General features: G+C 42.9%; 1 pseudogene; it reads left to right on the forward strand.

Annotated features, from left to right (window-relative positions):
- The first annotated feature begins 57,374 nt into the window (after window positions 1-57,374).
- On the forward strand, window positions 57,375-90,808 carry LOC116979494 (annotated as a pseudogene).
- The last annotated feature ends 53,371 nt before the right edge of the window (window positions 90,809-144,179 follow it).

A 144,179-nucleotide genomic window follows, 5' to 3' on the forward strand; every position in this document is an offset into this window, starting at 1 on the left:
CAAACCTATAACCTATAATTCCTGAAAAACGTGGGACAAAGCAAGTTACCATTGATGTACTAATGCTTTCCCATACATTCACTGTATTCCTGTTCTGTCAATACTATCCCTTTTGCATTTCACTATAACTATCTCTACTATATTCTGCTCTATCACTGTATTCCTATTACTATTCTGTTCTATAATATACTCTTAACTATCCTAGGATCAACACTAATCAGCCCTCTCCGTATTCACACAATAATGTATATCTGATGGTACACAAAATTGCTGGGGAAACTCAGCGGGTGCAGCAGCATCTATGGAGCGAAGGAAATAGGCGACGTTTCGGGCCGAAACCGGTCTGAAGAAGGGTTTCGGCCCGAAACGTCACCTATTTCCTTCGCTCCATAGATGCTGCTGCACCCGCTGAGTTTCCCCAGCAATTTTGTGTACCTTCGATATTCCAGCATCTGCAGTTCCCTTTTGAACACAATGTATATCTGATGATGGTTTCTCATATAATTTCAGCTGGGTTCAGTATTTAAAGCAAACCATGAAGAATGTTTCAATTCAACCAAATTCAGTCTCAGACTTCAATTTAATATTGTTAATTTCAGGGTCCATCTCACCCTTCTCATTCCACAGCTTTGTGGTCGATAACACAATTCCATTCCAATTCCTGTGGAATTCCCAGCTGTTCAAAATTAATCAATCAAGTTCCATATGTGGTCAATTTTATTATAAAGCCAATGAAGAATGCCGAATCTAAGGACAATTTATTTACACCTTGATAATAGGAGCCGCTTTACTATCAAGGGTCAAACAATTTAGATCCACCGGTCAAATACATTGACTCTGATATCTCAACACCCATTTCCTTATTTCTCCTTCTAATTCAATACACTTCTCCTCCAGTACTTCTTCCTTAGTTTGTTGGCTCAGCTCTCAGTCCATAGGGGTTCTTCCTCATAACTAATTTTCTTTTACCACTAAGTAACTTTCTTGTACGCTAACTCTGGTCTCTTAAAGGGAAGTCTTGCCGTTCACAGTTCCTCTTTTTACTATTTCCAATTCCAACTCTCATGTTCCCTGAATAATTCTTCCAGATCTTCCCAAGTTCCATCCATTCCTGATGTTCTCTGAATAATCCTTCCCATCTTTGGTTGCCTGTCTGGGGATGAGACAATAACAATACCAAATTAATAATCAAACTTTAAATACTCCTGCCAAATCTCACAAGTCAGTTACAAATCTCAAACTTTAAAGTTCCTCCAATTCATCACCATACAATTTAGAGATAGATTTCAAAATTTTATCAATTTATTTCTAATAACTGTAATTTAGACACAAATTAGGTATTTTGCCCCAAACCACGGAGGTGTATCTTATTTTCAAATTCAATTCAATTCTTCAAATTAGAACGCCCCAATAGTCGTCATAGATTGTCTGTATCTTTTAGAAAAGGTTGGATGGTGTTATTTTATTTTTCCTTCACTGGTGTCAAAAGCTAGATGATGTCAAAGCTGGGCACTAGGGTAGGTATCTTCTTCTTCTTCCATGATGTTAGTTTCAAAGGAGTAGGGATACTGAGGAGCAGCCTTCTCTATATGTTGGACTTCCCAGATGTGTCTTAAAAGGACAGGACAGTATCATTTCCACCTTGTTTCTGGGGAGCTACCTTACCTGAGCTGTGTCTTCTGCCCATTCTCAAGGGTCCTCGTACTCTTTACTTCACTCCCCACATAGTAATATGCTGTAGATTATAATGTCCTGGAGGCACAAACTTAGTAACAAGTTAGTACAATAGCTCCTTTCCCTACTCCCGTACCTCCTGCACAATAAGTCAATTTCTTCTCTCCCTAGTTCCAGTTCAATTCTCTTTAGTTCATATTCTCATTGCCACCAGTTACTATGTTTCCCTATTCGTAGTCCTTTCTTTTCGTGAGGTTTCTCGATCCCAATTAGATTCTTTGTGACTCTCTTCTTGGGATTCGGGGGAAGGGGTGGTGTTCTTTCTTGTTCTTATAATTTATTTAAATCAGGCCAAGTGAGGATGCCCTCAGATTTCATACTTTGTATTAGCTGGCAGATCAGCTTTTGGAATGTCTCTGCTTGCATGAGGCTAGGAGAGTTTGGCCTGGTAGATACAAGGATCGAACCCGAGGTGGTTAGGTAGAGTAGTGGGGAACTGTTATTGTGTTTTTCCAAAATAAAGTTTAGTTGCGCAAGTGCTTGACTCAGTATTTTATTGACTGAAACTGTACTGGGGGAAAGCTTAAAATGAGCTAATTAGATTGGGGGCTCGTCTGGAATCTCAATGGACCCCCAAACACAAGTTTGCGATTAAGGGTGTTGAGCTGTCTCGATCGCGAATGGAGAAATCGGCGCCACTGTGCGATTCTCGCATTGATTTTCGGCACTTCGTTAGTCAGAACAGATCGATCATTCGCGGGCTTGGGAAAGGGTCCCAACAAGATCATAGAACAGAGTCTAGCAAACATGGGGGTGGGAGGGGGGGGAGGATAGCACTCCTTTCGGTAAGGGGCCCATAAAACAGGGTGAGGAGTGGCCCAAAACTTGGTCGTAGTTGACACAGCTGCTTAACGAGAGCCAAATGCGCTTCCAGGGCAAGGGGTGGCCCACTGTCCCAGATTTGGTATCCAATTCGTGGGGTATTGAAATACAAGTCTGGTTTACATGCTAAGCGGTGATGCACTTGCCTTGTCATTGCTGGCAACGCTAATTGGAAAGGTGCATTCCAAAAATTGCATCGACTGCCAGCGCGAAGAGGCTAGGTGTTGATACCCGGTGCCAAGCAGGTGTAAAGGAAATCCCTTTGAAGAGGTAAAACCTAGGTTGGTTAGAGGCCACAACTGTGTGAAGATATCGGAATCCCTCCCTGAAGTGACGGATGAGGAATCTCGTAAAGGCACTGGGATTTGTGGTTAGAGTATAGATTGGCTGGGAATATTCTAGTCTATTCGAGATTTCATTGGGCAATTTAATTTGAATTCGAGATCCCGCGTATGTGGAGGGATACGCACCAAAACTAGTTGGTCCGAGAACGAGTTTAGATTTGCAGAATCAAATTTCCAAATACAGAATTTCGCATTGAAGTTCTACTCGTACGGTAGAATTCGAATTCTCGGTAAATAGAACTTTGGAGTTTGTGCATGTTTGAGATTGATTTCGAATAGCGGCTGATCAACAGTGAATAGTAATCCTGTGATCAATTGTTGATTAATACCTGATAGCGAAGAGTAACTGAGAGACGGGAACCTGGTTTACTTGGTGAAAATTACCCAGATGTGAGAGGTAATTCGATTTGTGGTGGTTCGATCAGGGTTTGTATTCTTTCGATCGATGTGTCGGGGGAGGAGTCATTCCATTGACCGAGTACGCCACAAGGAGGATTTATTAGAGTCTTAGTTTGGGAAACCCAAGATTCTTTGTTTGAAGGCTGATAGTTGAATTAAGTGATTGTGATCTAGTTGAAAAGAAAGTTGAGAGAGCGATTGAATAAGAGCGATTGAGTCGAACAATTTAATAGAGTGATTGAGTGGAGTGATTGAATAATGGTTGGGAAAGATTGAAGGTACAATTGTGTGAGAAGGTGTGAATCTGCTAGACATTAGTTATTGTGTGGGAGCGATTTTACTGGCCTTGGAGTCTGAAAGGAAGGAACAAGTATTGAATAGGTGTGAGTGCTTTGAATTTTATTTGTATTGTGTCTATTGTGCAGAAGGATGGGAAATGTACCAGAGAACGACCTATCAAATATTCCTGAAAGTCCGATAAGAATAATTTGTGAGAAAATTCCGCATGAAGCAGAGAGATTAAGAAAATTATCAAGAAAATTAAATAGAGTTTTGAGGAACCAACTTTGGCTGATTGGTGGACTAAAATCTGTAGTAGGAATATCCTACATAGAGACAATTGTTAGACGATATGGAAACAGTGAAGAAGGGAATGAGATTGAAATATGGAGAATGTTCTTCACTGAAAGAAAAGTAAATAAATAAGTCGTTCTGCTTTCTACTTTAAGAATGGCAGTGTTCAAGTTAGGGATTAGAATGGAAAAAGAGAGAACTGGTCCTTCTCTGGACATTCCGGAACAGAGAAAGGAAGATAGTGGAAGCCAGCAGCAGGAGCAGGAGCAGGAGCAGGAAAGAACATCAGCTTTTAAAAGATAAATGACTGAGATGGCTCTTAAAGGAGAGATGCCGACTAAAATCAAGCTTATTAAATTTAGTAAGGGTGCCGGGGTTAGCGTGGATCTCGAAGGGAGAGAAGCCCAATATATGCAAGGGTGGGCAGATTTTTTCGGAGTAGAGTCACAGCATTCCTCACAGCACTGTCATGTCCTTAGTTTGGAGACACCATGCGCAGCTTGTGAACAGGGCGCTCGGGAGGAGTCAGTGGTATCTTCGATTCCACCCACTAAATTCAAATCCAAAGTAGGAAAATCGGGAAAGGACTCTCTAGCTCCGATGATTGCTTCACCAGCAGAAGATAGTGTGGGGGATCAAGGAGCTAGAAGGAAGGTTCCGCTGAAGTGGGCACCAAATTTAATTGGGAAATCAAGTGGGAAAGTGAAAGAATCCTTCCTAAAGTATAAAGATTCTGATAGAAGAACGAGCAGCTTTTCTGAGGGTGAGACAGCAGGAGGCTTTTAAGTGGCTAATCCTGACATCTATAGCATTATAAGGTCAGAGCAATTTCCCGACAATGTGGGTATAGGGCGGATTCCCCGAAGGCAATTCCCGTAGGAAGCTGCCTACTCCGCGTTTAGAATTAGACCCCGCAGTAGGTGTAAATGATCCCGAGGCCACAGACGTCCACATTTCAATGCAACCTGGTTCAACAGCAACTAAATCCTTCCAGAGACCCATACTAAAAATCCAGAAACGGGAAGTAACATCGAAGCAGGATAAAGGGGAGGAGGAATTTAAAGCGTGGGTAGACATGCCATTCCGAGAGCCGACTTTCCCTTGGTTTGGTTGGAGAGGGTACAGAGCTCTTAGACCTGATCAATGTTGCAACTGTGGGGAATCAGGACATTGGAGCCGATCTTGCCCTGTGAGGGAATACCGAGATGGAAGGGGGCAAAGAAGAAGGCTACAGGGTTTAAGAGGTCAGTGGATCCCTAGAGGTTATAGGCACACTTGGGACCCCGAAGGTAGAGGAAGAGGTCACTGGCCAGAAGATCAGGGGGCAGGGACATTCTGGCAGCCAAATCCATTTTAAATTGACCAAATGACCTAGCAGCCCAAATTTAAGTGTCCTGGTATCTCCAATTTGGCCAGAATTAACACCCCCACTAAAGTCGCACCAGCTCCTCATTTTCACCCAACAAACAGCTAACAATGGTATGTTTCCTTTATCTTTATTACTTTTTTGCATATCTTTCATTTAATGTTCTCTATCTCTCTACATCATCGTCTATATCTCTCATTTCCCTTATCCCTAAATAGTCTGAAGAAGGGTCTTGACCCAAAATATTACCCATTCCTTCTCTCCAGAGATGCTGCCTGTCCCGTTAAGGAACTGCAGATGCTGGTTTACACTGAAGATACACACAAAATGCGAGAGTACCTCAGCGGGTCAGGCTGCATCTCTGGAGAATAGGAATAGGTGATGATTTGGGTCGAAACCCTTCTTCACCCTTTGCCTGAAGAAGGGTCTCAACCCCAAACGTCACCAATTCCCTTTCTCCAGGGATGCTGCCTGACCCGCTGAGTTACTCCAGCATTTTGTGTCCATATTTGGAGCATTGTGTTCGGGTTTGGTCACCCTGCTGTAGGAAGGATGTTGTTAAGCTGGAATGAGTACAAAGAAGGTTTACGTGGATGTTGCCTGGACTTGAAGCCATGAGCTATATATGGGGAAAATATTGTTTCCTTTATCAACAAATAGAGAATCCTACTCGAGAGAATACAGCACTAGCCCTACTTTTGGAGAACAAGCTAGGTCAAGTGACTGCAGCACTTTGGCACCAGTGACCATAATTTTATTCATTTTAAAATAATTATGGGGAAACATAGGTCAGATCCATGTTAAATTCTGAAGAAGGGTCTCAACCGAAACGTCACCCATTCCTTCTCTCCAGAAATGCTGCCCGGCCCGCTGAGTTACTACAGCTTTTTGTGTCTATCTTTGGTTTAAACCAGCATCTGCAGTTCCTTCCTACACAGTTCATAAACTGGGGCAAGCCACATTTTAAGGCATTAGGCAGAGATCAATTGGGTGATACTGTTTGCAGATAAAGGGACTTCTGGCAAGAGTTTAGGGCCAGCATGTTCATGTTAGGGTGAAGACCAAGACTGGCAAGATGAGGGAAACCAAATGACAACATATATTGAGGGTAGACATAATATGCTGGATAACTCAATGGGTCAGGCAGCATCTCAAAAATAAATGTGCTCACATTATATATACCCTTTTCAATATATATAATGAGTGAAATATGTGATGGATTACTTTCTACTTGCCTCAAGAATTCAACTTAAAAACTCTGTGACAAAAGCCTTTGGACTGAGCAATCTTGTTGAATGGTCCTGTTTACCGTTTTAAACAAACAGTCTGCTGTGCGTCCCTCTCATTCAGCTCCCTCTGGCAGTTGGTCCCATATTCTCTCTGCTTGAAGAAATGGCCTCTCAGGTCTCTTTTAAATCGTTTAGCTCTCATCTTAAACCTATGCCCTCCAGTCCTAGACGCTACCCTGGGAAAGTGACTGTGACCATTCAACTTATCTATGCCTCCAATGATATAGATTAGGATTTTCAAAAGGGAATTAGATACGCATTTCATGGAAAGTAATTTGTATGACCACTGGAAACAGCAGAGAAATGGATTGATTGGATTGCTCTACAGCAAGCATCCATGGACCTGTTGGGCTGAATGGCATTCTGCTCCAACAATTCAATACTATTTATCACAGTGTTTCAAAAAGGTGGCTCAAAATGACTTTCACAAAATCAAACAGAAGGTCAGTTATCTTGATAATAAAATTCATCTACATTCAGAAGAATGAAAAAATATTTACTACCACATTAAGTTCACCTAGTCTATCATACTTATTTAAGAAAAAAACGAATAATTTCTTATTATTATTTCAGTATGGATGTTAGTGGCAATGCCATTGTTTAAGTGACATCCAATTAGGGAGGCAAAGTGGTGCAGTGGTAGAGTCGTTGCCTTATAGCACCAGACACCTGGGTTTGACCCTGTTTGTATGTCCTCCTGGTGACCTGCGTGGATTTTCTCCATGTGGTCTGGTTTCCTCCCACACTCCAGAGATGTACAGGTTTGTGTTTGTAGACTAATTGACTTGGTAAAATTGTACATTGTCCCTAGTGTGTAGGATAGAGTTAGTGTGCGGGGATCGCTGGTCGGCGTGGACTTGGTGGGCCAAAGGGTCTGTTTCCATGCTGTATCTCTAAACTAAACTAAACTAAACTAAACTAAATCCCTTACCGCCTCCAGAAAGATTAAGGATACCACCTGAAATAAAATATTAGAATGTTCCATTCCAATTATAAGTTCTGAGCTTTTGTCACTAGTTACTTGTCGAAGGTTGATTACCAGATTTGATGGAGCAATCAAAAATCCAAAAGTCAGAAAATACAGCACTTATGTAACATGTTGTGTACTGGTAGGTTTCATCTCAATAACCTTTCAATGACTACTTTGCGATTACCAAATGTTGAAAGTGTCACGTGTATACACTTTTAATCATTTTCTGATCAGTATTAAAAACAGATTTGCGCTTTGAATTTACAGTTGTGGCCAGAGGGCTTCTACTCTCACTTCCACCCTCATACTGATAGTTTAACAAGCATCTAATTATGGCCTCAATACAGACTTGCATCTATATACTACCCGTCACAAGCTCAGAACATCTCAATGCACATCAAATCTTTTAAGAACTCTTCAAGTGTAACTACTTCTGCAGTTTAGGATATATGTCAGCTGATTTTTGAACATTTCATACTCTCACTGCATTTTGATAAAAAGCACAATCTATTTTTGTGAGAATAAGTGGGGAATAAATATTGAGTTTTCTTTTTCACACAGATTGATCAGGACATGGCGTTGAAGGTGATATTTTCAGCCTCTCCAAGCACTAGAGGAGGAAAAGTGATCCATACCTCTAAACTTCAACAAGGTTCCACTATCCATCGTACGCATTCAAATTGAGTTGGAACATGCCAATCGTAGGCAGGTGGGACTAGTGTAGATGGCGCATGCTGGCTGGCGTGGGCAAGTTGGGCTGAAGGACCTGTTTCCGCGCTGTATGACTCTATATGATTCCATGACTCAGTGACTCAATGACTCTATACTCAACCCGTCATTCTTCCTATACTCATACTCAACGCTATTCCCATGGCCACATTCATTGTTTTGCAGTCCTGGCGGTCCAAACCACCTGTAGCCCATGCTCATAGAAACATAGAAAATAGGTGCAAGAGTCAAGTCAAGTTTTATTTGTCACTTGCACACAAAGTGCAGTGAAATGAGTGAATGAATTTGGCCCTTCAAACCAGCACCAGCATTGTAATCATGCCTGATCATCCACAATCAGAATTCGCTAGCTCCTAGAACTCTATCTAACTCTCTTTAAAATTAATCCAGTGAATTGGCCTCTACTGCTGTCTGTGGCAGAGAATTCTACAAATTCACAACTCTCTGGGTGAAAAAGTATTTTCTCATCTCAGTTTTAAATGGCCTCTCCTTTATTCTTAGACTGTGAGCCCTGGTTCTGGACTCCCCCAACATTGGAAACATTTTTCCTGCATCTAGCATGTTCAATCCTTTTATAATTTTATAAGTTCCTATAAGATCCCCTTTCATCCTAAATTCCACTGAATACAAGCCCAGTCTTTCCAATCTTCCCTCATATGACGGACCCGCCATCCCGGGGATGAACCTTGTGAACCTACGCTGCACATCCCTCAATAGCAAGGATGTCCTTCCTCAAATTAGGAGACCAAAACTGCACACAATACTCCATATGTTGGCTCATCAGGGCCCTGTACAACTGCAGAAGGACCTCTTTACTCCTATACTCAAATCCTCTCGTTATGAAGGCCAACATGCCTTTAGCTTTCTTCACTGCCTGCTGTACCTACACATTTACTTTCAGTGACTGATGTACAAGGACACCCAGGTCTCATTGCACTTCCCTTTTTCCTAATCTGACACCATGGAGATAATAATCTGTCTCCTTGTTCTTGCCGCCAAAGTGGATAACCTCACATTTATCTACATTATACTGCATCTGCCATACATCTGCACACTCACGCAATCTTTCCAAGTCACCCTGCAACCTCCTAGCATCCTCTTCACAGTTCACACTGCTCCTGTGAGACAGAATGTTCTGCCAGCACTTCAGGCAGTACTGGTTCCTGCAACTTTCAAATCAGCATGACGAAAGGTCCCGAAGGAAAATGTCACCTATCCATGTTCTTCCGACATGCTGACTAACCTGCAGATTTATTCTAGCACTTTGTGTCATTTTTTGCAAATAGCATCTACATTTAACAGTTTGTAGTTGTAAAAAGCCCTTGAACTGTTTTCAAATGTTTCTGAAAGTCATGGACATTTATAATCAGTTCACAAGGATTAAAAAAAATACAATATACTTTTTAAAAACATTAATTTTTCTTAATCCATATTAATTGATAGAAATTGATTGAAAACATTAAGGTGAAGAAAAACAAAATGTAATTCATCATTTCAATTAAGGCCTATGGTCCATTCTAATAAATTAGGTTGCCCCAACGGAAGCCAACACTGCGGTACTAGATGTAAAGAGCTCAGGATATTCAAGCTATACTAGTGGACTCAATGCTGAGTTCAGGAGCAGCGTGGTGGACCTGATGTGCTAGCATTTGATATTTAGCTTGTTCTCTGGTTAACTGTTCAGTAGAATGCCATTGACCACCTACTACAGCACTGTCAATTGGAGACCAGTGCTATTCGTCCCAATTTTGCAAATGACTAACAGTATCTCAAGCTCGTCAGCAAAGTTTCTTATGAGCAAACATGTTCAAGCACTTCTGTGGAATTTCTTTATAATTTTCCAGAAATATCAATAACATTTGCTGCCTCTGGTTTACAAGAAAATTAAAAAAAAATACAAAGTGCTGGAAGAACTCAGCAGGCCAGGCTATATGCGTGGAAAGGAACTGCAGATGCTAGTGTATACCGAAGATAGAACACAAAATGCTGGAGTAACTCAATGGCAGCATCACTGGAGAAAATGGATGGGTGTCGTTTCGGGTCGGGACCCTTCGTGAGACTGTAGAGCAGACCAACCAGCAGCTGACTATTCAGTCTGAAGAATGGTTCCGACCCAAAATATTGTTTGTTCACTTGTCTTCACAGATGCTGCATGGCTTTGATTTTTGCTCAAGATTCCAACATTGCGTCTACAAGAAAATTGAAGGTTAATATTAAACCAAAGAAAAAGACATCAAGTTGTCAGAAATGGCAGCAGGGCTTGAGATTGGGAGCACTTATGCCCCTGTCACACTTAGGAAACCTGAACGGAAACCTCTGGAGACTTTGTGCCCCACCCAAGGTTTCCGTGCGGTTCTCAGAAGTTCCCGGAGGTTTTTGTCGGTCTCCCTAATGGTCGAAAGTGGTTTCCGCTTCTTCTAAATGTTGCTGTTTTAAAAATAGGTAATTTTTTAGTTGATGCCGGTTGCGATGCTAGTTAAAGGTGGTTGCCGGAGGTTGCAGGTAGTGAAAGGTTTTACGGCAACCAAATAATCGCCGGAACATAGAAGAAGCGGAAACCAATTTCGACCATTAGGGTGACTGACAAAAATCTCCGGGAACCGCACGGAAACCTTGGGAGGGGCGCAAAGTCTCCAGAGGTTTCAGTTCAGGTCTCCTAAGTGGGACAGGGGCATAAGAATCCAGGACTAATAGATTGATCAACAAAGGGACATGTGAGTAAAGTGGTGAGGAACATAAAGTTCGAGCTTCTGAAGGAAAAGTCAGGTGAAATAAATTGTTGGCAGACAAAAATCAGAGAATTAGGGATAGGGAAATTGCAGTGAAATTAAACAAATAATTGTGTTGATATTAATTTGAGAAAATGGTGAGAAATGTTGGTATTCATTTTTGAACAGGTCACTGAAAGACAACATGTAGGTGTATCAACATTTATAAAGGGAGGTTTTGAGCACAGAAGTAAAATGTGTAGGAAGAAACTGCAGATGCTGGTTTAAACCGAAGACAGCTACAAAAAATCTTGCTGGTTAGACAGCATCTCTGGAGAAAAGGAATAGGTGACATGTCGGGTCAAGACCCTTCTTCAGACTGAGAGTCAGGGGACAAGAAGTAAAATGTTTTATTGGATTTAGTTAGAGCTTTGCTGGAACTGGACATGGGTATTTATTATGTAAAGTTGTGATTTCCTTACCTTTAAAAATAAATACTTGCCACAGCAGGCATGGAGCAAAGATTAACGGATGGATTCTTGGGATGATGGATTTGCTATGTAAGGAGAGATTAGATGATGGTAATCAGAACATCCCTTATTTCGATAAGACGAGGCCTGCATTTTCTTGAGTTAAGAGGAATGAGAGGAAAAACTTATTGAAATGTATACATTCCGACAAGATTCAACAAGAGGGATGCAGGGAATATGTTTTGTCTTGCTGATGTGACAGACTCAGATTTTGCAGTAAATTATTTAGGAATCAAATAAAGAGAAATGTCTTCACTTAAAGGGCAGTGAATCTTTGGAATTTGTGTAGGAAGGAACTGCAGATTCTGGTTTACGCCGAAGGTAGACACAAAATTGCTGGAGTAACTCAGCGGGACAGGCAGCATCTCTGGATAGAAGGAATGGGTGACTGTTCATGTCGAGACCAGAATCTTTGAAATGACCCTACTCAAGAGAGTTGTGAAAACTCCATTGTTAGATCCATTCAATAATGGACCTCACAATAAAGAGTCTTGCTCTATTAAAAGGACATAAAGTGCTGGAGTAACTCAATGGGTCAGGTAGCATCTCTGAAGAAAATGGGTAGGTGATGTTTTGGGTTGGGACCCTTCTTCAGAATGATTCCATGAGGGAGGGAGGGGAAGAAAGCCTGAAGAGAGGAGAGGCAGACAAAGTGTGACAGGTAAAATGTCAACACGGGTGAGGGGGGGGGGGGGGGGGGGGGGGGGGGGGGTTGGGGTTGATATACCCCACATTTTGGAACAAAGGCCATAGATAAATGCAGAAGATGTGAGACAGGATTGAAGAGTGGTAAATTGTGAAGCCGGATGAGGAATGAATGTAGAAGGAGGGGGAGGGAGAGAGAAGAAATAGTTGAGAGTCCAGGTGGTGCACAGGGAAGGGCAGGGAATTGTGTGGGGGAGAAAGAGGTGGGGGAGGGAGGATTGTTAGAAGTTACTTAAAATTGGATAATTCAATAGTTATGTTTCTACTGGGATGGTACAAGAATGTGGTGGAGGTAGATTGTTCATGACCTTGATGAATGGTGGAGCCGGCTTATGTATCCAGATTGAAAATTCTTACTGTAAGTTCCTATAGTCCTTATTAAAATATTGTGTGGGAGGATTTTTGATGAGTGCATGAATATGTTAATTTCTATTACAGGTGCACAACCTTTTATCCGAAATTCCGGAAACCGAAAAGCTCCGAAAATCGGACATTTTCGGTCTTGGAAAAAAGGGAGGGTATATTGCCCGGGAGAGTAGGAATCCCTAGACCTAGTACAGTGAGCGTCCACCGAGGGTCGCCCGGAGAGGTTCCGCGGTCACCTCTCCGGGTGACCTTCGGTGGACGCTCACTGAACTAGGTCTAGGGATTCACAAAAATGCTGGAGAAACTCCGCAGGTGCAGCAGCATCTATGGAGCGAAGGAAATAGGTAACGCTTCGAGCCGAAACCCTTCCTCAGACTGCCCTATCAGTCCCCCCTATCAGTCTGAGGAAGGGTTTCGGCGAAGGGAGGGGAGAGAAGGGAAGGGAAAAGAGAGAGGAAGGATCTGCCGGACATGCTGTGTGTGTGTGTGTTTGTTTGGCGGAGTCTGAGGGGAGAAGGAGAGAAGGGAGAGAAGGGAAGGGAGGGAGAGGTCCAGCGGCGGGAACGGATGCCTGGGTCCGGGCGTGAGCTGAGGCCGAGGTTTGTAAACGTTGCTGCCCTCCGTGTATTGTTCACCGCGTCTTCCTGGAGAGAGGGGGAGAGGGCGGGAGCCGGGGCTGTGTGCGTGAAGCACGGCGACTAGAGGGACGGGAGAGCTGCCCCGGGAACGTGAGGGCACCTCCCCCTTCTCCATTCCCCCTCACACACCCTCCCCATCTACCCCTTTTTCCCCTCTACCTCTCTACTCTCTCTCGGCCCGCAGCGATCTGCCGGACATGCTGTGTGTGTGTGTTTGGCGGAGTCTGAGGGGAGAAACGCCGGCACTAAGAGCGAGCGAACGCGCGGACAGAATGGACAAAAGCAACGATCATAGGTCGGAATAGGTGACCAAAGATCTTTGTAGGTGACATTTCGGGTCGAGACCCCTCTTCTGACTGACTCAGGGGAAAGAGGAGCAAGAGCTGTGGACGGTACAAAAGACAAGTGAATGGAAGATATGCCGATATCTCCCGTTTCCCTTTCCCTTGACTATCAGTCTGAAGAAGGGTCTCGACCCGAAATGTCTACCAACGCCGCTCTATGAACGTTGCTTTCGTCCATCTGTCCACGCTTTCGCTCGCTCTTGATGCCGGCGCTTCTCCCCTCATGGCAGCTATTGGAAAAGTCGACCCGAAATATCACCTATTTCCTCCTATTATCACGTATTCCTCATCAGAGATGCAGCCTGATCCGCTGATTTACTCCAGCCTTTTGTGTCTGTCTTCGGTTTAATCAGCATCTGCAGTATGTGCCGTTTAAAAAGTACAAGGCATGTGCCGTTTAAAAAGGAAGTGATAAAAAACATTTAACAACACCTAAACTGTTCCCCCGCAACGCTGCGAGAGGCATAACTGAAGTCGGGTCGGGGTTACTGAAATGCCGGAGGTTACGCGCCGGTGCGGACTACGCGTCAGTTCATTGTATTTCGCAGGAGTGGACCATGTTGCGCGCTATACGATCTTTGCTCCAATTGATTTGATTACTCTAGCGCGGGGCCCAAGTGGGAGAAATAGGTCCTATCGGCTAAAGGCCGGCCCTGACCGGGTAACTGCCGGGATCGAGGCGCAAACTCGCGACCTTGCGCCCACCAGCCGAGCACTCTACCACTGGGCCACATGTTAAAATCTACGCTAAAAACCTTCCGTTCGGAAAACCGAAAAATCCCGAAATCCGAGAAGTGTCTGGTCCCAAGGCTTTCGGATAAAAGGTTGTGCACCTGTAATATACGTTGTAAATTTAAACTCAGTCACTGAATCAAATAAACCCTCAGTGAGAGGAATATAAAAGCCAATTACACTTTCTTGAATTTTACTGATAAAATACACATTGAAGTTTCTTGACATACAGCTTCTTTTATATTTCGTGAAAATGTTTTAATTGGTCAAGTTTTTGTACTTAATTGAAGCTATCTGCTTTTGTAGTAATTAAATTCTGAAGTCTAATACAGTTTAAACCAATCACAAACAATATTTCCTAAACTGGGGCAATGGTGTAGATTAAGAACATCCTTGACAGAGCAACTCCCTGCTGTCGCTATTGTGCATTTTTTTCCCCAACTTTTATTCATCTCTTTAACTAAGAATATTAAACATGGCTCCAATTCCAGTTACATAATTTTCTCCTCTCGACCCCATCACCTCCACATTGTTCTCTAAAAATGGACACCATTATGACTTGAATTTAGATATTTACTTAGCCAGATTTTTAAATATTTATTTAGATAGATATTTAGATATTTAAATGGTATTTAGATAGTTTCTTCAGATAGATATTGAGATAGTTATTTGGATGGTTATTTGGATATTTTTTCAGATGGTTATTTAAATGGTTAGCTAGCTACATAATTTACCTTCTGGCTACATAACCAGATCGATAAATATATAGATATGACTTGAATATTTATTGCCATTCTTCAATTTGCTTTATTGTTACTTGGTCAAAACCTTTACTTGGTCAAAACCTCAGAATAGAGTTCTAGATTGTACAACACAGAAACAAGCCGTGCAGCCCATAGGTTCCATGTGGCCTCTTCACCATATTCTAAAAGTAAATGTTACCATTTTCACAGTGAGGTTTCATAGGGGTCAGTATTAGGTTATCAATATGAAAACATAACAATTTTCCCCCTGACTCTCAGTCTGAAAAAGGGTCTCGACCCGAAACGTCACCCATTCCTGCTCTCCAGAGATGCTGCTTGTCCTGCTGAGTTACTCCAGCTTTTTGTGTCTATCTTCAATATGAAAAGTTAGTTCTGCTATTCTATTCTGCATATTTTCAATTTCCTCTGCTTTTAGTTCATGAGTGGATCCTTTGCTTTTCATTACATTTATCAGTCATATGAGCCTAAATGCAGGGAGCATGATTGAGATCTGCAGATCATTACATAGTTGACAGTGAGGAAAAAAGTTGTATGCTTCAAGAAGTTCTGAACAAAGTACATAAAACAGTATAGCACTGGAACAGTACCTTCAGCCGAAATGCTAAACATGATTCCAAGACTAACACTTACCTGCCTGCATGTAATTCATATCCCTCCATACGCTGCCTACACTTGTGTCTACCCAAAACCCTCTTACATACCCTCATTGTATCTGCCTCCATCACTATCCCCAACAGCATGTTTCAGGCACTCACCACGCGCTCCACTTTAAAGCCATGCCCAGTAGTATTTGATATTTCCATGCTGAGAAAAAATAGTTTGACTCTCTACCCTATCTATGTCTCTCATAATTTTCTGTACTATCAGGTGCCCCCTCACCTCTGTATGGAATGGTTAGTTCAGCACAAAAGTAACAAAACAAATTCAATGCCTAGAAATATGAGGCAATGTATGTGATGAGGGGAAAATATGCCACGAGACCACACAATAAAAATGCGGATACTAAGAAGTATAAAGGAAGAGTGGACTTTGGAAGTATGCCAACAAGTCCCTGATGGTGCCAGGTCAAGTGGATAAAACAATTAAGAAGGTAAATGGGATATTATCCTTTATTGGCCAAAGTATGGAATAGAAGGGCAGCGCGGTGGCACAGTGATAGAGCTTCTGCCTTGCAGCGCCAGAGACCCGGGTTCGATCCTGACTACGGGTGCTTGTCTGTACGGAGTTTGTACAGTCCCCCCGTGACCTGCATGGGTTTTCTCCGAGATCTTCCGTTTCCTCCCACACTCCAAAGACGTACAGGTTTGCAGATGAATTGGCTTGGTACAAATGAAAATCGTCCCTAGTGTGTGTAGTCCCTAGAGTTGTACTATCTTTTGGGAGGATGTTGGTGGCCACTGTTTTAGAGGCCAAAATGATGCCACGTGTCTTCAGTTGTCTTCAGTTGTCGTGGACACAGTCGTCGCTTGTCACGGGTGGACATAGGTTATTGTAGGTGTCGTCGTAGGTTGTCATAGGTGTGGTCGTAGGTGGAAGTACTGACCAGCGACGATTGGTTGTCGGTAGCTTGTCGTAGCTTGATGTCAATTAGGTGGTAGGCTGTTGTAGTTGTTGTCGTAGGGGGATCTAGTCGCCGGTTTTTCGGCAACCTGCTACGATTATGACAGTTGCCTGCATTTGCCTGGTAAATCGCCTGTTAGGCCCTTAAGAGTCCGAAGTTGAAATGCTAAGTTAAATATCCGTCTCTGTACATCCAGCTCATTGAACCTGCAGTTGGACTTATGCTGCTGTGTGGGTTAGAACAGCTGAGCTGTTTTCCTTTGTTCTACTCCACTCTAGCTTACTGTCCACTCTTACAAGCACCTTTACACCACTTCTCCAATAAGCTTTATTAATGAAGGCAAGAAGACAAGCCTGAGTAAGTTTGCATGCTTGCCTTTAATTGGTGTTTCATACACAGGGTTTGTAAGTTAACATACGTAAATCAAATTTGGTCCCAGGAGGAATACTGAGAGCATCAGCAAAAATGCATTAATGTACCATTAATACTAATGCACTAAATTACTTTAATGTACATTTAGCATGTGCGGTAGCTGTAACACAAAGAGTAATTGCACCCCCCCCTTTGTGTTCATTAAAAGAAATGACTTCCTCACATAAATGTTATTACTCCTGTGATTATGCAATAAAGTAAAATTTTAAAATTCTAATTTGAATATAATAGGTGTTGAACAACAGCTTCCAGAGAATTATAAAACACCAATTCAATCAGAGGCTTCAAATGAAATCATAGATGCAAATGTAAAATATGTTCTTTAAAAGTTATTTGAGCCCCTGAGTTTAAACTTCATCAGTATATTCTGCCTTGATATTTGTTATTTTAAGTACTTATGTATTCGGCAGTTTTTGCAACATGTTGTGAAAAATAGTTGAGGTGTTGGAGGAGTTTGTAAAATAACAGCTGAAAATAAATCCTTATGACTTGTTCAATGAATAATCACATCATTGTCACATAGACCAAGTGGTACTCAGAACTCAGGTCAAATAAAATGAGAGGAAAGGGGAATATTTGGGAGTGGCACGGTGGTGCAGTGGCAAAGTTGCTGCCTTACAGAGCTTACAGCGGCAGGGACCCGGGTTCAATCCCGACTACGGCTGCTGTCTGTATGGAGTTTGTACATCCTCCTCGTGACCATGTGGGTTTTCTCCAAGATCCTCGGTTTCCTCCCACACCAAAGATTTGTAGGTTAATGGCTTGGTATAAATGAAAATTGTCCCTAGTGTGTGTAGGATAATGTTAATGTGCGGGAATCGCTGGACTTGTTGGGCCGAATGAGTGTAGTCAAAGAGTGAATAAGTAAAAACTTAAAGAAATAAAAAAATAAAAATGGAAACAAGAAAAAAAAGTGTTGATATACCTGCCTCATTTCTCTCCCCACCCGTCACCCAGTCCATAAATCGGTTTAATTCCAAAGTTTTGTTGCACCATACTATCCTTATGAATCAATGATGGGAATCCATATCTTTGAAAATTGCTTAGATTTTCCTACTAAGACAAGTCTCATATCAGAATCTCTTAATTTTTGTCATTATTTTTATTTATGAAAGAAAGTAAGTTGTCGATAGAGCACTGTACAGTAAAATACTTCAAACAAAACCCAAATTCTTTGTGACTTATTGATGAATGGTCTTGGATCTGAAACTTTGTCTTTGTGTCTGTTCCCACAGATGCAGCCTGACCTGACGATTAGTTCCTCCATTTTCTGTTTATCTTTTGTGATTTCTGTCTTTGCCTGGTTGTTCTTTGGGGGGGATTTTGAAGAGTTCATTGTGGTTGGATTCAAATTATATCTTAAATGCTAACCAGTCTGAAGACGGGTCTCGACACTAAACATCACCCATTCCTTCTACCCAGAGATGCTGCCTGTCCCACTGAGTTACTCCAGCATTTTTTGTCTATCTTTGGTGTAATCATACTCATTTGAACAGATTTTCTGTTTTCATATCTGTTGTGCCGCTGTGAGTAAGGATTTTGTTGTTCTGATTCGGGACGTATGGCAATAGAACACTCTTGACTCTTGATTATTAGAATTGCCCATAAGTCGTTAAGATAAAGCGATGAGATATAAGACATAGGAGCAGAGAGATAGGCCATTTGGCCCATCGAGTCTGCTTTACCATTCTATCTAACTTCAAGTAACCCTTGCTTTCCGACTCACTCCATCCCTCCCCCTTCCCAGTTTTCTGACTAGTATGACTGTCCCTGATTACATTTTTTCTCTATTTGCTTTGTTGTCACCTTCTCCTAGCTAACAATGATCTATTCTACATTTTCCTTGATCTCCACCACCTTTGATGTCTCATGCTCACGCCTTACACTTCCTTATTTCTGTATCTCCCCCTCCCCTGATTCTGTCTGAAGAAGGGTCTCAACCTGAAACGCCACACATTCCTTCTCTCCAGAGATGCTGCCTGTCCCGCTGAGTTACTCTAGCATTTTGCGTCTATCTGCCATTCGATCTATCTGGATGAATAATTTACTAGTAAATCGCATGCATGAAATATAGTTACGCAGGCAAGGTCTCAATAAAGGCTGCCGTCATCAGAACTACATCAGACATGAGGTCTAAACTTTGGATACTACTGGATATTACTGTGCTGGCATAACTGCTCACACAGTGCAAAACCTGAGGTTTGCATCTCTACATTACACAGGAGGTATTTTTTATATTTTCCAGGCTAACCTTGGCAGCAAATCCTTGCTTTAAGTATAATTCTTTATGTGAATTGCTCTGAGCCTTTAAAATGTAATGTCTCGTGCAATAAGAACAAATTAAACATATCGATGGCCACACAGAAGCATTATCTTATTCAAAATGACTTTCAAATACACCCACCCAATCACTTGATCTCTTAACTGAAACCAGAAGATGCTGGGAATAGTGTGTCTGCCTAGAGTGAGTTTAATCAGTGGAGTTAAAGAAGTAACCAAAAGAATGCCACTGTAATTAAGATTTTTACTTTAGCCCAATGAGTTACAATGGCTCTTTAAATTACAGCAAAACCATGTTTAAATTCAGAAGAAAATTGGATAAATAATTTAAGGAATAATATTTTCAGGGTAATGTAGAAAGCCCAGTGAGGATGGTTGATATGGCCTCCTATAACTCTGTTTCAATGTATCTTTCTAGATCATGAGAGAGGGAGATGATGTTGGATACGACAGGGCAGTGAAGATTGCATGTACTCTGAAGAGTGGATTTTGACCAAGGGCGTTAATCAACAATTGTTCTGGCCTTGGTATTGTTTAGTTTATTGATTGTGGCTGATGAAAGGTCATTGACCTTTAAAGTCAGCTCTATTTCTCTCTCCACATATGCTGTCATTAGTGCAATGGATTAGAGTCCGAGTACTCAATCCCATTCCAAATGCTCTTTTTTCACTTTGGGTCTGGAATTCCCATAAAGAATATTATGCTGTCATCTTTACTTCTATAATTTACCTCAGAAAGTATCAACACCCAGGAGCCTACAGACACTAGACTTGAAGGTAGGCTGCTTGGGCACTTAAAATAACTTGCATTCATATCTTTTCCTTCAGAACCTTGGCATGAATCTCAAGGATACAATTAGGGACTTTTCAAGTGTTAATCACTGTAGTGATATTCACTTTATACAAACCAAGCTCCTCACATAGCAGTGAATTAACACGTAGATAATTGTCCTAGGTAATACCGGTTAATATATAAATGCTGGCCAGAATCTGGCAAGAACACTTCTATAATGGCATGGAGACTTTGCTGTCCACTTGGGAGGTTAGATGGAACTTCAGTTTAATGTTTCTTTTGAAAAGTGATGCACCCTCCAATCCAAAACTCTCTCGCTATTGTTTTGAATATATATGAACGTCTGACTGCATGGATTAAGAGTAGGATTAATCTCAGCTCTGCATTTTCACCCAAACATGGTTATAATTTATTCCCTTGTTTATCAAGTATATGCCTGTGTGTTAATAACATTTCTCCAGTCTATGAGCAAGATACCCAAACACTCATGTCCCAGAGAGAATAAAATCTCTCTAAATGGGTAATTCCCCTTTTTTTTAAGTAACCTTTAGTTCTAGATTCTCCCATTAATAGAAACATTCTGTTCAAATCCACCCTGCGAAGTCTGCTCAGGATCTTATATATTTCAATCAAGTTACTTCTAACTTTTCTAAACTCTGGTAGATACAATGGAGCCACAAAAAAAAACTGCAGATGCTGGTTTATAAAAAAATACGCTAAGTGCTGGAATAACTCAGCAGATCAGGCATCATCTCTGGAGAAACAGCCCGCCGAAGGATTCCAACTCAAAACATCACCTATTAATATTCTCCAGTGATGCTGCCTGATCCATTAAATTACTACATCATATTGTGTTCCTTTCTGGTAGATACAAGCCTAGACTTTCTAAGCATGTCAAAGCTTTCCTCATAAAATGCTGCATGAATATGATATCTGTCCAGTGAACCATCTCTGGGCTGCTTCTAATTTGTTTGTATTCTTTCTTGAATAAAGGCACCAATACTATGCACAGTACTTCACATGAAGTGCCCATCTACATACATGATAAAGTCTCAAAAGTAGAATCTGAACTCACTGGCATTTGACTCTGAGCCAAGAGTATCACTGGGTCAAGACAGCTAATTTTGGCAAAGTCTGCGGACCTGTATGAAAAAGGATGGGGAAGCTTCAGTTACTCTCCATGATTGAATGGCAGTGGACTTGATGGGCTGAATGGCCTTGATCTGCGCCTGTAATTTATGCACTTATGGACTGTTGCGGCATGTTGTTGCAGAGCAAGTCAGTTCTGAAAGGTTGATTTCACATTTCTACCAATTTTGGCAATAGATTGTAATCGAACCAATTGCATATCCAAAGCTGCCCTGATAGTCTCATATGGATTCCCATAGCCATCTCTTGCAATTGACTTAGTTTGGGCATAAATGGGGAAAATACAATGTAATATATGATTATGTCAATTATATTGGTGTCTATCCATTTGACACAAAAGGAGCACTGGGGTACTATCAGGAATTTTGTATTTGATGAATAGTCAAGAGGCCACAACATGATTCTTCCCCACTCAAGGAAACCCATAGATTTGGTATTTATGACATTTATATCACAGGACAAAGGGCAGATGATTTGTGTTTCAATCAGGATGCAAAAGTTTCTATTCTCAGCAATGATCAGCCTTTTTCTTGTCAAAGCATTAATTAGATATGTGATATGTGGACAGGGGTGTGAACCACTGCTCATTAAATAATGCCTTGTTCAAGATGCTCTGTTGTGAATTTGATCCGGTTTGATTGGCAGCTCTATAATTAGGTGCCCCTGAGACAAGGATGAATAGAGAAGGCTTTCTCGAATGTCTTTCGTTCACTTAACTCAAACATATTTCCACTTTAGAAGAAAATTTGATGGGCACAACTCCATGTTCCTGCCAAAATATTCATCAGCTTTTAAGGAGTCTTGGAAATTGAGCCCAATGTCATCTTGGTTTCAGAAATAGTTTTACTTTAATTTAAGGAAAATATGATTTATCTGCAATTTTTTTGATTAGTTTCTTTAGAGATACAGTGCAGAAACAGTGGGCCTTTGGCCCACCAAGTCAACACTGGCCAGCAATCCCCATACACAAACACCTACACACTTGGGACAATTTACAATTTTTACCAAAGCCAAATTAACTTACAAACCTGTACGTTGTTGGAGTGTGGGAGGAAACTGGAGCACCAGGAGAAAACCCACGCGGGGAGATTTCTTTGCATCTGTTATTACTTCAATAATCTATTGTTGTTAAATTACCCCAGAACTAAATGTTGTTTTCCATTTATTAATTTGCTTCTAGAAACAGTATTCTTGATGCCCACAGATATGAACTTTACAAGTAATTATTTATCCTGTTGTCTATTCACATCTGCTACATCTCATGGAACTTACATGCATAGAAATTGCATCTTGTGCCAACAAAAAGTAGAAAAATTGAATTGTAACGGCATATCAACACAAAATTATCAATCACTTGGTGATCTGGTTTTCATACATTAACCAGTGGGAGATTTGTTTTTCTTATTCATTGTTACTTCTGCTTCGGATTTTTCACGGGGTGATATTAATTGATAATTTAATTTGAAAAGCTGTTTAACATAGGAATAAAATCAACAACAGTGAGAAAGGCCATTTGACCCATCTGATGTTTCTGATTCAATTCTCCTTCCACTTTGATTATTTTTTTTCTACAAAGTGTCTATAATTCCCTGCCTTCATATATGCATCAAGGGATTAAACTTGTTCAGTATCTGATTTTTTAAATCTGGCCATTCAAGGCTGAAGATGTGTGATATCATCTATCTATCTATCTATCTTTTTAATATATAAAACTGTGTGCCTGCAGTCCGGCTGCCTTTCTGCCTTTTGATTCGTTCCCATCGTGTGATGTCACAATGCCCAATGCTCGCAGATGTCCAATTGGGATGGATCCATTTACATATGCCTTTGCACCAGCCCCAGCCCCTGGTGACCGTGTCATCGTGTGATGTCACAATGCCCAATGCCCAAAGACATTTTTGCCATAGAGGGAGCACAGAGAAGGTTCACCAGACTGGTTCCTGGGATGTCAGGACTTTCATATGAAGAAAGACTGGATAGACTCAGCTTGTACTCGCTAGAATTTAGAAGATTGAGGGGTGATCTTATAGAATCTTATGCTTCTATGTTTCCCTCTCCTCACCCCTCTCCCTCTCCCACCCATCCCTCTCTCCCCCACCCCGTTCACTCTCTACCCCACCCCCTTCCATCTCCCCCCGCCCCATCCCTATCCCTCTGTCCCTCTTCCACCACTCCCCCTACCCCTCCCACCCCACGCTTCAACTTCTCTCCCCCTTCCCCCTCCACTCTCCCTCCCCACTCTTTCTACCCTCTCACCCCACACCTCTCCCCCTCCCTCCCTCCTCCCCTCCCTCCCCATCCCTCCCCTTCCACACATCTCTCTCCCCATCCCCCTCTCTCACCCCCTACCCCGCTCTCCTTTCCCTCCCAAATCTGCCCCTTTTCCTCCTCCTCCTCTCCCCTCCTTCCCCTCTTCTCACCCCCTTCCCCCAACCTGTGTGTTTGGGGTGTTGTTAATGTGAGTGTGTTGCCGCAGCCCCCCCCACCCCACCCGCAAACGCCGTTGGGGAAACAGACCCAACGGGTCTGCACTTGGTCTGGTAATAAAATAAAAGTAGGAATGTGCACAGGGATTAGGTTGTAACGATCCTTCAAGCTGACTGAATGGGCAACCACGGCAAATAGAGGACAATGTAGAAAATCTGTGGTATCCACTCTTGTTAAACATTTCTAAATGGTGAAAGATTGGGGAAGTATTGATGTTCAAAGATCCTAGGTGTCCTTGTATACCAGTCATTGAACGCTAATTTGTAGCTGCCCCCACCAGTCAAGAAGGCAAATGCTATGGAGACACAAGGCACTGCAGATGCTGGTTTACAAGATAACAAAAACACAAATGCTGGAGTTACTCAGCGGGCCAGGCAGAATCTCTGGAGAAATAGTCTGAAGAATGGTCCCGACCCAAAACGTCACCTATTCATTTTCTCCAGAGATTTAATAGGACATGGATAGGTGACATTATGGGTCATGATTGCTCTTGTTGGCTTTCATTGTTAGAAGATTTTGTGCATGAGTAAAACTGGCTTACAGCAATTATCAAGTTTGTTGGGTGAGACCACACGGAGTACTATGTACAACTTTGGTCCCCCTACCTGAAAAGGGATATATTTTATATAGAGGGAGTGCATTGATGATTTACCAGACAGTGCAAGGATGGCAGATCTGTTATGTGACGAGTGATTGAGTAAGTTGGGCTTTGATTATTCAGAGTAAAGTAGTATTTGTGGTGATCTCACTGAAGCATGCAAATTTGTTTGAGACCTTCAGAGCAGATTTGGAAAAGAACCATCTAAGAAGATGGACCTGCTTGCAAAATCTAGAACAAGTGTTCACAAATTAAGATCTAAGTTACATGATTGGAAATGGATGGAGCCCTCGAAGATCAATTCCAAGACCTGAATTCAAACAATATCAAGACAGCTGTTGAATCTGGAATTTCCAAAGCTCTCCAGAGAAGGACAACTTCTGCAATGTTCATCCAGCATCCACATTAAACAAGATAGAAAACAGTTATTGGTTATGGAAAATACTTTTCCACATCTTATAATACTTTAAATGATAACAAAAAATAATATGCAGTATTATTATGTAGTAATAATAGGGGTAATCACTTGACCTCCCAAGATCGGCAGCATGTGAGCATGCATGAGTTTACAGTGTTGAACTCCACTGAGAGATCAGTTAGGTCTTTGGGTGGAAGAGGGGGGCAAGTTCACAGGGCAGCGTACTATTACACCCACTTCTCACAGGTCAGATGCTGGTGAAGTCTAGCACAACACTGATATAGTCCAGAACATGAGACCACATATGTGATGATGGGTTGTAATGTTGAACACCACTGAGAATTCAATAGTATCTCTGGGGTGGTGGGATGGGGAGAAAATGATAGGGGTTTAAAGAGTAGCGCATTATCACCATCATTGCTGATTTACACACAGGGCCTAGAGTGCCAGGAATAGCTGCCAGGGGTGGTTGTTGAAGCTGATACATTAGTGGCATTTAAAAGACCTTTGCATAGGCATATGGAATGCAGGGAATGGAGGGATATGGGTTGTGTGCAGGTAGATGAGTGATGGTCTTGGCATAAAGTCAGAGACCCGGGTTCAACACTGAGTTTGTATGTTCTCCTCATGACTGCGTGGGGAGCCGTGTGCTCCAGTTTACTCCCAAACTCCAAAGACGTACTTGATTGTAGGTTAATTGGCTTTGGTAAACATTGTAAATTGTCCCTAGACTGTAGGATAGTGCTAGTGTACAAGGGTCGGTGCTGACTCGATAGGCTGAAGGGCCTGTTTCTGCACCATCACTAAATTAAACTAAAATAGTACACAACTTGACAATGTTGTATAGCTACACTGGTGTATTTTTTGCATATTCTCCTTTGCAATATTTTGAAATATTATTTTGAAAACTTTGATGAAGCAAAGTTAGATGTGAATTTCTCAATTATAGTAGTCAAAAAGTGAATATACAGAGCGACAGAATAAACAAATGTTACTTCAAACATGGCAACATCAAAAGGGAAGTGAATAAAATATCAGACCACAGAGTTTTGAGCATGGTTTACCATTCAATAAAATCATGGCACATGCCCTGTCACAAGTTTAGTTTATTATTGTCATGTGTACAGTGGTACAGTGGACAACTTTGTTGCGTGCTAAGCAGTCAGCAGAAAGACTGCATGATTACAATCGAGCCATTTACAGTGTATAGATACATGGTAAGGGAATAACGTTTAGTGCAAGGTAAAGCCAGCAAAGTCCTATGAAGGATAGTCCGAGGGTCACCAAAGAGGTAGATGTAGTTTGGTACTGCTCTCTGCACAAATCCACTTCCCTACCCATTCTCATAGTCTCTGATTCCCTTATTAAAAATGTTGATCTCTTCTGTGAATATACTACATACCTGAGCTTTCATATCTGCTAATATACCTGCCATAAGGAAGAAAGAAAATACGTTTTTTTTAAATGTCTTTATGTATGCAGTACTGTTATTAATAATATGGACAGTCTGTTCAAGTATTATATAACTTTTTAAAATATGTTTTAATTTTTTATATTTTAATTATATTTTAATATGTAAATATTATTACATATTAAGAAATATTGTTCTGAAACAGTAGAGATCTTATCAATTTGAATCAAAGATCTGGATAAAGGGTCAAGTTACCCAGTATTATTAATTTATTAAATTATTGATTATTGTTGGGGTGGAAGATTGCAACCTTCACGTGGTTTCGACGAATGCAATCAACCTGACGTGCACAATCAAATAAGATCAAATAGAACAAGTTGTCCCTCAACTTTAGCATGTGCACGCCATACACAAGAAGAAGAAGATTGATTATTGTATATGTATTTGTGTGTTATTGCATTAATGGCCCTGTTAAGTTGCAGCAAGTACGAATTTTACTGTGCCGTTGCTGATACATATGACAATTAAACACTTCTGTCTTAGTTTGCTTGAAAAGACAACATAGTGGTTTTGCTATCAATCAAAGTTTATCATGGGCAAAGCTTGTTGTATCCCACCCAGGTGTCCCTCCAGCTTTGTGTGAGGGCTTGACCTGCAAGATTGTCTTTCCAGATGTGCTCAAGATTAGTGGACAACATCAATGAGCAACATGTTGGGTGCAGAAGTATCATTCACAAAGCAACATCTTATCCAGACATTTATTCCTCACAAAGAAACTCCCTCTTCCCAGGAATCAATTTAAGTTCCCTTGAAGCAAGAAGCCTCAATCACTGTCGGTTTTGTAAGTTGGCCTGTTTTTGGGTTAACGTTTTGTTTCAGCCCACTTAACAGTAAAAAAAACGAGAAAAAGAATAAAAACGGAGATCATTTGGTCTGAAATACGAGAATTCCCTTTACTCAGAGGGTGATAAAGCTTTGGAATTCAATACCCTGGAGTTCTGTGTCTTTAATTACATTTAAATTAAGATCAGTAGGTTTCCAGATATCTGAGAAATAAAGGAAAATTAGGTGGGGCAGGAAAACTGTATTTTTAGTGCCCATGATCTTGTTGAAAGATGGGACACATCTGTTCTTAGTTTATGGATGAACCAGCATCTGCGGTTCCTTGTATCTTCTTAATTCTTAATGATCTACTCTAACCAAATCTACCAATTTACGTTATTATATTCTTACTTAAACATTAGTATAGCAGTTGGGAGGTCCTTTTGGTGCTTATGTAAGACATTGGTGGGGCTGCATTTATTGTGTTCAGTTGTGGGCACCATGTTCTAGGAACAACGTTGTCAAGCTGGAAAGGGAGCAGTGAAGAATGATGAGGATATTGCCAGGACTTGAGGGCCTGAGTTATAGGAAGAGGTTGAGCAGGCTAGGACTCTATTCCTTGGAGTGCAGGGGGATGAGGAGTGATGTTACAAGAGGTGTAAAAAATCATGAAAGGAATAGATCAGGTAGACGGACTCTGGTGGGTGTATGGAACGAGCTGCCCGAGGAGGGAATTGAGGCAGGAACTATCGCAACGTATAAGAAACATCTGGACAGGTACATGGAGAGGACAGGTGTAGAGGAATACGAGCAAAATGCAGGCAGGTAGGACTAAGTAGATGGGACATGTTGGTCTGGGCAAGTTGGGCCGAAGGGCCTGTTTCCACGCTGTATGACTCTGACTCTATGTTAAGTTCTCTCCACATTCCCATTGACCTTCCACTAACTTCCACACTAGGAGCAATTTACAATGGACAAATCGTCTACCAATCTGCACATCCTTGGGATGAGGGAGGAAATTGGAACACCCGGAGGAAATCCACAAAGTCACAGGGAGAAGGTGCAGGTTCCACACAGACATTGCCCATGGACAGTTTCAATCCAGATTGCCAGAACTGTGAGGCAGTAGTTCTATTAGCTGCTTCACTATGTCAATCTATGACATAATCTTATTATATTTAAAATAATTCAAACATTTATGGTTATGCGAGGACAGACTGAAAAAACTGGAGTAACTCAACGAGTCAGGCAGCATCTCTGAAGAAAAGGATAGGTAACGTTTCGGTTTGGTACCCATCCTCAAACTGTTTGAAGAAGGGTCTCGACCTGAAGCGTCACCTATTCCTTTCTCCAGAGATTCTGCCTGACTCCTGAACAACTCCAGCATTTGCTGTCTATCTTGGTATAAATCAGCATCTGTAGTTCTTTCCTACACATGATGACGCAAGGAAGTATTTTGTCTTTGCACCATATATTTAAATACAAATCTGTGTGTAAATAGATATACTTTGGGACAGTTGAGTTTGTCTGTACGTGATGCTACATGTTACTGTGTACTGGTGTGTAGGTTGTAGCTTGCAAATGTCTGTTTTTTAATGTGTGCAGTCATGTGCACACAGATTTTTATGTGTATGTCTGGAGGAGCTAGATGTGAGATATTGTTGTGGCTAGCTGGTTTGTTTGTGAGGTTGTACGTTTCAATGAATGCATTTGAATATGTGTACTTTGGAAAAATATAATGGATTTCAAAGGATGATTCATTATAATTTTAAGAAGAGGTTCTGTGCCAGAGGGATAATTAATTTTTATTAAGCAATTCAAATTCCCACCTCAGTAGGGAAGTATTAAATATTTAAATATTTAATTGGTGGAATATAAGCTACAGTTTGAGGGAAAATTGAAGTCTATTCTCGCCAGATAAACAAAAATCTGTTCATCATAAATTATTAGTTGAATGAAAATATTTTAGATGTGACTTGACATTAATGTGCAGTTAACTGTACAAATGACCACATACTAATAGGCAAATAACCAGCCACAAAAAAAAATATTCCAATTACAGCAAGCTAAGCATTACTTGTATGTCAAAACATTTTGTAAACTACATCCATGGCTGAGTTGCCACGAGTGTTATTATCATAATTTTACAAAATAGTTACTTGAGTCTTCCTCCACCTTTTTCATGTAAATTCTGAAGTTAATTCATGCAAACTCCATCTCGAAAAAAAACCTCTTAGGCTTCCTCCGTACAATTTATCAGCTTGGCTTGCTGTAACAAATGGGGTGGCCCTAAGATCAATGCTGGTGCCCCAGCTATCAATATAGATGAAGATGTGCCCAATTTGCTCATGATACAAATTGTGAGAATAAATTAGGGGGAAGAAAGAGTAGCACAGTGGCTCAGTGGTAGAGTTGCTGCCTTACAGCATTGCAGCGCCGGAGACCCGGGTTCGTTCCTGACTACGGTTGCTGTCTGTTCTCCACCTGACCGGCGTGGGTTTTCTCCGAGATCTTCGGTTTCCTCCCATACTCCAAAGACATACAGGTTTGTAGGTTAATTGGCTTGGTAAATGTAAATACTGTCCCTAGTGTGCTTATGATAGTGTCAATGTGCGGGGATCGTTGGTCGGCGCAGACCTGGAAGGCCAAAGGGCCTGTTTCCGCACTGTATCTGTAAACTAAACTAAACTAAACCAATTAATCTGTGAAATAATGCCGGCAAATTGAACGAGCTAAAAGATCACAGATGGAGTACACTGATTGGAAAGTTGAAGATTATACAAAATAGGTGAATAAAGAAGCTTCAAGACTTTTTTTCATTTTTGTCATAATTTCTTTTGATACAGAGGAAGACTATTTAATCCATTGAGTCTATGCCATCATCGAGAGTAAATCTGTCTATCAGATTCTCCAATATATTTCCCTGCAATCTATCAATCTAGGGCAGCATGGTAGTGCAGCGGTAGAGTTGCTGCGTTACAGTGTTGGAGACACGAGTTTGATCCTGACCCACGGCTGCTCTCTCTATGGAGTTTGTATGTTCTTCCCATGACCATGTGGGTCACAGCACCCGGAGTCAGGATTGAACCCGGGTCTCTGGCGCCGTAAGGCAGTAGCTCTACCGCTATTCCACCGTGCCGCCCTTAGTGAGCTTTTTAAGTAAAACCATTTTTCAGGCCAGGTACATGGATAGGAAAGGTGGGATATATGCCAAATGCATACAGGTGGGACTAGCAAAGATGGGACATCTTGGTCTGCATGGCCAAGTTGGGCCAAAGGGCCTGTTTCTGTGCTGTATGACAATGGTTCTAATTGAAATATTTTGGAATTGGTTGCACACACAATGACTAAATGCATAGGAAAACTAATTTATACCATGAAGTCAAGAGTTTTGGATCGGGACACACAGTTTGAGAATAAGAGTAGATTGCTGAAGTTAGAAATGGGTTGAAATTGTGTCACTCTGTAAATGTTGGACCTTGGAAATGTTCAGATTAAACAGTTGTGGAAGTAAAGTCACAGTGTTCATTCAAAATATATATCAATAGTTTACTGGACATTGAAGGAATTTTGACCACAATGCTGGAAAGTGGTGCTGAGGCAGAATGAAAGATACAGCCTTCGACCCACCGAGTCCACACTGACCATCAATCATCCAATCACACTAGTTCTGTGTTATCCTACCATTACATTCACTCCCTACACACGAGGGCAATTTAATCTACAACACTTGCATGACTGGAATGTGGGATCATCTTATCGAGTCCACATACAAGATTAGAAGTTGTTCAGCCAGAGCTAAACACATTTCTTGGCATCTGCATACAATGGTATCTGTCTTGCACTTCTTGAGTTTCTTGTGCGTGGAGGTGGAAAGATTGGTGAAAACAGGGCCGTGACGTGAATGCTCTTTCCTTGACCCTGTGGGATGTGGGATGAAAATCAAGCACTCAGAAGAAACCGTGCGGTCACAGGGGGGAATTTGCAAACTCCACACAGGCAGTGCCTGAGGTCAGGATCGAACCTGAGTCTCGAGCAATGTGAGGCAGTGGCTCTACCAGCTGCAGCACTGTGCTGCCACAGGAGGAAGAACAGACATGATTTTGATGAATGGTAGAGCAGATGGTCTGAATGGCCTATTCCTTCTCTTATTTTGTATGTTCTCATATTACACCGCTAATGTAATGATGGAGGTCAGACCATGAACCTATTTTGGTCTCCGTAAGCTGTAAGAAGAAGAAACAAGTTGGGTTATCAATCTTCTCCAGAGTTATTGATATATGCAGCTTGGACCATTCCTTACATTTCATTTGTCACCACACATTAGAAAGTTGGAAGCATTTGGAATGTTGTCTCTTTAGCCTAAAGGGCCTGCCCACTATGGCGACCTTATTGGTGAGTTTAGGAGAGTCTGTGCTCGCCACAAGCTTGCCACAAGCTCGCAGCATGGTCGACACATGGTCATTAATAAGTCTCCTTCATGGTCGTGAGGAGTTCCCGCATAGTGGTTACTAATCGCAGCCTCAGTTTGGTCGCGGTAATTGAATGTTGAACAGTGAGTGTGTGTGTGTGTGTGTGTGTTCCACGCTGATGGTCAATCCAGCTCGCGGTTTTTCAGGCGAGTGCCCCCGAGCTTGAAGGTCGCAGACAGTTTGCTGAAAAGTCGCATAAGTGGGACAGGCCCTTATGGGGAACTGTATCGTAAAGGAGGACAAAAACAATGATATTCGATATTTTGAATCTCCTAATGGCACAGCAGCACAGCGGTAGAGCTGCTGCCTTATAGCAACAGAGAAGCAGGTTTGATCCTGACTACAGGTGCTGTCTGTAAGGAGTTTGCACATTCTCCCTGTGACCGCATGGGTTTTCTCCGGGTGCTCCGGATTCCTCCCACATTCCATAGACGTGTAGGTATGTTGGTTAATTAGCTCTTGTAAATTGTTCCTAGAATGCAGGAATGAACTGATGAACAGATTGGACACGGTGGGCCGAAGGGCCTGTTTCCACGCTGTATCTCTAAACTAAATTAAAGCTGGCCTCTGATAATTTCAAGTAATATGGAAATTTACTATTAAAAAAATTACTGACCAAGACCAGGATAGGTGCTTGATGTGTGCATTGCATTCGAACTGGAGTGATACCAAAGGAGGTAAGAATGAACCCGAATACCCCTGGGAGAGGGAATGGAAGAACCATTTAGCTCCCAAAATCTTGATTGCTATCTTTTGACCCCTGCTGGAAAGTGAATGCGTGTGGATATCAGGTGAAGAAAGGATGCCATGGTGGCTATGATAACTGCCAACACTAACTGTGCTGGCTGACACATGAAGAAGTATGAGGTGATATACCAGAGAGCTGCCAGCTGTCCGTGTAACTAGACCCCAGTGGCAGTCAGCGCCTTTAGAGAGTTGCAAAATCAGAGGAAAAGTGAAATTAGAAATGGCAAAAATAAATCTAGGCATTTTATACATACACCAAGGTTTATTAAATGGCAAAGGTATGATATAGCAAAAACTTTCATCAATGACATTAATGATCCCAGGGATGGGGGGTGTTGACCTGTGAGGAAAAGCTGAACGTGGCTTTCTTTGTTTTTTATACATAACTAAAACTCTGATCTTGTGCTCTTCTGATTTGCGCGGTTTTTCTATTTGCACAAAAATGGTACGTGGTAACGCTAAGATTTTTGTCAGCTCACTCACTGTTTTCCTGTGATGCGAGTGCACCAAATTTCATTCCGATCGGTAGTATGTTGTAAAAGCTAGCGAGGTTTAAAAATCATAAAAACCGCGCATGCACAGTTCGATCTGGTCTCTTGCAAGTCAGCGCCACACGGATTGGTCGCTTCTCCTGTCACTCCTTGGGACGGTCCGCCCCTTCCCATGCCATTGCGTCTTTACTGGAGCTGTGGGTGGCCGGCGGAGGTCTCCAACCCGACACAATTTTCGGAAGGACCGGAAGTGGCCCAGCCCGGCGTGAAGTTGCCAAACGGAAAACGGAGAATCTGATCCTGGCGGAAGAGAGCATCCAGCGCCCGCTGTGAGTCCCAAACGCACCACCATCGTAACACCCCACAGCTCCAGCCCCTTCCCTTCTGGTCCCCCTCGCTGGCTCCGGACCCCCTTCCCCGTGATACCCCCCTCTCCCCCATGGCTCTTCCCCCATCTTTTCTCTGAGCTCGTCCCCCCTCCCCCGTCCCCGCCCACATGCTAGCGTGGCCGTAACTGCTGGTGCTTCCGGGACGAGCCGACGCCTGGCTCTGAGGGCGCCGATGGCTTATGCTCCTCCGGGGCACGCAAGAAGGCAGAGGAGCAGCAACCTCAAGATCCTGGGAGGGAGAGTGGGGGAGGAGAAGGGATAGAGGGAGAGGAGGGGAGTAGGGAGGTGAAAGGAGTTATGGAGGGAGGGAGGGAGTGACTGAGGGTAGGGGAAAGGAGAGGTGAGGGAGGGATTGGGGGAGGGTAGGTGGAGAGGGAAAAGAAGAGGGAGGAGGTGAGGAGGGAGAGTGGGAGTGGAGGGGGAATAGAGGTAGAGAAGGGGGGAGTAGAGGAGGGGGAGAGGGGGAGGTAGGGAGTGGGGAATAGAGGGCAGTGGAGGAGGGATAGGGGGAGGTGAGGAGTGGTATAGAGAGATAGGAGGGTGGTAGGGAGGGGAGATGAGTTTTGGAGGAAGGGAGGGAGTGACTAAGGGTAGGGGAAAGGAGAGGGAGAGGGAGAGGGAGGGATTGGGGAGGGGAGTTGGAGCGGGGAAAGAAGAGGGAGGGAGAAGAGGAGGGGGAGAGTGCTGGGGGATGAGGGGAAATGAGCTGCGCCTGTGCAGTTGGGGGCTATGGGTGAGTGGTGGAATATTGCGTTGGGGGACAAAGCCTCCTGTGACAGGGACCCAACAGGTCCCACGTAGTATAGTAACTAATAGAAACTGTAAAAGGAACAATCCTAAAACCCAGCATGGAAACTATTTTTTAATTCTCTTTCATGATAGAACACTGGGCTGACAATAAACGTCAAATATGCAGAATTTCTATTTTCATTCCTTTTGTTTTAGGAGAGTCGGAAAGTTCACACAAATAAAAGGCTCAATCCCACTTGTTTCTTGGCTGCAGAAGTGATGGCGGTGACATGGTGAAAGAGTAAAATGGGGCGAAGAACAAAAAAGTGTTTATGATTATTGAAAAAAAGATTTTGTTCTTCAAGTATTTAAAATAAAGTATGAACAAAGTCATGAACATTATTACAAGTTTTGATTTAGTTACATTTTACAGAGATGGAAAACATTTGCAACACTACAGTACTACCTCACTGATTCTGGATCAGGTAATCTGCCCAACCGAGTCCTTCACTGTCCACCGTGCTGACAGAACAGAAACATTTGGGAAATCCAAGGGTGGAGGAGTCTGCTTCATGACCAATAACAACTGGTGCAACCCTGGAAATATCAAGATGCTTTCCCGTTCCTCCTCGCTGGGCCTGGAGCACCTGACGATCTCATGCCGCCCATTCTACCTTCCCCGGGAGTTCGGCTCAGTGATCGTCACAGCCGTTTACATTCCACCGCAGGCGGACACCGACATGGCACTATCGGCCCTACACGATGTGCTATGTCGACATCAAAACAAGTACCCGGATGCGGCTATGGTGGTGGCTGGAGATTTTAATAAATCAAATCTCAAGAAGGTCATGCCGAACTTCTACCAACACATGACGTGTGCCACCAGGGGGGAAAGAACTTTGGACCACTCCTACACACCGTTCAGGAAAGGCTACAAGGTCGTTTCACTCCCTCCCCTAGGAAAATCTGACCACACTGCCATTTACCTGTTGCCGGAGTATAATCAGAGGATAGTTCGGGAAGCGGTAGAGATGAGGGACGTAAAGCGGTGGTCCGACCAGTCAGAGGCCATGCTGCAAGATGCACTGAGTGATGTCGACTGGAATATGTTCGAAGCAAGTTCCAGTGACGTCAGTGAGTTCGCGGAAGCAGTCACGGACTTCATCGCAACAGTAACCGACAACATCGTCCCCACGGTAAGGGTAAGCACCTTTCCAAACCAAAAACCCTGGGTAGACAGGTTTGTTCATGTGGCCCTGAATGCTCGCACCGCTGCCTACAACTCGGGCCTGGCATCAGGAAACATGGACGTCTACAAGGCAGAGTCCTACCGACTGCGAAGGGCGGTGAAGGACGCAAATAGGAGGTACAGAGACAAGATGGAGTTACAGATGGAGCAGCAGGACACCAGAAGCCTGTGGCAGGGGCTACGGATTATAACCAACTACCGGAACACCCCTCCCTCATCCGCAAGTGCCGGCACCTCCCTAGCTGATGACCTGAACTCCTTTTACGCTCGTTCCGAGAGGGGCAACACCACCCCAGGTCTGCCGACTATCGACAATACCGCCAGCGGGCTGGTTACCGAAGCTGAAGGGAGGAATGTGCACACATTCTCGCTGTCCGAGCACGACGTGAGGAGGGGTCTGACACGGGTGAACATGAGAAAAGCTGCAGGCCCCGATGGCATCTTGGGGCGAGTACTCAAGTCCTGTGCTACACAGCTAGCTCCAGTGCTCACTACATTATTCAACCTCTCCCTGGACAAGTCCGTGGTCCCTGCCTGCTTCAAAAAATCCATCATTGTACCGGTACCAAAAAATGCCTCCCCAGCCTGTCTGAATGACTACCGTCCGGTGGCCCTTACCTCGGTAGTCATGAAATGCTTTGAGAGGCTGGTGAAGAAACACATCTGCGCCTTCCTCCCTCGGAACAAGGACCCGTTGCAGTTCGCATACCGTCCGAACAGATCCACGGACGATGCGGTCTCCCAGGTCTTGCACACCGCTCTCTCCCATCTGGACAGCCAGAAGGGGGGCTACGTGAGGATGCTGTTCATAGACTACAGTTCAGCCTTCAACACGATAGTCCCCACCAGACTGGCCGGGAAGCTAATGGAATTGGGGCTCAACACCTCCCTGTGTGCCTGGGTCCTGGACTTTCTCACCGCCAGGCCCCAGGTAGTCAAGATGGGAGGGAATACATCGAAGTCCCTCACCCTGAGCACAGGATCGCCCCAGGGTTGCGTCCTCAGCCACCTATTGTACTCCCTGTACACACATGACTGTGTGGCTAGGTTCAGCTCCAACTCAATAATTAAGTTTGCTGATGACACTGTGGTGGTGGGCCTGATCTCAGACAACGACGAGAAGGCCTACTGGGAGGAGGTGGCTGATCTAGCACTCTGGTGCCAGGATAACAGCCTCCTCTTGAACATCAAAAAAACGAAGGAGCTTATCATGGACTTTAGGAGGGCACATCATCCGAGGACGTACACTACATTGAGGATAAATGGGGATCCTGTGGATAGGGTGAACTGTTTTAAATATCTGGGAGTCCACATCTCCGAGGATATGACATGGGCATCACACGCCTCAGCACTCGTGAGTAAGGCAAGGCAGCGCCTTTACCACCTCAGGCAATTGAGGAAATTCAGTGTCTCCGAGGATCCTCCAGTGCTTCTACGCAGCGGCGGTGGAAAGTATCTTGTCCGGGAACATTACCATCTGGTTTGGGAATTGCTCTGCCAAGGACAAGAAGGCTCTGCAGAGAGTAGTGCGTTCGGCCGTACGCACTATAGGAACTTCACTTGCCCCCCTGCAGGAATTATACATCAGGAGGTGCAACTCCAGAGCCAACAATATCATGAGAGACCCCTTCCACCCCTGCAACGGACTGTTCCAGCTGCTATGGTCAGGCAAGCGCCTCCGTTGCCATGCGGTGAGAACGGAGAGGTTGAGAATGAATTTCTTCCCAGAGGCCATTCGGACTGTAAACGCCTATCTCACCAGGGACTAACTCTACTGAACGTTTTTCCTTCCATTATTTATTCTGTAAAAGAATATGTGTGTTATGATTGAGTTTATAGTTGGTTTGGTTGTTTGGTTGTTTGTCTTCTTGCACAAAAGTCCGCGAGCATTGCCACTTTCATTTCACTGCACATCTCGCATGTGTATGTGACAAATAAACTTGACTGACATGAAAAATGCTTAATTTTGCCAAACACTGCTAAAGGTCAATAAAAGACCCGCATATTGAAATGAAAATAATAATTGAAAAAATAAACCCCTTTGAACAGATATTTAGTAATTACTAGACTAAGTGGGACCCGTTGGGTCCCAGTCACAGGAGGCTTCGTCCCCCGACGCAATATTCCACCACTCACCCATAGCCCCGAACTGCGCAGGCGCGGCTCATTTCCCCTCATTACCCAGCACTCCCCACCTCTTCCTCCATGTGTGGGAGGGGAGGTGGGTGGGAGGGGAGGAGGGGAGTGGGGGTGTGCGTGGGCAGGGGGGTGGATGTGGGGGGGAGAGTGTGGTGTGGGGGGTGGGGGGAGGGGGGTGGGAGAAGGGGGATGAGGGGGGGGGGGTGTGGCGGGGGGGTGTGTGGGGTGGGAGGGGAGGTGTGTATGTGTTGTGTCACTTGTTGTGTTCTTCAGGCGGGGGCTGTCGGGGGCCAGTGAGGGAGCGGGGAACATCCTGCACATCGGGGAAGGGGACGGCTTCAGGCCGGGCCTGTCGGGGGCCGGTGGGGGAGGGGGTGTGTGGAGGAGCGGGGTGTGGGGTAGGGGGTGGTGTGTCGGGAGGGTGACAGGTGTGTGGGTGGGGGGGAGAGGGAGGGGTGTGTGGGCAGGGGTGGTGGTGTCTGTGGGGGGCGGTTGTGGTCACCGCAGACACAGCTCGCACTCTGCTCATCCCACACTCTGCACAACCCGCACCTTCAGCTTTCGGCTTCACTCAAAGGCTCCCGGTCCGACTCCGGCTTCACCCAGTAGCTCCCGGTTCCACTCAACGGCTCCCGGCTCGTCGTGCTGGTCGCTGCTGAAGCAGTCTGCATGCTGCTCTCTCCACACGCTGCTCTCTCTTCACGCTGCTCTCTCCACACGATGCGCACACCGCGCTCGCTCACGATCTGCTCACTCCGCTCCTTCAGCTTTATTCTCCTCGCCGCCGGTGATTGACAGCGGGTGCCGGAAGGGGCGTTTTTTACGATTTTTAAACCTTCATAACTTTTGTACTATTCCACCGATCGGAACAAACTTATTGCACTTGCAGCAGAGGAGAATGGCGAGTAAGGTGGTGAAAAATCGTAGCGCTATCGGGTACTGTTTTTGCGCAAATGTAAAAACAACACAAACTGGAAGAGGACAAGATGAGAGTTTTATAAGTATACTAGACTAAGTGGGACCCGTTGGGTCCCAGCATCACACAGGAGGGCTGGTCATCCAACGCAATATTCCACCTCTCCACCAATTCTAATATTGGTGGCCAGTTGGGGAGGGGGGGGGGGCTTTCTGGAGCGCTAGTATGGGTGTTGTGGGCTGAAGGGACTGGTTTCCAGAGGGCTAGTATGCAAATTGTGCGCCAAATGGATTCTTGGGCTGGCGTCTCAGTCAATCAAGCCTGTTGTGCTGGCAACTCACTCACTCACGGCTAGTGGGCTGGTAGTTGACTCACGGCTAATCCTTGAAATTCTATTTCAAGCAGGGTATAAGGCCACCAAATTCAAGTGCAGTTTCTTACCACTTCTAGCAGGGTGCAAGAACACCAAGTTCAAGTGCAGTTTCATACCATTTGAAGTAGGGTGCAAAGCCACTAAAGACAGCGAGTCGTGACCTCTCCCTCCTCCATCTTGCAGAGACTGAGCCACACCCACATTTCCGGGTTTTATAACCCCTCCCCCCCCCACCACTGGAAAAGGTGTGGCTTTCAGGGCATGATTGACAGGAGAGAGATTCTCAACATTTAAAAAAAAACTAATAACACATTTATTTTTCATTGATGGGAAGAATTCTCTGCATCTGCTCAGCGGAGGGGGACTGAGTAAGATGGCCAAAAATCACAGCCGTAAATGTTAGCGTTTTATCTAAAATCAATATACAGTGCAAACAGGAAGTAAGTGCATTTACAGTAGTGCCTTTTAACTTCAAGCCAAAGCACCCAAGCCACCATTTGCAGTAAGTAGTGCATTTCAACTTCATGCCACCATTTGCAGTAAGTGGTGCCTTTCAACTTCAAGCCAATGCACCCACGCCACCATTTGCAGTAAGTAGTGGCTTTCAACTTCAAACCACACCCATGCCACACCCAAGCCACCATTAGCAGTAAGAGGTGCCTTTCAACTTCGAGCCAAAGCAACCAAGCCACCATTTGCAGTAAGTAGTGGCTTTCAACTTCAAACCAAAGCTCCGAAGCCACCACTTGCAGTAAGTAGTGCCTTTTAACTTCATGCCACCATTTGCAGTGCCTTTCAACTTAATGCCAAAGCACCCAAGCTACAATTTGCAGTAAGTAGTGCCTTTCAACTTAAAGCCAAAGCACCCAAGCCACCATTTGCAGTAAGTAGTGCCTTTCAACTTCAAGCCACAATTTGCAGTAAGTAGTGCCTTTCAACTTCAAGCCAATGCACCCACGCCCCCATTTGCAGTAAGTAATGCATTTTAACTTCAAGCCATTGCACCTAAGCCACCATTTGCAGTTAGTGCCTTTCAACTTCAAGCCACACCCAAGCCACACCCAAGCTACCATTTGCAGTAAGTAGTGCCTTTCAACTTCAAGCCACACCCAAGCCATCATTTGCAGTAAGTAATGCCTTTCAACTTCAAGTCAAAGCTCCCAAGCCACCATTTGCAGTAAGCAGTGCCTTTCAACTTCAAGTCAAAGCTCCCAAGCCACCATTTGCAGTAAGCAGTGCCTTTCAACTTCAAGCCAAAGCAACCAAGCCACCATTCGCAGTAATAGTGCCTTTCAACTTCAAGCCAAAGCTCCCAAGCCTCCATTTGCAGTAAGTAGTGCCTTTCAACTTCAAGTCAAAGCTCCCAAGCCACCATTTGCAGTAAGTAGTGCCTTTCAACTTCATGCCACCATTTGCAGTAAGTGGTGTCTTTCAACTTCAAGCCACACCCAAGCCACCATTTGCAGTAAGTAGTGCCTTTCAACTTCAAGCCACCATTTGCAGTAAGTAGTGCCTTTCAACTTCAAGCCAAAGCAACCAAGCCACCATTTGCAGTAATAGTGCCTTTCAACTTCAAGCCAAAGCACCCAAGCCACCATTTGCAGTAAGTAGTGCTTTCAACTTCAGCCAATCAGCCACCCATTTGCAGTAAGTAGTGCCTTTCAACTTCATGCTACCATTTGCAGTAAGTAGTGCCTTTCAACTTCAAGCCACAATTTGCAGTAAGTAGTGCCTTTCAACTTCAAGCCACACCCAAGCCATCAATTCCAGGAAGTGGTGCCTTTCAACTTCAAGTCAAAGCTCCCAAGCTACCATTTGCAGTAAGTAGTGGCTTTCAACTTCAAACCAAAGCTCCAAAGCCACCACTTGCAGTAAGTAGTGCCTTTCAACTTCATGCCACCATTTGCAGTAAGTGGTGTCTTTCAACTTCAAGCCACACCCAAGCCACCTTTGCAGTAAGTAGTGCCTTTCAACTTCAAGCCAAAGCAACCAAGCCACCATTTGCAGTAAGTAGTGCCTTTCAACTTCAAGCCAAAGCAACCAAGCCACCATTTGCAGTAATAGTGCCTTTCAACTTCAAGCCAAAGCTCCCAAGCCACCATTTGCAGTAAGTAGTGCCTTTCAACTTCATGCCACCATTTTCAGTAAGTAGTGCCTTTCAATTTCAAGACACACCCAAGCCAAGCCAACCAGGGCGGGGGGCGGGGGGAGGGGGGGCGCTTTGTGGAGCGCTAGTATGAGCCATTTTAGAACCAATAGACATTTTTTTTGCAAGCTTTAGAACCAATAGAGACACTTTTTGCAAGCTTTAGAACCAATAGACATTTTTTGCAAGCTTTAGAACCAATAGACATTTTTTGCAAGCTTTAGAACCATTAGACATTTATTTTGCAAGCTTTAGAACCAATAGACATTGTTTTGCAAGCTTTAGAACCAATAGACATGTTTTGCAAACTTTAGAAGCAATAGACACTTTTTGCAAGCTTTAGATGCAATAGAGACGCTTTTTGCAAGCTTTAGAACCAATAGACATTTTTTGCAAGCTTTAGAACCATTAGACATTTTTTTGCAAGCTTTAGAACCAATAGATATTGTTTTGCAAGCTTTAGAACCAATAGACATTTTTTGCAAGCTTTAGAACCATTAGACATTTTTTTGCAAGCTTTAGAACCAATAGATATTGTTTTGCAAGCTTTAGAACCAATAGACATGTTTTGCAAACTTTAGAAGCAATAGACACTTTTTGCAAGCTTTAGATGCAATAGAGACACTTTTTGCAAGCTTTAGAACCAATAGACATTTTTTGCAAGCTTTAGAACCAATAGACATTTTTTTGCAAGCTTTAGAACCAACAGACATATTTTTGCAAGCTTTAGAACCAATAGATATTTTTTTGCAAGCTTTAGAACCAATAGACTTTTTTTTGCAAGCTTCAGAACCAATAGACACTTTTTTGCAAGCTTTAGAACCAATAGACACATTCTGCAAGCATTTTAGAACCACTAAGGGCACTTACATTTGAGTAGACATGTGTTCAGTGTTATTCACAGCTCAGAGAAACGTGACCCTCTGCCTTCCTCCATCTTGAAGAGACTGTGTGGCACACCACTTCCTGGTTTTATAGTCCCTCCCCCCTGCCGCCAGCGGGGGCAGCAGAGAGAATGGGGAATTTTGTAAAAACATTAATATCTCTGTCATTTTTAATCGACAGGAAAAATCCTCGGCACACATGCGGCGGAGGGGGGCTCTGAGCAAGGTGGCCAAAAATGACAGCCGTAGGTGGCGGCGTTCTCTCGGAAATCGCAGCACAGATGGCCAAAACCGGTCAAGAACAGACTTTTAGCAATATAGATAGATAGATATTGTAAATTTACACAATAATTCACAGCTGTGCATAGCAGTCTGAGACAAGTTTGTTCGCAATGTAAACCATTACCACTGGTGGTATAGCAGAAGTTTTAATTTAAATGTAATTTTAGTTCTTAATTTTAGAGACACACAGCATGTAAACAGGCCCTTTGGCCCACCGTCCACTCTAACCAGCCATCACCTGCATATTAGTTCTATCCTCCACACCAGGGACAATTTAGAGAAGCCAATTAACCTATAAACCTCCACGTCTTTTTAATGTGGGAGAAAACTGGAGCACCTAGAGAAAACCCATAAGGTCACATGGAGAATGCACACACTCCTTATAGACAGCATCTCTAGTCATGATTGAACCTGGATTTCTGACACTGTAAGGCAGCAATTCTACTGCTCCACTACTGTGCCGCATATTTGTAGCAATTTCCTTTCATTTATATTAACAGAAAATGGCTATCATTGGTATGGTATTAATTGTCTATTCCTAATTGTTCTTGAGAAACTGATGGTAAATGATCCTCTTTAACCAGTAATAAACTTCTGGTGATGGTGCTCCCACAATGCTATCAGATATAGAGTTCTGGGAATTGGACCCAATGGTGAAAGAATAGCAATACCATTGTGTCACTTGGATAGGAAGCTGATTGAATCCTACCCATTGCTGTTCCAGGGCTTCTAGTGTTCCAGACTTGGTGAATGGTTTTCACTGTGTCCACTGTGAATGAATGTTTAAATAAATGTTTAAAGAAATGGTTCCCATGCTGCAGAATTTAGACTTTAGTCTATAGACTTTAGACGTACAGCCTGGAAACAGGCCCTTGGGCCCACTGAGTCCACGCCGACCGGCGGTCACTCCGTACTCTAGCATTATCCTACACATTAGGAGACAATTTACAATTTTACCAAAGCCAATTAACCTACAAACCTGTATGTCTTTGGAGTGTGGGAGGAAACCGGAGCACCCAGATAAAACCCACGTTGTCACAGGAAGAATGTACAAACTCCGTACAGATAGCACCTGTAGTCAGGATCAAACCCGGGTCTCTGGTGCTGTAAGGCAGCAATTCTACCGCTGTGCCACTCTGGGTTTTTTTACTCTAGATTTGATTATTTCACTTCCTGGCCAACTATCCATCCAAGAACTGCTAATCCTATCAAAATCAGGTCAATTTTTGTTTACCATGGATCCTGTAAACCCAGAGTAACATTACCTCCCAGTCAGGATCTGGAAATACCTTTAACTTAAAATCTGTGATAAAAAATGATCGAAATGTTGAAATCCAAAGTAAAATTAGAAATATAGGAAACACTCAGCAAGTCAAGTAGCTTCTGTGGAGCACAGTTAATGTTTCACTTCTTTGATGTTGATAAACGGTCATTGATCTGAAACAGTAACTGATTCTCCCTCCATACGTTGTTGAACGATTCCAGCAATATTGTAAAAAAAATTATTTAAATTCAATTACTTCCATAATCTCACCTTTCCACATCTCCTAAATTGTGCTAACTTTCTAATCTTGCAAGATGTCTGCACACTTCCAATTCGATTTAATAGTTTTAATGGTTTTAGAGATAAATTATATTTTATTATATTTATAATTTATTGCAATCCTGTGCTTATAAATTATCATTGGTATTGCAAAAAGATGGATGTTTTCAATATTCATACCATTTTATTAGCTCAGCACATGTTTTGTTAATTCCTTTCTTGAGAACATGAATTCACTGTGTTAAAATAACATCAATTTTTTGACATTTTTTAACAAAGCTTTATTAGATGTCACTTCAACCACTATCTTAACTCCATGAGATTATTAGGCTCATTGGCCCTAGAGATAAGAATGACTTGGAACAATCCCTTGAGAGGAACAAGCCATGAGAGGAACAAATTAACAAGATTTGTACTCTGAAATACTATACAGCAATATGACAGTGTATAAGTATCACCCACGGAACTTGCTTGCTTTATATTTAATCAACAGGAATACAAGTTTTGAAAGATATGTGAAAATACCATTTCCTGGTATTAACTGTTTCCTGGTATGAAAATATGAGGGAAAAGTAAGGTTTTAGTGCATCTGGAATACATAAAATTAAGACTTTAGCATAGTCTTGTTGATTGAGACTATTATGTACGATACCCAATGCATCTCTTGAGGCTAACCCCTTGTTATATGTGAGAACAAGGTATCACTTATCAAACATTTGCCTTTGATATTTAATTTCTGAGAAAGCTGGAACATGTCTCCCTTTTAATTGATTAAAATGCAAAAAAACCCCACTTTTAATCGCTAACATTGAAAGAAATTCATTGATTTAGTACACCATGACTCTCTTTTCCCAGAGCTCCTGAAAATCTTGGTTGTTGCCAAGATACAATCTCACAGGTTTTCTTTGCCTAAACGGCAATTTTACTTCGGAGTCACGTGAGTGACTACGTGAAGAACCCCGCCAGGACGCATGCGTGTCATATCGCTACACGCATTGCAACGAGTCACAGCAGGGGCAAAATTTGAAACCGGGAACAGCAGGGAAGAAGACTCTGCATTCCAGAATTTGAAAGTCGGGAACAGCAGGTAAGAGACTCTGCGTTCCTTCCACTTACCTTTTAGGTGGAGACTTGGACCGGATCCACGAAGGCTGCGGGAAAGCTGGCGGGGGGAGAACCGCGGAGTTGCGTGCAGCCGGCAGCAGCAGCCCAAGGCACGCTAATCTCCCGTAATGGGAACAGCTGAGCCCGACTTTCGCTCCCGCGCCGGCCCCGGCCGGTCGGGAGAGGTAAGCAACTAACAGAGTCGTTGACTCCGAGAAGTCCGACTCTGAATAGCCGCGAGCGACCAGTGCCCGTGCGCATGGGGGTTGGTTTGAGCGGCTTTAGGAGCAGCCGCGAGCGGCCGGTGCCCGTGCGCACGGGAGCCGGTTTGAGCGGCTGGGAGCGGGGAACTATGCAGCCGTGAGCGACCAGTGCCCGTGTGCATGGGGGTCGGTTTGAGCGGCTGCAGGAGAAATTAAGCAGCCGCGAGCGACCAGTGCCCGTGAGCACCGGGGTCGGTTTGAGCGGCTGCAGGAGATCCTAAGCAGCAGCGAGCGACCAGTGCCCGTGAGCACCGGGGTCGGTTTGAGCGGCTGCAGGAGAAATTAAGCAGCCGCGAGCGACCAGTGCCCGTGAGCACCGGGGTCGGTTGGAGCGGCTGCAGCATGATGAGCAGCCGTGAGCGGCCAATGCCCGTGAGCACCGGGGTCGGTTGGAGCGGATGCAGCATGCAGGATAAAGAGCAGCTGGGAGCGGCCAGTGCCTGAGAGCATTGGAGCCGGTTGGACCGGCTGCAGGAGCAGTACCCCTTGTGGGGCTGCAGAGTGAAAATACTCCAAAGTGGCAAAGCCACACTGGGCAACTAATAAGCCCCATAGCAGTACCCCTTGGGGGGGTGGGGGGGCTGCACAGTGTTTCTCCCTCATCAGAGGAGAGCACGGAGTATCCACCCTGGTCACACCCTGAAGGAGGCAAGGATCAACATACCCCCAGTATGCCTGGCGTGAAAGAAAACATGCTGGACATGGTGTCCCAGTTTATCCAATCAGGCTAAACTGGCCAAGACCTGGAGCCGAAAATCGGGGTAAGCATTGACTATATGTCATATTACCAACTGCAGGCACTGGCACTTTCAGACACCATGGCATGGCATTTACCTTCAGGGAACTGCAAGTAGCTAAATGTTCCCAGAGTAAACCAGTGCATCTGGAAACATGTAGGGGCATCTATTAGAACCAGGGACTTAACAATTCAGAAAGTCCTACGTCCTAATGGCAGGGATTACAGCTTTTGCCCGCACATTAAGGAGCAAAACATGACCCTAGACCACCTAGATGCACTGGCTTTACTCTGCAAATCACAATATGAGTCGAACAACATCAGGGGAAGTACTATCCAACCAGCTTTAGACCCCAAATTTCCCGGCCTCTGTAAACCTGGAACCTACAAACCATATTGGAGGGGACTTACCAAAACGAGTCAAAGAACTTGATGAAGAGGCGAAATCACTGGGGCTCATAAAAGCAGAACCCCTACGGACCCCAGCCGGGCAACGCAACCGGAGCAAGCGCTAAACCAGGAACACCCAACATCGGTCTTTTAGGCCATAGCCCAGACCGACCGTCCTGGAAAATGCGCAAGCCTTTCAACACAAACCCAACAACAGTGGTGATAGGTGGGTCTGGTTCCTTTAGAATTAAGGAAGCACGAAGGTTGGGGGAGAAACGATATTATTTGGATGCAGGGACCAGGGTTATACCATAGAATATACAAAAACATAACCTCCAGTACAGCATGTACCAAACCGAATGTTCGTGCTCACAGGCATAGGGAAATCCAAAGCACATGCTGAACTACAGCGGCTATATAAAAAGGAGTAATTGAACAAACCCAACACGAATCACAGGAATTTGTGTCCAATATCTTATAAAATCAAAGAATATGGTGGTGGCCGCATCATCATCGATTGACTACTTTAAATACCTTTGTACAATATATTCATTCAAGATGGGAACCTTTGTTACTGCAAAGCAATTGATTTCCAAAGACTACTACATAGCGAGCATCAATGTTAAAAGATGCTTACAATATCGTACCCATAAGAGGTGACCACAGATGTTATTTAAAATTTAACTGGATGGGTCAGCTCTGGGTAGACAGGGCACTTCCTTATGGACTTACAGCAGCCCAGGTTATTCACAACAAATTTGAAACCAGCCCTAGCGTTACTGCAAAACTAAAACTCATGGTAATGGCATATCTAGGTGACATATTTATTGTTGGCAAAACAGCCACAAAACAATTGTTTGAAGAACTGGGATTTATCATCCATCCAGTTAAGTCTAATTAACACCTTCAACAAAAAAAATGGATTATCTGGGGTTCATCATTAATTCAGTTCTCATGTCAGGGACTTTGCCGAAAGAAAAGGTTGCAGCCCTAATGGAGGCTTGCAGGAAACTAAACTATCCATCAGACTGGTAGTAGGATTGGCATTAGTGGCATGTTCCAGCCACATAAATCGGACCATTACATAATCAAATTACTGAGCGCAATCATGCGTCACTCTAAATTTATGGGAGGTTCATTCTGACAGACCTATGAAGCTACCAACAGAGACCACTATGGTACACAAATGGTGGAGACATAACATAAGGCATTGTTCCAATCCTAACATTAACAGTTACCCGTCTCATGGGCCTTGGATTGGGATGCTACTAATTCCATCTCCAGCTGGGGGGGGGAGATGGAATGTACAGGAGGCATCATTACTAACGCTGGGCACATATACCTGTGGGGGTAGTGCATGCCTTGGCTTTAAGTCATATTGTTCTGGGTTATATCACCAGTATGTTAGACTACATATTGACTACACCACCGTGGTAACATATGTAAACCATATGGGTAGGAACGTATCGACCTCATATGACTATCTGGCCAACACTATTTGGCAATAGTGTATCCAGATAGAATTTGGATATCAGCTACCAACTTACCAGGGAACTGAATTTAGTGGCAGACAACAGGTCACGCTAAGACTAGAAACACTGTATGGATGTTGGATAAAATATGTATTGCTGGAACAGCACGGTATGGAACACCAGATAACGACCTATTCACATCCATACTCTTACCAGTTATCAAATTATGTCTTGGGAACCAGAACCTGGGGCAGTGGTTCAGATGCATCTTCGCTGCTTGGGGGATCATTTATGCATCCCTCCGCCTCATCAGTTGGGATTTAGGAAGAAACTATAGACTCCGCGTCTCGTATTTTGATAATACCTGATTGCCTACTCAACCATGGGTCCTGGTGACATCAACATGGTTTTAGAACCATAACATCACCATCCATCCTAGACCTAACTTACTGGTTCTTCCCGCTACAAGGGGAGTTACCCTTGTCACAATTATATGTAAACCTATTAATTTCAGAGTGGAAAGCACCTCTTCTACACCTGGGACTGACGAACCGAATGCGGTATTATTTCAGCGGGCCACAGACAGCCCACCTAAATCAGTACTTGGTGTCATCAAGAATGGGAGTACTGTCACAAACTATAATCATCACCCACAGATCTAGGAACATCCCGTCTGCTCTGGAATTCCTGGCAAGCCTCCATTACAATGAGAGGCTCAGTCATAGTACCATCAACTGCGCCAAAAGTGCTCTGTCAACATACCTGTCGCAAGGAACAGAGCGGCATTCTGTTGGGACACACCCTGGCAACCTAACTCATGAGGGGCAGTTTAATATTAATCCCCAAGAACCAGGACTCCCAAATATGGGATGGGAGCATTGTACTGACCATGTTAACAAACTGGTCTTCAGCTACAGCTCTGTCCCTACAGAAACTGACTATGAAAACAGTCATGCTGATGGCCTTGGTCATGGCACAAAGGGTCCAGTCACTACAGAAAATAAGGTTGGACAACATGATTATTTCATCTGGAAATTTAACTTTTCACATCAATGTAATAGTCATACAGAACGGACAGGGGTCAGCAGGCGTTAAAAAAAAAAACAAAAAAAAAACAGAGTTCAGGGCCTACCCTACAGATGGTCGTCTCTGTATTGTAACACACTTACTATCATATATGAAGAATACTAAGATCATCAGAGGGAAGAAATGTCACTTTAATAGTAAGATTAAACGAGAATTTACCAGTTTGAAGTTTGATCTGTATTTTATGAGGAGTTACGATGAGGGTATTACGTGAAGAACCCGCTCAGTGCGCAGGCGCGGCATACTTCCAAGCAGTGGTGTGGAATCACAGATAGACACAGTTATTTTGAAGTAAACATAGTAAAGATAAGGAGACATCAATTTATTAGTTTGATCTATATAATGAGGGTGGGAGCGGAGGGCACGTAATACCCTCATCGTAACTCCTCATAAAATACAGATCAAACTTCAAACTGGTAAGTTCTCGTTTAATCTTACTATTTTACTTCGGAGTCACGTGAGTGACTACGTGAAGATTTCAAAGCTCTGTGATTTCTAACCGTGTAACAGTTTCATTTCACTCACTGCCGAAGTCTTGAGGGAGGAAGTGTTATCGTAATGAACCAATGAGTCTATTTGTAGAAAAACACAATGGTATTTTTTAAACAATAACAACAAAGAATTAAGTTGCTCCCCTGGGCTTAAATTAAATATTTGCAGTTCGTAGATCTTTACTGCAAATAAACCAGGTTTTGCCAACGGCTTATTATAAAATTTCTGAACGGTCTTTTCCCTTCCCACCATCCTGCTGTAGCCAGGATGTGGTCTATAGGCATGTCCATTCTTTAGCCGTCGACATGGATGCTGCCCTGGTGGAATAAAATTTGTACATGTTAGTGTTTATCCCAGCAGTTTCTAGCACCTGCTTGAGCCATCTCGCAATGGTTTGGCTCGTACCCCACCATAAGGTTTTTGTGACTGACCCACAAGGCTTTTCATCTCCCTCGAATATTCTGGTTGTGTCTATGTAGGATAGTAGGTGGGTCATGGCACATAACCGTGGTTCTGGTGGGTAAGCCACGACTGGATTAGGTGTTCCTGGTCTGCTCTGTTTGACCAGTCGCTGGATAACGACAGATCTGGTCTGGAGCTGTGATCATGTTGTCCAGTCGTAATAGGTGTAGTGACTGGACCCTCTGAGCGGATACAAGTGCCATCAACATGAGCGTCTTTAGTGTAGCTTGCTCGAGGCCGGGGGATCTGGCTGGTGGCCATTCCCTGAGATATGTCAGGACCACACTGATATCCCAAATATGGGTATACCTGGGCTTAGGGCTTGATATTGTAAATGCCCTTCATCAGTTTTACCACCAGTGGATGGGATCCCATCGCCTGTTGTCCTGGCGCTGGTTTGAGATAAGCAGAAAGAGCACTCTGCGCTGTGTTGATGGCACTGTAGCTGATCCCTACATCGTGGTGTAGATAGGCCAGGAACTCCAGTATGTTGGTGGCTGTAGCTGTTGCGTATGTTGTCCCTGTTTCCTGGCAGTACTTCTCCCTTTTTTGATGCTGGTTAAGTACTGCCTCTTGGTGGATGTTCGAAGGGATGCCGACATGGTGGTGATGGTTTGTTTGGACAATCCCAGTTCCAGGTAAGGTCTGTTCAAACTTGCAACCCAGGCGTTTAATTTTCTCATGGCATGGGTGTTTAGCTTACCTGGTAGGTAAGTAGCTGATAGCCAAATATGTCTTTCGACACACCATTGCCAAATCATGTTGACCAATTTGTCGCATGATAATGATTTTATGCCACCCATATGGTTAATATAAGCCATCACCGTAGTATTTATCAATTTGTAACCGAACATGCAAGTGCTGCATATTAGATACATATGCTTTTAAACCATAAAAGGCGCCCAACATCTCTAGATAGTTAATGCCCAGTGTAAGTAGTAATGATGACTCTAGGTTAGTCCATGTACCACTTGTGCTGGATATGGAGTTAGTCGCTCCCCAGCCTTGAGCACTGGCATCTGTTTGAATAACTAAAGTAGGGTTAGTGATAAAGATAGGGCTGAAACTATGCCAAACGTTTTCTGCCCACCACTGTAGCTCTGATATTGCTTCAGTGGGTAAGTTCATGATACGATCATAGTGACCTGTATGTCGTTTTATTGCCCGTACCTTTGCTCTCTGTAAATTTTTTGATAGTGCAAAGGTCCGAATTGTGTAGCCGGTAATGCTGCTACCATTTCCCCAATTACTCTTGCTACTTGTCGAATAGTTGGTCACTCGTTGACCATTAATTTGTTGCATGATTGTGCTAATTCAATCATTTTTGCCTTTGGCAAGGTAACAGTCATATGGACTGAGTTAATTGTGAAGCCCAGGTAGTCCATGATAGTGGATGGCTTCAACTTAGATTTATCTGGATGTAGGACGAACCCCAGAGTTTCGAGGAGCTGTTTTGTAGCTGATACTGCTGCCACAGCCAATTCCATCGTTTTACCTACTATCAGAATATCCTCCAGATATGCCATGACAATATGTTTTTGTTTTCTTAGTATTGCCATGGCTGGGTTCAATATTTTGGTGAATAATCTTGGGCTGAAGTTAGCCCATAGGGCAATGCTTTGTACCATCCAGATAAATTTTAGGTATCTGCGATGATCCTTGTATATGGGTACTAGATAGTAAGCATCTTTAAGATAAATGCTTGCCATGAAGTGTCCTTTGGAATTCAGTTGTTTGGCAGTAACATATGTCTCCATTTTGAAATGTATATACTTAACAAATTTGTTTAGTGATGTTAAGTCAATGATGATGCGACAGCCACCATCTTTTTTGGTTTTAGTGAATATATTCGATACAAATTCCAAAGGTTCATGTTTGGTCTTTTCGATGACCCCCTTTGGTTAAGTCTCACCAGTTCAGCTTGTCCCTCACGTTTCTCTTTGACGGAGGGAGAAATACCCTTTGGGGCCATTGTTGAACTGGCGGTGTTTTTTCTGACATGAATTGTATTTTATATCCACTAATGCTGTTGAGTATATACTTGTCACTCGTGACCATACCCCATGCTTCTTTAAACAAGTGTAATCTCCCCCCTGTTAATAAAGCACCCTTATTCTCTATATGCTGGTAGGGACCAGACCCACCTACCTCCATGGTTATTGGCGATTCTGTTTCTTTATTTTCCTGAAGGTTTTGTTCTGACATGCTGGCGATGTTGGGGGGAGGCGCATTTTCCAGAGGGTCCGCTGCGGGCCCTGATCTAAAAAGATCTTTGGGGATAATGTGCGGACCCCAAGCGTTCACCAGTCCCATATTGCGGACGTCGACTGGTGGATGCCGTGGGGTGCTGCCGCTTGGGTATCGGAGGTCTTGGTTTGCTCGTCCCGGGGCCTGCCCTCATTAGGCCGAAGGTTTTTGATGCTTCCTGCATCTCCTTCAGTTTTTTATTGAAATCTTTCCCAAATAGCAGCGCGTCTGTCTCCGCAGCTGGGACTTTACACAAGCCAGCAAATTTGGGATTGAGGGCAGGTCTTATGTTTCCCTCCGGAGATTGTTGATCTCAAATTGTGTGGTACACATTAATGCCAGCACATCCTGCTGGCAGGTATCCATCTCCGTGGTCTCCACGGAACGAGCAAAGGCTGTGATGGCCGACGTCAGGAGCCTTAGGATCCGCTGTAGCTTGAGTTCTTGGGTCCGGATGTGTGACCCACATGCCCCCAGACTCGGCTGTTGACACTTTTTACTTTGAGGGCCTCACAGTTTTCTGGTGCTGTGTGTTGTTTCAGCACCTCAGCGAGCACCTTTTCCAGTAATGGTTGATGCTGGCCGCCATTCTTGGTTCCAGCGGTGCTCCAGCCCGTGGGGTTGCTACAAGCGGTCCATCACACCCAACAGCTCTTCATGTTCCTGCACCCCTGGCATACTCCCGAATTCGTCCGCCTGCCCCTGTTCCAGACCAGCCCAGCCCTGGTCACCAATGCTAGCCTCCAGTAATGAGGGAGCAGAGGGCAGTGCATGAAACACTGTGGAGGGGGTGCCTGACCTCCCTCCGCGAGAGCGCTCTTTCTGTGCATCTCGCTGGAGCTGCTCCAATAGCTGTTGGATGCAGCTCAGGCGGCTGTCTCTCCTCCATTTAGGTGGAGACATGTCCCCGTCCGACGAATCGGACGCCACCGGCCGGATGCCTGTTCGGATGGCTAGACATCCAGCCCGTAGTTCAGGCACTAGTGGGACTGGGCTCGGCGCGGTGATGGGGATAGCGGAGCGCCCGGTAATAATTCCTACCGCCTTCTTCTGGAGCTTTTGTGCCTTGTAGTAGCGAGAGCGCCCCTCAAGCAGCGCGTCTCGCAGGCACCTGCTCCGTGAGCCGCTCCAGCGGCTCTCTCTCCCCCCGTGCGGGTGGAGAGACGTCCCGTCCGACATCGGGAACACCTGCCGGATGCCTCTCGAGTGGCTATGCATCCAGCCCGCTGCTCAGGTACTAGCGGGCTGGCCTCGGCACGGTGTCGGGGAATTACGGAATTACGCTCCTACCGCCTGTTGCTGCCCCCCTCCCCGACGGGAATACGTTCCTCCTTGAACGGGGGACAGTTTTGTTCCAGAGCCTTTTTCTCTGCCTGCAAAAAACACAAGCAGAAAAAGGCTCACCTGTAAAAGAAAACCCGACCTCAGGATACTCACCTGACGGTCCGTTTCATTCTGTAGCGGGAGAGCCTAACTCCCGTGGCAGCTGCTGTTGCACTGCTGGCGTAATGCCGAGCCTGCGCACTGAGCGGGTTCTTCACGTAGTCACTCACGTGACTCCGAAATAAAATCAGCTACTAACAGCCACTCAAAACAGTGACAGACCAGACCATCACTAGATGGCTAAAACAGGTCCTAACTAAGGCTGGAGTGCTCACTAGCATTTTAAATCTCACTCCAACAGGGCTGCAGCTACATCGGCAGCTATGAAGTTGGACATACCTATGGACCAAATCCTCAAGACAGCAGGATGGTCAACGGAGGAAAGTTTCCAATGACTTTATAACAAACCAGTCATTGAACCTGGAACATTTGCAGAAACAACTTTAAGTTCTATAATATAATTTACCCCATAAATAGGGGCAATAATTGGTGTTAATATGTTTACCGTTGGGTTTCAATATTGTATTGATGTCTAATGATGTTAACTCTATTCTCCCCATAATCAAGGCAGATGTGATGCATGGACTCGTTCCACGGCATGAAATCACAGAGCTTTAAAATCTTCACGTAGTCACTCACGTGACTCCGAAGTAAATTAGTAAGATTAAACGAGAACTTACCAGTTTGAAGTTTGATCGTTATTTTATGAGGAGGAACGTTGAGGGAATACGTGCCCTCCGCTCCCACCCTTGATCATATCCTGAACTGGTATCTCTTCTCTAATCTTACTATGTTTAGTCATTACAGTTATCTGTGATTTCACACCGCTGCTTTGAAGAATGACACGCATGCGTCCTGGCGGGGTTCTTCACGTATTCCCTCAACGTTCCTCCTCATAAAATAACGATCAAACTTCAAACTGGTAAGTTCTCGTTTAATCTTACTATTATTCATATCTGAGACTTGATGGTGAGAAATGGTGCACTCAATCATCATGATGGGAGAATCACAGCTCTCTTTAATCCTACCTTTACCCATTGTCTGTACAGGCACACGCACAACACCGAATGTGTGAAGTCCATTCAGCACATCAAACCCAATCCACCATTCACACTGCCACTGCAAATCAAGGATGACTTTGACACATTAATCCACGAACCTAAGTGCTAGTAGCACCATTGATGGCCTGGGCTATAGGAAGAGATTGAGCAGGCTTGGACTTTATTCCTTACAGAACTGGAGGATGAGGGTGATCTTAGAGAGCTGTCTAAGTTCATGGGAGGAATAAATAAGGTAAATGCACATAGTCTCTTAACAGAGAAGGTGAATCGAGAACCAGATGACATAGGCTTAAGGTGAGGGGGGGGGTGAGATTTAATAGGAACCTGAGGGGTAACTTTTTTTTACGCAATGCTTGGTGGATGTATGGAACAAGCTGCTGGAGAAGGTAGTTGAGGCAGGTACAATCACAATGTTAAAGAATATCAAACAGGTACATGGGCAGGATCCGCAAAGACCGCTCCCTCCGCAACTCCCTCGTCAATTCTTCCCTTCCCTCCCGCACCACCCCCTCCCCGGGCACTTTCCGTTGCAAACGCAAGAAATGCAACACCTGTCCCTTCACCTCCCCCCTCGACTCCATTCAAGGTCCCAAGCAGTCGTTCCAGGTGCGACAAAGGTTCACCTGTATCTCCTCCAACCTCATCTACTGCATCCGCTGCTCTAGATGTCAGCTGATTTACATCGGTGAGACCAAGCATAGGTTGGGCGACCGTTTCGCCGAACACCTCCGCTCAGTCCGCAATAACCTACCTGACCTCCCGGTGGCTCAGCACTTCAACTCCCCCTCCCATTCCCAATCCGACCTCTCTGTCCTGGGTCTCCTCCATTGCCAGAGTGAGTAACAGCGGAAATTGGAGGAACAGCACCTCATATTCCGTCTGGGGTCCTTGCGTCCTTATGGCATCAACATTGAATTCCCCCAATTTGGCTAGCCTGTGCTGTCTCCTCCCCTTCCTTCACCCTCTAGCTGTCTCCTCCCACCCTCCCATCCGCCCGCCCTCGGGCTCCTCCTCCTCCTCCTCCCTTTTTCCTTCTTTCTTTCCCCACCCCCCATCAGTCTGAAGAAGGGTTTCGGCCCGAAACGTCGCCTATTTCCTTCGCTCCATAGATGCTGCTGCACCCGCTGAGTTTCCCCAGCAATTTTGTGTACCATGGGCAGGATAGGTTTTGAGGGATATGGGTCAAACGTAGGCAGGTGGGACTATTGTAGTTGGGGCATGTTGGTCAGCATGGGCAAATTAGGTGTAGGGCCTGTTTCCATGCTGTATGACTATAACTCTATGACTCTGTAAGAGGTGGTCTTACAAACCTGAATTTGCAGTATCTGTTGCTCACTAGGTAACAATGGTTAAAAGTTATTAATTTGAGTATTAGTTTTAATGTTACATTTGGTGAGTCTATCGGTTCTGCCCAAAAGTTAAATATTCGATCACCATCTGATTAGGTTAACGGGATAGAGGCATCTCATTGTTGGTTAGGGGAAGATTCAGTGCCTGAAGTTGTGTAGAGGACCTGTCTTCATTTCCTTCACTTCTGTTTGCAATTGTTTGGGACAGTGACAATATCAAAATGGCAGAGGTGTGTTAATTTAGTGGCAATTATCATATTTCATGCAGCGAAGTTCTCTGAGGGTCATGGAATCATGCAACATAAAACAGGCTATTCAGACCACTGACACTGCAACCCACATCCAGTGCCCATAAGCACTAATCCCATTCTGTTCTTTTCACTTTCCCCTCAATTGCCCTCAGATTCTTATAGTACCACTATATTCATCTACACAGTGGGGAAGAATTACAGTAGCATACCTGGAGTATTGTGTGCAGTTTTGGTCCCCTAATTTGAGGAAGGACATTCTTGCAATTGAGGGAGTGCAGCGTAGGTTTACAAGATTAATTCCCGGGATAGAACTGTCATATGCTGAGAGAATGGAGTGGCTGGGCTTGTATACTCTGGAGTTTAGAAGGATGAGAGGGCATCTTATTAAAACATATAAGATTATTAAGGGTTTGGACACACTAGAGGCAGGAAACATGTTCCCGATGTTGGGGGAGTCCAGAACCAGGAGCCGCAGTTTAAGAATAAGGAGTAAGCCATTTAGAATGGAGACGAGGAAACACTTTTTCTCACAGAGAGTTGTGAGTCTGTGGAATTCTCAGCCTCAGAGGGCAGTGGAGGCCGGTTTGCTGGATACTTTCAAGAGAGATCTAGATAGGGCTCTTAAAGGTAGCGGAGTCAATGGATATGGGGCGAAGGCAGGAGCGGGGTACTGATTGGGGATAATCAGCCATGATCACATTGAATGGCGGTGCTGGCTCGAAGGGCCAAATGGCCTACTCCTGCACCTATTGTCTATTGTCTATTGTCAATACATCTAACTGCTCTCATGTCTTTGGGATCTGAGAAGAAACCTGAACATCTAGGGGAAAGCCATGTGGTCACAAATATAGCATGCAAACTCCACACGTCAGTCTCTGAACCAGGTCTCCTGAAGCCACTCCTCCAACCACTCCTAACAAAGCGACTCCTTGGACAGATGATGGAATCTAGAACAACAAACAAAGTGCTGGACCAATGCAGCAAGTCGAGCAGCATCTGGAAAGGGAAAGGAAAAGGAATTGACAACATTTTGGGTTGAGACCATTTGGGACTCAGATTGTAGAGGAAGGGCAGTCATCTTTCTATTTCTCACTCTCCCGCTCTCTCTCCCTCTCACTCTCTTTTATTTTATTTTCCAAGGACTTTATTCAGCAAAATGCATAATACAGCATACCGAAAACACATTCAAAGGTGACAATACATCAAATAATCATTACAGTGCAATGGTACAGTAATTATGTACAATACTCTCAACCCCACTCGGCGACCAGCGTTCACGGAATGCCTCCAGAGTCCCCGTGGACACCACGTGTTCTCTCTCCAGGGACACACGAGCATGGACATAGGCCCGGAAGAGGGGCAGGCAGCCAACTCAGGTCCAGGAGCAAACCGACAGGGAGGTCCCACCCTCCCGATCGCCTCTCCCCACTCCCTGCCTTGTGTCCAAACACCAAGATCATAGGACTAAAATGCAACCAAAACTTGAATAACAACCCCTTCAGATATTGGTGCAGGGGCAGCAATCTCACACTCCATATATGCGTGGAACACGGTCTCTTCTTCGCCGAAGAAAATACAGGCGGCCGGCGAGTCCGTGAACCGACTCAAAGGTTTATTACACGTCACCGCACACTCTGTGCAACACTCTCCACCCCAGGTCCCCAATGTAAAGGGAGACGACTCCATTGTAGAGGGACCTCTAGTGGGGACCGCCCCCACCTTCAGGTGGTAAAACGACCGCCAAGGTGTGTCCGGATGGAAGACGAAGGCAAGGAGGTGCAGAATGTGCAGGAACATTCTGTACAGTATGCGTCTCTTCACATCAAGCAACGGCATCCTGGGCATCTCGGAAAGGCGGCTCAAGTTGTGTGGAGCCGGCGCCCAAGAAATATCCCGGAGCCTGAACTTGATGAGCAAATCCGATGGAGCGGGGGTAAGCTCAGTCAGAACCACTCCAAGCGCATGACTCTCCTCGACACCCGCCATGACAGGGTGAGGACAGGCCACCCCCGCAGCCACAACACCCACCTCCCCCTGTGGAGCAACACGCTGGCTGAAAACAACAAAATTCCTCACTCCTAGCACATCATGATAGAAACTAAGCAAACCCTGTAAGGCGGGACGCCTGATGCCCGCCACCGGGAGCCGCGAAATCCCCCTTGGGCAATGACCCTGCAGGAAAAAATACGTTGCCAGAGAATGCCATCTGGGGGGGTTCTCCGAATACATATACCTCCGCAGAGTCCTGAGACCTCTCCCTCTCTCCCCCTCTCCCCCTCTCCCCCTCTCCCCCTCTTCCCCTCTTCCCCTCTTCCCCTCTTCCCCTCTTCCCCTCTCCCTCTCCCTCTCCCCTCTCCCCTCTCCCCTCTCCCTCTCCCTCTCCCTCTCCCTCTCCCTCTCCCTCTCCCTCTCCCTCTCCCTCTCCCTCTCCCTCTCCCTCTCCCTCTCCCTCTCCCTCTCCCTCTCCCTCTCTTTCACTTGCTCTCATTCTCTCTTGCTCTCAAAACGATAGACACAAAATTCTGGAGTAACTCAGGAGATTGGCAGCATCTCGGGAGAGAAGGAATGGGTGACATTTCGGGTTGAGACCTTTCTTCAGACTCTCTTGCCCTCTCTCTCTCACCTCTCACCTTATCTCTCTATGATCTTCTCTCTCTCCCGCCCTCTCTCTCTCATCACCCTCTGTCTCTCTATCTTGCCCTTGCCCTCTATTTTGCCCTCACCCTCTGTCTCTCTCCCTCTCTCTCCCTCGCTCTCTCCCTCAATCTCACTCTCTCTCTCCCTCGCTTTAAACTTGGATATGGAGGCAGGGATTTGCCTCACGGGTGTGAGAGTGTATCAATCAGATATATCCTTGATTTTTATAGATTGTACACCGGGTTATTTTGTGATGCATTGTCAGTTCCTGATTGCCACAATCATGCGTTGAAGTTCTTAAATTCCAATTGTATATCAATTGTTCGCGTCTGCCATTATTTGTGTGCATGCTGTTTTGAGATGACCATGACTTATGTGGGAACTTAAAGTCAGGCATGTTCTGAGTTGGGTCTTTCATGTTATGCATATTTATCAAACGCTTTCATAATTTTGAACACAGCTTGTTCTATGGAGCTTAAAAACATTTGAAGTTTGTGATGTCAATTTTTTTACATTTTCTGCCTGCATTTACTTAAATAAGAAACATAGCAGGACATTGAATCCTTGTGCGTCCTTTAAAATTCCATAGGATCATGGCTAATCTTTTACATCAGCATTGTTTTCCTGCACTAAATCAATATCCAGTGTTCCACTAATATCTAAAAATCTATCACTTTCTGTGAAATGTAGAATGAGGAACTAGGTGTGTGCCAGTCATGATGTGTAGAACCAGGTGCGTGCCAGTCATGATGCTGATCTATACCCCACTATTCCCTGCCTGTTCGTGTATCTGTCGAAATGTTTCTGAAATGTTGCTATTGTAAATGGTTCTACCACTTCCCCAGTCAGCATGTTCCAGTCAATTACCATTCTCTGTGTAAAAAAAACTTGGTTTATAAACTTCCTTTAAAACCTATCCCTCACATCTCTTTTACGTTTCTGGCTCTTACCTTAAACTTATGCCTTTCGGCATTTGGCCGTTCTACCCTGGGAACAAAGACTCTGATTGTCTACCCTATCAACTGCTTTATACCTTTATCAGGTCACCTCTCAGCCTGCAATGCTCCAAAGAAAACATGCCAAGTTTATCCAACCTTACCTTATAGACTAATATAGATGACATTCCAGAATTCATCTTCATCACTTCCACTAAAAACTCAATCAAATTTGTGAGATAGGATAGGACTGCAGCCGAAAGCCAAACTGACTGTTCCTGATAAGACCATGTATTTCCAAATGTGAGTAAACCATGTGGCTAGGAATATACAGTAATCCAACAATTTCCCTAGGACCAATGTAAGACTCACCAGCCACTAGTTTCCTGGGTTCTCTCTGTTCACCGTCTTAACAACATTGTCTGTTCTGCAGTCTCTGGCACCTCACCTGTGGCTAAAGAGGATCTCCGTCAAGCTCCTAGCAATCTCCTCCCTTACTTGCCTCAATATTTTTGCATAGATCCTATCAGGCCCTGTGAGTTTTCCACCTATATGTTTTTGAAGACACCCAACACCTGATGTCAACATGCTCTAGAATATCTACATGTCCCTCTCTAATCATATCATCATCCCTGTCCTTCCCCCTGGCAAATACCAATGCAAAGTACTCATTAAGGATTGTCAATAATCAATGTTCTTTATTGTCATAAATCCTTTTCTTTGTCCTTGAGTGGATCTACTCTTTCCGTAGCTCCCATCTTGCTCAATATTTACATTATATATTATATTACAATGTTATCATTATATTACATTACATAATATATATTATATTACATCATAATATATACATAATACAAAAATGCTTTTTAAGTGTTCTTTAATCATACTTGGTGACGACATTTTATGGCCCTTGTAAGCTTGTAAGCTAATCTTTTACATTCCTTGTTTAAGTTCTTGCTGGTTTCCTTTACATTCCACGAGGACCTAATCTTATTTTAGTTTCCTAAACCTTATATAATCATCCTTATTTTTTGACGAAACTTAAAATATCTCTTGATATCCAAGGTTCCCGAACCTTGTCATCCTTATCTTTCATCCCCATGGGAACATCCTGATTTCAAATCAACTGCCCTTTCAAAGCTCACACATGCCATATGTGGATACATCCTCAAACAGCTGCTTCTAATCTACTTTCCCCAGCTCGTGCCTAATACTGTTGTGATTAGCCATCCCTCAATTTAGCACCTTCACTGAGGTCCAGTCTTATTCTTATCCTAAACTATCTTAAACTTTGGTCACTGATCCCAAAATTCCCAAATCTTCGATCAGCTGGCCGGGCTCATTCCCCAAGGTCTGGTATGACCCCAGATCAAGAAACCCTCCCGTCTTGAATATAATCAGCAGTTTAACGTCTACACCCCCCCTTGGTTAGATAATTCCATGGATTCACTACCTTCTGGATAGAAACATTCCTTTTCATCTTTGTTCTCAATCACTGACCCTTATTCTAAGAACATGACCCCTGGTTTTAGACATCTCCAGCAGGAGAAACATGATCCCTGTATCAACCATGTTAACCCCAGTAGAAACGTTCTATGTTTCTAGGGGAGGCACAGTGACACAGTGGTAGACTTGCTGCCTTACAGCATCAGTGAATCAGATTTGATCCTAACTATGGGTGCTGTCTGTATGAAGTTTGTACGTTCTCCCTGTGTCCGTATGAGTTTTCTCCAGCTGCTCTGGTTGCCTCCCACATTCCAAAGATGTACAGGTTTGTAGGTTAATTGGCTTCTATAAATTGTCCTTAGTGTGTTGGATGGCACTAGTGTATGAGGTGATTGTTGGTCAGTGCATATTCTGTCTCCACGTTATATCTAAACTAACCTAAACTAAACTAAATCTCTGATCTGTTATTCTTCTTCAATCTTTCATTATTTCTTTTAAAAACAAAAACTCAATGTGTCCATTTTATTCACCAAAGTGGATGTCTTTACATTTTTCTACATTATATTCCATATGCCATTTGCTCTCCATTCACTTAATCTGAAAGCACTCTGCATTCTCCTCACAGCCCACACTGCCATCCAGCTATGTCAAAGCATTCTTCTTTCTCAAGATGATTCAGATGACAAATTTTAACAACTGCACATTCGGACATTGATGAAGAACGCAAACCTAACTTCATGCTGGTCCAAGTCTTTGATTCAGAAACTTCTTTGAGTCTCTTATAGGAGGACTTTAAGTGAAACCCATTCACTAACAATCAGTCACAGAGCTTAAGTAACAGTGAAAACATAAGGAATGTTAAAAATGTTTCCAATGTGCCAACCAGATTTTTTCCCTCTTCAAAAAGAGGCACAACTGTGACCTGATTCGCACTTCAGTGGCCATTATAAGCTTTCCCCCATTCAATTAAGCTTCACTAAATTCATTAGCTCCATCTGCATTTTCAACCAAATTTTAAAGGCTAACTTTAAACACACATAAAAGAGAGAAATAAAAAAATGACCGTGACACAGAAATCAAAAAGGTTCTTACGAATATAAACAAGCAAACACATTCTTCTTGGTTTGTGCCGAATGCCACAGTTTTAAAACACTGAAAATATCCAAACATTAAAAACCTTTTAATGCAAACTTCTGCCTGATTCTTCTGAGCAATAATGAAATAAAATAACTCAAGTGGTCTCAAAATGTGTTTACACATCCTCCCCATCCCTTTCTGCTTTCCACAGAAACCACTCTTTCCATGAGTCCATGTTTCACTCATCCCTTCCCACTCATCCCTCAGCCTAGGAGACATATGACTGTCATGTAATTGACATGTGGAACCAAGAGCAAAAATATGCCATTCAATACTGTTCTCCTGAGACCATACTCAGAGGTGTGACCTTGAAACCAGTCAGGACAGTGGCAACATTGGAAGGGATGGCCACCCGAGTAATGCATTTTGTGGTGGCTGGGGTCTGGTGATGAGTTCCTGGAGGCAGTCAGATGTCACGTGCCCCAGACCTTGACATGTGAGAGGAGGTTGCAAACAATTTGTAGAGGTGCAGAGATTTGACGGCTAGGAGGCCACTGGTGAAAGGGATTGCACTGTTTGGAGGAATTGCAGGGTTAGCGGGTCAGGAAGGACACTAATTATTTCAACCCCCCCACCACCACCACCACTCTGGAAATTGGATAAATCTCATTGTGGTAGAGGGTTGACATCTTAGGAGCAAAAAAAAACGTACTGGAGGAAATTAACGTCAGGCAGCATCTGTGGAGATACTTGGACAGACGATGTTTCAGGTCAGGACCTTCTTCAGACCGAGCTCTGAATTGTCACCAACCCACTTTCCTTCATGGAGGCTGCCTGAACCACTGAGTTCCTCCAGCATGAAGAAACAAATTACAGATGCTGGTTAATACACAGAAGAACATTATTGTAAGTGCTGGAGTAACTCAGCGGGTCAAGCAGCATCTCTGGAGAACATGGATAAGTGATGATTCGGGTCGAGACCCTTCTTCAGGCTGATTGCAGGGGGCAGGGGTAGATGGGGAAAGGCAGGACCAAGAGTGGATTACTTGCCCTCTCCCCTTTTCCAGCTCTTTTCCCATTCCCTACAATCAGTCTGTAAAAAAGGTCTCGACCTGAAACGTCACCAATCCATGTTCTCCAGACTTCCTCTGCAGTTTGTTTATTTTGCTCAATGTTGCAGCATCTGCAGTCTCTTGTGTCTCCATGAAATGCAAGGTTGTAGGCCACGACTCTGCTAGTCTTTCAGATTGGACCTGCTAAATCAAAACCAAAAGTACCTAATGAGGGCTCCCAGACCAAAGTACCCAGCATCCCATGCTATGCTGCAAAAGCAATGCCAGAAGATTAAAAAAAAGCATCATCAGATGTAGAATTTGTCTCAGAATTGTAAGATTGACTTATGTCAGGAAATTTCCAGGTGAATTTTCCAACTGGTCCAAGGCAACATGGTCATTATTGTTGCACAACAAACTGCAGGCGATGGTATTTTGTAGGGCATACAAAGCGCTGGAGTAATTCAGCGGATCAGGTAGGAATTCTGGAAGACATGTATAGGTGATGTGTCGGGTCAGGACTCTTCTGAAATGAGTTGTAATAGGGGGAGAAAACTGGAAAAGAGGTTGGAGCAGAACAAAGCCTGGCAAATGAGAGGTGGATACAGGTGAGGGGGGTATTAATTGGCAGATGGGTAGACAAAGGCTAGTGATCAAAAGGAGACAAAAGAGGACAAAAAGAGGCAAAAAAGAGACAATGCCGGCAACTAGCCCAGAATGTCAACTTGGCTGGCTTGGACTAATTAGACCAAAGGGCCTGTTTTCCTGCTGTATAGCTCCGTGAGTCTATGATGCATCTGTGGGCATTATGCTGAAGAACGTGTTAACCAACAAATGTATTTACAGTATAATGGTATTCAGCTGACATCTGGATAGGGGCATCTTAATCCGCTGTTTAAGCAGGTAGCTGCAGTTCACATAAATCTGTCTAGCAGTCATTTGTTGCATTCACGTATCCATGGAAGGCACAACTTGTCCAGGGTGAATGCGTCATATGCTATGCCTGGCTATTTGCCAATCACCAGAAGGATCATTTTCTGAGTTATCTATACCACCTGCACTTTGAGGGAAGATAGCCTTTTATGGTTATTTTATGTCTTTTGGATTGATTAGTGGCAGCTGGGGGTTGCTTCATTAAATCCTTAGGATAAACTTATTTTTAAAATCTAGCTGAGAATAAAACTGGAGAGAGTAGAAGGTGAAAGAAGCCAAGTTCCACGTATACTAATGCCGTAGGATCAATAAAGTAGGAGTGTGCTCTTCAGAAATGAACAACGGTAGCCTGGCAACTCATGTTCATTGTATCACATTAAGAGTCAAACAGAAAACCTCCGTGTATTCTGTGTTGCTTATTGTGGTTTTGTGAGTTATGCAGAATGATGTTAGCGAGTTGGAAAGAAAATAATGTGGGGTACTAGCCCCCAAATTATTATCACAACCCACACCACAATAGACTATAGACAATACACAATACACAATAGACAATAGACAATAGGTGCAGGAGTAGGCCATTCGGTTCTTTGAGCCAGCACCAACATTCAATGTGATCATGGCTGATCATTCCCAATCAGTACCCCGTTCCTGCCTTCTCCCCATATCCCCTGACTCTGCTATCTTTAAGAGCCCTATCAAGCTCTCCCTTGAAAGTGTCCAGAGAACTGACCTCCACCACCCTCTGAGGCAGAGAATTCCACACTCACAACTCTCTGTGTGAAAAAGTGTTTCCTCACATCTGTTCTAAATGGCTTATCCCTTATTCTTAAACAGTGGCCCCTGGTTCTAGACTCCCCCAACATCGGGAACATGTATCCTGCCTCTAGCGTGTCCAAACCCTTAATAATCTTATATGTCTCAATAAGATTCCCTCTCATCCTTCTAAACTCCAGATAATACAAGCCCAGTCGCTCCATTCTCTCAGCATATGACAGTCCCGCCATCTCGGGAATTAACCTTGTAAACCTACGCTGCACTCCCTCAATAGCAATAATGTCCTTCCTCAAATTAGGGGAACAAAACTGTACACAATACTCCGGGTATGGTCTCAATAGGGCTCTGTACTACTGCAGAAGGACCTCTTTGCTCCTATACTCAATTCCTCTTGTTATGAAGGCCAACGTGCCATTCGCTTTCTTCAATGCCTGCTGTACCTGCATGCTTACGTTCATTGACTGATGAACAAGGACTCCCAGATCCCGTTCTACTTCCCCTTTTCCCAACTTGACACCATTTAGATAATAATCTGCTTTCCAGTTTTTGCTATGAAAGTGGATAACCTCACATTTATCCACTTTAAACTGCAGCTGCCATGCATCCACCCAATCACCCAACCTGTCCGTCACCTCGCATTCTCATAGCATCCTCCTCACAGTTCACACTGCAATGCAGCTTCGTTTTATCTGCAAATATGCTAATGTTACTTTGAATCCCTTCATCTAAATCATTCATGTATATTGTAAATAGCTGCGGTCCCAGCACCGAGCCTTGCGGTACCCCAGTAGTCACTGCCTACCATTCTGAAAGGGACCCGTTAATCTCTACACTTTGTTTCCTGTCTGCCAGCCAATTTTCTATCTATGTCAGTACTCTACCACCAATACCATGTGCCCTAATTTTGCCCACAAATCTCCTATGTGGGACCTTATCAAATGCTTTCTGAAAGTCCAGGTACACTACATCCACTGGCTCTCCCTTGTTCGTTTTCCTAGTTACATCCTCAAAAAATTCCAGAAGATTAGTCAAGCATGATCTCCCCTTCATAAATCCATGCTGATTCGGACCGATCCTGTTACTGTTATCCAATGTGCCGCTATTTCATCTTTTATGATTGACTCCAGCAGCTTCCCCACCACCCATGTCAGGCTAACTGGTCTATAATTCCCTGTTTTCTCTCTCCTGCCTTTCTTAAAAAGTAGGATAACATTAGCTACCCTCCAATCCACAGCAACTGATACTGAATCTATAGAACATTGGACAATTATCACCAATGCATCCACGATTTCTAAAGCCACTTCCTTAAGTACCCTGGGATGCAGACCATCAGGCCCTTGGGATTTATCAACCTTCAGTCCCATTAGTCTACCCAATACCATTTCCTGCCTAATGTGGATTTCCTTTAGCTCCTCCGTGACCCCAGATCCCCTGGCCACTAGTACATCAGGAAGATTGTTTTTGTCCTCCTTGGTGAAGATCCAAAGTACCTGTTCAACTCATCTGCCATTTCCCTGTTCCCCATAATAAATTCACCTTTTTCAGTCTTCAATGGTCCATCTTTGGTCTTAACTATTTTTTTCTTCTTCACATACCTATAGAAGCTTTTACTATCCTCCTTTATATTCTTGGCTAACTTACCTTCGTAACTCATATTTTTTCCCCGCATTGCCTTTTTAGTTATCTTCTGTTGTTCTTTAAACATTTACCAATCCTCTTGCTTCCCGCTCATCTTTTCCACGTTGTAATTCGTCTCTTTTATTTTTATACTGTCCCTGACATCCCATGTCAGCCACAGTTGTCCCTTATTCCCCTTGGAATCTTTCTTCCTCTTTGGAATAAACTGATCTTGCACCTACTGTATTAGTCCCAGAAATACCTGCCATTGTTGTTCCACTGTCATCCCTGCTGGGGTATCTTTCCAGTCAACTTTGGCCAGCTCCTCCTTCATGGCTCCATAGTCCCCTTTATTCAATTGTAATAGTGACACCTCCAATTTACCCTTCTCCCTCTCCAATTGTAGATTAAACCTGACTATATTATGGTCACTGCCTCCTAATGGCTCCTTAACCTCAAGTTCCTTTATCAAATTTGGTTCATTACATAACACCAAATCCAGAATTGCCTTCTCCCTGGTATGCTCCAATACAAGCTGCTCTAAGAATCCATCACAGAGGCACTCCACAAACTCCCTTTCTTGGGGTCCAGTACCAACCTGATTTTACCAGTCTACCTGCTGTTGAAATCTCCCATAACAACCATAGCATTAACTTTACTACATGCCAATGTTAACTCCTGATTCAACTTGCACCCTATATCCACCCCTTCCCATCACATGAAACTCCATGATGGGAGCATAATTTTATGATAAGATCACTGTAATCTATTAATTGCAGATAGCATTAGAGATTAGTTTAGTTTAGTTTAGTATAGTTTAGTTTATTGTCGCATGTCACCGAGGGACAGTGAAAAGCTTCTGTTTGCAAGCAATCCAGTCAAATGAAAGATTATCCAAGAATACAATCAAGCCGTCCACAGTGCACAGATAAAGGATAAAGGGTACAGCATTTAGTGCAAGGTAAAGTCTGATAAAGTCTGATTAAAAATATTTCAAAGGTCTCCAATGAGGTAGATCCTTTTAATATCAGATTATCTTTTGCTTGGAGAACTGGTGCTTTAAAGTATGGGGAACAGCTTAAAATAACCCATTGCAAAATGTCACAATATATTCATAACTGCTGGTTTTATTGTTGATATTCTTCTCAATAGAAATTTTTAAAGAAGCAGTAGGAATCTTTGTTTTGCCCAAATTGCAAATCTTTCTTTATAAATGAGTAGGTAATTTAGTTGCGATGTGGACATCTCTTTTTGCCACCCTAATCCTATGTTTCAGATTCATTTTAAAGTGAAATCTATTATCTGTGTATGTTTTTCTTAAATGTTTGAATGAAGTTATTACATTTTGTAATGTTTACAGTCCTGTCTGACATGCTATATACTTAGAGTGCTATTGGTGAGGGATAATGATGTTCATTTGAAATAATGACAACTAACATTCATGTCAACGAGATTGGATTGTTTTGTGGCCTTGCAGTTTCTAATCTGATGGCAGGGTCAAGGGCATCCTGAATGCTCAAAGACAGGCTTGTTTCACTCTCTGTAAGGACATGCACTGACTTATTTTCAACAATGCACGTAGCCACTTTGTAAGTGGGTACACTAATATACTGTGAAATTACTGCAAATCCAGGACTTCAAAGATTTTGAGACCAGTCTACTCCTTCGCAGAAAGGTTTGGTTAATTATCTAAGTAGACAGATCTAGGAATATAGGAATATTGAAGGATGCGTGGATATACAACATAACCTTATTGTTAATTTTTGATGTGTTGTCGTTCACAGTATACATATTTTCAATAGTCCTATTTTCCAAAACATAATATTGTGCACATTTTGTCTGTGCCACTGAGGCTTATACAAGGAAATATTGCATTTACATGTTTATGCACTGTCAATTTGTTATACTTGTACTCGATCTCCCCTAGATCTGATTGATTATATTGATCCAGGAATAATGCTCAAATACAAAATCTCAATGTAAGCTTTTAAAATTATCTCAGCATATTAAACATAGATAATTGGAACTGAATTTAATGCAGACACATATTTTAAGAGTCTTAATACTTTGATTTAAAAATTACATATGTCTTTATGTGAAGTGTTTGTGCTTGTTTTTGTTCAGATTGATAATTAAATTGGTTGAAGTACAAATATTTACTGGTTGGCTTAATTTTCTCTGCAATTTATAGATATACTGATCCAGGAATGATCTCCATCCAAGCATTATTTTTTTTTGGCACGCAAGTTATGCGTTTATTAGGATCCAACTGTATTTAAAATTGTGCAATATGTAAATTGCTTTACAGTGTTGCATTTGATGTGATCTCAAGCCAAATGCAGCATTTCATCTTTGCCGTTGTGCAATTTTCAAAATAAACATTTTTTAATGGAAAACAAAGTTTTATTTGGCAAATAATTTCCCTGACGACTACAGATGCTGAAAGGGATGAAGACTCTTTGACCTAAAATGTTAATTCTGTTTCTCTTTCTGCTGACCTGTCAAGTGTTTGCCGAATTTTCCGTTTATATTTCACATTTCCAGCATTTAAGGTTTATATGATTTTCAATTTATCCAACTCTTCTATTTGGTCCATTATATTGCAGACAGCATTTTAATGACCATCTGTCTGAAGATCCATACAACAGCATATTATACCCCATTTTCATCACTCTTGGGAAAATCAATTGTGCACAACTAAACGGGTTCTTTTAAAATTAGAATTTGCTTTATTGATTCCAATATGCAATCTTGCAGAATCTAAATGTTTGTGAAACACGCGACAAATTATATTTTTGCAAATATGCATCCTAGTCCTATGATCCGATGAAGACAGCTGTACAAGATGTTGGTAAGGCTACATTTGGAGTATTGTGTATAATTCTAGTCACCCTACCATAGAAAATATGACATTAAACTGGGGAGGGTGCAAAAAAGATGTAAGGATGTTACCGGGTCTTGAGAATTTGAGTTATAGAAAAAGGGTGGGATAGACTTGGACTTTTTATCCTGAAGTGTAGAAGGCTGAGGGGTGACTTTACAGAGATTTATAAAAACACGCGGGGCATAGATAAGGTGAAGAATCACAGTCTTACCCCCAGGGTAAGGTAGTATAAAACTAGAGGGAATAGGTTTAAGGTCGGGATAGAAATGTTTTGAAAGCAACCCAAGGGGCATCATTCTCGCACAGAGGGTGGTGCATAACACAATGAGCTGACAGAGTAAATGGTAGCAGAAGGAAAAATGACAGTGTTTAAGAAACATTTATACAGGTGTAAGGATTGGAAATGTTTGGTGGGATATGGGTCAGGCTCAGGCAAATGGGACTAGTTCACTTGGTATAGTTGAGTTGAGCTGGTGTGTCTATTTCACTGCTATATGGGTCAATAGATAAAAGACAATAGATAATAGGTGCAACAGTAGGCCATTCGGTCCTTTGAGCCTGCACCGCCATTCAAAGTGATCATGGCTGATCATCCCCAATCAGTAACCCGTTCCTGCCTTCTCCCCATATCCCCTGACTCCGCTATCTTTAAGAACCCTATCTACCTCTCTCTTGAAAGTATCCAGAGAACCGGCCTCCACTGAGGCAGAGAATTCCACAGACTCACAACGCTCTGTGTGAAAAAGATGGGCCAATGATGCTAAGGCAAAAAAATATATATGTGTTTTACCTGAAATGTAATCTCTGTTTCTTTTCTTACTGATGCGGCTGAACCTGCTGATAGTTTCCTGTATTTTTCGTTTAAAAAAATGGAATTGGTGGGCAGCTAACAGTGAATAGTCAGCGGTGGAGGGCAAGTGAGAAAGGGGTTCTCAGAAGAACAGTGTGTTTACCAGAACTTGAATCTACTCAATAAGACAAGCAGTGACTTCCCCGAAGGGCAGGGACATGAGATGTTGAACCATCTCTCATGGTTTCCCATCTGTCAATTGCAAACCATTGTTCCGGCAGAGTTGCAGGTGAACTCCCAAGAGCACTCTTCAGATTCCAGCCTTCACACACCCAGTGGGAACATGACAGCTTACAAGCCACTGGTATGAATATTGATTTCTCCAACTTCAAGTAACCCTTGCATCCCCTCTCTCCCCATTCCTCCCCCACCCTAGCCATCGTACTAGTTTCACCCTTGTTCTGTTGAATTTCACCATTTGTATTACTCGTTATCACCTTCCCTGCATCCAACAACGGACCATTGTGGTCTCCACCTTCCCTTGATTATTGTTGCTGGCTTTGATCTGTCTCTTTGCATATCTTTCATTAATTTGTTCTATGTACCTTGTTTCCCTCTCCCCTGATTCTCAGGCTGAGAAGTCACCTATTCCTTTTCTCCAGAGATGCTGTCTGACCTGCTGAGTTACTCCAGTTTATTGTGTTTATCTTCAGTTAAAATCTGGTCATTGGTAAGACTCAGCTAGCTGCTGCAGTCAGAGAAGAAAGGCAAATGTAATAATATAAAACCAATGAATCGTTGCAGTTTAAAGCACAGAAGGGCCACCATGTCTGAGCCTTAATTTATGGCTTGTGGATTCCAAATCAATCCCACATGCCCGCTCTCGCATGTAGATTTCTATTTTCTCATTCAAATATTTATCTAAATATCCCCCAAGTTGCAAGTTCTCTATCTTCAATGTTCCCCGCAGCAACTTACTCCACGTTCCAGTAACCCTCTCACGATATGGCAACAAATATTTTATCAGCCTTCAGCTTAATGTTGGTATCAAATGTGTAATAACGGACACTAATGTCTGGAATGCAATGCATTAGAAGCTTGCCACCCATTTCTTGCTTCTTGCTGTGAGAACATATTTTACTTTAAATGCTATCATGCTCTGTACATGAAAAGGCCCAATTAAACAAGCGGATTAGACGCTTTCATTCTTAATGTTCCATTTTATATTTCACAAACACCTTTTAGCATGTCGATCTCACTATTGGACTGGAGTTTAGTTTAGTTTTTAGTTTTAGTTTAAGAGATAGAGCGCGGAAACAGGCCCTTCAGTCCACCGGGTCCACGCTGACCAGCGATCCCCGCACACTAATGCTCCTGTCCCACTTAGGAAACCTGAACGGAAATCTCTGGAGACTTTGCGCCCTACCCAAGGTTTCCGTGCGGTTCCCGGAGGTTCCCAGAGGTTTTTTGTCAGTCTCCCTACCTGCTTCCACTACCTGCAACCTCCGGCAACCACCTGCAACCTCCGGGAACCGCACGGAAACCTTGGGTGGGGCGCAAAGTCTCCAGAGGTTTCCGTTCAGGTTTCCTAAGTGGGACAGGGGCATTACACTATCCTGCACACCAGGGACAACTTACAATTTTACTAATCCAGTTAGCCTACAAACCTGTACTCCTTTGGAGTGTGGAAGGAAACTAGAGCACCCGAAGAAAGCCTACGTAGGTCACTGGGAGAACGGACAAACTCCATGCAAACAGCATCCGTAGTCGGGATCGAACCCGGGTCTCTGGCGTTGTAAGGCAGCAACTCTACTGCTGCACCACTGCGGTGGCGTAACAGATGATGATGTTAAAGGATTGCTTTTGGTTCTTGTTACCCTGCTGTACAGTCTGCCCTCACGTGCAAAGTTACAAGATGAGGGCAGAGGAGACACAGTGAAGGAGTCTGAGATAGACTAATGTAGACTGTGATACAGTTGGGTATATGATCTATGAGAAAGACCTCCAGAAAATGCACATTATCGTGGCCTTCCATTCATCTGTCTTCTCAATTCTTTGACCTCTTCTTTTTCCCATAGCTTTGTTGGCATGAAGATGGCACAGTGGCACAGCTATCAGTGCTGCCTCCTCACGCCTTCGGTAATTCAAGTTTGATCCGGGCCTCAAGTGCTATCCTGACACAGTTGGAAAGTTCCCTCTGTGACCACATCGGTTTACTCTGAGTGCCCCATTTTCCTCCCACTTCCAAAAGGCATGCAGATTGCTAGATTAATTGACCCCTACTGTGTAATAAGTTGTGGAAATCTAGGAGACATACGTGTCATCAAATGCTGGAAACTTGAGCAAAGTGCTGGAGGAACCCAATGGGTCAGGCAACATCTAGGGTGGGAATGTAGAATCTAGTAGAAGGTGCTGGAAGAATGAAATGGGATGAATCTAATATTTTGTCAATGGTGCTTGATGGGTGGTGTGGACTCAGAGGTCCCAAGGACATTCAAGAGTCAAGCCTGTTTTATTATCATATGTTCCAGACAGAACAATGCAAATTCTTACTTGCAGCAGCACAACACGTAAAAAAACAAACAAACAAACAATTAAAGAGCAAAAAGACAGAACCCAAACCATCTTCGGTGCCCAAATATGGTAATAGATTGTTTGCTGCCATCGGATGGATCAAGGGAGTCACAGATATTTTACCTTTTCACAGGATTGATTGGTTCTACATAAAATATGTAAGAGGAGGAAAGCAACTTCTCAAATACTGCTGGCCGGCCAGAGAGTTCCTTGGCTTTTTCTGCTCTGACTGTATGCCATTCTATTTGACTTAACTTTCTTAATTCAAGCACTAATAATATAATGTACCAACACTTCAAGCGTGGTATGCAACAACTAACCCTGGATCAAGGAGGGTATTTTTTTAGTCTGAAGACCAGTCTGAAGAAGGGCTCCGACCTGAAACGTCACCTACATCTTTTCTCCAGTGGCGTTGCCTGACCCGCTGAGTTACTCCAGCATTCTGTATCTATCTTCGGCAAAAACCAGCATCTGCAGTTCCTTCCTGCAGCAAGTAAGAATGTCATTGTTCTATCTGTGACATATGACAATAAAATTATCTTGACTCTCATGACTCTTGCCTATTTTTAAAAATGTAATTAGGATCTGAGGCAGGATCACAGCAGCGATTGATTTCCCCTTCTACTGGTGCTGTTTAACAGGGAGAGTTCTTAAACAATCCATGTTTTTCAAAACTCTCCCCGTAGCTAATACCTGTGAACCCAGGCAGCATTTTGATGAACCTCTTCTGCATCCTCTCCAAATCCTTTACATGCTTCCTTTAATGGTGCAACCAGAATTGAACATAATATGCAAAAAGGCAGTATTAGTAAAATGTTATAAAGCTGCACCATGCCCTCTTGAACACACTGCTCTTCAGATCCTTGTGCAGATTTCCTGCACCCAATGTGAGCAATCTTACAGCCAACAAACTCCATGTCCCCCAACCAATACTGAAGCACCACACCACTCATTCCTAGCCAACACCACACAGGTTGGAAGAATGGTTACCCAGTGGTGTAGCGCCATAAGGACAACTTCCTGAACGCGAAGCTCTGAGAAAAGGTTTAATAAACAAGAATTGAACCCTTAAACTCATTTCCCTGAAAGAGGCCACACAGAATGTTTTGCAACTGTTATTAAGAATTTTACAATTTTTTTGAGCTTTTCAAAATACTTTCAGTGAAATTACTTGTGCTATTTTAATGCTGAAGGGATGATATAGATGTATTTCTAGACACATGTTTCCATCAAATTCTGTGTTATTATTTCCCCTGTTGAGCAAAGTGTAGATATGTTAAGTGGAACACAAAGTGCTGGTGTAACTCAGCAGGCCAGGAAGTAACTCTGGAGGACATGGATTCATTTAAGGGTTCATTTTTCCCCAGTTGTATCAGACAAAGAGCCTGCATTTTAACCCACAAAAATGAAAATAGTGTGCAAACATGCAATCTAATTAATCACAGATCCTTCGTAAGCCATAGTTAACTAGAGCAGCACAACAACAACAATGACGCATTCAGGATCGCAGCTGATCGCAGCTTGCATTGGCCTGAGACAAATAAGGCGAGGACTATAGGGGCTGTCCCACTGCGGCGACCTAATCTGCGAGTTTAGACGAGTTTGCCCTCAACTTAAAATTGGAGCATGGTCGACACGTGGTCCTAGGAGGTCCTATGGGGTCACTGGAACTCTCTTTCATGCTCGAGGGAAGTTCCAGAATACTCGTGGCCTCAGCTAGGCCGCGGAAAAATTTTCAGCTTGTTGAAACATTTTCCGCGAGTAAAATTTGGTCGGCATGGTTCTTTTTAACTCGTAATGCAGTGGAGTGGGGTTGCTATTTAGTTACAGGCAGTCGAGGGCAGCCGTTGGCAATCTCCTTCACTGACCGGGCATTTTGATTGGCTCATTGGAGTTTTCAGGACCAAGGAAAACTGACCGGTAGGTAAAATGCCCGCTAAACTTTATTATACTTCTAAAAAGTGTCTCCACTCCTTCTACCCCACCTTCTCCCCCCCCCCCCTTCTCTCCTCTTCTCTCCCCTTCTCTCTCCTTCTCTCCCCCTCTCTCCCCTTCTCTCTCCTTCTCCCCCCCCCCCCCTCCCTCCGCACTCTATATAGGACTTACTGTACACTGTGGCAGCCGTTTGTCTTCCTCTTCATCGCGGGTGTGAATTACAGACAGTGCTCCCCCGTTTTCCCTGGCCCCCGCCTTTGTGATGTGTTTGTGTGTGTGGGGTCGGTCGATCCAGCTCGTGGTTTCAACGCGGACTGTCGATCTAGCTCGAGGTTTTCCAGGCGAGTGCCCTCGAGCTTGAAGGTCGAAGGCATTCTTCTTAACTCGCGGATTAGGCCGCTGCAGTGGGACATAAGATTGCTATTGTGACCAACGGCCAGTATCATAAATACATTAAAAGTAATATTGATGCACAAACTTGCCTCAGTAAATATCAGTGCTGCTTATATGGAGCTGGTGGTGAGTTGATGTTGAATCGGCCACATTTTGACACTATAAATTGTAAGCGCCTGGGCTTTACCAGGAAGAATGGTTTGGAGGGAATATGTGTTTAATTTATGTAGGAAAGAACTGCAGATGCTAGTTTAAATCAAAGGTAGACACAAAATGCCGGAGTAACTCAGCGGGACAGGCAGCATCTCTGGAGAGAAGGAATGGGTGACGTTTCAGGTCGAGACCCTTCTTCAGTGTACAGTTGGCTATTGGGTCAACCTTTCTAGGTCCACATGTAATGACCTGACACCCATCAGGGATTTGAAAACATTTTGAATTGTACATCGACACAGTCTTGGCCTTCAGGACTGGAGGATAGGAAGATCAAGATTTAAAAAAAATCTCATTCATGTTTCAGATTACAACCATTTGAATTATTTACAGATGACACTATTTGCTACCCTGCATTATATTTGCAAGTTTTCTCAAAATCATTAGGAAGACACAAAATATATAAACACACTGCAGATGCAATGGGTTTACTTGGATACATATGGAAAAAATTACTGGTGCAAAATATTAATAAAGTATTCACGTATTTCAAATGCCATGCATGGATTTCAAATGGCTGCTGAAAACTATCTTATTTCAATGTTTGATTTAAGAAGCACCACTTTCCTACAGATGCTGGTTGACTTGTGAACAGCTGAATTGAATCATTTGACTTTGACATGTGGCTGCGGAAAGCCACACCATTTTCATTTCATACAGGCATTTGTAGTGCAAATGAGGAGCGTCCTCTCGTAAAACGATGGCATGGAGATCAAAAGAATCAATCCCTGCTATAAAGCTCAAATCATTCCGGAGAAATGTTTTTGATTATGCTTAATGATGTAATCAACAGAGTGAGAGGCTTATAGGCAAGGCCTGCTGGAAGATTACCATTGTAGCATCACACGGTGCTCTCTCTGCCACAGAGAAAGGTAACATGAACAGAAAAGGAACAGAAATGTATATTAAGCAAGTTAAGCGTGTGCAAGTTCACAGGGTACTCATAAAGATACCAATGCAGTACGATTATTGTCAGAAGTAGATAGATAGATAGAAAATGCTTTATCAAAGGGATGAGATTTCAAAACTCCATATCAAAGCCAAAAAAAAGAGGAACATAACATAAACACAGGGAGAAAGAATTACGTGCCCATTTGATTCATAGTTTATAAAAGGCAAATCGATGATTTTCACCCCTCTGAGAGATGAAAGAATGGATCATCTGGATGTCAGTCTTCACCCCTGGAGCTCCTCTGATGCATTTTAAATTTAGCTGATTTTCTTTATAAAAGTCATCAAAAAGCCTAGCTCCTGGAAGTAGACAGATCTTAAATTTTCTCCTGTGATTGTAATTGACAGCCACAAGCATTTGAAAGAGAGCAGAAAAAAAACAATTTAATTTTTTCGGTGATTACACTATAGCATGATTTGGTAACATCATAAAACTAAGAGCTGATTTAAAAAAAAAAAGAGGCAGTAATTCCTACTCTGGGGGATAGGTGTACCATAACCCTGTAGTTGTGATACCAGTTTGAAGCTTCAAGCTAATTTTATGAAGTGCTTCGAAGATAATCATTCATAGCTGTGCTCTACAGCCAATTAGAATTTCAGATTGCAGCAATCCTACAGGCAAACCACTTTGAAGAAAGCAAAGAAAGGACATTTCTGTAGGCACATCACAGAAGAAGCTTGCCTTCAAAAATAAATCCTAAAAAGCAATAAGGGTTTCACAACCAACGGTTATTATTTTTTGACATATTGAAAATGTATTGTCTGCCGAGTGTTGTTTGACTGACCATTGATTTCACAACAATACTCAATTATTTAGATTGCGGTCAGTTGCAAGATTTGAATAGACAGCAGCAGCCTTAGAGTGTTATCATAGATTTAAGAATAAATTCCATTTAGAATTCATTCCAGCATCCATTCAAGTGTTTTAGTGAAACAGATGGCAGTAAAGCATGAGCATGTCAGATCCAAATAAGCTTTCGCTTTAGTTTCTACATCTTTACATCTTTCGTTGGTGCGAGCTAAAATGCTGATTTACAAAAATAATTTCCCACCACCAACATATGCTAGTTACACCAATGGCTGGAAATGTGCATCTTTTAAATATACACTCCTTGACTAGAGAAAGATCAAAGTCAAGAGTGCTTTATTGTCATGTGCCCCAGATAGAACAATGACATTCTTACTTGCAGCAGCACAACAGAATATGTAAACATAGTACTCTGTAAACAATATAATAAACAAGAACAAAAAGTTCAGTCCAATCTAAGTGTGTGTATATACATATGAACACATATACATGGGATTTCCATTTTATGTATGAAAATCCTGAATGTATTAGCCATTACGCAATGTAATTCCATTTGTTCCATGTGGTCATTTCCTCTTGAACCAAATACTCAACTGGCCAATTATTTGTTCCTGCAAATCAGTTTTAGTATGGAAAACCGCAAGTTAACACATAAGCCAAAAGTTGTCGTTCTGAATTCTGACATGCCGATCTGAATCTAAATCCTGACAGGTAGAAATGTAAAGAACATAGCTTGCATTTGGAGCCATATTTATAGTGTCATACAACACGGAAACAGGACCTTTGGCCCAGCTCGTCCATGCCAACCAAGTTGCCCATTTAAGCTAATCCCATTTTCTTTTGTTCGGCCCGTGTCCTTATCAACCTTTCCTAACAATGGTGCACATGTTGAGCAGGTCATTGATCTAAATGTTTACTGTTTCGATCTTCTTGGATGCAGTCTGACTTGATGAACATGTACAGCAGTTTCTGTTTCATTTCAGAGTTCCAGATTGCAGTGTCAGAGAGCAAAGAGTCATACAACGTGGAAATAGGCCCTTTGGCTCAACTTACCCACACCGACTAACATGTCCCATCTACACTAGTCTATAGCCCTCTAAACATATCCTGTCCATGTACCTGTCAAATTGTATCTTAAACTGGCTCCAAATCCACACTCAGCAAAATCAATAACCCCACTCTCACCATCGACGGCACCACTGTCTCCCCATCTCCCCAGGCCCGCAACCTTGGCGTGATCTTTGATTCTACCCTCTCCCTTGAGCCTCACATCCGCCATGTCATTAAAACCTCCTTCTTTCATCTCCGCAACATCGCCAAACTCAGACCCTCTCTCACACCGCCTGCTGCTGAAAGACTCATCCATGCCTTCATCTCCTCCCGACTGGACTATTGCAACTCACTTCTCCTTGGCATCAGCTCCACCTACATCAACTGACTCCAACTGGTCCAGAACGCAGCCGCCCGACTCATCACCCACACCAAATCCTGGCATCACATCACTCCAGTCCTCAAAAAAAATTCACTGGCTTCCCATCTCCCACCGGATCACCTACAAAATCCTGGTCCTCACCTACAAAGCCCTCCACCATCTGGCCCCCCCATATCTCACTGACCTCCTCTCCCCCTACCAACCCTCACGGTCCCTCAGATCCACATCAGCCGGTCTCCTCTCCATCCACAAGTCCAACCTCCGCAGTTTTGGGGACAGAACCTTCTCCAGGGCAGCTCCCAGGCTCTGGAACTCCCTCCCCCAACTGATCCGCAATTCCGTGTCCCTCACCATCTTCCAGTCCCGCCTCAAGACCCATCTCTTCACCTCTGCCTATCCTTAGCCCCACGTCCCCGTCCCTTTTCATCTGTGCATTAATTGCCTCATACTGTGTTTTGTATTGAATTCTGTCTTTACTTTGTGTACTAGTCATGTCTCTACTATTTATTTCATTCCCCTTACATGTTTTTCCTCTACATGCTCAATTTTTGTAAGGTGTCCTTGAGACTCTTGAAAGGCGCCCATAAATAAAATGTATTATTATTATTATTATTATTATTAAACATTGTGAAAGTATCAGCCTCAATTACCTCCTTCGGTAGCTCGTTCCATAAATTCCTATTCAGTCTTTCCCTTCTTTACCCTCCAATCTTCAAGTGTTTTGTTTTTGCACTCATATGCCATTTGTATGGTATAGCAATGTTACAAAATTTTGAGATTTTAAAAATCAAGTCTGCAATTTATCCCATCAGATAAAGCATAAAAATAAGTTTAATTTGACACCTAATTCACTTTCATATCTCAAGTATTTAAAAAGTTATTGCCATTTTCATACTGGGAAATGAGCATCTTGTTCTCTAATTTCAGACTTCAATTACTAGATCTAAACATCTATCCATTTCTTAATAAATGATTAACATTTTTAAATAGCCTAAATGTCCAAATAATATTCACAAATAATTCACAATAAAACATGATTTTTAAATCTCATTTACATTAATTTGTAGGCCAAATGGAAGGAATTTAGTGTTCAATTGCTGTAAATTAAAGTCCATTTAAATCAGCTTTCTAGTGGGATCCTGTGAACGCGCTGGTTTAGAACGTTCACATTGCGGTAGATTTGTGCCCTCAAATGCCCAGAAAAATACTGCGGGATATAATGGGCCCAAAATGAGCTAGTCGCAATATTAAACTTTGTATAAAGGGATCTTTAGAAGCCCTTTTTAATGTAAAAATATACAGCCTACCTTCTGCTATTTGCTTTATGAGACCCTGCGGTTGCTGGTGTTCGCGGGTTTAGAGGTTGATTTTTAAACTAATATAACTATTATACGTGGCCTTTAAAACTAATAATAGCTTTTGCGACGAGGTCTTCCAGCGATTTTTCGTTAATAATTAACTAGGCTGAACATCTTCGATTTGAACAGCCTAGAGAAAATCGCGTTTTAAACCTGCCCCCCTCTAAACGGCGCCAAAATCGCGCACACCCGCAGCGACAGATTTTCAGCGACGCTTCAGGTAGGCTTTGCAACATACCTATATGGTACTTTGGAACAGGACAGCATTTGAACAGGCCCTTTGGCCCACCATCTTACTGTAGAAAATGTCTCAAGATTGTTTTAAGGAAAGTTATCAAACACATTTTGCCATGAAGCTAGGTGAATTATGCAGACTTGGAAATCTGAGAGGTAGTGTCAGGAAGATGCATAGCCTTGGTCGGCATGCAGCTGATGAAGGGCCCACAGAGATGGGATGATCAAACTTTGAGACTCACCAGAGGTCACTGAAAGTTATAATGTACCACAGCAGGGACAGCAAATAGTTGCAGATCTGGAGGAGTTACAAATCAGTCTGAAGAAGGGTCCGATGCAAAACGTCACCTTTCCATGTTCTGCCAAGATGGTGTCTGATCTGCTGAGCTATTCCAGCATCTTGTGTCTTTCTTTGGTAGAAAAGATTGATAGAAACATGGAAAATAGGTGCGGGAGTAAGCCATTTAGCCCTTCGAGTCAGCACCGCCATTCAATATGATCATGGCTGATCATCCAAAATCAATACCTTGTTCCGGCTTTTTCCCCATATCCCTTGATTCCCTTAGCCCTATTTCATGAAAACATCCAGCGAGTTGGCCTCCGTTGCCTTCTGTGGCATAGAATTCCACAGATTCACAACTCTCTGAGTGAAAATATTTTCTTCAGCACAGTCCTAAATGGCCTACCCCTTATTTTTAAACTGTGACCCCTGGTTCTGGACTCCCCCAACATCAGGAAAAATGTTCCTGCATCTATCCTGTCCAATCCTCTAAGAATATTATATGTTTCTATAAGATCCACTCTCATCCTAAATTCCAGCGAATACAAACCCAGTTGACCCATTATTTTATCATATGTCAGTTCCTCCATCCCTAGAAATAATCTGGTGGACCTACACTGCACTCCCTCAATAGCAATAATGTCCTTCCTCAAATTAGGAGACCAAGATTGCACGCAATACTCCAGGTGCGGTCACACCAGGGCCCTGTACAACTGCAGTAGGGCATTCTTGCTCCTAAACTCAAATCCTCTCGCAATGAAGGCCAACATGCTTTCTTCACTGCCTTCTGTACCTGCATGATTACTTTCAGTGACTGATGTATAAGCACACCCAGGACTCGTTACACCTAATCTGACACCATTCAGATAATAATCTGCCTTCCTGTTCTTGCCACCAAAGTGGATAACCTCACATTTATCCACATTATACTGCATCTGCCATGCTTCTGCCCACTCACCCAAGTTATCCAGTCACCCTGCAGCCTCACAGCATCCTCCTTGCAGCTCACACTGCCACCCAGCTTTGTGTCATCCGCAAACCTAGAGATGTTGCATTTGACTCCGTCGTCTAAATCGTTAATGTATATTGTAAACAACTGGGGCCCCAGCACCGAGCCTTGCGGCACCCCATTAGTCACTGCATGCCATTCTGAAAAGGACCCGTTAATTCCTGCTCTTTGCTTCCTGTTTGCCAACCAGTTCTCTATCCATGTCAATACCTTACACCCAATACCATGTACTCTAATTTTGCACATTAATCTCTTGTGTAGGACCTTGTCAAAGGCATTTTGAAAGTCCAAATAAACCACATCCACTGACTCTCTCATATCCATTCTACTTGTTACAGCCTCAAAAAATTCCAAAAGATTAGTCAAGCATGATTTCCCCATCATAAATCCATGCTGACTTTGACCGATCCCATCACTGATTTCCCTGCACGGGCTTTAAAAAATGACCATAAGACTTTTGAAACAATTTTGATCTTTGTTTTTATTACACCTCCTTGTGATTGAACTTCCTGGAGAATATTAAGGCAACCAGTAATAAATAATTACGTTGGAAGTGAAATTCTGACACACATGGCTAATGGCATGGTGGCACAATGGTACATTTGCTGCCTTACAGCACCAGAGACCCAGGTTTGATCCTGACTATGGGTGCCGTCTGTACAGAGGTTGTATGTTCTTCCCGTGAGCACGTGGGCTTTCTCCGGGTAACTCCAGTTTCCTTCCACATTCCAATGATGTGCAGGTTTGCCCGTTAATTTACTTTGGTAAAGATTGTAAATTGTCCCCATTGGGTAGGATGGTGTATGGGGATCGCTGGCCTACGTGGATAGGGTGGGCTGAAGGGTTTGTTTCTGTGCTGTATCTCTAAGCTAAACTAATTCACAGTAAAGATCATCTGCCTCACTCTAACAGTGCTTAAGACCAATGTCTACGGACAGATGTGAAAATCAGGGTGTGATTGTGTAAGCAAATCAACTAACTTAATGGCGGTTATTTTCTGAGTGGCAAATGTCCTGCTCTTGCTAGTTTCAACAAAAAACACAGTTTAACGGAGCAACAGTTACTGCTGTGCCCTGTGTTTGATCTGGGCCTCTTGCGCTGTCCGTGTTTGCTCGTTCTCCCGCTGACCAAGCAGGTTTCCTCCTGGTGCTCTGATTTCCTTTCACATCATAAGGATGTTGATAGGTCAATGTGCTGCTGCAAACTACCTCTACTGTAAGTCAGTGGTGAAAGAATCAAAATGGGATGCTGGTGCGTACATGAGAGAAAGTTGCAGAGCTACAGAGGAATAAAATGTGGGCCTGATGGGATGGGATGGGATGGGATGCTGCTGTTGATTCAATGAGCCAAATGTCTTCTTCTGCATTGTGTAAGTACTTAATGACAAACTTATTCTTGATCATGTGCATTAATCCTAATTGTAATTGTACCCACCTCTATCACTTAATCTGGCAGCTTGTTCTATATACTGTGTGTCAACGTCGCCCCTTAGGTCCCTTTTAAATCTATCCCTGTTCACCTTAAGCCTATGCTCTCTAATTTAAAAAAACCCTACCCCGGTGAAAAGACTGTGGTTATTTACCTCATGATTTTATAAAGCAATGGATGGTCTCCTACAGATTCTAAAAATAGCCACAACCAGCTATAAAAATAAGACCAAGCCTATAAGGTTTTGTTTTTTAATTTAGAGATACAGTGTGGAAACAGGCCCTTCAGCTCACTGAGTCCGCACTGACCAGCGATCCCCACACATTAACACTTCCCTACTCACACTAGGGTCAATTTACATTTATACCAAGTCAATTAATCTGCAAACCTGTATGCCTTTGGAGTGTGGGAGGAAAGAAAATCTCGGAGAAAACCCATGCTGTCACGAGAAGAACGTACAAACTCCGTAAAGACAGTACCTGTGGTCGGGATCGAACCCGTGTCTCTGGTGCTTCAGCGCTGTAAGGCAGCAACTCTACTGCTGTGCCACCGTATAAGTTCTACCCTGGCTTGTCTGACAAAAATGGAACACCTCACAATTAACTGCATTAAACTGAATCTGCCTGACCTGGGCCCATTGATCAAATTACAGTTGTAATCTTAGATAACCTTCTTTACTGTCCATTATACCAACAATTTTTGTGTAATTTGTAACTTTACAAACAATGGCACTTCCAAAATACAGCTCAGTGAGTCAGTATTAAAGCCTGATCTGCCTCGAGGCATTAGTATCTCCCCTTAAGTAACATTGCTGCGTATGTGGATTAAATCTGCTTTCACTGGTTTTAATGGAGCTGTATTTTGGAAGTGGTGTACATATTTATATTAATGATTTGGATGTGAATGTCAGTGGATTGGTTCGTAACTATTCACTTTGCACATTCTCCCTACGTGATTACCTCCGCCTCCAGGTGATCCGGATTCCCCTTACATCCGAAAGACGTGCAGGTTTGTATTATTAGTTGGCCACTGTAAATTGGCCCTGATGTGTAGAGAGTGGATGCAAAAGTGGAATAACATAGAAGCAGTGTGAATATGTAGAGTTGGCTTCAGTCTCTTTGAGAACTGTTCTCTACCAGCAGCACAGTAAGGTGAAATGACAAGCAAGTCCGGGTGGGGGTCGGGGTCAGAGGGGGGCAGGGAAGTGGACGGAAGTTGAGGTGAGGACCTGTGGGGTGATGGCGGTCTGAAGAATCTGAAAAAGGTTCTCAACCCAAAATGTCACCTATTTCCTTTTTCCAGAGATGCTTCTTGACCCGCTGAGTTACTTCAGTATTTTGTGCCTATATTCAAAATGACTAGCAACATCTTTTACCAGGAAGGTGATAAGATGACATTGTCTCAACAAATGGGCCTGTCCCACCAAAAACTTACGGCATAAATCTTGGGCGGTAAACGTACACACAGAGCAAGTTTGCATTTCTTCCACGATTTGCGTCCTTAAAACTAAATGGTGTGGCCTTGTTTATTTCAGTGCGGCACGATTACAAATCTACTTAAATTTGTCCCAATATTATTCAGCCTCAGGCACACTTGTGAGTTTAAGAGTTCTTTTGTGACAAATCGGCATCAAATACCATCGCTTCATTTGGAAAATTGCAGTGAATGCTGGATCACATTCTCTCAGGAAACCCCACTAAAAGTTTTTTCGCACTTCTAACCTGGTATTGCAACCTTCTCCCCCATCTCCCACTCAAAACCACTCCACGATGACTCAGTCCCTGAAACCCCCTCTCGCAATCTCGCAATCCGTACACCTTTCAACCACTCCATCTCCGCAACCAAGTAATACCCAAGGTCCAAATGTAGAACATGGAGGCAGTACTTCCTCAGTGGCTACACATAACCTCCACACCACTTCCACTGTCCACCTCTTTCTTGAACAGCAACTCCCACTTCCATGCATGTGTGCTTTCTCGCCTCTTGCATCAATGGAGTGGGACCACGTCAAATTGTTGGTGATATTTCCATCAAGGAAATTGAAGTTCTCGACTATCTCCTTCAGCACCATTAACACAGATATGAATATGTACTCCACCCAGTCTCCTCAAGTCGATGACCAAATTCTTCATTTTACTGATATTGAGGGAGATTTTATTGTCTTGACATTTAAAGTAGAGACTCACAACTACAGTGATCATTGATGGTCTGTAAGACCCACTGTGGTTTCCATGGGTTAGTATAACACATATAGTGAGAAAAAGTCCCCAGTTGACCAGATTCATTCCACACAAGTAAATGTTATTATGATATTATGCCAATTCATATTTTAAAGTGAGGGGGGGGGGTGGAAGATTTAATAGGAACCAGAGGGGTAACCTTTCCTCACAAAGGATGGTGGGTGTATGGAATGAGCTGCCGGAGGAGATAGTTGAGGCAGGTAGTATCATAACGTTTAAGAAACATTTGGACAGGTACATGGATAGGACAGTTTTAGAGGGAGATGAGGCAAACACAGACAGGTGGGACAAGTGTAGATGGGACATCTTGGTTGGTATGGGCAAGTTGGGCTAAAGGGCCTGTTTCCACACTAAATGAATCTATGACTCTAATATCAGTTCAGTTTAGTTTATTGTCACGCATACCAAGGTACAGTGAAAAGTTTTATATCAGCTCTCGTGGAAATCATCCATTTTCTCCACTCTCATATTCAAAACACTAAATCTGTTTCTGAACTTAGAAGTGTGGGGGAAGATACTGCAGTCTGGGACTGCTAGGATCAGCTGTATTTTCCTTGTTCTAATTAAATGCGTACAAAAACATATGGCGCCTCACTTGATAGAGGCTGCATGTAAAATGAGCTTCAGGATTTTACCATCTGTATATGACTTATCCACCAACCCTTAAAGTCCTCAAGCCAATGACTGAAAATATGCTTTAAAGTTTGGCTCCTGTAGTGATGTGGTGGAGTGGGATCATTAAGCAGAGGAAGAAGGGGATAAACTCATCCTACAATGAAGATGTTGATCCAGGAAGTAATTATTTAAGCATTCATAAGGACCAGATTGATACAAACTTAATATTGAGTGGTCTGATGTTATCAGAATGGTTATTACAAATTACTGTTAAAGTAGGTATTTGGATGTACAAATTAAAATCTGGAAAGCTAATAATAATTTAAATTAGTTTAGTTCAGCTTAGCTTAGTTTAGTTCAGTTTAGTTTAGTTTATTGTTGTGTTCCGAGGTACAGGAAAAGTTTTTGTTGTGTGCTAATAGCCCTGTCCCACGGTACGAGTTCATTCCAAGAGCTCTCCCGAGTTTAAAAAAAAATCAAACTCGTGGTAAGCACGGAGAATGAACGTAGCGGGTACGTCGGAGCTTGGGGACGTCTCTTAGCGCTAACGGCAGGTACTCGGGAAGACTCGCTAACGGCAGGTAAGCACGGGAAGACTGGTGAAGATTTTTCAACATAATGAAAAATGTCCACGAGAGCCCCGAGTACCGACGAGTGGCCATTACCGTAAATCTCCGAGTTCGAATCAGAGCAAACTCGGGAGAACTCTTGGAATGAACTTGTACCGTGGGACAGGGGTTTAACCAGTCGGTGGAAAGGCAATACATGATTACAATTAATCAATTTACAGTGTATAGACACATGATAAAGGGAATAACATGAATGATGTTTAGTGCAAGATAATGTCCACTCATGTCCAATTAGAAATAGTCCGATGGTCTCCAATGAGATAGATGGCAACTCAGGACTATTCTCTAGTTGGTGGTAAGATGGCTCATTTGCCGGATGAGAGTTGGGAAGAAACTGTCTCTGATTCTGGAGGTGTGCCTTTTTACACTTCTATACCTCTTGCATGATGGAAGAGGGGAGAAGAGGGAGTATCCCGGGTGCAACTTGTCCTTAATTAGTCTGGTGGCCTTGCCGAGACAGTTAATTTAAACTATCTTTTAAGTTGTCATCTATTCTGCAGGCATTATCAAGTATGATGTGGCAACCGATGTACAACGGTACCATTCTCAACCTTTGACCAAATGTGAGTGTAAGACCCACTTTAAAATGGAGCACGCGATTTAAAGCTAAGTTTCTTTTCTCCCTTTTCCAATTTTGATGAAAGGACTTCAAACAATGTTTGTCTTTCTGCAGATGCTGGCTAATCAAATGAATGTTACTGTTTTTATTTCAGAATTCCAGCAACTGCAGATTTGTTTGATTTTCAGGTTGTTCAGTTGATATTATATTTTTGCTTGTGAGAGCTTGCTATGTACAAATTGGCTGGCATTTTTCTAAATGCCCATAGAGATTACTTCTTACTAATTGTAAAGTATTGAGACATTTAGAGGTCATGTCTGGATAACTGTAACTCCTACAAATTCATGAATACGAACATAGGTGATTCTGTGCTGCAAATTGTCATGAACAATTTAAAGGGGGAAGGAGAAAGATTGGAGCCCTTGAACGGATTGGAATGACGTTAATTGGAAATGCATCTTGCTAATGAATTAAATCCTATGTTTGTGAATGTTTGTTAAGAAAAATGAGACTGCTAGGATGCTTTGTGTAATGAACATATAGATGAAGTTGGTGGAATATGAATAATAGTCATAGTCATATATTGTGAAAACAGGCATTTCAGCCCAACTTTGCCATGCCGACCAACATGCTCCATCTATATGGGTCCCAACTGCCTGTGTTCGGCCCATCTCCCTCCAAACCTATCCTATCCATGTTCCTGTCTAACTGCTTCTTAAACATTGCAATAGTACCTGCCACAACTACCTCCTCTGGCAGCTCGTTCCATACACCCATCTCCCTTTGTGTGAAAAAGTTAGCCCTCATGTTCCTATTAAATATTTCCCCTTTCACCTTAAGCCTATGTCCTCTAGTTCACAAGTTAGACACTAAGCGATGGAAGAAGGGGTAAGTTCATGAACAACATTTCTCAAGAAATTGGAGAAATTTAGATTAGGAAATGGTCAGGGAGCCAATCATGTGGTTCTGAAGAACCCCCATGGGAAGAAAATCAGTGGCTGTATTCAGTTTAGATATTATTAAGTAGAATGCATCATCCAATAATATTCCCTCAATTTTACTCCTCAATAGTTCTTGGAATTGGGTTTGCCAAGTTATTTCAGAGTTTTTTTTTAATATGTTGCAAAGCTTTCTTATGCAAGATATTTAGCTGCCAAAGCAACAACAACATACAGTTTCATCTAATTATCAACAATATTTTCTTCTTTAGCAGATCTAATCAGATTTGCTTTCATTCAAGGAAAGACACAAAATGGTGGAGTATCTCAGTGGGTCAGGCAGCTTCCCTGGAGAACATGGATAGGTGATGTTTCGTGACAGAACCCTTCTTCGGAATGATTGCAGTGTGTGAGAAAGGCAAAGCTTAGCAGATCATGGTTCTTTTGGTCATGGGGTTACTTCTGAAGCCTGTGTGGGACCTCCATGTCACATGTGTGGCAGGAAGTGTTAGATGAGCCAATGGAACGGATAACTTGGACAATCTCTTTTCATTTTGGAGATACGGTGCAGAAACAGGCTCTTCGGCCCACCGAGTTCCCGTGAACCAGCGATCACCACCCATAAATTAGCACTATCCTACACACCAGGGACAATTTTTTTAACAATTTAACTGAAGCCATTTAACCTACAAACCTGTACATCTTTGGAGTGTGGGTGCACCTGGTGAAGACCCGAGGTCATGGTGAGACTCCATAAACTCCATACAGACAGAACCCGGGCCTCTGGTGCTATAAGGCAGCAATTCTACCGCTGCACCCTGTGCCATCCAAGGAAAGATGCCTAGTTGAGCAGTGCTTGCTCCTGGACTCAGTGACAGCCTCCTTGCCCTTGTTCCGCATGTACTTACCCTCTAGAATGGGCTCATGAGTGTAAGGGCTGTAAATGGAGATGGCAGCATTGAAATGGGAGGAGAAAGAGTTCAGGTCCTTCGTGTGACCAGGATGTGCTCCAAATAATAGCAATACCCATGCAGAGCATGCAAATAAATATGATCTGCAACAGTTCTAAGCCTAAACTGGCGAGAGATAGACAGAAAATACTGGAGTAACTCAGCGAGGCAGGCAGCATCCCTGGAGAGAAGGAATGGGTGACATTTTGGATCGAGACTCGAGACCGGTCTGAAGAAGGGTCTCGACCTGAAACGTCACCCATTCCTTCTCCCCAGAGATGCTGCCTGTCCAGCTGAGTTACTCCAGCATTTTGTGTCTATCTTCAGCTTAAACCAGCTTCTGCTGTTTTTCCTACACTAAACTGACAGGATTCCTCTCAGACCAGGAGCCCCAACCCCTAGACTTTTATACAGATGGATTTGAAATAAAATATGTATGATAGGGTTTAATTAATTTGTAGGTAGGTCACAGCTGAAGCAGTCTAACTATGAAGAAAAACTCGCTCACGTGCAAGCGGATTCAAAGAAAGTATAAAAAGAAACTGGATCAAAGACTCGAGCACAGCCTGTGGCCTCCTCATTATTCTCTGGAACAGAGCAGTGACGTTAGAGTCAGAACAACGCCAGGCCCAAGTTCTTCAAAGGCAGGAGGATGAAGAAAAAATTAGGCGAGAGATTGAATTTAGAAGGTGTGCTGCAAGATAGTCAGTAAAATGATTCCATGATACAGCTGGATGGGTTCAATACAATGAGATTGAATGGTTAATTTACTTCAATGCTGGAGCATCCAGGTGCCTAACTGTGAGAAAGAGGGAATATTCAACGGAGATAGTGACTTTTTTTTTCATATCCTCCATTTAAAGCAGCTCTGTAATCGGGCTGATATCGTAACCCACAGCATAGTAAAAGAGAACATGAAGGAGAAGTATCCCTGGCCTGTAAAACAAGATACCTATAGCTCTTATACATATCACGATCCACTCTGGATTTTGCACAGTTTTCAAACACACTGGCTAATATGCTCAATCAAAATCACCGTTTCTTTGTCCACAATCTGTTATACGAGAATTTTGGCCGAAGCAATCTGTGACCCATAGCGTTGTGGCCACAGCGCTATGTTTAAATTCCCACGCGCTAAGCTGACAGCGCTCTGTTTAAACCTTTGCTCGACAAACCGGCAGAGCTGTAGCGCTGTGTGTATTGATATGCGCGCCAAGTCTGTAGCAATGTGTATTGCTTTACGCGCCATTCTGCGGCTGATAGTGCTTTGTTCCTAAAGGGGGGGCTCGCTCGGATGCAGTCCCCTGACATTGGTTATAGTTTGAATTTGGGAGCAGCGCTATTGGCCAGGACTTACTGGCAATTATTTAAACAGCTGATTTCTTACCTGTATAAAGGCAGGTGCCAGGAAGCCATAAGTTAGTTTATGTACGAGAGGGGTTCACCGACAGGCTGAGTCACGAGCGCTGCGGACGGAGGCAGAGAGAGAGAGAGAGAGAGAGAGAGAGAGAGAGAGAGAGAGAGAGAGGGGTGTGCTGCTGTAAAACGGACCCCTCACATACCAAGACAAGAATTGTTTTGTTCTCTCTTGCCAATAAAATTGATTTGTAACTGAACAGACGAGTGAGCCTTTTTCTGTTCTACTGGTCAGATCCTTGAACCTGTTCCCTTGTAACATTTGGCATACTCGGTAGGATCTGACGAATAGAATAAAAAATGTTCGGCAAAATGAAATAGCAAACGAGAAATAGCAAACCAAGCACCCCCGCAACAAGCTGCTGCCCTCGGTGCAGGGGAGCCCGCAGCAGGCCATGCTGCAGGCAGGAAAGAACGTCGAGTCTTCAAGCTCCTCTAACGCTTATAACGGGTCACAAGGGAGAAGTTTATTGTTGTAAATTTCACCTGAATGGATCAACACTGGCATCTGCAGGATTTGATCGACTCGTCTTGTTTTGGAATTTATATGGCGACTGCGATAATTATGCTACATTGAAAGGTCACAGTGGAGCAGTGATGGAATTGCATTATAACATGGGTGGCAGCATGCTTTTTCCAGCATCAACAGACAACACTGTAGCAGTGTGGGACAGTGAAACGGGTGAAAGAATCAAGAGACTTAAAGGTCACATATCTTTTGTGAATTCATGATATCCAGCCCGACAAGGACCACAGTTGGTCTGTACAGGAAGCAACGACGAAACAGTGAAGCTATGGGACATTTGGAAGAAGGCTGCAATCCATACGTTTCAAAATACGGACCAAGCTATCAGATTATCTCTGGTGGTATTGATGACGACATTAAGGTTTGGGACTTCTGACAAAACAAGTTCATTTATGCCATGCGTGGTCATACAGACTCGGTGACTGGTTTGACCCTGAGTGGGGTAAAAGAGAACATCACCAACTTCATTGACCACATCCAGGAAACCAGGAGGATGGTGGCCATTCGGGATGTTTGGAGGCTGGTGCACTACAGTAGTGCACTGGGGAATGACCATTGAGACAATCTTGTTGGCCTTGGTTGTGTGGATTGGTATCAAGTCCGCGTGGACTTTACTACAGCTTGTGGGTTGGATGTAACGAGGTAACGCCTGCGGGCCGGATGTGACGGTAACCAGACTGATCGAGGGGTGGAATGTTATACGAGAATTTTGCCCGAACAGTCTGTGACCCACAGCGCTGTGGTCATAGCGCTATGTTTAAAGCCCATAGAACTGCAGCCAGGTGCGCTATATTTAAACCCCATTGCGCTGCAGACAACAGCTCTTTGTTTAAATCCCCATGCACTAAGCCAACAGCATTATGTTTAAACCTTTGTGCTCCACACCGGCAGCGCTGTGTGTATTGCCTGTACGTGCCAAGTGTGTAGCGCTGTGTGTATTGCCTGTACGTGCCAAGTGTGTAGCGCTGTGTGTATTGATTTGCTCGCCAAGTCTGTAGCTCTGTGTATTGCTTTACATGCCAGTCTGTGGCTGATGGTGCTTTGTTCCCAAAGGGAGGGGAGGGGGGGGGGGGGGGGTCTCACTCGGATGCAGTCCCCTGCCATTGGTTATAGTTTGAATTTGGGAGCAGCGCTATTGGCCAGGACTTACCAGCGGTTATTTCAACAGCTGATTTCTTACCTGTATAAAACCAGACGCCAGTAAGCCATGTTAGTTTATGTACGAGAGGGGTTCACCGACAGGCTGGGTCGCGATCAGGGTTGCCACTATTTCTCTTCGCTGGCCCCTTCCCCCACATCCACAGGAGATGTAACACTAGGGACATATACAAGGGCGGTACGGTGGCACAGCAGTGTACTTGCTGCCTTACAGCACCAGGAACCTGGGTTTCTATCCTGACTGTGGGTGCTGTCTGGATTGAGTTTGTACGTTCTCCCCGTGACCTGTGTGAGATTTCCCCAGGAGCTTCGGTTTCCTCCCACACTCCAAAGACGTACAGGTTTGTAGGTTAATTGGCTTGGTTAAATTGTCCCTAGTGTGTGTATGGTAGTGTTGGTGTGCGGGGATCGCTGGTCGGCGCGGACTCGGTGGGCCGAAGGGCCTGATTCCATGCTGTATTTTGAAACTAAAAACTAAATGAAACATCCTTTCTCACTTCTATTCGTGGGCCCCAGCAGCATTCCAGGTGAGACAGCAGTTCATGTGAACCTCTTCCAATCTCGTCTACTGTGTTTAGTGCACACACGTGGCCTCCTTCACGTCATCGAGACCAAGCATAAACTGAGCAATCATTCTGCCTAACACTTGCACTCGGTCCGCCAAGGTCCGCTGGATCTCCTGGTTGCTAACCATTTTACCTCCCCTTCCCCCATTCCCATACTGACCTATCTGTCCAATGCCACATGGGCGGGGGCATATGCAAACTGGAAGATCAACACCTCATATTCTGCTTTGGTAACTTAAAACCTAACAGTATGACCATTGAATTCTCCAATTTCCAGTAATAGGCCAAATCCCACCCCACCGGCCTTTCTTCTGTCCCCCGCTCTCACACTGGCGCACACACATTTTCCCCACTATTTCCCACCACCCACATCACCCTGCTCCTTTCCTCTCCCCCATAAGCTCATATCCCATCTCCGTGACCCACATTTCCCCTTTAACCACCCCCCTGAACTTTCCCTCCCCCCTGAACTCTTTCACCAATATTCCTTCCTCCATCTTTCCATTTCACTCATCCTCCTCTCCCATAAGCCAAACTTGCCCAACAATGTCCCAGGTACACTAGTTCCACTTGCCCGCGCTTGGTCCGTATCCCTCCAAACCTGTCCTATCCATGTACCTTCTTCTTCTTTCGTGCGGCGTGCACAGCCTAAAGTTGTTGGACAACTTGTTATATTTGATCTTCTGTTTGCGCACGTCGAGTTGATTGCATTAGTCGAAACAGGGCGGTCCACGTGAAGGTTGTAATCTTCCACCCCATCCATGTACCTGTCTAACTGTTTCTTAAACAATGGGATAGTCCAGCCTCAAATACCTCCTCTGGCAGCTTGTTCCATACACCCACCACCCTTTGTGTGAAAAGACTCTGAGCATCTACCTGATCTATTCCTCTCATGATTTTGTATACATCTATAAGATGTCCCCTCATCCTCCTGTGCTCCATGGAATAGAGACGCAGCCAACTCAAACTCTCCCTATAGCTCACACCCTCTAGTCTTGACAACATCCTCATAAATCTTTTCTGAACCCTTTCAAGCTTGACAATATCTTTCCTATAACATGGTGCCCAGAACTGAACACAATATTCCAAATGCAGTCTCACCAACGTCTTATACAACTGCAACATGACCTCCCAACTTCTATACTCAAACTCTGACTGATGAAGGCCAAAGTGCCAAAAGCCTTTTTGACCACCTTATCTACCTGCAACTCGACATTCAAGAAACCATGCATCATTACTCCTAGATTCCTCTGCTCTACAACACTACAGAGGCCTACCATTTACTGTGTAGGTTCTGCCCTTGTTAGACATCCCAAAATGCAACATCTCACACTTCTCTGTATTAAATTCCATCAACCATTCCTCCGCCAACCTGGCCAATCGATCCAGATCCTGCTGCAATCATTCACAACCATCTTCACTATGTGCAAAACCACTAACTCTTGTATCATAGAAACATAGAAACATAGAAATTAGGTGCAGGAGTAGGCCATTCGGCCCTTCGAGCCTGCACCGCCATTCAATATGATCATGGCGGTGCATAAATTGTATCATCAGCAAACTTGCAAATCTTGCCCTGTATGTTCTCATCCAAATCATTGATGTAGATGACAAACAGTAATGGGCCCAGCACCGAACCCTGAGGCACATCACTAGTCTGAGAAGCAACCTTCCACCATTACCCTCTGCTTCCTTCCATGGAGCCAATTTGCTATCAATTCAGCCATCTCCCCTTGGATCCCATGCGATCTAACCTTCCAGAGCAGCCTACCATGCGGAACCTTGTTGAACGCCTTACTGAAGTCCATGTACACAACATCTACAGCTCTGGCCTCATCGACATTTTTGGTCTTGTCCTCACAAAAATCAATCAGGTTTGTGAGACACGACCTTCCACGTACAAAACCCTGCTGACTATCCCTAATCAGCTCTTGCCCATCCAAATGCCTGTATAACCCATCCCTCAGAATACTCTCCAGTAACTTACCAACTACAGATGTTAAGCTCACCAGCCTATAGTTCCCAGCATTTTCCCTGCAGCCCTTTTTGAAAAGAGGTACAACATTTTCCACCCTCCAGTCTTCCGGCACCTCTACTCTATTTAAGGACGACTCGTAAATTTCAACCAGGGCTCCTGGAATTTCTTCTCTAATTTCCTACAATCTCCTCAGATATATCAGAGCAGGCCCAGGAGGCCCCACCTTACTCACCATTGTCCTGTGGTGTGGTGTATAAAGTTGTGTTCAGATTTATGTTATATTTTACAAGTTATTCACATTTTTAACTTTACAAAATCCCTCTGCACTGGCAGTTACAGCTATGACGCCACTATGGGACTGTAGCCCTGCGCGCTGCAATGTTGCAATCCCAGGACACTGAGTCCTGCCAGCCCTAGCAAAAGGAATTGCCTTTTTTTTTTCAAGTTTAAAATGAGGGAGGGTGAATAAGGGGAAATGAGCAGCCCCTGCACAGTTGGTGGCTATGGGTGAGTGGTGGAATATTGCGTTGGGGGATCAGTTTGCATTGGGAGAATGGGTGAGTGGTGGAATATTGCCTTGGAGAACGGGTTGTGTTGGGGGACCAGGCCTCCCATGTGACAGGGACCCAATGCATCCCACAGTCCTGTATATTACTAAAACTCTCATCTTTTCGGTTTCTATGGCTGCGCGTGAGGGGCGAGGGCTGTGCTCCTGAAATTATGCCAAAACATTTTTGGCCCACCTTACTCACCATTGTCCTGGTGTGTGGTGTATCAAGTTCCATTCAGATTGATGTTATATTTTACAAGTTATTCACATTTTCAACTTTAAAAAACCCCACTGAGAAAAAGTTACAGTGGCAGTTACAGCTTATGACATCACAATGGGATCATATTTACATAAAAACAAAAGGCAACAGTGGGGGAGGGGACGAGGAAAGGAATGTTGTTTAATGTTATTTAAGCAGATAGAGTGAGAGGACGGGGGTAAGGAGGAGAGAGGGGTTATGGAGGGAGGGAGGGAGGGAGGGAGGGAGGGAGGGAGGGAGGGAGGGAGGGAGGGAGGGAGGGAGGGAGGGAGGGAGGGAGGGAGGGAGGGAGGGAGGGAGTGACTGACTGAGGGTAGGGGAAAGGAGAGGGAGGGAGAGGTGAGGGCGGGAGTGGAAGAGGGGAGGAGTGGAGGGAAGAGAAGAGGGAGGGTGAAGAGGAGGGGGTGGGAGTGTTGGGGATAAGGGGAAATGAGCCGCGCCTGTGCAGTTGGGGGCTATGGGTGAGTGGTGGAATATTGCGTTGTGGAACGGGTTGCATTGGGGAAATGGGTGAGTGGTGGAAACTGGTTGCGTTGGGGGAACAGGTGAGTGGTGGAGTATTGTGTTGGGGGAATGGGGCCCAATGGGTCAGGGGAGTAGGAAGAGGAGGAGGGTTATGGAGGGACGGAAGGAGTGACTGAAGGTAGGGACACGGGGTAGGGGAAAGGAGAGGGAGGGAGAGATGAGGGAGGGAGTGGAGGAGGGGAGTAGAGGGGAGAGAAGAGGAAGGGTGAAGAGGAGGGGAGGGAGTGTTGGGGATGAGGGGAAATGATCTTCTGTGAGGGCGCTTAGGACTGCGTGACCTTCTGGAGTGAACGAGGCCTAGAGGGCTTGAACAGGCAGATACGAGGATCAAACCCATGGTGGTTAGGTACAGTGGTGGGAACTGTAATTGTGTTTTGGCAAAATCAAGATTAGTTGATCAAGTGCTTGATTCAGTGGTTTTTGACTGAAACTAAACTGGGGGGAAGCTTCGAACGAGCTATTCACACACTGGCAGTTGGCAGCGTATGATGTCACAATGGGATCCTGAATCTCATTTACATAAAAGATTGCTCTTTTCAAAAAAATTATATTGCAATGTTAACAAAGACAGGACTCCCAGTGCAATGAGAGATTTGTTACATTGTTGTAAGGAGAGGATGGGAGTGGAGGAGGGGATGAGGAGATGATTGTTCTTTAATAATAAATAATAATAAAAATTATTTATGGGCGCCTTTCAAGAGTCTCAAGGACACCTTACAAAAATTTAGCAAGTAGAGGAAAAACATGTAAGCGGAATGAAGTAAATAGTAGAGACATGACTAGTACACAAATTAAAGACAGAATTCAATTCAAAATGATATATTTAATGATATTTAAACAGATAGTGGGAGAGGAGGGGGGGTAGGGAGGGGAGAGGGGTTGTGGAGGGAGTGACTGAGGGTAGGGGAAAGGAGAGGGAGGGAGAGGTGAAGGAGGGAGTGGGGGAGGGGAGGAGGAGAGGGGAAAGAAGAGGGAGGGTGAAGAGGAGTGGAGGGAGTGCTGGGGGATGAGGGGAAACGAGCCGCGCCTGCACATTTGGGGCTATGGGTGAGTGGTGGAATATTGCGTTGGGGGAAGTGTTGCGTTGGAGGAACGCGTTGCATTGGGGGAACGGGTGTGGTGGAATATTGCGTTGGGGGAACGGGGACCAATGGGTCCCACTTGATCTAGTGTATTTATAAAATCTTTTTGAATTGTCTTTAATGCTACCAGCCAGAGCTATCTCCTGGCCCTTTTCTGCCCTTCTGATTTCCTTTTTCAGTTTACTCCTTAGTTCCCAAAACTTCTCCAGTGTTGTACTTGATCCCAGCTGCCTATACCTGTCCCATGAATCCTTCATATTTTTGACTAACGTCTCAATTATCTGACACCTTATTTCCAATCCATCCCTAGCTTTGACGCTTACTCTACCTATCTGCTCCGGTTTCCTCCCACATCCCAAATACACGCGGACTTGTAAGTTAATTGCCCCTAGTCCATAGGGAGTGGGTGTAAAAGTGGGTTAGCATAGAGCTAGTGTCATGGTCGGTGTGGGCTCGGTTGCCCAAAGGGCCTGTTTCCATGTTGTGTCTATCAATCAATTAAACTGTACCCAGTGTGGAGCTTGAGCTGGCAAGTAGTTCTTAATGTTAGGAAGAAGGCTGATTCAATCATTACTCAAAGCACTTTAGAAACTCCTGCCATGGTAGAAGGCCACACAACTGCAATAGAAGTTCTTGTATGACTCATGAGTTTTAAACGTTGTTGCTGTGTGCAACCGTACTAAAAGGTCCATTTATTTTGTCATTTACATGCATAATCTCAACAGAGGACATACATAGGAAAATCCCCTTCCCCAGCCCTCCTAAAAGATAACGTACATGGTAAATGGTAGGGAATTGAAGAATGCAGGTGAACAGAGGGATCTAGGAATAACTGTGCACAGTTCCCTGAAAGTGGAATCTCATGTAGATAGGGTGGTAAAGAAAGCTTTTGGTGTGCTGGCCTTTATAAATCAGAGCATTGAGTATAGAAGTTGGGATGTAATGTTAAAATTGTACAAGGCATTGGTGAGGCCAATTCTGGAGTATGGGGTACAATTTTGGTCGCCTAATTATAGGAAGGATGTCAACAAAATAGAGAGAGTACAGAGGAGATTTACTAGAATGTTGTCTGTGTTTCAGCAACTAAGTTACAGAGAAAGGTTGAGCAAGTTAGGGCTTTATTCTTTGGAGCGCAGAAGGTTAAGGGGGGACTTGATAGAGGTCTTTAAAATGATGAGAGGGATAGACAGAGTTGACGTGGATAAGCTTTTCCCACTGAGAGTAGGGAAGATTCAAACAAGGGGACATGACTTGAGAATTAAGGGACAGAAGTTTAGGGGTAACATGAGGGGGAACTTCTTTACTCAGAGAGTGGTGGCTGTGTGGATTGAGCTTCCAGGGAAGGTGGTGGAGGCAGGTTCGTTTTTATCATTTAAAAATAAATTGGATAGTTATATGGACGGGAAAGGAATGGAGGGTTATGGTCTGAGCGCAGGTATATGGGACTAGGGGAGAATACGTGTTCGGCACGGACTAGAAGGGTCGAGATGGCCTGTTTCCGTGCTGTAATTGTTATATGGTTATATGGTAAGAGATAACCCTAAGCCATGTTATTTTGGTGGAAGGAAAATTTCCAGCCTATTGTACATTTGCTGCCAATGCATGGAGCTTGGGTTTTAATGTACAGTGCATTCAGAAAGTATTCAGACCCCTTCATTTTTCCATATTTTGTTACGTTACAACCTTATTCCAAAATTGATTAAATTCATTTTTTTTATCATTAATCTACACACAATACCCCTTAATGATTTCAGTATTTAGAAATTTAAAGTAATTTAAAAGAAATAACTGAAACATCACATTTACATAAGTATTCAGACCCTTTACTCAGTACTTTGTTGAGGCACCTTTGGCAGTGATTACAGCTTCAAGTCTTCTTGAGTATGACGCTACAATTGAATTGAATTGAATTGAATGCCTTTATTGTCAAGCTTATTACAAGCTTGGCACACCTGTATTTGGGTAATTTCTCCCATTCTTCTCTGCAGATCCTCTCAAGCCCTGTCAGGTTGGATGGGGAGCGTCGATGCACAGCTATTTTCAGGTCCCTCCAGATATGTTCACTCGGGTTCAAGTCCGGGCTCTGGCTGGGCCACTCAAGGACATTCACAGACTTGTCACAAATCCATTCCTGCTTTGTCTTGGCTGTGTGCTTAGGGTAGTTGTCCTGTTGGAAGATGAACCTCTGCCCAGTCTGAGGTCCAGAACGCTCTCGAGCAGGTTTTCATCAAAGATCTCTCTGTACTTTGCACCGTTCATCTTTCCCTCGATCCTGACTAGTCACCCAGTTTCTGCCACTGAAAAACATCCCCACAGCATGATGCTGCCACCACCATGCTTCACCGTAGGTATTGTATTGGCCAGGTGATGGGCGGTCCCCGGTTTCCTCCAGACGTGACGCTTGGCATTTAAGATTGGCGGAGGCCACTGTGCTCTTCGGGACATGCAATGCTGCAGAAATTGTTTTATACCTTTCCTCAAATCTGTGTCTCGACACAATCCTGTCTCGGAGGTCTATGGACAATTCCTTCGTCTTCATGGCTTGGTTTTTGCTCTGACATGCACTGTCAACTGTGGGACCTTACATAGACAGGTGTGTGCCTTTCCTAATCATGTCCAATCAATTTAATTTACCACTGGTGGACTCCAATCAAAGATTATCTCAAAAATAATCAATGGAAACAGGATGAACCTAAGCTCAATTTTGAGTCTCATAGCAAAGGGTCTGAATACTTATGTAAATGTGATATTTCAGTTATTTCTTTTTAATTGCTTTGCAAAAATTTCTAAACACCTTTTTTTCACTTCTTCAATCTGGGGTATTGTATGTAGATTGGTGATAAAAAAAAGAATTTAATCCATTTTAAAATAAGGTTGTAATGTAACAAAATGTGGAAAAAGTTAAGATGTCTGAATACTTTCTGAATGCACTGCAGAGTCTGCAAAGAACGTCCCAAGGGTTTTCCTGTATTTTCTTCTGTTTTTGTTTAATATTTGTGCTGCAGTTTCATAGCAAGGCATCCTGTTTTCACTTATCCAGTCTGAGATTAAGACATTAGGTTCTTAGGAGTATGTAGTCCTTTGGAGTGAGTTCCGCAAAGAAATATTTTCTTGTGCAAAGAAAAGCACAATTGTGGAGGGTTGCCAGACTTCTCGGTTTCTTCTTGTAAGTTCAAAACCTAGGCACTAGTTTCTGCAACCAAGCAAATTCTGCAGAATAATATGTCAACTGAAATTACTGGAAGTGACAGTACAGGTAGCATCTATGGAAAGGGAAGCAGAGTTAATGTTTCAGGTCGATCGCCTGCAAAGAGAACTAGAAGAAATGAAGTCAAACATGTTTTGAATTGCAGAGAAGGGGGAGGGGTGAGAGTACAACGGCAATTCCTGGGATAGGGCGGAGACCAAGAGATTGAATGATGCAAGGGAAGGCCGTGCCAACTGAGAGAGGATAGTGAAGGCTTGTCAATCACAGCTCATCCATCTGCAGGAGATGTAAATAGAAGGAGGCAAATGCAAGATAGATGGAAAGAGGAAGCAAGCGTAATGCTGGAACTGTGAAACGACATGCACTGCAGATGCTGAAAATTATCTCCATTTTTCTCTCTACAGATGTTGCCCAGCCCGCTGAGTATTTCCATCATTTTCTGCTTTAAACTGGTTAGTTCCAGTTCGAATTGGAATTATTAAATATAATGTTGATTGCCTGGGGGCTATAGCTGGAAAATGAGATGCTGTTCCTTTAAGTTATTTTGGGCTCTCTGGAATATTGCAAGAGTCCAGATATAGAGCGATCCATACGTGACTGGAATGAAGTCATCCAGTGAAAGACAAATGGAGGTTCAACACGATCCCTGCCGATAGGACGGAGGGGTTCTGTAAAGCAGCCACTGAATTTCGCCTAATATAAAGATACTACAGATGCTGGTTTATACCAATGATAGAAAATGCTGGAGTGACTCAGCTAGTTAGGCAGCACCTCTGCAGAAAAAATGGATAGATGGCGTTTCGGGTCAGGACCATTCTTCAGACCAAGTATATTTTCTCCTCTTGTTTCCAGCATCTGCAGCCTCTTGTGGCTCCAGCCACCCAAGCTGTCGGTTCTTCCAGAAACAGTCTTTCCTATCATAGGAAAATGTGACATAGGATAAGTAACAAAGGGTCCCAATCCAAAATGTCACCATTCCATGGTCGACAGAGATAATGTCTGGCCCACTGAGTTACTCCAGCACTTTGGGTCTTCCTTTTTAAACCAGCATCTGCAGTGCATTGTATCTATATTTTACTGAACTTCTGAGAAATCTCCTCAAGGTGTGTTTACTTGGAGGAAGTTTTCCTCTCTCCAACAGATGTTCTGTGAGACCCCCCCCCCCCCCCCCCGGTTCCCCTTCTGTGATTCATATTGCTCGACTCTGAAGAAGGGTCCCACCCCAAAACGTCTCCTATCTCCATTCTCCACGGATGCCGCCTAACCCATTTCTTTCCTAAATCTTTGTTCTATTTTCGTCCTGAGATCAATGTTCATGGCTATGTATTGACACCTAGTTCTCCAATAGTACCGGCTCCTTAAATCTCAATGCTACCCTGGTCTGTAATTTCCCATGATCTTTTGCTTCAAACAAAAGGGTCCCTTCCGAATGTCAATGATCACAAACTTCAACAACTAAATTGAAAATCTCCCGCAGATCATTCTTCCTTTCAGGCGGCATGGTAGCGCAGTGATAGGGTTGCCAATCCTGACTACGGGAGCCAGACACCCGGGTTCAATCCTGACTATGGATGCTGTCTGTACGGAGTTTGTAAATTATCCTTGTGACCGCAGGGGTTTTCTCCAGGTGCTCTGGTTTCCTCCCACACACCAAAGACATACAAGTTTGTAGGTTAATTGGCTTTGATAAATTGTAATTTATCCCGAGTGTATAGAATAGTGCTAGTGTACGGGACGATCGCTGGTCGGTGTGGACTCGGTGGGCTGAAGGGCCTGTTTCCGTGCTGTATCTCTAAAAGTCTAAAAATGAAAATAAAATAAATCCCATTGATCCCAAATCTCTCTCCTAATTTACCCCCAACATGTTTTCACTCCAATTATTTTGAATCCTAATTGGACTGCGTTTTATGTAGAATATTCAGAATTATGAATATACAAATACCCATCTCAGCCAAATGTCAATAGTCAAAGACAAACCCTAGTTATATTGGCAGCTAGTTTTAAAGTAAACAGTGCATGTGCTTGCTTTTATTTATTGAATTTTAATAAGTGGAAGGGAAATTAGACAGGATAGTGTATTTTCTCATGAATACTAACAATATAAAATTCCAAGCGTATTCAATCGATTTTTTATCCGACATTTGGGATTACAAGATGATAATTCGTTCCAGACTTGAAGAGTGCTAAATATAAAACAGAAAAGTGGATTTACACCTGCCAGAGTTACATTTCATCTAGCATGATGTTCACACGGTGCAGGGGCCCACAGGAGAAGAATACTCTCAGGGTCTGACGGTTCAGATTAGTACATTTAGAGGGAGGAAAGCCAGTCTAATGTACACTTCAACTTTAGTAGACAACTCAGTCAAAGGCATTTTACACTGGTGCCAAGCCAAACAACAAAATTGGTGTTAATGAAGTACGGGATAACATAGAATCATAGAGCCATCTAACATGGAAAAAGGCACAATGGCCCAACTTGCCCATGCCAACCAGATGCCCCATCTACACGAGTCTCACTTGCCTGCATTTGGCCCATATCCCTCTAAAACTTTCCTATCCATGTATCTCTCCAAATGACTTTTAAATGTGATTATGTGGGGAATGGAAAGATATGGATCATGTGCTGGCAGAAGAGATTAGTCCTAATTGACATCATCTTCCTTCTGGGAATGTTGTAGTCTTCTGGACCCATATTGAACACTCCAACTTATGAGAACCTACTCTTACATCTGTCTTGAGTTTCTCAGTGTAAGAAAATTGGAGGGATTTTCATTCGAATAGTAATCTTATTTTCTGCTGCATTTCAATTGCAGAAGGTGTTCAAATTTAGGCAAGGTTCTGTCATCCATTCAGACAATGTTATGCCAAGATTTGTGGCTCGTAAGGAAAAAGCTGCTCTATTTTGAGTTGGACATTAGAGGTTTCTGTGTGCAGAAGCTTACTGTGAGCAAGCTGCCATGTTTCCAACATTACAACAGCAATTACATTTCAAGTATGGTTCATTGGCTCTAAAGCACTTGGGAGGTCCTGAATTCATTTAAAAAAAAAGCTTTATGAATATTAGATTATTTTTCCTTCTGCTTTTTAGCAAATGCTATTGATTTACATTTAAATGTTTGGATAATTGGTGATCTTAACACACCTGGGAAACATTGGGCACAAACCTGAGGCCAGATCTGGTGTAATAGTATGAGACTGATACCTATGTGTTTTACAGCTGTTATTTAGTTAATAACAAGTACATAGAAAATGGGTGGCACATTGGCACTGCCTCACAGCGCTAGAAATCTGGGTTTGATCCTGAACTCGTGTGCTGTCTGTGCGGAGTTTTATGTTCTCCCCGTGACCACTGGTCTCCTTCGCATTTCCTCCCACATCCCAAAGACATGCAGGTTTGTAGATTAATCAGTGTGTGTATATTCACCGAGTGTGTAAGGAGTGGGCGCAAAAGTGGGATAACATAGAAACATCTTAGCATTAACTAGAGAGCAGTCCTGAGCTACTATCTACCTCATTGGAGACCAACGGACTATCTTTAATCGGACTTTACTGGACTTTATGTTGCACTAAATGTTATTCACGTTTGGTGCAATTACGGATGGCTGGATTGTAATTATGAATTGTCTTTCTGCTGACTGGTTAGCACACAACAAAAGCTTTTCACTATACCTCAGTGCACGTGACAAACTAAACTCAAACTAGCGTGAACGGGTGATCGATGGTCTGTGTGGATTTGATGGGCCAAAGGGCTTGTTTCCATGCTGTATTTCTGAACTAAATATAAAAGTATTCAAACAATGGTTAACAGAGTTGGCTAGGAAGTGATATTGCCAGTTCTCCCTAGTCCCTTTGTGCGTTACCAATCAAACTTTGTTTCTTCTGTTGCTTGTCTTCACTCACATGAACCCTTGAGTCCTTAAAGTAACTTAAAGTCCTTGAGTCAAGGAAGTTGCAGACTGAACCCCTAGCTCCTTGCGAAGCAATTCAATATATCCTCAGCTATGACCATGTGAAGGTCTGTTTATTAGCTCAAATTAACCTCTAATGTTTCACTCTTCAAAAGAACTCATAGAGGTTCTATAAAATTGATGTGATTTGGGTGTCTTAAATTTTCTGGGGGGGGGGGGGAGGGGGACTGGAAGCAAGAAAAGAACAGACAAATCAGTGCTGGCAACAGAAGACCTCAGGCAGGGAGTTTCCCTGATAGGCTGATTATTGGCTAGGGACAGTGTGATCCCAAGAGGAATGGATCGTTGTGAACTATGGAACTGGTTAACTGACTTTTAGTGAGCAAGCGGAGTAAGAAGCGTAAGACGCAAGGGAGGAGGGTGGAGAGCGAGGGGAGGGGAGGGGAGGGGAGTGTTGTTATTCTGTCAGCCAGTTTCTGCTCTTCTATTGTCCCAACCAGCTTCATTTTTTAACATTCTGAAACATTAATTCTGACTCTCTTTCTGCAGTTGCTGCCTGACCTACTGCCATTTTCTGTTTTCATTTGAAGTATGAAACAGGAGCAAAGATCTTTTGATTGCATCTTTTGATGACATGATGAATTGTATTGATGAATGAATCAATGAGAGCTTGTTCCAACAGCCAATATTCTTGCAAAGGTCATACAAGAAGAAAGCTTTGGAAACACTAGGCAGAAAGATTTATTACCATACCGATCTGATATGCCTTAATATGTGCTGAGTCCAGGTTCCATTTGAGTTGAGTTGTCATGTCACAACTTATTAATGTAATTATGGAATATTTAAAGATGAATAATCCATAACAAAAATTCTAAATATCTTTCTATGCAAAAATACATTAATGTATTTGAATTTGTGTTACAAAGTGACAGATTCTTTAGATTTTTAATCTCTGCAACCACCAAAGGCCATATCTAGTTTGCTGTGCTGATTTTCATTGTGACCAGTGTTCACTATAAGCCGATAGATTTTCATACAGACCTGGAGTACGTTTCCTGCAATCCTGCTTTGACTAATGACTCTGTTTTGTTCCGCCATGTCTCCACCTCTGTTGGATCTGTTCTACCATAGAATTATAGAACTATACTGCAAGGAAACAGGCCCTTCGGCCCAACTTGCCACACCGGCCAACATGTCCCAGCTACACTAGTCCCACCTGCCCGCGTTTGGTCCATATCCGTCCAAACCTATCATATCCATGACATAACATGTCTAACTGTTTCTTAAATGTAGGAATTGTCCCTGCCTCAACTACCTCCTCGGGCAACTTGTTCCATACACCCACCTGTGTGAAAATGTTACCCCTCAGATTCCCATTAAATCGTTTCCCCTTCACTTTAAACCTATGTCCTCTGGTCCTCGGTTCATCTACTCTGGGCAAAAGACTGTGCATCCACCCGATCTATTCCCCTCATGATTTTATACATCTCAATAAGATCACCCCTCATCCTCCTGCGCTCCAAGGAATAGAGTGCCTGCCCACTCAACCTTCCCCTGTAGCTCACACCCTCTAGCCCTGGCAGCACCAGCATCACCTTCCACATCAGTGCGTGCAATATTTGTCCTTCAATTGGGCGTTTCCATCCACAGTAGTATAACAGAACCCTTGACCTTTTCATTTCCATTTTGCACCCTCCCACACCACCCCATGCCTCCCATTGCCATGACACCATGATAGGATTCCCCTTTTCCCATTTCTGTCCCACCAAAAGTCATAATTAATGGATAATTTTCTAAAATATCCAACATCCCTAACATGATGCAACCACCAGGCACTCCCTTTCTTTCTTTTCCTTCAGCAAGAAGGCTTTATATCTAATTTCCATTATGATTTCCCATTCTCATCTGAAGAATGCCAATGTGCATTTGGCGGCCTGGTTCGCCACCATGAAGAAGGAGCTGGCGAGCCGTTGCCTGCAGAGAAAGCTTGGAGCCACCAAGCTTGGCTTCGAAGACCAGAGACTCAAGGAGGAGGGAGCCGTTAATGATGGCAGACGCAAGGAGTGGGTTGTTGGAGAGGGCGTTGCCTGGAAAGTCGGCTGCAGGATGTGCTCCTTGGACACATATACGGTCGGTCGAGGGTCGGTTCACAGTCCAAGCCAGTCGACCGCTTACCCAGAGTAGGTGAACCGAGGACCAGAGGACATAGGTTTAAGGTAAAGGGGAAAAGATTTAATAGGAATCTGAGGGGTTACTTTTTCACCTGGATACATCCAGCATGTGGACTGGACTTTGGACTTTTCCTTTTGTAAATGGTGCCAAAATATGGTGAAAGGTGCAAGAATTTAATTGTGTAGTACATGCATGAGATAAAGAACCATTGACGTTTCAGGAACCAAACATTAAATTCCAACTTGGTAACACTACCTCAAGTATTCAATGATAAATCCAATAATTTCAAATGCTCAGCATCTTTTACTTCAGATATCCTTGGCTGATTTCAGATATTGAGTCAGCATTTGGAACTCATCCGTGCCAGTGCCAAAACACTCCACTGCGGCAAGCCTCAACGACTTCCGCCCAGTTGCACTTACCCCCATCATCACCAAGTGCTTCGAGAGGCTGGTCCTGGCACACCTCAAAAGCTGCCTACCCCCCACACTGGATCTCTATCAGTTTGCCTACCGCAAGAACAGGAGTACGGAGGATGCCATCTCAACGGCACTTCACTCAGCCCTCTCCCACCTCGACAACAGAGACACTTACGTAAGAATGCTGTTCATCGATTACAGCTCAGCATTCAACACCATTATACCATCAAAACTGATCACCAAACTCGGTAACCTGGGCATCGACCCCTCCCTCTGCAACTGGATACTGGACTTTCTAACCAACAGACCCCAGTCTGTTAGGTTAGACAAGCACACCTCTTCAACCCTCACCCTGAACACCGGCGTTCCACAGGGCTGTGTGCTGAGCCCCCTCCTCTACTCCCTCTTCACCTATGACTGCACACCTGTACATGGTACTAACACCATCATCAAGTATGCAGATGATACAACGGTGATTGGCCTCATCAGCAACAACGATGAGTCGGCCTACAGGGAGGAGGTCCAGCACTTAGCAGCATGGTGCGCTGACAACAACCTGGCCCTTAACTCCAAGAAGACCAAGGAGCTCATTGTAGACTTCAGGAAGTCCAGGGGCAGCACGCACACCCCCATCCACATTAACGGGACGGAGGTGGAACGTGTTTCTAGCTTCAGGTTCCTGGGAGTCAACATCTCCAATGACCTCTCTTGGACCCACAATACCTCAACTCTGATCAAGAAGGCTCACCAGCGTCTCTTCTTCCTGAGGAGACTGAAGAAGATCCATCTGTCTCCTCAGATCCTGGTGAACTTCTACCGCTGCACCATCGAGAGCATCCTTACCAACTGCATCACAGTATGGTATGGCAACTGCTCTGTCTCCGACCGGAAGGCATTGCAGAGGGTGGTGAAAATTGCCCAACGCATCACCGGTTCCTCGCTCCCCTCCATTGAGTCTGTCCAAAGCAAGCGTTGTCTGCGGTGGGCACTCAGCATCGCCAAGGACTGCTCTCACCCCAACCATGGACTGTTTACCCTCCTACCATCCGGGAGGCGCTACAGGTCTCTCCATTGTCGAACCAGCAGGTCCAGGAACAGCTTCTTCCCGGCGGCTGTCACTCTACTCAACAACGTACCTCGGTGACTGCCAATCACCCCCCCCCCCCCCACCGGACACTTATTATTATTTATTCAAATCATTTGCTATGTCGCTCTTCCAGGGAGATGCTAAATGCATTTCGTTGTCTCTGTATTGTACACTGACAATGACAATTACATTTGAATCTGAATCTGAATCTGAATCTGAATTCAGGCTAACTTTTGGTGCCCCTTTTTATGAGCACCCCCATTCACTAATTGCATCGCTCATTTTGTTATTTAATTTCCCTCTCAATTGCAGATAATTATATTTTTGCCTCTTGCCTTTGCAACTTAACACATATTTTATCTGCAACTGTTACCCAGTTAAGTTGAAAAGTGGAAAGAACTCTTACTAGAACATTATGAAGAGTTAACTCCTTGGAAACTTAATCTGGTGTCTCATGTGACTGAATATAATTGATTGTTATAACTATCAGGCCACACTCAATGCACACTGGAACATTGGACAACAAAAGATGCCGGTGATATCAATCATTGTTGCCACACATACCACACTACTCCTGAAATGTGGAATTTTCCAAAGATTGAGGGCCATGAAGAGGAAAGTCGGTCCGATCAGAAGGAATAAAAAGACAAGCAAAAAGGAAACAGCTCGAGGAACTCAGCAGGTCAGGCAGCATCTGCGGAGGGAAATAGACATTTGACGTTTCATGTCAAGGCCTTCATTGGGGTCTATACCGAAACATTGACCATCTGGTTCCCTCCACAGATGCTGCCTGAACTATTGAGATCTTCTAGCTGTTTAATCTTTTACTCCAAACTCCAGCATCTGCAGCCTCCCGTGGCTCCAAATTAAAACACAAAATGTTGGAAACACCCAGCAGGTCGCGCAACTTCCGTGAAAACAGTCGTTGAGTTAACGGTTCAAAACTAAAAACTCTTCATAGCAGAAAGAAGCACATCTGCTTGGTTGATACTTGATTGCTATCGCATTGCCTACATCTTTGTTGGAGAGTATATCACTCTCAGTGTACAACATTGAAAGCATCAGTTCAGATATGACGTTAGACCAGATATCTAGTTATTTACATAAAGCCTGTTACAATTTTATATTGTGGGGGTTTTAACTGATAGATTTTGTTGGGAGCTTCTCCCCATCTCTGAGATGTTATTGGAGAACTGGGAAGCTTGCTGCCATAGACTTTCCTCACACCCGTTCATCACAAGCTATCAAATGGCTCATGACAACTATTGAGCACTGTTGTAAGATGGCTTCACAGAAAAAGTAGGTTTAGTCCCAAAGCCTTGTATAATCCACATCAATAAAAACCTCTCCCCAGAAACATTAAATCCCTCACACAGAATCATTTGAACACATTTTCATGTGAACATGAATTTCTGCATCAACAAGTTTACCTCATGTCTGGTACTGTATGTTTTATTACTCAATAGCTGAACGTTTAATGTGAATTACTGTGACATGTTAATGCCTTTTCATTTGTATTAATGAAAAGGCAAAGAAAAATCATGAATTATTTAGTAAGGACAAACTGACTTTTTTGTTCATGTCAATTCCTCACTAAGGTAGAAGCCTCGGAATTGGAACAATCCAGTGGCAAACGAACAATCATTTCCACTAAACAAACGCCATTAAAAATACATGTGCTGATCACTATTGCCAGTACCATAACCCTGTAAGTGCCTGAGAACCAGAGTCATTAATCAATTTCTAACAGCAGGGAAGCATTAAGTAATGATGTGGTGTAAATCTGGCCCAATGAGTTACTTGGGGCTGCATTTGTTCTATGCCAATAGCAAATCCATCCAGCTAAAGAATCCTTGCCATACCTTATCTATTTAAAAAAAATAACTTACAAAAAAAGGTAGAGACTATATGAGACATTGGTGAGGCCAAATTTAGAGTATTGTGTTCAACTTTGGGCACCAAGTTATGGGAAATATGTTGTCAAGCTGGAAAGGGTGCAGAGAAGATTTACGAGGATGTTGACAGGACTCAAGCGCCTGAGTTATAGAGAGCGGTTGAGCAGACTAGGACTCTATTCCTTGGAGTGTATGAGGATGAGGAGTGATTTTCACATCCTACCTCCAGTGCATTGACCAGAACTGCACACAATACTCCAAATGCAACCTACTTTTATACAGATGTAACATGACTGGTCAACACCTTTATTCAATGCCCTACTGATGAAGGTAAGCATTTTGTGTGGCAACTTCACTACCCTTTCCACTTATGTTGCAACTTCCTATGATTCCTCTGTACAACAATGCTAAGATCTTGCCATTTACAGGTTCATACTTGAACTGGTTTATTGTAGAGAGTCTCTTGTTCTTGACTGCTCTGTTTATTTCAGAGGACAATTGTAGCTTGTACTCTACAGGGCAGCATGTTAAAATGCCGCAGGAGTCCTATAAAGTACTCAGGATATTTATTCAGCAGACAGTAGTCAAGAAAGAAACAAAGATGTAAGTATCGGTGGGGTTGTTTTACAATGCTCCACATGCTTGTTGGACAAAGTGAGTTAAAGATCATCTGTAGACATTACACATATTATGTTGATTCACTCAAGACCAATAAACCACTGTCCATAAATTAACCCCAAATGATTGATGTCAAAAATGAAGTAGCCAATATTTTGACAGAAATTAGGATTAATTCACTAATGTACCGGGAGTTTACAATGCTTGGAGAATAAAAACTGCAAGGCAGCACAAGAATACCCAGAATCAAACTTTCATGGCATTTGTGAACCTTTTCTAGTTTAAATTTGGTTTAGGTTTATTATTGTCATGTGTACCGAAGTACAGTGAAAAGATTTATTATGCATGCTATTCAATCAAATCAAATAATATAATACATAGACAAAATGTGTAGGAAGGAACTGCAGATGCTGTTTTAAACTGAAGATGGACACAAAAAGCTGGAGTAACTCAGCGGGACAGGCAGCATCCCTGGAGAGAAGGAATGGGTGACGTTTCAGGTCGGTTCTGAAGAAGGGTTTCGACCCGAAACATCACGCATTCCTTCTCTCCAGAGACAAAGTCCAATGTCCGCAATGTGGTAGAGATGAGTCGGACTGTATTCTAGCATGGATGGACTGTTCAGACCATTCTCTGAGAACACAGGGGAACAAACTATTCCTGAGGCTGATGACGTACACTTTCAATCTCCTGATTCTTCTGCCCAGCAAGAGTGGGAAGAAGAAGGAATGGCTAATATGGAACAAGAATTTGCAAGCCATAAGCTCATATTCTGGAAGCTCATTGAAGGACAGAATCATTCAGAATGTACAATGCAGGAGGATAATCTGCCATTTTAGATATCAGTTGAAAATACTATTCTGCCTCCTACCAACACTTGTAACCTAGCCATGTGGGTCAAGGCATTTTATTTTGTCTTTATCATATTTTCAAGTAGTAAATCCCACGACCCTATCACTTCTAGTTAAAACAAATCCTCCTTTCTTCCCAAATCATCTTATCAATTATTTAAAATCTTTTACTCTTAATTCTTGACCATTATGCAAAGGAAATTAGTTGAACGCTATTTTCCTAGCCCTTAAATTTCAATTAAATGGGAGTCCCAACCTGAAACACCTGAAGAAGGGTCCTGACCCAAAACATCGCCTCTCCATGTCCTCCTGAAATGCTGCCTGACCCACTGAGTTACTCCATTTCTTAAAGGACACTAAATGCTGGAGTAACTCAGCAGGTCAGGCAGCATCTCTGAAGAACATGGATATTTGACGTTTCGGGTCGGGATGCTTCTTCAGACTGAATGTAGGGGGAGAAGAAACCTGGAAAACAAGAAAAGCAGGACAAACTGTGGCAGGTAATAGGTTGACATAGGCAAGGTTTTTTTGAAAAGCAGATGGTTGGAACAAGGCCATAGATATGAAAGGAAATTGGGAGAGATATGAGAATAAATAAATGAAGAAAGGGAGGGGTTTGGGCGGGGAGATTAACGAGGTTACCTATAATTAGAAAATTCAATGTTTATACCGTTGGCCTGTAAGCTACCCAAATAGAATATGAGGTGCTGTTTCTCCAGCTTGCATATAGCCTCACTCTGGCAATGGAGGAGGCCCAGGATAGAAAGGTCAGTATGGGAATGGGAAGGGAAAATGGTTAACAACCAGGAGATCCAGCAAACTATGGTGGACCAAGGGCAAGTGTTCAGCGAAACGGTCGTCAAGTCTACGCTTGGTCTTGTTGACGTATAGGAACAGCAAATGCAGTAGATAAAGTCAACGAAGGTGAAAAACTAAAATAGTGGGTGTTTTAATTAAACTTTTAATATATACATTAGTCTTTCTCCTGGCACAAGTGAATTGAACCCTATTCCTCTTTAAATAAACGTTCATCTGCAGTTCCCTTGTGTCTATTTTGGATTCTACGCAATATTTCAGCATCTGCAGTTCCCTGCATCTCAATTAATTTTGTCCCTCTTTTCAACAGAAAGCAACACCAATCCGTGCAGCCTTTAATTACTGCTATTATTTTGCAGTCCAGACAGCATCCTTGCTAATTTCCTCTGCACCCTCTCCAATGCAGCTTTTCTTCTCACGAAGTAACAAAATAAAAGAATTGTACTTTTATCATCTCCATTTTTGATGTCTCGCCTTCCATGTGTATTATCCAGCTCACCCACTCAAAGTGAAGTAGAAAATTAGCAATGTCATTTAAGGCAGGGACAAAAACTTAAATAGCGGGTGTTTCAATTAAACATTTACCTTAAACGTCAATTTTCCTCCTGTCATGTGAATTGAAGAAACAAAGAACAACAGATGCTGGTTTACATCAATGATAAAGGTGCTGGAGTAATTGGTTTACACCAATGATAATGTGCTGGAGTAATTCAACGGGTCAGGCAGCATCTCTGGAGAAAAAAGATAGGTGATGTTTTGAGTCCTGACGCTTCTTCAGACTGATTGTAGGAGAGAGAAGAAAGCTGGAAAAGGAGGGAGGCAGGACAAACCGTGGCCGGTAATAGGTTGCCTAGGGAAGAGGTTTTACAAAAGAAGGGCCCTGATCCAAAACGTTGCTTAATCTGTTTCTCCAGACATGCTGCCTAACCCACTGAGTTACTCCAGCATTTTACGTCTATCTACAAGTGAATTGAGGTCTAGTACTATTTAAACCACTGTTCATCTGTAGTTCCTTGTGATTACATTTAACTGTTCTCTTTGCATGTTTTAACTTCCAACTGGTTCATTGCATTAACAGTAAATCCATGTGCTGGTGAACTTTTAATTTCAACGCTTGCAAAGCAACCTTATCTTCAAGAAACTAAAAGCACTGAAATGTGAGTATGTCAATAATTTGATTTAATCCTGCAAGTACTGCAGAAATACTTGCAAGTCTTTGAACAGGGCAGACTTAATTAAAATAAAAGGCTTCCATGAAAAGTCCTTACCTTTCCCAATTACATTTCAGTGTGTATTGAAAGCTCATTTTTATGTTAATATACACTGTGGGCTGATACATTTATTGCAGACATATGCACATAATACCCCACCCCCAATCCCTAATTCTTTAGAATTAATGGGAAGAAGACAGATTTTTTTTTGATCAATAGAGTTGATATCAAAGCTGTGACAAAGGAGGCTTGAAAATAATTTCCACATCTTTGTTGTTAATCAGTCATCTCTGCAGAGATGGGTTCTTCGCTCTCAATTCAGGACGATTATCCACTTTCTCCGCCATCCTCCCCAATTAGAATCTTGCACCATATCTCTTCTGAGGTTACCAATGTACACTTCACTTAAGAATTAATTTTGTCATGTGATGTGTCTTTTTGTTTTCCCTTATTGTCTTTCCTTCCAAATAAAAAGTAACAAGCAGGTTGATGAAAAACATGGCTGAACTGCATTCTCTGATAATTATATCTGATACATTGCTTCTACATATGCTGAATTGAAACTATGGACTTTGACAAATTTTAAGTGCCAGGCGATATTGTATTAAATAGCTTTCCTTAGATCAGGTGTAATCCGTTTCAAACACTGCCATTGTGGAGCAATATTTTGTTTAGAGCCATATAGCATGGAAACAGGCCCTTTCGCCTAACTTACCCACGTCAACCAACATGTCACATCTACCCTAGTCCCACCTGCCACCTGTTGGGCCCATATCCCTCTAAACCTGTCCTATCCATGTACCTGTCTAAATGTTTCTTAAGCGTTGTGAGAGCACCGGCCTCAACTACTTCCTACAGCAGCTCGTTCCATACACCCACCACCCTTTGTGTAAAAATGTCGCCTTCTAGGCTCCTATCAATTCTTTCCCCACTCATCTTAAACCTATGTCCTCTGGTTCTCAATTCCTCTACTCTAGGCAAATGCCTGCGCATTTACCCGATGTATTCCTCCCATGATTTTGAATATGATGTAATGATGGTCCAATTATATACTGCCATCGTAGAGTCTGTCCTCACCTTCTCCAGCATGGTCTGGTTTAGCTCAGCCACCAAGCATGACATCCGGAGACTGCAGCAAATCGTTCGATCAGCTGAGAAGGTTGATGGCTACAACCTTCCCCCCCATTGACAAACTGTACACTGCAAGGGCCTGGAAGCGAACGGGTAAGATAATCTCTGACTCCTCTCATCCTGGCCACAAACTCTTTGAATCACTTCCCTCTGGAAGGCGACTCCGGACTGTCAAAGCTGCCACAGTCAGACATAAAAACAGCTTTTTTCCACGAGCAGTAGCTCTACTCAATAACCAAAAGTCTGTCGCCTCATTTTGCTCTGGTATTTTATTTCATTCACATGTTTAAACTAATATGTTTTATTCTTAATGTTTAATGTTTTATGTTTTATTCTTTTTTTTTTTTTTTTTTATTTTATTTTTATTAGAAGTACAATAAGTTACAGTAATACACACCACAAATATCTTATTACATTTGTTGTACCCCTTCATTTTTTGAGCTTTAAGAAAGATAGAAATAAAAGAAGGAAAGTGAGAAAGAGTCGTGAAAGTGCAGGAAAATGTTGGAAAAAGAGAGCCCATTAGAGAGAGAGTTAGAGAAGAAAGTTAAGAAACAGCCCCTAGAAAAGAAAGAAAGAAAGAGAAATAATCGCTCTATTATAAAAAAACTCCGCAATAAGGGATATACCAACCATATTTTTCATCCCCTGTTACCAGATCCTGGCACCATTTATTTTTTAAATTACTATTGCACCTTATGCTTCTAGTAAGCTCATAAATGCAGACCACGTCTTTTGGAAATGGTCTGCTTTGCCTGCGAGGAGGAGTCTTATATCTTCCAGGTTTAATGTTTCGAACATGTTTGAAATCCACATTTTTATTGTTGGTATAGGATTATGTTTTATTCTTAATGGTTTACTGTATGTCGTGTTGTTACTTGCGAGCGGAGCACCAAGGCAAGTTCCTTGTATGTGTATATACTTGGCCAATAAACGTATTCATTCATTCATTCATTCATTCATTCATTCATTCACTTCTATAAGATCACCCTTCATCCTCCTGCACTCTAAGGAATACATTTACACTAGATATATTGAAGTTCAACTTGTTGGTGAATAAAAAGAATGCTGTGGTACCTGTGGTTAATTTGCACATTCCAGCTTTTTAGTTTCACAATCTACAAAAATTAACATGTATGCACCAAATTCAGAAATAACACTTAAGGGAAGGAAATTGGACTTTAAATAAATGGAATTAAATTTTGGGTGTTACTGTACGGTGGCACACTGGCACAAATGGTGGAGTTGCTGCCTCACATCACCTGAGACCCCTGTTCGATCCCGACCTCGGGTGGTGTTTGCACGTTTTCCCTGTGACTGCATGGGTTTCATCTGGATACTCCGGTTTCATCCCCCATCCCAAAAGATGTGCTGGTTTGTAGGTTAATTGGCCTCTGTAAAATTGCCCCTAATATTTCAGGAGTGGATAAGGAAATGGGATAACATAGAACGAGTGTAAATGGTTGAACAATGGTTAGCGTGGGTTGAAAGAATGCGTTTTCATGTGGTCTCTCTAAAAGAATAACCTGCAGATATTACAGAGTCCACTTTGCATAATAATAATAATAATAATAATAATAATAATAATAATAAATACTTTATTGATCCCCTCAGGGAAATTCAGATGTCCAGAAGTCCCCAACCAACAAACCCACAGATTCAAAACGAACGCAGACAGAAAATACATAGAATACAACGTGGACACTACCTGAGAGCAATAAATACTTAAAAAGACCAATAATTAACAATTAAAAATTAAAAATTGCAAAATGCATCCCCCTACAGCCTAGTGGTTCGAATTATAAAATCTAATGGCTGCAGGGATGAAGGATCTCCTGAACCGCTCCGTTCTACAGGGCAGGGAGAGGAGCCGGTTGTTGTTCCGAGTGCTCTTTTGACTCTCCAGAATTACATGGAGGGGATGCCCGGGGTTTTTCAGGATGACCTGCACCTTGTGCCTCATACGCCTCTCAAGCACATCCATCCCAGAGTCTACTCTCCCCTCCAGCACTGAGCTAGCTCGTGCTAGTTTACAAAAAAACTCAGGCATAAACTATTTCAATTATAATCAATGTTCTTAACTTTTAAGTAACTTTCATCAAGATTGCTATTTAATTCAGATAATTTTGATAGTAAACTATTGATTTATTGATTTCAATGCAACTGATGCAACATGATTGACAACAATGAACGCGGATAATTGCTCAGCACACAAAGAGATCAGAAATCCATTTACACAAAATTCCTTTATGACAAATCAAGATAATAAAAATAAATATTTTTGCCCATGGTGTGATGTTGTCAGTATTAATGCAAACCAAAGTGACAAATTCATTTTGGAAACATTGCAGTGTGCATGTGCAATCTTCAGTCCTTAACTGTTTTTGAAATGAATTGGTTTCATTTTAAGCTTATTTCCAGTGTAGGAGCTCCAGTTGCACAATTAGTCATAAATAATATGACCAGTATTAGGAACATTGCAGCATCTCTGTTTAGATCAATATTTCATGGTTAATACTGCCTTCGAAAACCACAGAAGATTCCCCGGTTTACTATTTATTGTAGAATACATAATGATTCATTCCCCTCCACCCTTCGTAATCAGCAAGTCATCACCTCATCAAGATATAGTGAGCGTAACACAATTGTTAATCTGCTGCGATTATAATTATTGGCAAGAAGACTTGCAAAGATGAACTAGCATGGAAAATTTGATTCTATTGATTTTGAAGTCAAGTTTCTACCCCCAAGACATCCATTACAAACTTAGTGCTCATCTATTACCTATTGTAAATTGCAAGAAGGAAGTGGTTGAATCAGTAGTGAAATATTAAACATAGGTACCACATAGCTGTTTCTGCTTACAAATCATAAATCGTATCTCAATAAATTTTATTCTATGAACTAATCATAAATTGGAACTATGTTCGCTTGTGTATATTTAAGTGAATGATACAGCATGGAAACAGATCCTTTGGCCCAATGAGTTGCCTTTTAGACACTGACATGCTATCAGCCTCCACCACCACCCATGGCATTGTATTTGAGGCACCAGGGGAAGGTAAAAACATATTTTGACAAAACCATTAACACAGCAGATAATTTGCCAGCAAGTAAATGAGACAACTCTTACCCCCATGAACCACTTCCGATTCTCCAGAGGACGATGCTCATCTTTTCAGCATCTCACTGAAAGAGGAGTATATGTTAAATGTTTTAAGTTTTACCTTTACTGGGCTTCTGAAAATACCAAGCATTTCCAAAGTGGATTCACTTTTCCCAAAAGTTTAAAATCAGGTTTACTGTTTGCTGTTTTTTATAAGAATAACTGCCCTTTTTACCACAGAAATTTTGATTTCATTCAACTCAAATGTTACGCAGAGACCTTTGACACAAATACTGCCCACACTTGCTGCAGGACATTTTGTAAATCCCATTTTTCTAGGTCTTAAACAGCCCCTCTGACACCATTGATTTAGTTATGTCAAAGGCTGTTTGTAGTATCCATGAATTTTGTCGTTCTTCTCAATAAACTAGCCAAGTTAAACGCATTGCCAATTCAAATCTTACTTAATGGACCGATATCAATTGGTATCTATATATCAGACAATGTCACGACCATTGGATGTGGCTGTGTGTATCCCCAGGGCTCAATACTGGGACCTTTTACTTTTCTTGTCTATATTAATGGCTTTCTGTCTGTGTGCAACCAGCCGAATTCACATGTATGCTGAGAGCACGGTTTTGCTTTGTCAAGGGAAATGTGTCCATTAAGGATCAGTAGATATAAGCCTTAGAATTACTATTTGCTGTATTGGCAAATGAACACTGTGCACAATTATGTGACATTTCTTTGTAACTTTAATGGGCTATCTATAATTAATGGGTTAATTAATGATCCCATAAAATAATTGACACAGGAATACCATGGAAACATATCAATTAGCAATTTCCAAACGACTTCTGAACTAAATCCAGTTTCTAATCGACTGTTAAGATACAAACTTTTTGAGAAAATTAATTTTCACATTGGGTGGCTCAGTGGCACAGCGGTAGAGTTACTGCCTTATAGCATCAGAGACCCTAGTTCGATCTTGACTATGGGTGCTGTCTGTACAGAGTTTGTACGTTCGCCCTGTGACCGTGTGGGAATTCTCCGGGTGCTCAGGTTTCCTCCCACATCCAAAGATGTGCAGGTTTGTAAGTTAATTGGCTTCTGTATATTGTGCTTAGAGTGTATGATAGAACAAGTGTACGGGTGATTGCTGGTCAGCGTGGACACGGTGGGCCGAAGGGCCTATTTCCATGCTGTATCTTTAAACTAAATTATCCAAAACAAAAATAAATCTAGTTTCTTCACTATTATTACATGACAGTTTAGATACAAACTTTTGACAATATTAGTTTTCACATTAATAGCAGCATTTGAGAGACTTTTGGATAGGCACATGGATATGCAGGGAATGGAGGGATATGGGATATTTGCAGGCAGGTAAGAGTTGATCTTGGCACCATGTTTGGAGCAGACATAGTGGACTAAAGGGCCTGTTCCTGTGCTGTAATGTTCTTAGTTCTAATCTCTTCTCTTCAGCGTAAGCAACCAAACACTGACAAAAAAAGACGCAAAGTGCTGGAATAACTCAGCGGGTCAGGCAGCATCTCTGGAGAACATGGATAGGTGATGTTTTGGGTCGGAAACCTTTTTCAGACTGGAATATGAACAAGGGTCCTAACCCAAAACGTCACCTGTCCATGCTCTCCAGAGATGCTACCTGGCCCACTGATTTACTTTTAAATATAAAAGCTGATTGTTTGGTTGTTCCTGTTGAAGAATGAACAAGAATGAACATAGAGAATGGGAGGACAGACACACAAAATCCAGCCAAATCCCCAAAGCAATCAGGTGCATAGGACCAATGATCTCACCTCTCCTTCTCACGCATGCCGATTAGTTGCCTGATAATGAGGGTGCTTCTCAGTTTGAGATATTTTTAGAAGAGCCCATGCAAAAAACATAAAACATTTATTGTATACCCTTCTACTGGTGAAATGATCCCTGAACAGTTGCCTCAAAAAGATAGCCAACATCATCAAATATCCAGACCACCCTGGCCATGCTCTGACCTTGCTACTGCTATTTGGAAGAAGGCACAGAAGACTGTAAATCGTGACATCCAGGTTCAAGAACAGCTTTTTCCCCAACATCTGCGAGGCTCTTGAACATTGCACAAATGTAATCACAACCCTTTCTCAGTAACTATGGTCTACTATGGACATTGTTTTGGTTGCCCTACAGACACTAGTTTTGCACTGTAACAGCCTGGTAACCTAGTATTACTCATTACTAGACTAAGTGGGACCCTTTGGGTCCCAGCATCACATGGAATGGCTGGTCCCCCAACGCAATATTCCACCTCTCCACCAATTCCAATATTGGCGGCCAGTGGGGTGGGGGTAGGGGGGGGGGGGGTTCTGGAGCGCTAGTATGGGTGTTGTGGGCTGAAGGGACTAGTTTCCAGAGGGCTAGTATGGACATTGTGGGATGGATTCTTGGGCTGGCGGCTCAGTCACTCAAACCTGTTGTGCTGGCAGCTCACTCACACATTGTAAGGCTATCATTTTAATTTCAAATCTCGGTTTAGTTAACATTTATTGTGTAAGACAGGAATAATTCAAAGTAAACCATCCAGAATGTTCAAATCTTACATAGAAATGAATATGACATTTGTGAAGTATGACATTATTCTTCTTAGTGTTACCTAGAGGAATAATAACTTCGGAGGACTTGTGCTTCACATTACAGCTGTGACTCGATTCAGAAGTGTTCTATTGGTTGTAAAATGCTTCATGGTTCCCAGGGTTGTGAGGGTACTAAATTAGTGCTATTTAAATGCAAAGTTCCCTTTCTCTTGCAGTCGGTGACAGCACAGATTGATTTTCTTCTCCCCCACTCTGAATCTCACGGCATGATGTAGGAATTTCATTCCCAGTGGAATCAAATAGTTCCTGGATTAGGTAAAACTTTCCCTTCGTTACCTGAGTCGAGATCAGTTTAAAGAAATGGTATGATTTACTATCTTAAGAAATGACTGAAGAATTTTAGACTTTAGAGATACAACATGGAAAGGACTCTTCGGCCCACCGAGTCCGCACCAACTAGCGACCACCCCGTACACTAGCACTATCCGACACACTAGGGACAATTTATAAATTTACTGAAGCAAATTAGCCTACAAACCTGTACGTCTTTGGAGTGTGGGAGGAAACCAGAGCACCCATAGAAAACCCACGCGGTCAAAAGACAATAAACAATAGGTGCAGGAGTAGGCCATTCGGCCCTTCGCTGTGATCATGGCTGAACACAGGGAGAATGTACAAACTCTGTAAAGACAACACACATGGTCAGGAACGAAGCTACATCTCTGATGCTGTAAGGCAGCAACTCTACCGCTGCACCACTGTGCCACCCTGAACTTGGTCTATTTGTGAAGGATTGATGATAATAAGGTAGACAAAAATGCTGGAGAAACTCAGCGGGTGAGGCAGCATCTATGGAGCAAAGGAATAGGTGACGTTTTGGGTCGAGACCCTTCTTCAGACTGGGTCTCAACTGGCATAGTAAGGTGATCACTACTTGAGAAAACCTTAACAAAATATATATTTTTTAAGGCCAGAAATTGTACAGTGCAATAGCAGCATAAAAGTGTAAAATAATTGCGGTGGGAGTGTTCCCTCCCCTGGTTTAACACATGCATTAGCCCATTCATTATGCCTCAGTGAAAGAGCAGAGAGAAAGATCAGACCAATGCATTAAAGGTTTGATTGCTTCTGTACAAAAGTAGCATTCCCAGAGAACTATCTTGCTGTTCAAGGCTAAAACTGGAAACACCAGGATATTTTAGAATATAGAGATACTTAGAAGTTTAATTGTTTTATTCGGTCATGCTCATCGAACATTGACATGGCTTGTGAACATATCTGCATGCTTCCCATAGTAAATTCAAGAGGTTCTGGTTGCATCTCTTGCTCTGAAATCTCAATGACTTCCAGGGCATTACTGTAGCTGACACGCTTTATGACAAATAATATAAGATGTACAGATGTGTGTGCTCTTTCAACGCTATTGGTCAGTTCCCATGCTAATTCTACTAGCACTAACAAACCTGGTGCCAAGGCACATCGAGAAACCACACTCCCCCTCTCAGAAAAGACGCCTGATGTGTTACAAGCACATGAGGTGTTTTTTTTAGATTAAAAAGCTTAAACTGGCAATGCAATCAAATGCCATATAGGAAATGTGAATGCGAGAATTTAAAAGATTCTCGAATCAGGTCAATGGTAGCGATGATTAGTATATTGTTAATCAAGTTCTCTTACATTCCCATTCCTAAATTGCCATCAAAGCATTATCACTTTTGGTTGGCTTGTTAGTGAATCATGAATATTAAAGATTTTCCACTAAATGGATCCCCAATCCTGCAGTAGCAAGTATTACAGCTGAAGAGGCTAAATGAGCCCTGACTGTTACTTTTACAGTTTTTTTTATAATTCACAAACTGAAGAGCTATCTCTTTAATTATTTTCAATGCTGCCTTAATAGTGAATAAGCAGAAATTAGATGAATGACTACAGAATGGAATGACTATCAGTGACATTTGTTTGATAGAGGTCTCACATTAACGTAGTACTTAACTGTGGGGGATGTCAGATATTGTAGGAACTACGAGAGATGCATAATTGTTTTGGCTTTGGGAATAATGCCGACGACATATAAATGGGATGGAGGAGGATGGTACAAGGACTTTAAAATAACTGTTAATGCTAAATGAAAATCCAACATCATTGACTATGAATCACAAAAACCCAATATATGTGTATTTTTGGAAATATGTTATCAATCCTTTCAAAGTTTCAAATAAAAAAAACAAGCTTACAATTGATAATGCTGTTACTCGAACTATTAATCCTAAATTATTCTGCTGCTTTATTCATCACTCTCCCTTACAGACTGAGAATCAAATCTGCTAATGTTACTAGACTTAACGGATCACAAAGTTTGCACGTCCCCACTGTGACTGCATTGGTTTCCTCCGGGTGCTCCAGTTTCCACCCACATCCCAACAACGTGCGGGTTTGTAGGTTAATTGACCTCTAAATTGCCCCTCGCATGTAGGGAGTGGATGAGAAAGTGGGATAACATTGAACTAGTGCATATAACTAGAATAGGTGACACAGTGATGCAGCGGTGGAGTTACTGCCAGAAAACCTGGCTCGTTCCTGACTGTGAGGATTGTCTGTATGGACTTTGTATATTCTCCCTGTGACCACGTGGGTTTTCTCTCTGTACGCCGGTTTCCTCCCACACACCAAACATGTACAGGTTTATATGTTAATTGGTAGTTTAATTGGCTTTGGTAAAATTTATCCTCAGTGTTGGATGGCGTTAATGTATGGGGTAATTGCTGGTTGGCGCAGACTTGTTGGAAAGACCTGGTGGGCCGCGCCACCGGACAAAAGACATGCTAAGCCAGCCCCCTGCTCATCCCCTGAAGACAAGAGACCGGAGAGGAGGGAGCCGGCAATGATGTATGCGATGAGGAGCAAGGTCGGCAGGAGAGTGAGCCTATAGTGCCCTCAAGGTCAGCTGCAGAAGGCACCCCCTGAGGCACACAGGAGGACAAGGAGAGGGACATTGGTTTGCTGGATGATCCAAACATCCAAGGAAGGTGATGGCTGGAGGCCCTGCAGCGGCCTAAGGTTCGCCTGGATCGGGCACCGCTCATAAGACCTAGAGTGTGGACTGGACTTCGCAAAAGACGCCAAAACTTGGCACCTCTTGCATACGGTCACAATCGACTATTTCTGTACACTTTGCTAATCGTGGATATGGCAATACTTTATTAAACTGTATGCAAAATAAAGAATTTCACTGTACATTCGCACTCGTGACAACAAAGCACCAATGACCATTGACTATTGAACACTTTATATTTGACAAATGTTTCATGAAAGAAGAAACATGGTAACATTGATTGTTCAGACACTATAATATTGTTCAACAGGTTAAAGGTTACTGTACCAAATCAAATCTGCTTGTGACTGTAGTGGGTTGGACATCAAAAGTACCAGGCTGGTGAGACGTAATACTGCATGACCCCTAGTGGCTGTTTGCTGAATGACTCTTCAGGGATCATTTGCCTCAAAAATTGAGTGGGTTGCAATGATCTTTTTACGATGGTTTGGGGACTGAATCAGAAATTCCAAAAATTCAACCAAATTGTTCTGGTCACAAATCGTGCATGTGCCGATGATGCTTTTACTGCATCAAATACACGTGCAATGATGTAATTCCCCATAAAAAGTTCCTTTAGAGCACTGCCAGCAGAAATTAGTCCACTTGGCTCTGAACATGCCTTTTACGGGGCATTCACACTCTAAATTGGTTACAATAGCTCTTCTTTCTCTGCAGCAGCATGGTTAAAGGGGGGGTTTCCTGAGCAGGATAGCTGCCTGGCAATAAAATCATTGAAGATAGACACAAAATGCTGGAGTAACACAATGGGACAGGCAGCATCTCTGGAGAGAAGGAATGGGTGACGTTTCAGATCGAGACCCTTCTTCAGACTGGGAAGGGTCTCGACCCAAAATGTCACCCATTCCTTCTCTCCAGAGATGCTGCCTGTCCTGCTGAGTTACTCCAGCATTTTGTGTCTATCTTCAGTTTAAACCAGCATCTGCAGTTCCTTCCACCACAATAAAACCATCCAGTCAGATAGCACAGAAACAGGTCCTTCAGTCAACTTGTCCATGCCGATCAAAGTGCCCCATCTCAACTAGTCCCATTTTCTCGTGTTTGGCACATATTCCTCTTAACCTTTCCAATCATTGTATCAAGTGTCTTGTGAATGCTGTTATAGTACCTGTCTCAATTCTATCCGCTGGCAGCTCGTTCCATATTTCCCACCACATTCTGAGTGAAAATGTTGCCCCTCAGTTTCCTATTAAATTTTGCCCTCCCATTTTAAATCTTTGTCCTTTGGTTTTTGATTCCCTTACCCTGGTGTTGAGAAACTAGCTTGGGAAGGCTTCATTCAATTTATTTACTGACCTGCTCATAATTTGCAGCATCCTCTCAACACCATATCAACCCCATGGACACATTACAGAGGCTCAACCCCCATCTCCTCATCAGTCAACATTTTTTTAGCACAATAAGCGTGAGGTACTGTATCATGAACATTTTCTCTTCCTGTACCACAGAAGCTCCTCAGACCTGTTGTCCATTAAATTAGCTCCGTCAGCTATTTAAAGAGAGGATTTTCTGGATCTGCATCTGTTTCGTGTGTGTACGTTTTTCCTGACATCACCCCAAAACAGCATGGCTCCATTTTTAAGATTATGCCCCCTTATCTTGAAATCTTCCTACATTGGAGACCCTTGGACTATCTTTAATCAGACTCTACTGGACTTCATCTTGCACCAAACGTTATTCCCTCACCATGTGTCCGTATGCTGTGGATGACTCGATTGGAATCATGTATAGTTTTTCTGCTGACCGGGTAGCATACAACAAAAGCTTTTCATTGTACCTCGGTACAGGTGACAATAAACTAAACTAAACTAAACTCAATAAATCCTTTGTTTAAGAAGGAACTGCAGATGCTGGAAAATCGAAGGCAGACAAAAGAAGGAGTCTGAAGAAGGGTTTTGGCCCGAAACGTTGCCTATTTCCTTCGCTCCATAGATGCTGCCTCATCCGCTGAGTTTCTCCAGCATTTTAAATCCTTTAATAGATACAAAATGCTGGAGTAACTCAGCGGGACAACAGCATCTCTGGAGAGAAGGAATGGATGACGTTTCGTGTTGAGCCTCACCCCGAATCATCACCCATTCCTTCTCTCCAGAGATGATACCTGTCCCGCTGAATTACTCCAGCATTTTGTGTCTATCTTCTGTTTAAACCAGCATCTGCAGTTCCTTCCTGAACAAATCATTTAATCACTTTGACTTCTCTATTGGGAATCAGCCCAATATAATTCAGACCTAATCGCTACACTCTTTCCTCATAATCAAAAGTTTAGCTTTGATATTATTTGATAAACCTGTGTTAATCCTTTACGTCAAAATATACACTCTCTGAGCCGTAGTCCCTGGAAATGAACATCGTGCTCCAGATGTAAAATAATCAGAGCTTTCTGCTACTTCCAATTTTGTATTGCTACTCCCTTGAGGTAAAGTCTAATATTCCATTCACTATTTTAATTACATTTTGTATCTGTCTACAGATTTCAATATGTGGACACCCAGATCTCAATTTTCTACATCAGTTTGTAGCTTAAGACCATAAGTTTATGATATGTAGAGTTGGGCCATTCAGTCCATCGAGTTTGCTCTGTTTCCGATCATGGCTGATCAATTTTTCCCTCTCAACCCCATTCGACTGCCTTTTTCTCCATGGCCTTTGATACTCTTATCAATCAATTCGCACAGCTTCTCACAATTTAAGAATGTATTATCATATATTCCATATTTTCCCATACAATTCCATGCTTCATCCAAGGGAAGTATCCAGGATCAGGTCCAACAAATTGTAGGAAAGATAAATTGGATTGCATCAGGACACAATTTTGAACCTGCTGGTGACTACTTATAGAGAGGCACTGCCAACTGGTTGTACCAGCATGTTATTTTACAAATAACTGCCTTACAAATATTTTAAACACTGTTACTCCAGAAACAGCAGGACACAATGTCTTAAATGAGATGTAGAGTTCTATTTGATGAGAGATAAAAAAGAAAATTCAAAATATGGTGCTTCAGCCACATTATCCAACCTGCCAAGGATTTCCCTGGTGTCGAGATGAATCTCTTGGGATGAAATGGGTAGGGAGAGTAAAATAATAAATTTGAAGGTTCTTTGATTATGAGTCAAGAATCAAAAGTGTTTTATTGTCATCAATGCCAGAACAGAACAATATAATTCTTATTTGCTGCAGCACAACTGATATGTAAACATTGTACATTTTAAACACCATTATAGTGTGTGTGTATATGTTTATATATATAACTTAAAGTCTCATCTTGACCACTTTCTGTCTGTGCTGTATATTGTTTTTTAGAAAAACCGCTACCATATATCACTATGATTTTTGGCCATCTTACTCACAGTCCTCCTCCGCTGAGGCAGCCCCGAGGATTTTTCAGATCAATGAAAAATAAAAACGTTATGAATGTTTAAAAAATCTTGAGGTAAAGACTCTGTCTAAGCTGTGAATCAACTGAACACACTGAATGTCTACTAAACTGTGTGAGTGGTGTTTATGTGGTGTTTTGTGGTGTTTTGTGTGGTTTTATGGTGATTTCATGGTGGTTTCACCCTGCTTGAAATGGTATGAAACTGCATTTGAATGTGGTGGCCTTGCACCCTGCATGAAATGGTATGAAACTGCATTTGAATTTGGTGGACTTGCAACCTGCTTGAAGTGGTATGAAACTGCACTTGAGTTTGGTGGCCTTGCACCCTGCTGGAAGTGGTAGGAAACTGCACTTGAGTTTGGTGACCTTGCACCCTGCTTTAAGTGGTAGGAAACTGCACTTGAATTTGGTGGCCTTGCACCTGGCTTGAAGTGGTATGAAACTGCACTTGACTTTGGTGGCCTTGCACCCTGCTTGAAATGGTAGGAAACTGCATTTGAATTTGGTGGCCTTGCACCCTGCTTGAAATGGAATTTCAAGGAATAGCCGTGAGTCAACTGCCAGCCCACCATCCGTGAGTGAGCTGCCAGCACATCAGGCTTTAGTGACTAAGCTGCCACCCTAAGAATCCATTTGGCCCACAATGTCCATACTAGCACTCCAGAAAGCCCCCCCCCCCCCCCCCCCCCCCCCCCACTGGCCACCAATATTGGCAAAATTGGCAGGTGGAATATTGCATTGGGGGACCAGCCCTCCCGTGTGAACACGGGACTCATACATATATATATATACACACACATACACACACACACACACACACACACACACACACACACACACACACACACACACACACACACACACACACACACACACACACGCACACACACACACACACACATATAACTAAAATACTCTTCTTGACCACTTCCTTTCTGCGCTGTATATTAATTTTAGAAACAATGCTACCACATATAGCTATGATTTTTGGCCATCTTACTCACAGTCCTCCTCCGCTGAGGCAGCCACGAGGATTTTGGCACAGCTGGGTTACTATGGGTTTTGTTAGGTGGATGGTTATACAAAGGTCAAAGATAAACACACACAAGGTGTGAGACAAAGGAATTGGAGAGTTGGAATTGTGAATCTAGAGTATTGACATTTTTAGTTAAGTTTAGTTTTAAGTTACATTGAAAAATGTAAGAATCTCTGAAGTTTGCAATGCTAAAGCACAGTGGTGCTGATGTTTACTCAACTCCTCTTGTTATAAAGGCCAACATGCCATTCGCTTTCTTCAGTGCCTGCTGTACATGCATGCTTTCTTTCATTGACTGATGAACAAGGACTCTCAGATCCCATTGTACTTCCCCTTTTCCCAATTGACACCATTTAGATAATAATCTGCCTTCCTGTTTTTGCTACCAAAGTGGATAACCTCACATTTATCCACATTAAACTGCATCTGCCATGCATCTGCCCACACACCCAACCTGCCTAAGTCACCCTGCATTCTCATAGCATCCTCCTCACAGTTCACACTGCCACCCAGCTTTGTGTCATCTGCAAACTTGCTAATGTTACTTTGAATTCCTTCATCTAAATCATTGATGTATATTGTAAATAGCTGCGGTCCCAGCACCGAGCCTTGCGGTACCCCACTAGTCCCTGCCTGCCATTTGAAAGGGTCCCGTTAATCCCTACTCTTTGTTTCCTGTCTGCATAGCCATGGATGGTGCCAGCAAAGTGCTATAATTTGACCAATTATATTGTATTTCAACTGAAGATAAAGGGTTTTAGAAGATGTGAGAACTTTAAGGTTAAAATGTGGGTGTACTGAGAATAAACTAATTCATGTATAAAATGAATATTTCATAGAGGTCTTCATAATGGACAAGAACTTTAAAACGCCATCCCGTCTAAATGACACAATAAGACACAATGTAAATGCTGCTTATTCTTGTGAATTTCAACAATGCTGAGCTTCTGGAGCTATTGCTGCATCATGCATGAAAACAATTTGCATTTATGACTGTTTCTCAGGATTGTTGGAAATTAAAATTTGCCTTAATTTATTTGCAACTAAATTTGGATGAAGATTTCAGGAATAATCATTCAGCCAAACACAACATCCTCACTGCTGTTCAATCCATTCCCAACATCCTGACGTGGAACAATGTGGCTCTGATGTCCTTGTCCTGACCATTTTATCATGATATCCTCACCAAGATCAATTTGAGTCGAACATCCTCCCCTAAACCATTCTATTCCAACAACGGTGGAGCAGCAGTAGAGTTGCTGCCTTACAGCGCCAGTGACCCGTGTACGATCCGGACTTTGGGTCCTGTCTTGTGACCACGTGGTTTTTCTCCAGGTGTTCCGGTTTCCTCCCACATTCCAAAGATGTACATGTTTATAGGTTAATTAGCTTTGGTTTAAAGTGTCCCCTGTATATAGGTCAGTGCTTGTGCATGGGGATGCTAGTCGGCTCGGACTTGGTGGGGATGAAGGACCTGGTTCCACACTGAATCTCTAAACTAAAACTAAACTAAACTAAATCTCAGGGAGGGATCTATGGTTGCCCAGCATCCCTCCAATGTTGACATCCTCACCTTGATCCATACTCCTCCAACACGCTCACACTGACCTCTGCAACCCTAATGTGCTTATCTTAATCATTGCAAAGCCCACCGTTGCAAAGCCCTTCCTGATCCATACACTTCCAACTCTCTCACCTAATGTACTCACCATGATCATTGGAATCCCAACCCTTGATCAGAACAATTCCATAGTCATCACCTTGGCCAATACAATTCTACTCTGCTCCACCCTCTCCTGCCATCTGCACTGTCAACCTTACATGGATATATTGTAATTCAACCTCCAAATCCTCGCTCTTACAAATCCAATTCCAATGTTCGCACTTTGTGAATACAATCCCAACAGCCAACAGGATAATATGAACAGAGAGAACTTAGATAAGCTTTAACATTGATCAATTGATGAATGTGGTCGGAAGAAGGGTTTCGGCCCGAAACGTTACCTATCTCCTTTGCTCCATAGATGCTGCTGCACCCGCTGAGTTTCTCCAGCATTTTTGTGTACCATCAATTGATGAATGTTCTTGGTTTGGTATAGTGTCATGGCATGAGGGGGTGACCTCATTGAAACTTACTGAATAGTGAAAGGCCTGGATAGAGTTGATGTGGAGAGGATGCTTCCACTTGTGGGAGATTTAGGACCAGAGGCCATAGCCTCAGAATTAAAGGACGTACCCTCAGAAAGGAGATGAGTGTGAATCTATGGAATTCATTGCCACAGACGGCTATGGAAGCTAGGTCAATGGATATTATTAATGTTGAGATTGACAGATTCTTGATTAGTACGGGTGTCAGGGGTTATGGGGAGAAGGCATGAGAATGGGGTTTAAGAAGGAAAGATGGATCAGCCATGATTGAATGATGGAGTAGACTTGATCAGCTGAATGGCCTAATTCTTGTCCTAAAACTTATGAACTTATGAAGAATTCACACTTGGGTGATTAATGAATCAAGTGTTTGGGTATAGAGTGCGGCGAGCTGGCTTGATCAACAAAATGGCCTTTTCTCATTACAATTATTCTTATATTAGTCACATTATAATTGGATATTGCCAAGCAATTCGCTAACTCTCAGGATAGTATTCCAGCACTTGTTGCCCTTAATGGCAACCACTATTGATCTTAATGTGATTCTGTCCCAAAAGGCCTGTTACAACATGGTTTAATGCATGTGTCAACTTGAAATCCGTTCAAAGGGATACAGTGTTAATTAGATTTGTGAAAAAGATACAATAAAACTGTTTAATACTCCGTAAAATGTTAATGAAATCCCCAGGAGAATAAGCATTTGATGAGTTAATTATTTATCTCATCATTAATACATGGTCAAGCCAGAAAGAGCAAAAATAGGATGCAGCCATAATAGTAAATCCCAGCAAACAAGCAAACATCAAACTCTTAATAAATTTGATGATATCGATTATAATTTTCAGGAGACAAACAACCTGTTTTTCTGGCTATGTTTCTCATTTGCACTGGTCATCGTAACACATTGACGGCTGTTGTATCATTTTAATGGATATGAGATGGCGTATCAATTTGCTACTAGAGTAAATGGCAAAGCCATATTAAAAATATTCCATCATGCAATTACCCTGAGAGAGGAAAAAAAAATTAAAGGAGATTATCCTAACTTTTAATAATTGTCCAAAATTTCATCAGCGAGCCATTTTACATCTACACTATTATCTTCACACAAAATTATAATCACCCACATAACTCAAAACCATCTAAATGTCAAACATAAATTTAATTGTGCAATAATACGAAGAAATCTCTGAACTTATTGGATTAATTATAAAAGTTAAATAAATTCTTTGGCATGCGTAGAACTTTGATTTGTGATATTATTATAACAATTTACTTTCAGAATTACATTGGATAGTTCTTCACCAACACCTCACCAAAGCATTTACAATAACGGTTTGGATTGATATATATATATTTCAATAATACTTAGTCAAGCAGGAGAAATTGTTGTTTCATTGGGAACACTTTCCAAACTGTGTCAGACAATTTCTGATGTGAATCCTATTAAGATTGAGTATACTGTATAAAACTGAAAATGTTGGAAATACACCGCATCAAGGGTGTGGATGTGCAGTTTACCACGGAGTACAAGTACCTTGGAATTACCTGGACAGTAAACTGGTGTAGTCCAGCAACACTGAGGCGCTGTATAAGAAGAGACAGAGCCGTCTGTACTTTCTGAGGAGGCTCTGCTCTTTCAACGTCTGCAGTAAGATGCTGCAGATGTTCTATCAATCGGTGGTGGCCAGTGCCAGCTTCTACACTGTTGCGTGCTGGGTTAACAGGGCGAACCGTCCTGTTGGCTCCATCCTGGGATTGGAGTTGCATTAATTAGAGGTGGTCTTGGAGGGGAGGTGCACGAGCATCGTGGACAATACAGCTCACTCCCTCCATGACACACTGGTCAACCTGAGCAGCACCTTCAGCAACTTCACTTTACCATCGTTCCAACCACAGTGTACAGATAAAGGCTAAAGGCAGTAATGTTTAATGCAAGATAGATTGAGTCCCCTCAGTTTCCCACTAATGACCCACTATTAAATAATAAAATATTATTACTATTAAATATTTAAATAAGGCATTGGCCTTCATTAGTTAGTTCAAGTTAAGTTTTTTTACATATTTGTTTTGAATTTATTTCCAACAGTTTAATGTAATTCCATTTAGAGTTATCAGAGCCAATTAAAGTTAGGGAAAGTGACTTTAGCTGTGACAACCTGTTAATGGCCATCAAGATGGTGTCCAATTCCCCTTGTTTGGCTACCTGGGCTCAGCTGCCATTTGCTGTCTGCACCATTTCCTGGTTGAGTGATGTGTAGAAAAGAACTGCAGATGCTGGTTTAAATCGAAGGTAGAAACAAAATGCTGGAGTAACTCAGCGGGACAGACATCATCTTTGGAGAGAAGGAATGGTTTCAGGTCGAGACCCTTCTTCAGACTGGTTGAATGATGACAGGAAGGTCCCAATGCAATGGATCCTGGGGGTGCCATAGCAGGTAAAGGATCAGATTTGCATGATGCATACAGGTGATAAGTCAGATCAAGCACAAACTTGAACAGTTGTATTCTAATAATAGCCATAGAAAAAGACACAAAGTACTGGAGTAACTTAGGAGGCCAGGCAGAATCTAGGAGAACATGGATAAATGAGGTTTCGGGTCAGGGACCCTTCTGCCGCCGAATCAGTCAGGCAGGATCACTGGAGAACATGGATAGGTGATATTTCAAGTCGAGACCCTTTTTCAGAGTTCACTCAACCTGAAATGTCACTTGTCCATGTTCTCCAGAGATGCTGCCTGATCTGCCTAGTTACTCTAACACTTTGTGCATTTTTTTGTAAACCAGTATCTGCAGGTCCCTGGGTCTAATATTCGCCATGACTCAGTTCTTTGAAACAGGAGGTGGTGATTTCAAGTCCTACAATGGAGTGAGCACACAATTTGTGTGCTGAGACTAATACCAAGGGACACCTATCAAAGGTGCTGCCATTTGAATGGGACATTAAACTGAGATCCATCTGCTCTCAGAAGAACATGGCACTATTTTGAAGAAGATCACCAGGGATATCCCCTATATCTCAGCCAACATATAATCCCATACATTAATGAAATACCTATTCATTTTCATATTATTGCTGTGCCAGCTTGCTGTGTGCAAATTGGCTACGATGTTTCTTTAATAACAATATCATAAGTACTTTGACTGTAAAACACAGTGGGTGGCTGTGAAAAGTGGTGCATAAATTCATGTCATTCTTTCCTTTAGTGAAAGAGATTCTTGTCTCCATCAGCAACCTCAACTTAGTGTCAGTTCGATTCACTCGGTATTATTCTCTTGTCTGAGTCAGAAAAATCATTGGATGCAGCTTATATCTGTGGCCACTGGAGAATTGGATGGAAAACATAAGTTGACACTTGACTGTAGAATCAAGGAAATGCTGCACTTTCAGGTGAAATGTTAAACAAAGCTTGCATATGTTTGTTCAGCTGGATGGAAAAGAAAATCCCACGGCATTATTCAGCGAAGATAATTGTAATTCACTCTGGCTTGGTTAAACATTTTCAGCACTACCGCCAAAAGCATGTAGTGTTTGTTTAGTTTAGTTCAGTTTAGTTTAGAGATACAATGCGGAAACGGGCCCTTCGGCCAACCGAGTCCGCACCGACCAGCAATCAACCATACACTAACACTATCCTACACACACTAGGGACAATTTACAATTTTACCGAAGCCAATTAACCAACAAACCTGCACATCTTTGGAGTGTGGGAGGAAACCTGAGCACCCGGAGAAAACCCACGCGGTCACAGGGAGAACGTATAAACTCCGTACAGACAGCACCCATAATCAGGATCGAACCTGGGTCTCTGGTGCTGTAAGGCAGAAACACTACTGCTGTGCCATCGTGCTGCCCCTAAGCTATCTGTAGTCAAAATAACACTTTTATTATAAAATATGAAGAGAAACCCTGAGTACACAGTAAGCCACAATATACTTACAAATTTTAGTTTAGTTTGGTGTATTGTTACCAACGTACAGTGAACATTTTTTTGTTGCATACATTGTCAGTGGAAAATCTATACATGATTACAATTAGGCCATCCACAGTGTACAGATAAAGATGAAAGGGAATAATGTTTAGCACAAGACAACGATAAGGTAAAGTCTGATTAAACGTAGCCCAAGGGTCTCCAATGAGGTAGATAGTAGCTCAGTACCGCTCTCTTTTTAATAGGATGGTTCAGTTGCCTGATAACAGCTTTTCATTCCATTGTCGTCGGTTCATCACGAGGTAGTGTCATTGTCATACATTGCTGCATCATCTTTGTAGATGCTTCCCACAATAATAGGAAAATCACAAGATCATAAAAATAGGAGCAGAATTTGGTCATTTGGCCCATCCGCTCTGTCATTCGATTATGGTTGATCTACTTTTCCTTCTCAACACTATTCTCCTGCCTTCTTCCCGTAATCATTGACACCATTGCTAATTGCTTGTCTCCACTTTAAAAATACAATGAGTTGGCCTCCACTGCGGTCTGTGGCAAAGAATTCCACAGATTCACTGCCCACTGATTAAAGAAATTCCTCTTCACCTCAATTCTAAAGGTATATCCTTTTATTCTGAGACTGTGCCCTTTGGTCTTAGACTCTCCCACTAGTGGAAGCATCGTCTCCACCTCCACTCTGTCTAGACCTTTCATTATTCGGTAGGTTTCAGTCAGATCACCTCGCATCCCAGTGAGTACAGGCCCAGAATAATTCAACTCTTCTCATACATTAACCCAATCATCCCTGGGTCATTCTTATAAGCCTCTTGTGGACCCTCTCAAACATCAGCACATCCTTCCTCAGATATGGGGCCCAAAACGGCTCACAATATTCCAAAAGAACAATATTCTAATATTCCAAATGAGGTCGGTCTGATGCACACCTTATATAACCACTGCATTACACCCTTGACATAAAGGAGGAAGATGAGTATGTGCAGGTATGATTGACCGCGCTTTTTTGCTGCAAGAATACAACAAATATTCAATCTAATTAGGAGAATATCCCATTGCCTGCTCAACGAATTAATCAGGAGACACAAGGAAATGCAGATGCTGGAATCAAAGTCAAAGTAGCCTTTATTGTCATTCAGACCTTTTGTTCTGAACGAAATTTTGTATAAATCGTGAATAAAACTCAAATGTGATGGAGGAACTCAATGGGTCAAATATCACTTGTGGATGAAGTGGACAGGCGATGCTTCAAGTTGGGACCCTTCTTCAGTCTGAATCCGAGACATCGTCTGGCCATTCCCTCCACTGATGCTGCCTGACCTGCTGAGTTCCTCCAGCACTTTGTTCTTTTGTTCAAGAATTAATCTGGTTTAATTAATTGTCTGAGCTATTTGGCTACAATCTATCTGCTGCACCCTTTCATTTTGAAATCTCTATGTGTTATAGTTTCGAGATCCCTACATTAATAGTCTCAAGCAGCTGAAGTCCATTGTGGTTGGTACTTACCATTTTTATAAATGTTAAGAAATGCTGGATTCAATGGAAAAATACTGAGTGCATATATGGTATAGTATGTTCAATTCAATTCACTTCAATTCAATTGCCCTTTATTGTTTTGAACCAAATTTCGTTCCAGCAGTCATAACAGCAAAAAAAAAGACCAAAACACACAATTCACACAATTCCACATAAACATCCATCACAGTGGATCTCCAAACAACTCCTCGCTGTGATGGAAGGCAAAAGTCTTATCTCTTCCCTGTCCTTTGTTCTTCTCCCGCGGTCAGGCATCCAAACCGCAACATCGAGGCGACCGGGGCTCCCGATGTTAAACCACCCGGTGGGCGATGGTAAGCCCCGCGACCGTTTAAGCCGCGCCAGGCGATGTAAGGCCCTGATCCGGGCCGATTCAAACCCCTCGAATCAGGCGGGCAAAGTTGCCGTTGCGGGAGCTCCGAAAATCGGTCTCCCAACAGGGACCTGCGAGCTCCCGATTTTACCGTCCACAGGGCCTGCGGCCGAAGCGCCGAAGTTCCGAAGTCGGTACACAGCCGCAGCGCCACCACAGCTCCAAAGTCAGCCAGCTCCGCGATGGTGAGTCCGCAGGCTCTACGACTGGAGCCCTCAGGTTGATTCCGGTTGGAGGACACCAGCTCCACGATGTTAGGCCCAATGACAACGGGGACACGACAAGGGAAAGGTCGCATCCCCATTTAGCGAAGAGATTAAAACGGTTCCCCCACCCGCCCCCTGCCCCCCCGCCCCCCCACATATATACAGCTAAAAATAAACCAAAAACATACTCCCAACAAGACAAAAAGAAAGAAAAAAAGGCAGACGGACTGCAGGGACCCGCTGCCACAAGGTGCTGCCCCTCAAGCATGTTATGATATGATATGGTACTTTATTTGTCACAGGTACCGAGGTACAGGGAAATTCATGTTTTATATGAAATTCATGTATTCATAGGTGTGGGTTATACTTCACACATAACTCCTACAATGAATATTAAAAAGAATAGATGATAATTTTAAAATAATCACCAAATCTTGTCGCAAATTGAAAACAAATTTGTTCAATATCTAATTTTTTAATACCATGTTTGAGTTTGAGTGTAGTTTATTGTCACGTGTACTGAGGTACCGTGAAAAGCTTTTGTTGTGTAGTTAGTGGAATGACAAACCATGATTACAATCAAGCCATTAGGGATGTTCAAGGTGCCAATACTGGAAGTGTAGTTTCAGTTAGTTCCCAGTTAAATTATTAAATGTTTTCATTTCCAAGCTATTTACTTCTAAAGATTTCTATTTTTTTATGCTGTCAAAATCTTCCTTGATAGTGAATTCCTTTATTAAGTCTCTTCCCATACTTTACTGATCATTTTAAGAGAATGATTGGGTTAACATACGATAAGTATTTGAAGGCACTGAGTCTGTACTCGCTGGAGTTTAGAAGGATGAGGGGAGACCTCATCAAAACTTACCGAACAGTGAAAGGCCTGGATAGAGTTAATGTGGAGAGGATGTTTCCACTAGTGGGAGTGTCTAGGACCAGAGGCCATAGCCTCAGAAAAAAAGGATGTATCATAAGAAAAGAGATGAGAAGGAATTTCATTAGACAAAGGATTTTGAATCTAGTCAAGTCAAGAGAGTTTATTGTCATGTGTCCCAGATAGGACAATGAAATTCTTGCCAAAGATGGCTCCATTTTCTTGCCAACGATGGCTGTGGAGCCCAAGTCAATAGATATTTTTAATGTGGAGATTGACAGATTCTTGGTTAGTAATGATGTCAAGGGTTATGGGGACAAGGCAGGAGAATGGGGTTGAGAGGGAAAGACAGATCCGCCATGATTGAATGGCGGAGTAGAGTTCATGGGTCAAATGGCTTAATTTTGCTCCTAGAACTTATGAACTTATCAACATGATCTAAACACCAACTTCTTTGGTGACTAAATCTGGAATCTAGGGTATTTGCAAATTACAATGTTGTCTCAATTTTGTTTCCAGTTGGCGGTGCTGGAGTTAATCCGTTCTCTTTCATGTGAACATCATAGCCACATATACTTCAAGCCCTTGCCACTCCAATATCTAGAGGATTTAGGTGCTGCCAGGAGGCCTGTATTCAATGGGTATCCCTACGTGCCACTGAATTAGAAAGCTGGCTGACGCATTTCAAAGGGAAGAGGCAGCCACATTGGGGGCCACATATAGGATGGACCCAGTAAGAGTGTTTGATTTATTTCTCTGAGTGATATTGGTGAACCAGATGCTTGTTTTATGACAACCCAGTGGTTTAGTTGCCACTGCTTCTAGATTTTCTTTATTACTTGAATGTAAATTCCATGTGGGATTTGAACTCTTGTTCCCAGATTAACAGTCCAGGGCTCTGCATATCCAGTCCACCAGCTCTGTCTCTCTCTCTCTGTCTCTCTCTCTGTCTCTCTGTCCCTCGCTCTCTCTGTCTCTCTCTCTCTCTCTCTCTCTCTCTCTCTCTCTCTCTCACCACTAGCTCTGCCACTGATAATGTATCTTTAATAATGAAACGTAATATTTTCTGTTTCTATGTAAATGAGTATAGCTCTATGTTTACATTGTGATCCTTAGGAACATACAGCACAGAAACAGACCATTTGGCCCACCATGTCCACACCAGCCACCAAACATCCCTTTGCACTAACCATGCATTAAATATCATAGTAAAAGACATAGACCATAGAACAGTACAGCACAGGATTGACCCCCCAGCTCTGATGTCCAAGTCAAGCATGATGCCATGATAAACTAATCTTACCTGCATGCACAGTTCTCTCCATTTTCTGAATGCCCATGCGCCTATCTAAAAGGCTCTTAAATGCCTTTATCTGATGTGCTTCCGCCACCATCCTTGTCAACATGTTCCAGGCACCCACCATACTGTGTGGAAAAAAAATTGCCCCGCACATCTCTTCTCACCTCAAAATTATGCCCTCTCCTCTTTGACATTTCTACCATGACTGTCTACCCTAGCTATGCCTCGTCCCTCAACCTCAGGTGTTTCAGAGAAAACAATCCATATTAGTCCAACCTCTCCATGTGGTGAATACCCCTAATCCAAGCAGTATTCAGGTAAACGACATCTCTGCCCTTCCTGTAACGGGTTGATCAGAACTGCATGCAATACTCCAAATGCGGTCTAACCACAGGCTTATAGACCTGACTCTTGCATTCAATGCCACAACCAATGAATGCAAGTATACCATATGCCTCACCTATTACATTAGCGATTTTGGATATATATATATATATTTTTTCCAAAATATATATACATTTTGCTATGTCTCAGTGCAATCATTAGACAGAGGAGATTCACTAAGACTTTTTCTGGGATGGAGTGTTTCCATCATAAGGAGACTAGAGCGGCTAGGTCTGTGTTTTCCTGGAGTAGAGAAGACGTGATTGAGTATATAAGATTATGAGGAGTAGAGAAAGGGTAAACTGCAGGAAACATATCCCCATATCAGTGGTTAAAATAAAAACCACGTAGATTTAGAGTAAAAGGGAAGAGATTTAGAGAGGATCTTGGGGAGACACTGCAAGGAGCCTAAATGTACTGTCTCATGAAGTGGAGGAAGCAGGATCATTGATAAGACTGAGGAGATCTAGATGAGCACTCAAATTGCCCAAGCAAGTGCTGATGGACATCCATTAGTCAGCATGGACACGGCGGGCCAAATGTCCTGTTTCCATGATGCATGATTCTATGACCCTATTACAAATTGTCATTGGGAAATGTGTTTCACTTTAGATTTGTTAGGTAATATTATTGATTAAAGAAAGATTGGATGATTTAGTTTGCTGTTTTCCGATGACCACTCACACAAATCACATTTGTGCAATGTTTTCTTTACATGGATCAGTGAGAGTATCTGTCTGTGTGGAGTTTGTACGTTTTCCCTGTCACTACGTGAGTTTTCTCCGGGTGCTCCGGATTACTCCCACACTACAAAGTTTAGAGTGAAATGGGCAAAAAACATGCAAATGGGATCAGCTCAGGCAGACAATTTAGACGGCATGAATAAGTTGGGCCGAAGGGCCATTTGCATGCTATGTAAACCTATAACTCTTATAATTCTATAAATGAAGATGTTCTATAAAGCAAGTATGTCCAATAGAGATAAAAGCAGCCAAAGCTTTTGACTATCTTCATCTTTACTAGTAATAAGGGGATACCGTCCAAATTTATTTGTTGATTTCAAATCTTTGAGCACCGCTGGTGATTTATGAACTTATTTTAATTTTAATCCCACCTTGTTGCTCTTTTTGTTGATTAACTAGCTGGAAATGGCAATGGCCATTGTAGTACTAATAACAGGTTAATGAATTGAGCACGTACAAAATTCCTAAGGGGTTGGACAGGCTAGATGCAAGATTGTTCCCGATGTTGGGGAAGTATAGAACAAGGGGTCACAGTTTAAGGATAAAGGGGAAATCTTTTAGGACTGAGATGAGAAAAACATTTTTTACACAGAATCTCTGGAATTCTCTGCCACAGAATGTAGTTGAGGCCAGTTCATTGGCTATATTTAAGAGGGAGTTAGATGTGGCCCTTGTGGCTAAAGGGATCAGGGGGTATGGAGAGAAATACTGAGGATACTGAGTTGGATGATCAGCCATGATCATATTGACAGTTTGGCTTTCTTCACAACCAATTGTTCAAGCGCTTTTGATTGCAACATGCGCCTTAATTTAGTTCAACAAAGAAACTGACAAGTTACTAAAGAACCTGAGTCGAAGGGCCGAATGGCCTACACCTGCACCTATTTTCTATGTTTCTATGCATCGCATTTACCAACATGACAAACATAGAGCTGAGGTTTGCTGGAAATTTTTGTTTTATATTTAACAGTTTAATGGTTTTCAATGCATTGATTTATCTTGAATGTTCAAGGAAAAGACAGAGATCTTAGAAAAATATATGCTGAGCTCAAGAGAAGCCTGGTCATGTTTTGAGACCCCATTGCAGACATTGCCCTTGTCTACGGAATGGATCTGCTGCAATGTACTCTGCTTAGAATTATATTCTGCACTCTGGATCTTCACCTTTGCTCTATCAATTGTACTTGAGATGGCCTTGATTGCATTTATGTATGGTATATCTGATCTGTTTGGAAAGCATGCAAAGCAAAGCTTTTCACCGTATCTTGATACACATGACAATAATAAATCTAAACCTAAACATAGGAATAGGCTGAATTTGAGCAGTCATTTAAGAAGTGTGAGATCATCATTTTCACAGTTTTCTTCATTTTAGTAGGACATTAAATAATCTCCCTGGAAATGCTTTATGTGAAGAGGTCACAGTAGCTTACAAGTTGTCCAGTTAGCGACATCCATTGTAAAACAAGTGTAAATTTTCATTCATTAGAAAGGACCAATCAACCCAGAATGCATTAATTGTGACAGTTATTTCATGTCTCTTGTACTGTTGAGCTCAGCTGCCGCCTATGGCAATTCAAAGTGATGCCGCAGTGAATATTCACCATGGATAAATAAGTTATCCTGGAAGAGAAAAAATCAAGAGAAATGGACTAATGCGTGTACATACACAAGAAAGCATGATCTAGCTACTAAAACCTTGCCTGAACAAACACTATCTGCTTAGAATTGTAAAAACAAAGAACTGTAGTTGCTGGTTGACAGAAAAGGACACAAACTGCTGGAGTAACTTAATGGGTAGTGCAGCATCTCTGGTGAACATGGAGAGGTGATGTTTTGGGTCAGCACCCTTCTTCAGACCCTTCTATTTACTTAGATATTAGTTTACAAATGTTGGTCCTTTCAGCTCTGCCTACAACCCAAGCAATAATTTAATTAAAAAAAAAAAAATTGTCAACATAATAGACAGGAAATAATTTTGGAAACTTCATGGTGTAATGCAGTGCAACATACCGTGCCCTCCATAATGTTTGGGACAAAGACCCATCATTTATTTACTTGCCTCTGTACTCCACAATTTGAGATTTGTAATAGAAAAAATGTGACTAAAGTGCACATTGTCAGATTTTAATAAATGCCATTTTTATACATTTTGGTTTCACCATGTAGAAATTGCAGCTGTGTTTATACATAGTCCCCCCAGTTCAGGGCACCATAATGTTTGGGACACATGGCTTCACAGGTATTTGTATTTGCTGTGTGCGTAATAATTGTCTCCTTAACGCAGGTATAAGAGAGCTCTCAGCACCTAGTCTTTCCTCCAGTCTTTCCATCACTTTTGGAAACTTTTATTGCTGTTCATCAACATGAGGACCAAAGTTATGCAAATGAAAGTCAAAGAAGCCATTATGAGACTGAGAAACCAGAATAAAACTGTTAGAGACATCAGCCAAACCTTAGGCTTACCAAAATCAACTGTTTGGAACATCATTAAGAAGAAAGAGAGCACTGGTGAGCTTACTAATCGTGAAGGGACTGGCGGGCCAAGGAAGACCTCCACAGCTCCATAGAATTCTCTCTATAATAAACAAAAAACCCCAAACACCTTTCCGACAGATCAGAAACACTCTTCAGGAGTCAGGTTTGGATTTGTCAATGACCACTATCCACAGAAGACTTCATGAACAGAAATACAGAGGCTACACTGCAAGGTGCAGACCACTGGTTAGTCACAAAAATAGAATGGCCAGGTTACAGTTTGCGAAGAAGTATTTAAAAGAGCAACCACAGTTCTAGAAAAAGATCTTGTGGACAGATGAGACAAAGATTAACTTATATCAGAGTGATGGCAAGAGCAAAGTATGGAGGAGAGAAGGAACTACCTAAGATCCAAAACATACCACCTCATCTGTGAAACACGGTGGTGGGGGTGTTATGGCCTGGGCATGTATGGCTGCTGAAAGTACTGGCTCACTTATCTTCATTGATGAAACAACTGCTGGTGGCAGTGGCATAATGAATTCTGAAGTGTATAGACACATCCTATCTGTTCAAGTTCGAACAAATGCCTCAAAACTCATTGGCCAGCGGTTCATTCTACAGCAAGATAATGATCCCAAACATACTGCGAAAGCAACAAAGGAGTTTTTCAAAGCTAAAAAATAGTGAATTCTTGAGTGTCCAAGTCAATCACCTGATCTGAGCCCAATTGAGCATGCCTTTCATATGCTGAAGAGAAAATTGAAGGGGATTAGCCCCCAAAACAAGTGTAAACTAAAGATGGCTGCAATACAGGCCTGGCAGAGCATCACCAGAGAAGACACCCAGCAACTGGTGATGTCCATGAATTGCAGACTTCAAGCAGTCATTGCATGCAAAGGATATGCAACAAAATACTAAATATGACTACATGACATTTCTGTGTCCCAAATATTATGGTGCCCTGATATGGGGAAACTATGTATAAACACTGCTGTAATTTCTACATGGTGAAACCAAAATGTATAAAAATGGCCTTTACTAAAATCTGACAATGTGCACTTTAACCACGTGTGATTTTTTCTATTACAAATCTCAAATTGTCGAGTACAGAGGTCTTTGTCCCAAACATTATGGAGGGCACTGTAGTAACCATTTAGAAAACAAATCGCCTCCTACACTTCGTTACTGTAATAAAGTTATTCCAATAGGACCCTGCTTACCCTTTCACTACAAGCTATGGTAGAGCTGCTGCCTCACAGCGCCAGATACCCGAGTTCAATCCTGACCAGGGGTGCTGTCTGTACGATACAGAGTTAATACGTTTTCCCTGTGACCATGTGGTTTTTCTCCGGGTGCTCTGGTTTCCCCCCACACTCCAAAGCCATGCAGGTTTGTAGGTTAATTGGCTTTTGTATATTGCCCCTAGTGTGCAGGATAGTGCTAGTGCACAGGTGATCGCTGGTCGACACGAACTTGGTGATCCAAAGGGGCTGTTTCCATGCTGTATCTCTAAAGTCTAAAGTAAAGTGTTTTAAAAGATTTCCCTCTAAATTTATTAACTGCGTGAGCTAAATTTGAGGATGGGAATGTAAAATATCTAACATAGAACGTGCGAAAACATTCAAATACATTACCATGAAACTTGCAGAATTTTTAGTGTTAACTGATGTCAGACTAGTTGGGCTTTTCTGGGTGAATAGGATTCTTTAACCATGAAATTGTATCATTATTGCAGTGGTTTAATGTTCAACTATTTCAATTATTAATAGAATATTCAATTATTAAAAGATTCAGATGGCTCAGCTGTAGATCTTTCATTGGATAGAATGGAAGCTGAATATTACCCAGATTCTGTAATAAAACCTTTTTTTTTAAATCTCCAATTCTCAATGTCACCACAAATTTATATTTTGCGTGTTTTGTTCAATTACTAGGATTAACTGTAGTTGTGGAGCTTTGCCTTTCGCAACAGCCTTGAAGGATGGTAGGTTTCGAGATCTTTGATGACTTCAAAACACATCTTTTGAAGCTGAACTCAGCTCCATTACAAAGCAAAGCTCTTATCAGACCATACATTTGTGTTGCTTACTCGCATACAAGCAGCTCTCGAAAATTAGACGTAATGCAAAGATTTATTTTAAATACGTTTCACGCCTTTTATACAATTAGACAGCACGTGGGCACTTGCTGTGTGTGTGTTTACTGCTCCATATCTTCGGCATCTACTTTGATGTGCGATGGTGGAAAGCAAACTCTTTTCTCGCATTGCCTTCCTCCTGGGTCTTCATGGAGCTTAGCAGCTGAGTCCGGTCTTTGAGTCACAGCCTAATTTAAAGGCAGATGCTGCAGCTGCTGCTGTCATTTCAGCTGATTCTTTCCTTTGATGTCGGCTTGGAATACTTGGTGTTGCTACAGTTCAACAACCCCCTCTATTCTGAACTGTAGAATATTAAAAACCCTTCCATTACAGCATCATTTTTGCCACTAGCACACTGCCTGCCAATTGCTAAAATGAAAGCTTTGATAGGGAAATAACAGAAATGAATAATTTGTGTTGCTTCCCGAGTTAATTAACCATTTATATGCACGCACGAGTGGCTTTATTAATGCAGAGTATTTTGCTGGGTCTAATGATTGAATGAAGCATCTTTAGATTTCCTGCAGTGCAGTCCAGTACCTGGTTTCAATACATGTTGCATTGTTTTAAAGAATACTTAACATCACCAGCTTGGGCTGCTGTCTGCTGTCAAGTACACTTGTCTTCAAAAGCAGGTAAAATTCACATAATCGTTGATCCAAAATGTTGTTCAAAGCATTGTGCATTTTCATAATTAATTTGGAAATCAGGTTAAGTTAAAGAATGCCATTGAGTTGAAAGCAAACTAGACCAAGTGCAGACCCGTTGGGTCTGCTCCCCCAACGCAATATTGCAGCACTCACCCGCTTCCCCAACGCAACCCTTTAAAAAAAACTTTAATCATGAATAACCCGAGGCGTGAGAGGGGGCTGGGGTGTGGCATTTGGCAGCTTGAGAGCCCATTGTAATTGGTGCACTGGAGGGAGGGGGTGGGTGTGGGGGGGAGGTGGCGGATGGGGGGAGGGAGTGGTAGGGGGGAGGTGGGGGATGGGGGGGAGGGAGGCATGGGGGGGAGGCAGCGAGAGGGTTGGAGCCGAGGCCAGCGAGTGGGGTTGAGGCCAGAGTGCGGGGCCGAGGCCAACGTTGTGGGGCAGAGAAGAGACCAGCAAGCGGGACAGAGCCAAGAGCAGCGA

This window comes from Amblyraja radiata, chromosome 13 (assembly GCF_010909765.2).
Source record: "Amblyraja radiata isolate CabotCenter1 chromosome 13, sAmbRad1.1.pri, whole genome shotgun sequence".
Lineage (NCBI taxonomy): Eukaryota > Metazoa > Chordata > Chondrichthyes > Rajiformes > Rajidae > Amblyraja > Amblyraja radiata.